This window comes from Phoca vitulina, unplaced genomic scaffold (assembly GCF_004348235.1).
Source record: "Phoca vitulina isolate PV1807 unplaced genomic scaffold, GSC_HSeal_1.0 scaffold10, whole genome shotgun sequence".
Classification (NCBI taxonomy): Eukaryota; Metazoa; Chordata; class Mammalia; order Carnivora; family Phocidae; genus Phoca; species Phoca vitulina.
The window spans coordinates 22,952,792-23,096,970 of NW_022589713.1; the positions used below are offsets into that span (position 1 = coordinate 22,952,792).

Below are 144,179 nucleotides of genomic sequence, written 5' to 3' on the forward strand. Positions count from 1 at the left end.
TTAGCCTGGTGATGGGTATTAAAGAGGGCATGCTCTGCATGGAGCACTGGGTGTTATGCACAAACAATGAATCATGGAACACCACATCAGAAACTAATGATGTAATGTATGGTGATAAACATAACATAATAAAAATTTATTCCTTTTCTGGTGTAGGCACTGTGGGATGGTACAGAGTACAGATATTTGGAAGGAGGCTTTGCATTTTTTTTTTTAAAGTAAATTGTACTCTGAAGTTGGGACTTGAACTCATGACCCCAAGATCAAGAGTTGCATGCTGTACTGAGCCAGTCAGGCGCCCCACAAACTGATAGTTTTTGGGTTCAAAATATTTGTATTAAGTAATGTCCCTATCCTGTCCCTATGCCGACATTCATTAAAAAAAAAATTATTAAATGGTATTAGAGTGGGGTGCAAGGTTTCTCAGGTTGTAGGTCCCAACATATTGACAGGGTTCATGAATTCTGTTGGGCTGCAACTGGCATTTTAAAAAATGAAATAAAACCAAAAAAAGTAGAAAAGAAAATATCAATGTGAATGATGTATAGTAAGTGTAAATTTGTTACATGAAACTTTTGATTCAGCTATATTTGTACGTGTCTCTGTGTGTGTGTGTGTGTGTGTGTATGTGTATGGCATTGTGTTACAAAATTTATTTCTTATTGTGGGTCCCCATCAAAAATGTTTGAAAACACTGCCACAGCAGTTACGAGTACAGGTTCTGGGGGCGCCCAGGTGGCTCAGTTGGTTAAGCATCTGCCTTCAGCTCAGCTCATGATCCCAGGGTCTTGGGATCGAGTCCCTCATCGGGCTCCCTGCTCCGCGGGGAGCCTGCTTCTCCCTCTGCCACTGCTGCTCCTCCCCCCCCCCCACCATGAATAAATAAATAAAATCTTTAAAAAAAAAAGAAGACAGGCTCTGGAGTGAGACAGCATGAATTCAAGTCCTGGTTCCATTATTTTCTAGATGTTTGATTATTTGGCAATTACTTAAAATCTCAGTGAAATGGGGATCATGACAGATTATAACCTCGAGCCAGTGCGTCCAGCAGGACCAGGAGGCATGTGGGCACAGTAACGAGGACACATCATATTTTTAGAACCCCCACTAAGATGCTTTGATTTCTTTTAAAATCAGAAGAAGAAAAAAATGAACCTTCAGGGTTGAAGAAAAGTTTTTAATTTTTTTCTCATACCATTAAGAAAAATGAATCTTGAGGGCCCCACAGAAATCTACGACAGTGGGAGGGGCCCTTCAAAGAAAAAGTGCCCAGGGCAATGAAAGTCATAATGCAATTGTGAACTGACCTGGGGGCGGGGGTGACCAACTTGCCCCAGTTTGAAACTGACAGTCCTGCCTTTCAGGAGCCCCCTCAGCCCAGGGGAAGCAGGCCAGTCGGCCACCCTGCTGATAAGCTTGTCGTGAGGGTGAAGCTAGATGACTGTTGACAAAGCATGGCAGACGCCTGGCACTTCTAACAAATGCTTTAACACGTGTCGGGCGCTGTGCTGGCCTTTGAGAATTTTCAGGTGAATCAGGTAGCCAGGGCAGCTGTTGAGAAGCAGTAGAACATAGTGGCTAAGTGTGAGCTCAGCAGTCAGGCAAGCTCGGTTCAAATCCCACCTCTGCCATTTTTCACCTTTGTGATTTGGGGTGAGTTTCTTAGTCTTTCTGGGTCTTAGATTCCTTATCTGTATGATGGATATGATCGTACTTGTACCTACTTCCCTGGAAAGTTGGGAATATTAAATGAATTGGTGCTTTAAAAATACTTAGAACAGGGCACCTGAGTGGCTCAGTCATTAAGTGTCCAACTCTTGATTTTGGCTCAGGTCATGATCTCAGAGTCATGGGACTGAGCCCCGCACTGGGCTGTGTGCTCAGCGCAGAGTCTGCTTGAGATTCTCTCTCTCCCTCTCCCTCTGCCCCTCCCCCTACATGTGCACGTGCTCTCTCTAAATAATAAAAATCTTAAAAAAAATAAAAATACTTAGAATAATGTCTCGCATATGATAAGCATTCAGTAAGTCTTAGCTATTTGAGTATATATCAATTATCAGTTTGAGTTGCTATAACAAATTAGTACAGATGAGGTGGCTTAAACAACTGAAATTTATTTTCTCACAGTTTTGGAGACTGGAAGTCCAAGATCAAGGTCTGCAGGGCTCAGTGTCTGGTTAGAGCTCTCCCTGGCTGGCAGATGGCTGCCTTCTCCCTGTGTCCTCACATGGTGTAGAGAGAGAGGAATAGCAAGCTCTCTGGTGTCTTTTCTATACATCCTACTCACCAGAACTGAGTCATGTGCTCAACGTCAGATCACTCGCTGGCAAAGGACAATGGGGTCTCCATGACTGGTTTAGTCTAATAGTGATTCCTCCAGATACAGCTGGTCTTAGGTCGGCAAGTCGGAAGAGGAGAAAGGCTGGGGTAGGCTTCTGACGGTGTGCCATGCGGAGCTCACAGGCTACCTGGGAAGCCAGACAAAACACCAACACATAATACGAAGTGGAAAGGTGGTGCTAATGGTTCAAACCAACAAAGATGAAGTGGTGGGGGTACTTCAGGGATGTGACAGGCATGTAAGTTGGGCAGAGAAGTAGAGCAGAGAAAAGGAACATCAGGTGGAACTATGAGGAAACAGCGAGCGCACAGGGGAGTCAGGGACCCACAAGAGTGTGCTGGAAAGGAGACTTCCGCAGGCAGGAGTGGATGAGGAATGACAGGGAACAAGGCAGGAGAAGTGGAGTGAGCCCAGACCAGGGAGGCCTTGAATGCTGGGTGAGGGAGCTCGGACTTGGTCCTGAGGGCAGTTGGGAGCCTTTGCTCATTTGTAGCAGGGGAGTGGCTGATGAGCTGAGCATCCAGAGAAAGCTCTGTTCCTCAGTCTGGACTATGCACTTTCCAGGGTCTACATGGTGGTGTGGTTGGGGGTTTTGAGGCCACAGGGGAAATGGGTGCATCTTCATCTATGCAACTGAGTGGTTAAGGGAAAAAATGTTAAGAAATGTAACCAGCAAGCGACTTAAATGGGAACAATGTTTCCAAATCTTTTTTTTTTTTTTAAGATTTCATTTATTCGACAGAGAGAGAGAGCACAAGCAGGGGGAGGGGCAGGCAGAGGGAGAGGGAGAAGCGGGCCAGGGAGCCCGATGCGGGGCTCGATCCCAAGACCCTGGGACCATGACCCGAGCTGAAGGCAGACACTTAGCTGACTGAGCCACCCAGGCGCCCCTCCAAATCTTTTTTTCTGTATGGTTTCAGGTTAGAGTTAGCCAAAAGAGGAACCTGCATAAAATTCGGGAGCCTGAAGAGACGACGTAGCCATGACTTTAGACTGTCATCATGGTTAAATGAAGTGACAGACGGAGAGGTGCCAGCAGGTTCCAGCTTGTCCCGGCCCTCCCATACTCTGAGACCAGCTCATCTATCCCAGTGCTGACCTTGAGGACCAACAGCAGCCCCAGGCTCATCAGCAGTGCTTGCTGCGGGCCTCCCCCCCCGCCAACACAGGCAACAGCTCCTTACAGATTTCTCTACCAGCTTCCCCTTTGCATCCCACTTTGGCAGCAGACCTACTTCTCAGGTGACCGTCTGATCTCACTCCTCCTTTCCAACCTGCACTTCCCAGCTCCTCCCATCACTGTGTAAGGTCTAATTCCAAATCCCTTATCCCTGAGCTCATTGTTTCTTCTCAGACTGAACCTGGATGATATACATCATTTCCTTTTGATGCTGCCCTCAGCCCTGAGGAAAGGGAGGTTTCCATAGGAAATAAAAAGAGGAAGTCATCTTAAAGCTGTGGCAATATTTGAGGAGGTGAGCCTGCGTGGGACATAATGGGCAGTTGTAAGCCGCGAGGGCAGTGAGCACCCACAGGGGGCAGGGGGTGGGGGATCTAATGGCCATGGAGAGGAGCCTGTCAAAGGCGAAATGGTTTCTGCTTCCTGCTTTCACCAGGACCTGCCTCTGATGACAGCTTACTCATTCTGTTCTGGCTGTCAACATGGCTTGTTGAACAATGGCTCATAACAGATGATGCTTTCATCCCCAAGAGAGAAACAGAATCAGAGAAAATGTACAAAGGCAGGAGCAGTGGAAAATAGAACACTAAGGAAGTCGCACAATGGATTCATGAATCCAGACAGAAATTTTAGGAGTTCCTTTTGTGGCACTGACTTTAAAAAACATCTTGCTTTGTTGTCTTCATATCTGGGATCATAGAAGAAATAGTTATAAGTAGATCTGTCCTTGTTTTTTTATTAAAACTATTACTGAGAATATTGTCTATTCCATTGTTCGTGGTCCTATATGTACAGATCCATGTAAAAACTGTCCTTTCAGGGTTCAAAAATGGGAAGAAATTTTGAGTCTTCCAATGGTCTGGAAAACATTTATAAGGCAAGGAAAATATGACACCTATTTTATTTTCCTTTTTTTCCCTGGCTACCAGGAAACTCAGAGATACGTATTCTGCTTGAATACAGAAGTGTTCTTTAATCCGAGTTGGTACTATCATTCTGTACCTGGTTCCTTTGAGAATCTGCAATGCCCTTTGAGAAGTTTCTTTGTGGATGCTTGAGGCAATTTTGTTTTTATTGAATTTGTTAAAGGTCCTCCCTCTTGCCTTCTCCTGGGGTTTGGGAGACAACCTAGAGAGGAAATACTTTAGTTCTGATACTTGACATCATTCCTTTTCATTCCACCCAAGAAACTAACATGATTCTTGACTGAGAGGAAGACAAGGGAGAAGATGGAGGCCATATTTCCAGTTTGGACATAAATGAAATCATCCTTGTACATGGATTATAACCATGCATATGGTTATTTTTATCCTGAAATACAACTAAGATATATAACACCTTTAGGATTGCTCATTTGTGTGGAACTATCAGAAAAACCTTGGTGGTTTGCTTCTAAACAGTAAAGAGTTTCCAGAGTCATATGATGAATGTTTTTGTAGGTGACTATTGAGACCATGGCTTGTACTATTGGTTCCTCAGCTTTTTCATTTTTAGGTAATGATCCAGTTACTCAAAAAACATACAAACACAAAAATAGTTTTCCAATAGAATCATATATAGGTGATCATATTCTTTGCTAACTTTTTGAAAATGTAGTTATATAATTTGTAATTAAAAATTACCTTTATAGGGGTGCCTGGGTGGCTCAGTTGGTTAAGCGTCTGCCTTCGGCTCAGGTCATGATCCCAGGGTCCTGGAATCAAGCTCTGCATTGGGCTCCCTGCTCAGTGGGGAGCCTGCTTCTCCCTCTCCCTCTGCTACTCCCCCTTCAAGAACACAAGAACACACTTTCTCTTTCGGTCAAATAAATAAACATAACCTTTAAAAAAATTACCTTTATAAAGAAAAGTTTGTTATGACAACAAACTGAATTCCCATTTGTAAGGTTGAAGTCCATACATTTAATCAGGCAATTCTATCTTCAGGCTACAGAAAAGTGGATTAAAATCAACATGGGTAATTTAATCTGAAGCTCTGAAGGGAATTCAAACTGGTTCCAAATAATGGGAAAATAATAAATGTCAAGGAAAATTCAATCTCACTTCATTAGAGAGATGAAGGACGTGGGCAGCGCAGTTCGGTTTCACCATCAGGGAAATGACGAGATGTAATGTAAACACACCTTCTCAAACTCAAACACACAGCCACATAGCTTGGGCGCGCAAAAGCGTGGCGCACACACAACGTGAGCACCGTGAGAGCAAGTTCTTCTGCTTTGCGGTATCGCCAAAGAACACCCTCTTGCAGTGGTAGGTATTCAAATATATGTCGAACAAATAATTTGAAAATAAATGATCTAGAAAGATACCAGTAGAGAAGAAAATACCACTCTCAAGGGGCTTATTCTCCGTAAGTGTTTTGCACTCTAAGAACATATAGAATATTAATTAAATATAATAAGAACTATGAGATGATAAGCCAAGACAGCAAAATGGGTTGAAGAGGAGCCTGCAGAACTAAAGAAAAGTTAATGTTATTAGATATGTAATAAACTCTATATGGTTATGAACAGACATGACCGGCAGCCAAACTTTGGTGGAGAGGCTGGAGATAATGTAGAGAAAAGAGAGAAAGAGACTTTAAAACTAGAGAGACAATGACAGACATACAGGAGAGCAAAGACAATCCTATGATGGCTTTGAAGCAGAGACTCTTAACACATGCACAGAAAGAACAGAGACAGAATCCAAAAACGTTGCCTGGAGGTGAAAGAAGAATAGAATTTTCAGGCAAAAAGCGCATATCACATACTTGGAAAAACTGATTAAACGTGATGGCAGTCAAAGCATATCTACGTTCCGATTTATTTAACAACTTGAAAAATGAAGAGAGACTATTCAGGTGTCCAGGAAGAAGCAGGAGAGGTGAAGAGTTAGGCCGGCCCCCAACTTATTCTCAGCGACAGTCAAAGCCAAGAGACTATGAAGCCATGTCCGCTAAGTGCTGAGGGAGACCAAGTGTGACCCAGGAACATTGTCCTTAGTCAAGTTCCTAGTAAAATATAACAGAGACCGTCAGACATGGTCAAACATGAAAGAAGTCAGGAAGTGAAGCATGCCTTAGCCATCCGCCCTTCTTGGAAAACTCCTTAAAGGTAAATCCATTTAACCAAGAGATTAAACAAAATAAAGAACTCAGGAACAACAACGCTGTGGTAAAAGTACTCAGAGTTCATTTAAATATGGGGAGACTAAGACTGAATAGTAAAAGGAATTACAGTTGCAGAAAGGAAGGGGAATACTAGAAACCTCAATAAAGTGAAAATGATGTGAGCAAAAAAAAAAAGTATTAAGAGGGAAAGAAGAGAAAGAAAAAAAGTGTAGCTGTGCTAATAATTACATGTGTTCTAGTACAGGGACAATGGATATTAGATAAAACAAACATGTATTTAAAAGTGACGCATAATATTCCAACTTCTCAACAGTTTTCACTGTATGTATGTATGTATGTATGTATGTATGTATGTGTTTATTTATTTATTTAACCCTGGACCCCAAAGAATCCTATAGCAACTAATATTTCTTAAGGTGAAAAAGGATATATCAAAAATTCAGTATTTCTTTCAACATTTTTTTCTTATGTTAAATTCAGGTGGAATTAAACTAAAACTCTCGGTTTTGTTTTTGTTTTTGTTTTTTTTCCTTTTCAAAAAAGCAGCTTGTGTAGCTTGAGCCTAATCACATATAATTTGTTCCGGGTGCTAGTCTTGAATAGATCTCTCTCTCTCTCTCTCTTTTTTAAGTAGGCTTTGGAGCCAACTCGGGGCTTGAACTCACGACCCTGAGATGGAGAGTTAGCCCCTTAACTGACTGAGCTACCCAGGTGTGCCCCCCCAATTTTTTTTTTAGTGGATCTCTTTTGATCAATACTTTGTACTCACTGTGGGCATAGACAGAGGGCTGGAAAAATGACCACTAGACTCGAGCACAGGGTAATTCTGCAGGGTGAGATTTTAAATAATTTATTGTTTCTTATTTGACTTCCTGGTGTGGCTTAAGATTTCTATAATGTGCAGGATTTTAGATTTTTATTTTTAAATAATTGTGAACTTACAGAAAAGTAGCAAGACTACTACAAAGAATTTCCATATTCTCTTTATCTAGATTTCACAAATACTAGTATCTACCACATCTGCTTTATCATTCTGAGTGTGTGTGCATGCGTGTGTGTGTGTATTTCTTTTTTCTCCTGAGCCATTTGGAAGTAGGTTACAGACAGGATGCTCTCTTTACTTTTACTCAGGTGTAAAAGCAAGCATATTCTTCCATAACTATAGTGCAATGATCAAAATTAGAGAGTAAACACTGATGCAGTACTGTTATCTAGCCCACAGACCTTGTTCAAATTTTGTAAATTGTCCCAAATATGTCCTTTATAGAAAAAGAAAAATTTTGGCTCAGGATACAATCCAGGTGCCTGAGCCCAAGGCAGACGCTTAACCATCGGAGCCACCCAGGCGCCCTGCAGCAGCCACTTCGAATGTTATTGGGTATGTTCGTCGTAAGGCCCAAGGGCAGGGCAGCTTGTATTACCGCCTGAACCTGGGCAGATCCCGCTCTTGCTGTAGCCCCTCCAGGAGTCCATCCTGATATAAACCCACAAACAAATAGGGGAGAAAGGAAAACTCTTTCTTATAGGAGAAAACCAACTGAAAATGTAGAAGAAGTGATGGAATTGAAAAATCACCATTTGGCAAGAATCATCAATTGATACCAAAACTAAAACCAGTGGGAGAAAGTTTGAGGAGTAACAGATGATTTACATAGTCTCAAAGTTATCTTCCCATGAGATACTTCTCAATGACAAAGGGGAAAACGGTAAGTGCAGTAGAAAGGCTGGACACGCACCACCTTGACTGAGTGATGAAAGTTAACATCACCAGGGCACCTGGGTGGTTCAGTCGGTTAAGCGTCCGCTTTCGGCTCAGGTCATGATCCCAGGGTCCTGGGATGGAGTTCCGCATCGGGGTCCCTGCTCAGTGGGGAGTCTGCTTCTCCCTCTCCCTTTGCTGCTCCCCCTGCTTGTGCTCTCTCTCTCAAATAAATAAATAAAATCTTAAAAAAAAAAAAAGAAAGGAAGTTAACATCACCAATCATGGGACATATTAATATGATGTTCCTCTTCATCAGTTTTATGGTATTCTGACCTAAAGTATTCAACCTGAATTTAATCTTGAGGAAATATCAGGCAAACCCAAACAGAGGGATATTCTGTTTGTGTGTGAATTGTGTCCGCCCCAAAGATACGTTGAAATCCTAATCCCTCAGAATGTGACCTTATTTGGAAACGGGGTCATTGCAGATGTAAGTAGTTAAGATGAGGAGAAAAAACACAATAAGAAGAGGAAAAACAGGGGCATAGACATGTGAGGGGAGAATGTCCGTGACTAAGGAGGCAGAGAGCGAAGGGCTGCATCTGCAAGCCAAGGAGCACAAAGCACTGGTGGCCACCACCAGAAGCTGGGCGTGAGCAAGGAAGGATCCTTCCCCATGAGCTTAGAGGGTGCAAAGCCCTGGTGACACCTTGATTTTGAACTTCTAGACTCCAGAACTGTGGGATAATACATATGGTTGTTTAAGCCACCCAGTTTGTGGTAATTTATTACAACAGTCTTAGGAAATGAATACATCCGTGCTTGTCAAAAGGTCAATGTCATGAAACACAGATGAAAAGACTGAGGACTTTTCCAGATTCAAGGAAATTAAAGAGATGCGACTACTCAGCATAACCCATGATATGGGATTTTCTGTTGTCCTAAAGGACATTATTGAAACCACTGATCAAATCTGAATAAGGTCTTTAGAGTGGATGATAGTATTGTTAATTTCTTGATTTTGATAGTGGTACTGTAGTTATTTAAGAGAAGTTCCTTTTTTTAAAGACATATTCATTAATTAATGATGATAGGGATAAAGAAACATCATGCCTGCAACTGACTTTCAAATGGTTTAGAAATTCCATCAAATTATTTTGGGGGTATTGATAAACTGATTCTAAAATTTAAGGCAAAAGACCCAGAATAGGCAACACAATACTGAAGAAGCAGCACAAAGTGAGAGGATTGACACTACACGACTTTAAGATTTACTATAAAGCTACAGAAATTAAGACAGTGTGGTTTGTGAAAGAATAGACTGACAGGTCAGGGGAGCACAACAGAGAGCCCAGAAACAGGCCCATGCAAATAGAGTCGACTGATCTTTGGCAAAGGAGTGAAGGCAATACAACAGAGGAATGAATGGTGTTGGAATAAGTGGACTTCCACATGGGAACAAAATGAATCTAGACACAGACCTCACACTCTTCACAAAAAGTAACTCAAAATGCATCATAGACCTAAAGGTAACATGCAAAATTATAAAATGCCTAGAAGAAAACATAGGAAAAAATCTTGGGTTTGGTGATGAGTTTTTTAGGTACAATATTAAAAGCATGATCAATGAAAGAAAAATTTAAGTTGGACTTTATTAAAATAAAAAACCTCTGCCCTGCAAAACACACTGTTAAGAGAATGAAAGGATAAGTCATACATTCGGAGAAAATATATGTAAGTCACATGTATAGTAAAGGACTTTTATCCACAATATAGAAATAACTTTTTTTTTTCCCCAGAGAGAGTGCGAGCTGGGGGAAAGGCAGAGGGAGAGAGAGAGAGAGAGAGAAGAGAGAGAATCTTAAGCAGACTCCACGCTCAGTGCAGAGCCCAACGCAGGGCTCGATCTCATGATCCTGAGATCATGACCTGAGCTGAAACCAAGAGTTGAATGTTTAACCGACTGAGCCACCCAGGCACCCCTAGAAAGAACTCTTAAAACTCATCAATAAGAAAACCACCCAATTAAAAAAGGGGCAAAGTATCTGGGCAGACACCTCACTGATGAATGTGCTCAACATCATATATTACTAGGGTATCACAAATTCAAGCAACAATGATGTACTGCTACATTAGAAGGGTTAAAATCCCCAAAACTGATAATAGCAAACACTGACAAGGATGTGGAGCGGTAGGAACTCTCATTCATTGTTGGTTGGGAATGTGAATGGCACTTTGCATTGCTACTTCCACCTCAGAAGACAGTTTGGCAATTTCCTACAAAGTTAAACACAGTGTTACCATATGATCCAGCAATCACACTTGTCAGTATTTACTTAAATAAGTCGAAAACTTATGTCCACACAAAACCTGCACACAGATGTCTATAGCAGCTTTATTCATAATTGCCCCAAACGGAAAGCAACCCAAGATGCCCTTCAACAGGTGAATGAACAAATTGGTGTATCATTTTCATCTGTACAATGGGGTGTTATTTTAACAATATAAAGAAATGAGCTGTCAAACCACAAAAAGACATACAGGAACTTTGAAAGAAGGCAATCTGAGAAGGCTACATACTACATGTTTTCAATTATATGGCATTCTGGAAAAAGCAAACTGTAAAGACAGTAAAAAGATCAATGGTTGCCAGGGGCTCAGATAAGGGGGAAAGGATGAATAGAGGATTTTTAGGGCAGTGCAACTATTCCAGTGACACTCTAATGGTGGATACATGACATTATGCATTTATCAAGACCCATAGAATGTACAACACAAAGAGTGAACCCTAATGTGAATTATGGACTTTGGTTAATAACGTGTCAATATTGGTTCTCTAATTGTAACAAATGTACCGCAGTAACGTAAGAAGTTAATAATAGGGAAAAATGTGTGGGAGAGAGAGAATATGGGAACTCTTTGTACAATCCGCTCAATTTTTCTGTAAACCTAAAACCATTTTAAAAAAATAAAGTCTACAAGGCACCTGTGTGGCTCAGCCAGTTAATCATCTGCCTTCAGCTCAGGTCATAATCTCAGGGTCCTGGGATCAAGCCCTGCATTGGGCTCCCTGCTCAGCGGGAAGCCTGCTTCTACCTCTCCCTCTGCTATTCCCCCTGCTTGTGCTCTTTTGCTCTCTCTCTTAAATAAATAAATAAAATATTAAAAAAAAATGAAGTCTATCAATTAGAAATTATTACTCAATTTAATGAATTTTAAATAGTAAATTTTTAATTTTAAGTTTTTGTCTCAATGTTTGCCAGTCAAAATTTCTAAAGCTAAGTATACAAGACATTTGTTTTATTTTTTATTTATAAAAGTAAATAATTTTTTTATTTCAAGATTTTATTTAAATTCTAGTTAGTTGGGGCGCCTGGGTGGCTCAGTCGTTAAGCGTCTGCCTCCGGATCAGTCATGGTCCCAGGGTCCTGGGATCGAGCCCTGCATCAGGCTCCCTGCTCAGTAGGAAGTCTGCTTCTCCCTCTCCCACTCCCCCTGCTTGTGTTCCCTCTCTTGCTGTGTCTCTGTCAAATAAATAAATAAAATCTTTAAAAAAATAAATAAATAAATTCTAGTTAGTTAATATATACGGTAAAATTGCCTCCAGCAACGTGTCTAGTAAGAAGTTGCTGTGGCCAAGGTCAAAGAGGATGCTGCCTGTGTTCTCCTCTAGGATTTTGATGGTTTCCTGTCTCACATTTAGGTCTTTCATCCATTTTGAATTTGTTTTTGTGTATGGTGTAAGAAAGTGGTCCAGTTTCATTCTTCTGCATGTGGCTGTCCAGTTTTCTCAACACCATTTGTTGAAGAGACTGTCTTTTTCCCATTGGATATTCTTTCCTGCTTTGTTGAAGATTAGTTGACCATAGAGTTGTGGGTCCATTTCCAGGTTTTCTATTCTGTTCCACTGATCTATGTGTCTGTTTCTGTGCCAGTACCATACTGTCCTGATGACTATAGCTTTGTAATCTAGCTTAAAACCTGGAATCATGATGCCTCCAGCTTTTTTTTTTTTTCTTTTTCAAGGTTGCTTTGGCTATTTGGCATCTTTTGTGGCTCCATGCAAATTTTAGGATTGTTTGTTCTAGCTCTGTAAAAACTGCTGGTGGTATTTTGATAGGAATTGCATTAAATGCCTAGATTGCTTTGGGTAGTATGGACATTTTAACATTTTGTTCTTCCAATCCATGAGCATGGAACGTTTTTCCATTTCTTTGTGTCTTCCTCAATTTCTTTCATGAGTATTCTATAGCTTTCTGAGTACAGATCCTTTGCCTCTTTGGTTAGGTTTATTCCGAGGTATCTTATGGTTTTTGGTGCAATTGTAAATGGGATGGATTCATTGATTTCTTTTTTGGCTGCTTCATTATTGGTGTATAGAAATGCAACAGATTTCTGTATATTGATTTTGTATCCTGCAACTTTGCTGAATTTGTGTATCAGTTCTAGTAATTTTTTGGTGGAGTCTTTTGGGTTTTCTACATAGAGTATAATGTCATCTGCGAATAGTGAAAATTTGACTTCTTCCTTGCTGATTTGGATGCCTTTTATTTCTTTTTGTTGTCTGACTGCTGAGGCTAGGACTTCCAGTACTATGTTAAATAGTAATGGTGAGAGTGGATATTCCTGTCTTGTTCCTGACCATAGAGGAGAACCTCTCAGCCTTTCCCCATTGAAGATGAAATTAGCTATGGGTCTTTCACGGATGGCCTTTATGATGCTGAGGTGTGTTTCATCTATGCCTACTTTGTTGGGGGTTTTTATCAAGAATGGATGCTGTATTTTGTCAAATGCTTTTTCTGCATCTATTGAGAGGATCATATGGTTCTTGTCCTTTCCTTTATTAGTGTGGTGTATCACGTTCATTGATTTGCAAATATTGAACCATCCCTGCAGCCCAGGAATGAATCCCACTTGAATGTGGTGAATAATTCTTTTAATATACTGTTGGACTCAATTTGCTACTATCTTGTTGAGAATTTTTGCATCCATGTTCAACAGGGATGTTGACCTGTAATGTTCCTTTTTAGTGGGGTCTTTGTCTGGTTTTGAAATAAAGGTAGGGGCACCTGGGTGGCTCAGTCGGTTAAGCATCTGCCTTTGGCTCAGGTCATGATCCCAGAGTCCTGGGATCGAGCTCCACATCAGGCTCCCTGCTCAGCAGAGAGTCTGCTTTCCCTCTCCCCCTGCTCATGTGCTCGTGCTCTTTCTCTCTCTCTAATAAATAAATAAAATCTTTTTAAAAAGATGAAATAAAGGTAATGCTGGCTTCATAGAATGAATTTGTAAGTTTTCCTTTCATTTCACTTTTTTGGAACAGTTTGAGAAGAAAGTATATTGCAATACAGGCCTACCTCAAGGAACAAGAAAAGTCTCGGATATACAACCTTACTTTACACCTAAGGGAGCTAGAAAACAAACATCAAATAAAGCCTAAAGCCAGCAGAAGAAGGGAAATAATAAAGAATAAAGGTCAGAAATGAATGATATAGAAACAAACAAAAATGGTTCTCCATTCCCTCACTTTCAATCTGCAGTTGTCTTTAGGTCTAAAATGAGTCTCCTGTAAGTAGCATATAGATTGGCCTTGTTTGTTTTTCTTATCCATTTTGATACCCTGTCTTTTGTTGGGAGCATTTAGTCCATTTACATTCAGAGTATTACTGATAGCTATGAATTTTGTTCCATTGTGTTGTTACCTGTAAAGTTGTTTTTTCTGGTGATATTCTAGTGTAGTTCCTTTCCAGTCTTTGTTGCTTTGGTCTTTTTTTCCCCACTTAAGGTGTCCCCTTGAATATTTCTTGCAGGTCTGGTTTAGTAGTCATGAACTCCTTTAGTTTTTGTTTGTCTGGGAAACTCTTTATCTCTCCTTCTATTCTGAATGACAGTCTTGCTAGATAAAGTATTCTTGGCTGCATATTTCCCCCTTTCAACATGTTGAATATATCATGCCACTCTCTTCTGGCCTGTCAAGTTTCTGTGGACAGATCTGCTGCAAACCTGATCTGTCTTCACCACTTGTAGGTTAAGGACATTTTTTTCCCTTGCTGTTTTCAGGATTCCTTCCTTGCCTGCATATTTTGTGAATTTGACTATGATACGTCTTGGTGATAGTGAGCTTTTGTTGAATTTAATGGGACTTCTCTGTGCCTCTTGGATCTTGATGTCTGTTTTCTTCCCTAGATTAGGGAAGTTTTCAGCTATAATTTGCTCAAATAAATCTTCTGTCCCTTTTTCTCTCTCTTCTATTCTGGGACTCCTATGATATGAATGTGATTACACTTTATGTAGTCACTGAGTTCCCCAAGTCTACATTTGTGATCTGATACCTTTCTTTCCCTCTTCTTTTCAGCTTCACTATTTTTGATAATTTTATCTTCTAGATCACTGATTTGTTCCTCTGCTTTATTAATTCTCATTGTCATGGCATCCATTCAGATTTGTATTTCAATTATAGCATTTTTAATTCTGGCCTTACTAGTTTTTAGTTCTTTTATCTCTGTAGTAAGGGATTCTCTAGTGTCTTCTATCCTTTTTTCAAGCCCAGCTAATATCCTTATAGTTTTTGTTTTAAATTCTGGTTCAGGCATCTTACTTATATCTGTATTGATTAAATACCTGTTAACTCCTTCCTGTTCTTTCTTTAGGGGTGAATTCCTCCATCTTAGCATTTTGTCTAGGTCACTGTTTTTTTGTGTGATTGTTGGAAAGCCTGTTATATTCCTGCTCCTGAAAGTAATGGCTATATTAAGAAGAGGTCCAAAAAAAAAAAAAAAGAAAAGAAAGAAAAGAAAAAACAATCTAGATCCTATTTCCTCTAGTGCTGAAGCTTTGCAGCACTCTGACTTGGTGTGAGCGAGGGGTTTGTGCCGGTATTCTGGGGGAGGGGCCTGCTGCGCTGATTCTCGGGGGGACTTGCCCTATTGGAAATGTGCCTGTGGGGTGCCAAGGGGTGGGGCTCGGTTTAAGCAGCTCTGGTCTCCACTGGGGAATGCTGTGTGGCTCACTGAAGTCTGTCAGTGTTAACGGGTTGGGGGTCGGGGGGAGTGGCGTTGCTCTGCTCTCTCACCCCAGAGGGCAAAGTTCCTGCCACCACTCTTCAGGAAGCCTTCACAGAAGAGTAAACAGTCACCCTTCTTGTGTCCCCAGCTTCTATCAGATACCTGCCTTCATCCTGTCTGAGCCATCTATTTGCCAGGTGGCACAGTACTCCTGTGTTTTATCTCAGGCACACAGCTGGGTTTCAAAACCCCAAATTTTAGGAACCTGGCCTGGTGTGGACCCATTCTGATCCTCTGGGGGAGGATCTTGCCTCGCTTTTGCTGTTTGCCACTCTGTCCCAGAAAAGCAGTCACACTACTGGGCAGCATTTCAGAGTTTATAACAAAGCACAGCATAAAGCTGGTACTAAGGTTTGCTACCCTGTGCTGGTGTCCCTGTTCCTGTGCTTGGGAACAGGGTAGCATGTTGGAGCCACCAGTTCTTTAGTCCCCCGAGAGGCCGTGCCACTCCAAGAAGGGGCACTGTCTCTCCTCATATAACCCAGGGGGTGCTCAGAGCATGCTGTCTGCTCCTGGGCCTCCACCCTCCTTCCCCACAGGAGCACTGCTATGCCCACCAGGCATGACCCTGGTGTTGGCGTGGACTTTAAAACTTCAGACTTTGGGCTCTGCTGCTTGTAAAAACCTTGCGATAATCAGCTGCTCTAGTTTTCCCAGTCAGTGGTTTTGGGGAAATGTTTCTCTTGTGTAATCCCCTGCACACCACTTTCTCTCTGTTTCTCTCTCTCTCTCTATCTCTCCTCTCTCTGAGATCAAGGCTCCCTCCCCTCCACAGCACCTGTGATTCTTTTCTCCTTGGAATCACATTTCTGCACCTTCTACCTTCCGTGATGTGGCTTCTTTTCTCTCTCTAGTTCTGCAATTTGTTCTCTCAACATACAGATCAATTTCTTGGGTGTTTGGAATGACTTGATATTTATCTAGCTGTGCTTGGGGGATGAGGCAAGCCTAGGGTCCCCCTACTGCTCTGCCATCTTAACTCCTCCCCCAAGTATACAAGACATTTAAATGCTTTAACTTTAAAATAATTTTTTGTAAGTTTGTAGCATTTATACTTCTTTTTTTTAAAGATTTTAAGATTTTATTTATTTATTTGAGAGAGAGAATGAGAGAGAGAGAGCACAAGAGGGGGGAGAGGGAGAAGCAGACTCCCCACTGAGCAGGGAGCCCGATGTGGGACTCGATCCCAGGACCCCGGGATCATGACCTGAGCCGAAGGCAGTCACTCAACCAACTGAGCCACCCAGGCACCCAGCATTTATACTTCTGAAGTTAATGAAGTTTAAATCTGCATTAAGAATCTTTCTATCAATGGCTAAAATTAACAAGTCAGGAAATGACAGATGTTGGCGGGGATGCAGAGAAAGGGGAACCCTCCTACACTGTTGGTGGGAATGCAAGCTGGTGCAGCCACTCTGGAAAACAGTATGGAGGTTCCTCAAAAAGTTGAAAATAGAGCTACCATATGATCCAGCAATTGCACTACTGGGTATTTACCCCAAAGATACAAAAGTAGGGACCCGAAAGGCTACGTGCACCCCGATGTTTATAGCAGCAATGTCCACAATAGCCAAACTGTGGAAAGAGCCAAGATGTCCATCAACAGATGAATGGATAAAGAAGGTGTGGTATATATATACAATGGAATATTATGCAGCCATCAAAAGGAATGAGATCTTGCCATTTGCAACGACGTGGATGGAACTGGAGGGTATTATGCTGAGCGAAATAAGTCAAACAGAGAAAGACATGTATCATATGACCTCACTGATATGAGGAATTCTTAATCTCAGGAAACAAACTGAGGGTTGCTGGAGTGGGGGGTGGGGTGGGAGGGATGGGGTGACTGGGTGATGGACACTGGGGAGGGTATGTGTTCTGGTAAGCGCTGTGAATTGTGCAAGACTGTTGAATCTCAGATCTGTACCTCTGAAAGAAATAATGCAATATATGTTAAGAAAGAAAAAAAGAAGAAGAAGAATGTAGCAGGAGGGGAAGAATGAAGGGGGGGAAATTGGAGGGGGAGAAGAACCATGAGAAACGATGGACTCTGAAAAACAAACTGAGGGTTCTAGAGGGGAGGGGGGTGGGAGGATGGGTTAGCCTGGTGATGGGTATTGAGGAGGGCACGTTCTGCATGGAGCACTGGGTGTTATGCACAAACAATGAATCATGGAACACTATATCTAAAACTAATGATGTAATGTATGGGGATTAAATAACAATAAAAAAATTAAAAAAAAAAAGAATCTATCTAGAATGTTAATATTTGTGAAAGCTGAGTGATTTGGAATTATATGGTAATTCCTTAACTATTCTTTCAACTCTTCTATATCTGAAATTATGTCAAAAGAAAAAAGAAAAAGAAAAACAAAACAAAACCCAAACCCAAAACCTTGTAGTCTTCTGAGTTACTGAGTTAATAGATCACAGCCCAAATTGATTTGTGTTCCTTCTGAAAATCAAGCTTTGTTCCTCTTTCCTCATGGTGGCTGGTGTAAATTACAACATGCACTACTCACTTTAGAAGATCTATCCCAACAAACCCTAGAGGCTTTACCTGTGTGGCAGTCTTCTGAATGTTGTCAGGGCTTATTTCCCATCCTCTGGCATGCAGGTGCCTTACTAAGGCACCTACTTGCTAGCCAGCTCCCTCAGGCCCACCAGGTCCAATTAGTATGATGAAAATATGAAATGGATCAGCTTGGCCTTCTGGGGGTCCAGATGCAGGAGAGCTGACATAGGCCGAGGCAGTCCGGTAAAGGTGTACTGTCATCCCTGCCAGGAGGGGCAGAAGAGGACAGGGAAAGCACTGGCTAGGTCAGTGGTGGTATAGCAGGGCCAGAGCTGTGTTGATTTGCTCCAGTAAAAATACCACCTCTGCAACCTCGCTGTGATTCACCTCACCGCTTGATTACTTTGTGATAATCTGCACGTATTCTCCGTGACCCAGCTGACTCATGCACTCACTAAATAGGTAAGCTAATTGTGGATATGGTAGCAATCGCCACCCTGCATCTTCAGGTCTTTGGTGGTGGCACTAAGCTCTCAGGAGAGCAGAGAAAAACATTTATAGGAGGCTGGCACACTGTAGGAGCTTGATAAATGGTAGCCGTCCCATCATCATCATCATCACCATCATCATCACGGTTGTTGTTGTCATTATTGTTTCAGCCAGACCAGGGGCAAAACTTACATTACCATTTCCCTTTGTAAAGTACCAAATTTCTTTGATCACCGATCCTAAAAGCACATTGTTTCATGCTTGAACATCTCTGAAATTAGGGTATGAAAACAGTTGATGGTATGTTTTGCTGTCCAGTGGGATTAAGATTGGGTCTGTTCACAGAGAATTTCTTTTTGCTTCTGCCAGTTTCTTGGAGGCAGAGATAGTTTACCTGAAGCCAGTGAAACTAAAGCTTCAGCGTCCCTCCTTTGTGCATCTCTTCTGAAGCCCTGCAAGGGGTCCTAGTCACAACTTCATATGATCATATGTTTTTGTAAAATTTGTAAGAATAAGTTATTCTTATTCTCTGTAAGTTATTATGCTCTGTATTCATTTTCTTAAAGATGGCCCCAAATTATATAAGCTTTGGGCTCTGCCCTGCCAGGGAACCCAATAATATGAGACCACTTTAGGTGAAATTCTCTGAGGTTTTTGAACTGCACGAGTAGTCCCACAGCCTGCATGAGAACCAACTTGTGGTTCAAATGGTTAGGGAAGAACTTTCCCTCTCTCCCCCCAGTGGCAAAGCTGAAACATGCAACTTCCCTTGCTACCCTACTCTGCATGTTCCTTTCCTGCTATCTCTGTTCTGTAAATTTCTCATTTACTCCTCTACTAAGGCCTTTAGTGTCTCAGCTGAATCTGGCGTCTCCTAGTAGATTTCCATTTGAAGTGGTTTTATTTCCTAGTGTTACATCCAGTGATGGTACATCTTATAATCAGTGATGCCTTAAGTTTCATGCACATAGTATATAATGGGGCCCTCGGGCTGGGACCAGCTGAGACAAGTAGGCTAGCCTATGGAGTTGGACCACACTACCCTCTGGATGTCCCTCTTATACTCTGGGGAGACTAGCCCACAGTTACTACTGATAATTCAGGAGTTGCTTAAAACTTAGGAGATATTTAGGAACTTTGAAACAGATGCCTGGTCACATGCCCAGCTGGCATGCGGCTGAGGACAGAACACAAATTCAGTCCAAATATGGAGATCATATATGTCTGAGGGACTGAAATGGTTGGGGGTGAGTCCTAATGAAGCTGGATTGAGGGAGAGTCTATGGAACCTTGAGATAAAATCCCTACAAGGGAGAGAAGAGACTGGCAGAATGATTCAGTTGAGGAAGAGGGGGCTAGAGGTGAGATCTTGTGGCCAATTTTGACTCAGCTTACCCCTTCCAGGGCTTGTGTGGTAGGGGGTCAAGGAAAGGAGAGGGATGTGGCATGAAACAAAAGATTTAGTCACAGGAGGCTTAAGAGCTCTGCCAGAGGAACTCCTTCCAAAAGAGCTGGTTGTGAGAAGCAGTTCTGTGGAGTGGAAGGATTACTTGAGCCATGGGGGATGCTTGTGAAACTGTTGGAATGGTGGCCATTCTACTTACACCTGCCTAGGATACTCTGGGATACCCACCAGCCAAGCATTTCACATATATCTGAGGAGGTGGAAGCAGGACTGCCCACAAATAAGCTTGCAAACACCTCAGTAGTTCTCACCAACTATACATCCCGCCCACCTCTATGCAACCTTTATCTGCTCTGTCCAAACAGTAGCCACCAGCCATATGCAGCTATTGAACTCTTAAAATATGGCTAGTGTGACTGAAGTAATGAATTTTAAAGGTTATTTAATTTTAATTAAAAAATTAAAAATAAAAGCAGTATAAAATATTTGTCCTGTAAAACAAGAAAAATTTGAAAAGTGTTTTTTTTTGATGTTTATAGAGTTGATTTTCAAACATATGCAATTACTTTCTTAAACGTGATGCTAATAACATCGAGTGGACATAAGAGTTAGTGAATTTATTTAACTTGGACAAGTGTGGTTTTGAAACCAATATGCTTTTGCTTCAAAGCCAATAAACTCTTCCAAAAAAGATGAACCAGTTTTGTTAATATAAATCAAAGGAAAAAATATAAACATCAAAGGAGGACAATTTTTTGGTCCTCAATTCGGTTATTGAAAAAATTTTAAGTATGTTTGGTATAACTTGGGTTTGTGAATCTACTTTTTCAACTATAAATTTTAAAATCTAAATATGGATCAAGTACTTCTGAAGAAAATTTAGCATCCAAATTGAGATGGAGTATAAGGGTAAACTATAAGCCTAATTAGAAGACCTAATACCAAAAAAAGAATCTAAAATATCTTATCAATAATTTTAAAATGTCAATTATATGCTGAAATGATAGGATTTAGAATATATTGAGATAAGTAAAATGTATTATTAAAATTAGTTTCACTTGTTTTCCTCTGACACTTTTAAAAATGTAGCTATTAGAAAATTTAAAATTAGGTACATGGGTTGGATTCTATTTCTATTGGACAGTGATGATCTAGATTCTTTAAAGGCAGGTCTACATTTCGTACTTCTCCACATCCTTGGCACCTAGCATGGTGTTGATGTGGAATGGGGGCTGTATAACTGTTTTTTGAGGAAGAGGATTTAATCTTGGAGAGGAGAGAGTTTTCCACCACTGAGCACAAAGGTGAACTGCTAAGATTGAATTCCCCAGATAATACATAAAACCACAATTTCACTTCCCCAGACAGTTGTTACCCTACATGTTTCTCTTGCCTCTTTTCTCTTGGTCACTAGTAGCTAAATGATGAGGTGCTTAACCTACCACTGGTCTGTTGATTCCTGCCCTTTTGTTTCCCTCTCAAAGTACCCATAGCAATACTGACATAAAGGGAATTGGTGACATCTTGTCTTAATTATCTAGTCAGGTTTGCCAAGTAGGCTTTTTTTTTTTTTAAGATTAATTTATTTATTTGAGAGAGAGAGAGAGAGAGTGAGCGGTGGGGAGGGGCAGAGGGAGAGGGAGAGGGAGAGAGAATCCCAAATAGCTCCGTGCTAAGCACAGAGCCAGAGGCGGGGCTTGATCTCACAACCCCAAGAATATGACCTCAGCTGAAATCAAGAGTCAGACTTAACCAATTGCACCACCCAGGCACCCCTGCCAACTAGGCTTTTTAATTAAAAATTGTGAACCTTATTTAGGTAGGTCATCAATAAGAACTTTAGCTATAGAAACAAAATGAAACAACAATAAAAAAGCCAAAGTACCTATGGCTTGTCCAGAGAAATTCAGGAGTTTGTAGCTTATCCACTTTGCAAAGTCCATTCTCCTAAGATGCAACATATCTTTTGTGTTCAATCCCCAAATTACACTGAAAGCTTGACTCCCTATGGTGTGAATGGTCTTTCACTCTCAGGAGGAGAAGGAGAAAATGGACGATTTTCTCTTGGGCATGACAGGGAAAGTTGGGTTTTCTGTTGACTTTGCAGCACAGCACATCTATGTTGGGATCTTCTCCAGTTCCTGCTCAACCTATTGTTCAAAATAACTGGTCTATATGATCCAATTAAGCCAGTCACTTCAGCTGAGAAAATAGTATGCTTTCTTCACTCAACTAGCAGATTAATTTCTTGAACGTGATTGGACCTGCTGTGCTGTTGTGTCAGGAGACTGAGTTTTCAATCAAGACTGAGCAAGAACATGGCCTGGGTTACCCCTTCCCTTTCTTGTGATATCCAAGCTAAAAATGCTGGACAAATCTTCATGAATCACTTGAGGTCAGAAAACTATATAGGATATGAGTATGGAGTGCTTCTGACTGATTATGATTAGGGCTGCCTGATAATTTTTTTTAAAGATTTTATTTATTTTTTAAAAAATTTTATTTATTTACTTGTTTGTTTATTTATTTTAGAGAGAGAGAACATGAGTGGGAGGGGAGGGGCAGAGGGAGAGGGAGAGAGAGAGAGAGAATCTCTCAAGCAGACTCCAGGTTGAGCATGGAGTCCAAAGCAGGGCTTGACCCCATGACCCTGAGATCATGACCTGAGCAGAACCAAGAGCCAGACGCTTAATTGACTGAGCCACCCAGGTGCCCCACCTGGTAATTTTTTAGTAGAAGTATGTCTGATGTAATATGTGGGACATATTTCTACTAAAAAATTATTCATTGTTTATCTGAAATTCAAATTTACCTGGTCATCCTGTATTTTATTTAAGTCCAGCAACCCTAGATAAGATGCCAGAATTGCCCCAAAAAGGCACCATCCTCTTTTGCCATTTATCAAAACAAAAAAGATGATGTAAGAGTTTATGAAAGAGTATCTGTGTTACAATAGCATCAAAACAATAACATAGCTAGGAATAAATTTAACCAGGGAAGTAAAAGGTCTCTACACTGAAAACGTTGACAAAAGAATCAAAGACATAAATACATCAAAAGGTATCCCATGCTCATGGATTGGAAGAATTCATACTGTTAAAATGTCTATACTACACAAGGCCATCCATAGATTCAGTGTAATTCTTATCATGATTCCAATGATATTTTTTACAGAAGCAGAAAAAAAAAATCCTAAAATTTATATGGAACAACAAAAGGCTCTGCACAGCCAAAGCAATTCTGAGAAAGAACAAGCAGGAGGCATCACACTTCCTAATTTGAGGCCATATTATAAAACTATAGTAATGAAAACAGTATGGTATTGGCATAAAACACACACACAGACCAATGGAACAGAATTTAGAGACCAGAAGTGAACCCATGCATATACAATTGATTAATATTTGACAAGAGAGCCAAGAATACTCAATGGGGAAGACACAATCTCTTCAATAAATGGTGCTGGGAAAACTGGATATTCGTGTAAGAATGAAACTAGACCCATTTCTTAAATCCACTTACAAAAATTAACGTGAAATGGATTTAAGACTTAAATGTAAGACTGAAAACTATAAAACTCCTAGAAGAAAACGTAGGGAAGAAGCTCCTTGACATGGGTCTTGGCAATGACTTTTGGATAGGACACTTAAAGCACAAGCAAAAAATTAAAAAATAAATAAGTGGGACTCCATCAAACTAAAAAGCTTCTGCACAGCAAAGGAAATCATCAACAAAAGGAAAGACAACTTACTGAATGGGAAAAAAAAAAATTTGTAAACCATGTATCTGGTAAGAGGTTAATATTCACATTATATAAAGAGCTCACACAACTCAATAGCAAAAAACAAATAGTTCAACTAAAATTGGGCAAAACTGGGGCTCCCAGTCTTTCAAGGCCATCACTTCCCAATGCCCTTTGACCCTGCCGAGGATCACGGACAGGACATAGAGTGCTGTACTCTGGCATGGGAATGGGGGAGGCTGTGGCAGCATCAGCCTTGGGGTTCCAGGCCCCTGTCCTACAGATACTCAGCACGCAGTGGCTCATTTCCAGTGACCCAGCACCATATCCCACCAGCACTTCAAGAAGATGCCTCAAGAAGAACAGGCATTTGGTTTAACAGTCAAGATGTCAACTGGCCAGACAAAGGCATATCCAAGGAGAGATCATATCTGCTTTCTAATCTACTTGAAGACTTCTTGTCCTGATGGCGGACCGTATCAGCCCTGGCACTCCCACCTCAGTGTTCCTGGGGACAGAGCACCCTTTCTCTCTAAGGAAGGACCTCACTTTGGAGATAAGACCACTCAGTGAAAAGTCCCTGCTCACAAACTGCAAAACGTTAGATTTGTAAGGGTAATAGGTCAGCTGTAGTCATCATGCCCCACCAGCTGATGGTGATGTGTATGTGTTATTGCTTCATCACATAGAATATGAAACAGGTGACTTTGCTTTCCTGAGGAGTAATATCAAATCTCCATTATTGCTTGACTTACTCTTGCCTTTTTTTTTTTTAAGTTTTATTTATTTAAGTAATCTCTACACCCAATGTGGGGCTTGAACTTATGACCCCTGAGATCAAGAGTCACAAGCTCTTCCAACTGAGCCAGCCAGGTGCCCCATTCTTGCCTCTTGAGAAGAAAATCCTCTTATTATGGCTGCTGCTGGCACCCTTACGCTGGCATCACCCGTTCCTCAAAGGGCCCCTGCAAATTCATTTGTAATAATTGGTAAACTTGAATCTTATGCTAACAGATTGGGATCACATAGCTCTGTGCAGATAGAGTACTAACAATTAGTTTCCCTTCTAGAAATGTTAAAATCATTCATTTCTTTATCTTTAATAGCCAAAGTACTATGTTGATTTCTGCATTTTTTTAAAAAAAATGTGTTTTTTAGAGAGAGAGAGAGAGAGAGAGAACACACCTGTGTGTACACATTAGTGGGGGGAGGGGCAGAGGGAGAGGGAGGGAGAGAATCTTAAGCAGGCTCCACGCCCAGTGTGGAGCCCGACTTGGGGCTCCATCTCATGACCCTGAGATCATGACCTGAGCTGAAATCAAGAGTCAGACTCTTAACCAACTGAGCCACCCAGGCACCCCGATTTCTGCAGTTAAAAAAATATATATATTCAACCTTGGAAGCAGTGTAAATATCTGATAATAACTAAATTAGCAAATTACAATTTAAAAAAATAGGCAAAAGTCCTGAATAGACATTTTTCCAAAGAAAATAGATGAGGGGCCAACAGGTTCATGAAATGATACTCAACATCATTAATTGTTAAGGAAACCACAATAAGATATCACCTCACACCTGTTAGAATGGCTAGCATCAAAAAGACGAAATAAATGTTGGCGAGGATGCGGAGGAAAGGGAACCCTTGTGCACTGCTGGTGGGAATGCAAACTGGTGCAGCCACCATGGAAAACAGAATGGAAGTTCCTCAAAAAGTTAAAAATAGAACTACCATATGATCCTGCAAAACCCCTTCTGGGACAATATTTGAAGGAAATGAAAACACTATGTCAAGGAGATCTCTGCACCCCCATATCCATAGCAGCATTAGTTACAATAGTCAAGACACAGAAGCAGCCTAAGTGTCCTTGGACAGATGCATGGATAAAGAAGTTGGGATATATACAGATACACACACACATATACCCAGAGGAATATTATTTAGCCATAAAAAGCAGGAAAGTCTGTCATTTGCAACAACATGGGTGGACCTTAAGGGCATTATGCTAAGTGAAATGAGGCACACAAAGAAAAACAATGTATGATCTCAGTTGTTTGTGGAATCCTAGAAAACAAACGCCTAGAAAAAGAGATCGGGTCTATGGTTAGCAGAGGTGGGAGGGGGTGGATTGGAGGAAGGTGGTCAAAAGATACAAACTTCCAGTTGGAAGATAAGTAAGTACCAGGGATGTCTCACACAGCCTGATGACTGACTGCCTCTAACACTGCTGTCTGGTACCTATGAAAGTTAAGAGAGGGGGCGCCTGGGTGGCTCAGTCGTTAAGTGTCTGCCTTCGGCTCAGGTCATGATCCTAGGGTCTTGGGATAGAGCCCCGCATCGGGCTCCCTGCTCCGCGGGAAGCCTGCTTCTCCCTCTCCCGCTCCCCCTGCTTGTGTTCCCTCTCTCGCTGTGTCTCTCTCTGTCAAATAAATAAATAAAATCTTTAAAAAAAAAAAAAAAGAAAGTTAAGAGAGTAAACCCCAAGAGTTCCCAGCACAAGGAAACAATGTATTTTTCTTTTTCTTTTTCTGTATCTAAAGGAGATGATGGATTGTAACTGATGGTGGTACTCATTATACACCTTAAACTTGCACAGTGCTGAACATCAATCACAGTTCAATACATCTGGGGGGAAAAAAAAGAATATCTGTGGGGTATTTAGAGATCATCAGAAACCAGCATGGGACTTACTTGATGATTCTTGAAATCCCACAGAGATTAGATCTGGATGTCTATTTCCGTGCCTTCTATAATAAACTGAATTCTATGAAGGGGTCCCGCGAACTGCAATGTGATGCTCTGCCTGTTTTGCTTTGTTTTTCCTTTTATGTGCACACTCAGGCTCCCCAGGGAGACAGTAAGCCCACCGGGGCGGAAACTGTCTCCTGTTTACTGCTGTCCTCAAAGTCCAGCAAACTGTCTGGGCGCCAGGAGGTGCTCAGAAGTGCTGTGGATGACAGTGAAGGTGAGTTTGCTCCCGGTCTGAAAGCCTAAGGACGGGCGTTCTAGCAGCCTCCCTGGGTGTTTACACTGTGCTCCAGGGAGGAGGCCGGAGGCCGGTGGCGTTACCTGGTCTGGAAACAGCGCGCCTGTGCTTCTGGAGGAGCCCCGTGGAAGCCCTTCTCTGGTCCGCTCCAGAGCAAATGTTCTGTCCTTGACACCAACAGGAGCAGTAAGCATCCCTGCCACCTGCCAGCGAGCTGCTGCCAGGGTGTGATTTTACCGGCTGTTGTAGGGGGAAGCCCGAGCTCAATAAGGCCCTGGCGGAATCAGGGGCCAGCAGCGCCTTTTCTTACCTGTTAATGAAGCCTCATTAGAAACAGCAAGACACCGTGCTGAGAACTGGAAGCCCCAGTCTGCCCTGGCTCTCCCTGCCAAAGGATGATTAACTTAATGATTTATGGCAGATGCTCTTTGAGATTAGGGGGCGGAGGAGACCGGGTGTGTGCGGCCCCGCGCAGCACGCTGTCCGGTGGAAACGCGGGAGGGTGTGCGGATCCGTTCTCCCCTCCGTGCAATAGCTGAAACAGCGTCCAGGTTCTGGAAAACGCATGGCCATTCAGACCCATAAGTACCTCCTTTTGACGGCTGACGTTTTGGGGCCCCCCAGCTGTGTTTAGGTTAGGGATTTAGGTCTTGGCTGGGGGGGGCAGAAAATTAACTGTAACAAGTAAGAAAGGAAAGAAACAGACCTCAGTTGGCCACTTATCTATTTTCTTTGGAAAAATGGCTATTCAGGCCTCAGTGCACCCAGCATAGCTCGCCCGTGCACGACGCCCTCTTCCAGGGAGGCCCTTGTACCCACTGCCTCCACGGAGGGCACCGGGGAGCGCGCAGCTGTGCAGGGATTGGTGCTTTGCAGAGATGTAGCATCAGGTGGTGCCTTGACTATTTCTGAGCCTCAGACCACAAACAGAATTATGTAAAGGTGTGGTGCAAGCTGTAAATAGCTGTCCTGCCCACATGACTTACTAATACAATCCCTTTGATCCTAGAAGCCAAAAAGGAAAGCCAGTTGGCGCGGTGTCAACCAGGAGACCCCACTTCTTGCCTTGCTTCTCTTTTAAGCGTTCTTAAGGGTAAAGAAGGTTTCTTTTGTTTATGTCGGCTTTGGCTCTTTGGAACCCCAGGGGTGGGGGGAGGGTGTCTTTGAATGTGCCCATATTGGACACATCCCCCTGTCTGGATTAGCCACTTAGGAGGACAGACTCGTGTGGATATTTTGGTCTGTAATTCTGTGTGGCAGGTGGACTAACAGAAGCTTGGGGGAAGAATTAAGAAATTAAGGCTGGGCTTTGTGTGTGTGGTTTTGGAGACACTGAGAGCCTGTGGTAGGACACAGGTGGTGGTTTCAGTTTTAATCAGAAGGCAGGGGAGTCTTGCCTGGGTCGGTGGCAGATTCACACACTATATTTGGCTGGGCTAGGCCCTGAGAAGGCTGGGGGAAGGATCCTGGAAAAAAGTTCTGAGGCTGCCAGTGGGGTAGGCAACCACAACCTAATTAATACCCCCTCCCCGATTTGAATTGAAGTACCGTTTAAACTGATTGAGAGATGCTCTGCCATCGCAGTGAGATGTGTGAGTCTGCACGAATATGCCTGTGCAGAGTGCATTAGAGAGATCTGAATGCTCTGTGATGCTTATGATCATGATATATTCAACAAAGCACCAGGCCAATCCACTGTCTAGCAAGAGTGTTGTTTTTGCCCCCAAACCGTGGCAATCTTACATGCCATGAACACAAGTCTTGCTTAAGCCGCATGTTTATGTCCATAAACCCAAGAGCAGCTGACCCTTGGATGACGAGGTAGATGGCGTCATGCTCAAGGACCCCTGCAGAAGCCATTAAGAATGGCTCTGGGAGCAAAAAGCCAGGCAGGTAAAACGATATCCATCTTCACCTGACAGTGGGTTGAACAAGGTGGGCAGACTGGAAGCCACACACAAAGCATTTATTTGGAGAGGGACAAGGAAGGTTGATCAAGCTACAGACTATTTAAATTAAGGCAGAAGGACCCTCTCCACTTCCAGGATGCTTTTCAGACTAAGCTGAATCAACCAGGGAATCCAGCTCAGGAGGGTAGGGTGGTGGTGGGAGTCTAGGCGATGTGGGGGAACTCCTCTAGGAACTTCACTGATCACTTGGTGAGGGAGGCAGCATTTTCTTCGTGAAAACAGAAGTTCCTTCATTCGCTGAAACAAACAAAAAACGCAAGTGAGAGAAGTTGTAGATGATGAAAATTAGTAAAGAGGTCATAGTGGGAGTACAGGAAAGGCAAGAGTCTCATGGAAAGAATTTGGCCTTTGGAACAAGGCAGTTTGGGTTTCAAACCCCTGTTCCATGGTTTTTAGCTGTGTGACCTTGGGCAAATGACTTCAGCTCTCTGAGGCTTTGTCTCCTGTCTATAAAATGGGGAGAATGATGTCATCCTGGCAGAGTTTTGGGGAGAAATGAAGATAAAGAACTTAAGACTGAGCTGTACCTAGTGGGCACTCACTAGTCGAGTTCTTATATTCTTGAAGGAAATTCAGCCTAACTCATTACTTTTTGTATATGTTTAAAACAATTTTATGTATATATTCAGATGTTCAAGGGCACGTGAAAAAATGAGCTTTGTTAGGAACATCTAGCTTTTATAATCAGCAGAAATCAATCCAATAAAAAGACAGTCGGAAAGGAGCTGGATGACATATTCTCTATTGGAAAAGAGGGAGGATTCCGTTGCTTCTATACGGTTCTCTTGCCTTCGAGAGAAAAATGTTACACAGCACCTTGGAGAAGCCAGGAGACCTGGGCTCCAGTCCCAGCTCTGCCTCCACCTCCCCGTGTGATCACAAACACATCCTTTTCTGCTCTGGGCTTTTGTATTCTCTCTGAAATTGAGGGGCTGGATTATGTAATCACTAAGTTGCCTCTCAGAGCTGATGTTCTATTCATTATTCAATGTATGTCTTGGAAGGGACTTTGGAGGGAAAAGTGAAGATACAGAATTATGGTAGACTAAAGCTTGGATTTCCTCAACAAGCTGGCAAGGAAGCAGAATCCCAAGACTTACACATATGCTCCTGGAATCCTTACCCATTAAAAAAAGACTGCGAATATACACATACCTGTGTGCACGTGCATACACGTACATATTCAGATATATATATGCCATTCCTACCCCTTGCTTCTCTCCACTATGGAGGCTGGAAAAGCTAAGTAACTTCTTTCCCAGCATCCCTTGCAGGGAGGTATGCTCATGTGAGCAGGTTATATGGTCAATGAGATGTAAGGGAAAATCCACTGGAGGCCTTCTCAACATGTTTTTCCTTCACTGATAAAAGAAGAGAGCTGCCTCCCTCTTCCCTCCCCTTCTTACCATGAATGAAGATATGAGTCTGGAGCTGTGGTAGGCATTTGGCAACCATGGGTAATGAAATGAAGACAAAAAGCCCATATATCAGGGATGGTATATCAGGAAGATGAAAGAGCTTGGGACCTTAATGAAATCATTGAGGGGCCTAGACCACTTTATTTCTGGAACTCTTAAATAAGCACGGTTTGTGCCCTTGCCGCTCAAAGTGTGGTTTGTGGGCCAGCAGTTATAGGTATCACCTGGGAGCTTTGTTAGACTTGAAGAATTTCTGGCCTACCCCAGACCTAGTGAAGCAGAGTCTGCATTAAAAAAAAAGTCCCCAGGTTGTTCTCTGTATTTAAGAATCTGCTTTTTTGTTTGTCTCTTTTTTTCTTTGTTCATTTGTTCTTAAATTCTACCTATGAGTGAAAAAACAGACTCTTAAATACAGAGAGCAAACTGATGGTAACCAGAGGGGAGGTGGGGGGATGGGGGAAAGAGGTGAAGGGGATTAAGAGCACACTTATCTTGATGAGCACTGAGTCATGTCTAGAGATGTTGAATCATTATATCATACACCTGAAACTAATATGATACTGCATGTTCATTATAGTTCAATAAAAAATAAAATATGCTCAGGTTTTGGTGTTCTGAGTGCACATTAAAGTTTCAGGAGCATTGGTTTGTAGCCCCATTAATGAGGGTCTATTACCCGCAGCTGAAAGTACTCCTAACAGCATGTATGTCCTTGGTATGTCCAAACACGTAGAAGTATGTCCATGTGTGTGTATGTGTATATCTGCAGATGTGAATATACGAATAGAAAAATCCTGCAAGGAAGACATGAACAGACATTTTTCCAAAGAAGACATCCAAATGGCCAACAGACACATGAAAAAGTGCTCAACATCACTTGGCATCAGGGAAATCCAAATCAAAACCTCAATGAGATACCACCCCACACCAGTCAGAATGGCTAAAATTAACAAGTCAGGAAACGACAGATGTTGGCGGGGATGTGGAGAAAGGGGAACCCTCCTACACTGTTGGTGGGAATGCAAGCTGGTGCAGCCACTCTGGAAAACAGTATGGAGGTTCCTCAAGAAGGTGAAAATAGAGCTACCCTATGACCCAGCAATTGCACTACTGGGCATTTACCCCAAAGATACAAATGTAGGGATCCGAAGGGGCATGTGCAGCTCAATGTTTATAGCAGCAATGTCCACAATAGCCAAACTGTGGAAAGAGCCCAGATGTCCATCGACGGATGAATGGATAAAGAAGATGTGGTATATATATACAATGGAATATTATGCAGCCATCAAAAAAATGAAATCTTGCCATTTGCAATGACATGGATGGAACTAGAGGGTATTTTGTTAAGCGAAATAAGTCAATCAGAGAAAGACAATTATCATAGGCTCTCACTGATACGTGGAATTTAAGAAACACAACAGAGGATCATAGGGGAAGAGAGGAAAAAATAAAACAAGATGAAACCAGAGAGAGAGACAAACCAAAAGAGACTCTTAATCATAGGAAACAAACTGAGGGTTGTTGGAGGGGAGGGACATGGAGGGAAGGGGTAACTGGGTGATGGGTATTAAGGAGGGCATGCGAGGTAATGAGCACTGGGTGTTATATAAGACTGATGAATCACAGACCTGTACCTCTGAAACCAATAATACATTATATGTTAATTAATTGAATTTAAATGGAGAAGTGTACATTTGAAAAAAAATCCTGCAAGGACACAGGCTGTGGGAGTGTGTGCGCGCGCGCGCGTGTGTGTTGGGAAGTTTGAGGGTGATTTCTCTTTCTTACCTTAGCTGCTTCTATAGTGTTTGAAAAACTTCTAATTTCGAACCCATGAGTATGTAGAGCTGTCACAGGAATGCGGGGCGAGGAGAGGCTTACCAGCTCTCCTCCCTGTCCAGCAGGGCGTGGTAGGACGCCACGTCCCTCTGCAGCTGGGCCTTGCGCGCCCGCAGATGCTCGCGAGCCTCCTGCTGCTGCCCGGCCTCCCAGCGCATCTCCCTGAGCTCCGCCTCCAGCCTGCTGACCACGGCGCCCAGGCTCTGGAGCTCGATGTCGTGCCAGTGCTTGGCGTCGTGCAACGTGTTCTCCAGGCCTCGTTTCTGCCAAAGAGAGAACGCAGTCCACACCCGAGGCCGCAGGCAGGGCCCTCGAAGAGGGAGGTGGGCACAGCTGTGGGAAGTGCTGCGCTGGGCCTGGGCTGTCCGTTACTCCAAGGACAATGGCCTCACTGGCTTACGGGGGGGAATGATGAATCCTCCTCCGGAGGCCAGACTCTTGTTTAGTCTAATTCACTGATGTTTCTGATGAGGGGGTGCGGGGAGGAAGACAGAGAAAAGGGGAAGAAGGCGAGGCAGAAAGATGAAGTATACTGATGAGAGAGAATGAGTGAGAAAGATAATGCGAGAAAAAAATGAGAGTGAGAAATTGACATACACACAAGGGGAGGCAGTTTGCAGGTGTTTTTTTTCAAACAAATCTTGCTCTCTGAACCGCCTCTGGGCCTTTTTGCTCATGATTTCTCACTCCCTGGGGGGTCCTTTCCTCCTCCACTGCTGAAACCCCTTCCATCATTCAGTTAAAATGCCTTCTCCTCCAGCAGGCTTGCCCAGATTGCCAGAGTTAGAATGAATGTCTCTGGCCTTTATACACTCAGCAGGTTCTTCTTTAGTGTGTTAGTAGCACACCTTGGCTAATGCCTCTTCCCCTTGCTGCCCCTTCCCTGTGGGCTCCCCACTGCCCCGTCCTGAGCCCGTTTCTCTCTGAGCCATGCTTCCTGCGCCTGCGTTGGTTGGTCTCTGCCACGCTCATGATTTTAGTTGTCTCTCTCCTGGTGACTCTTGCATTGATGTTTCCAGGACAGACCTCTCCCCCTGAGCATAAACCTGCTACTGAATTTCTTCCTGGAAATGTATACAGTCCAAGGGCACCTCAAATCAACGTGTCCACAATGGAGCCACTGGCTTCTTTCGGAACCTGTTTGCCTCTCCTATCTGTGCTTCCGCTGGTGAGTTCGCATGGACTAGAAACCTGGCAAAGGCATGTCCCTCATCTTCCTCCCCTCCCTGATTCAATCATCATAGAGTCCTGCCTCTTATATATTCTGGAAAGTTTTCACATTTATGCCCTCTCTCCCCCAGGCACCGGTGCCCAGGATGGATGCTTATCACTGCTACCCTGGGGTAACCTCAGTAGCTTGTAGCTCATCTCTTGGTCTCTAGTTCCTCCTGCCCCTGCATTCTCCACATAGCAGCCACTGTGCTCTGTCGAAAGTCCGAATCTGGATTTGTATCTCCCCTTCCTTCTCACCTGGATCATTCCTACTCATCCCCAAGTCCAAGCTTAGGGGTCACCTCCCCCAGGAAGACTTCCTTGATTGTCTCTTGCCCTTTCCCCCACCAGGCCGGGTTAGGGGCCCCTCCTTTGGGTTTCCATGGCTGCCCAAGTACATGCATGCCCTTAAACTTGTAATAGTGGGCTGAGCTTCTTAGGGGCATGTTTCCTCTACCAGACGGTGAACTCTTGAGAGCAGAAAGGAAGTTTCTGTAACTCCCATGATAAGACAGGGGCTGGCACAGAGTAGGTGCTCAAACGGGTGTGCTGCCCAGGATGACAGCACTTGTATTATGGTTACACTTATTGCCCTACCTGTCTCCCCATTAGACTGGAAACCTCATCTTCCCATATAGCAAGCCTTGCAGACTGTAGGGCTGACCAATAAACACCTTTAAAAAACTGTGTGCATCTATCTTTAACATTTTTTAATAGTTGTCATCATGGTGCACCTATAATTTAGCATCTGGCTTTTTTTATATGACACATAACAACAGATAAGTATCTTTTCAAATTGGAGAAAAATCTCAATAATACAACTTTCTGTACCCTGCCCCCTAAGAGGAGATTTTTCATACCCTTTTGATTACTGTGGTTGAAATGGAAGATTCTTGGTCAGGATGCCATCTTGAATCATGGCTCCTGTTAAGCAGGGGCCACCATATCATCTTATTTAAACCATCTTAATTCCATAGGATATAAGAATATTGAGTCAGATTCCCATCCTAGGTACACTTACAGGTGGCAAAAAATGTGACTAGTAGAAAAAAAATCTGGATCAGTATCTGGTCTAGGGTTATTATTTTGGTGAGATCTGAAAACCCCTCTATGGCAAAGAAGATGCAGAAATGGCCACCTGCACTTTGAGAATCACTTGTTCCAAACTCTCTGGGTTTTCCTCCTTTGTTCATCAGGAAATTGCTTGGTTTGTAGTGTTTAGTGTTGACATTGGACCTGTAACAGCTGTGATTTGGAAAAAACTTTCATGGAATCACGTTTGGATCATCTGTCTACAGTTTTTGCTCCATGTTCACAGGTGACTTCTCCATGTGGCCTGAGGTTTTCTTTGATGACTTAGGAACCATTGCCCAATGTAGGTTCGTGGAAATGCCTATCAGAGGTCCTCTGTCTCTTTTGTCCCATCCTCAGAGTCCTGGTCCAGCTTTCCCCGCTAAGTCCCTGACATCCTGGCCTGGTTCTCACAGAGACGCTTGGGCTCAAGTGATGGCAGCCAGGCCACTGCCACCCATCTCCCAGTTCCAGCCCCCACAGCAGCACAACACAACACAACAATAAGCACACTTATTCCCCAGTTTCTGGAGATTGAATTGCTAAGCCCTCCAGAAAGTAAAAATAGTGACCTTATGTGATTTCTGGCCTTGAGCTCCATTCCTGATTTGAGCTGACGGAACACAGAGCTCAGTCGGCTTTAAGCACCATTACAGGTCCCTGGCTGCCAATACAAACAGTGCCTTGCTGGCAAAGGGGGCTGCAAGCGCCACCAGCTCGCCTGTCTGAGGTTTGTACGAGCTGCGGGGGCCCTGTGTGTGGGCAGGCTGCTCTGACCGAGGATAATAGGGAGGGCTGGATGGACTGAGCTGTCCATTTGAAAGCTGCAGAAAGGTGTGCTTCTTGTTCCAGCTGTCTGGGCTCCTAACCTCGGCTGTAAGGCCCAGGGACCAGAGCTCTGATCTACCAGCTAGCAGGGGACAGAGGCAGCCCGTCCTGGGTCCCAAGCACAGCCAGCATGTCACTACTCCTAAGTCTTCTGGTTGGGGGTGTGAGTTTTCTTTCGATTGGTTCCAGTAGGCAGGACCATGGGGTTTAAGTGAGGTGATCAGATGATGCCAACTTGGGATTGCTCTACCAGGGGTTATAATAATAATTTTACAATGATAACCAGTAATAGATACCATTTATTGACTGCTCACTCTGTGACAGGCACTGTCCTAAGGGCTTGACCTGCATTGTTTCATCAATCATCCCCATGACTTTATGAGGTAAATTCTGTTCAGTCTGGCAGCAGATCACATTTCCAAAGACAGCTGCAATCCCTGTCTCCATCCCACGTGTTCTTTCTCTAGGTGGCCTTGCCACTGCCTCATCAAGAGGTGGCGTTTCTTTCTCTTCTTGTGGGATCTGAGATGGCCCGTGCCTGCTAAGACCAACAGAGTTCTGTATAAGTGATATTCAGGGACTTGTAAGCCCAGGTGTTAAGAGGCCTGGTAGCTTCTGTGCGGGCGCTCTGAGGAAAGCCGGATGCCACATCAGAAGTCCGACTACATGACTGCCATGATTTGAGGAAGTCAGAGCTAGCCACCTGGACAGGCCCCATGGAGGGAGAAAAAGAGATGCACAGCTGAGGCCCCACACATGTGAGCGGAAGCCACCATTCTTGGATGGTCTGGCCCCAGCAGATGCCCAGCTGTCTCTGCCGGACTCCGCCTCAACTGAACACATTTTTTACTGTTGTCTTAAGCCACCAACACAGCAGATACATATGATAACCCAAACAGATCCTCACTTCGCAAGTGAGAAAACAGAATCTTAGAGACGTCACTGCGCTAATGAGTAGGGGAGTCAAGATTCCAGATTCCAGAGTGAGTGCCAATCCCCAATTCCAGAAGCCCGCTGTGGTCTAGTAGAGAAAGAGAGCCAGAAGGGCTCAGCCCCTCCACTTGTTACTCCTGTTCATGGGCAAACCCCTGAACCACAGTTTGCTCTGCTGCAAAATGGGATGTCAGTCCCAGCCCCCCACACTTCTCAGTGTTTCTATGAGGGTCCAATGAGAGAATGCAGGTGAGCATGCTCTCATGACTATTAGCATCTCTTTGAAGAAATTACATTTTGGACACTCATCAAGTGCTTTGGGGACATGAAACAAACTAGACATGGTCTCTGCCCTGAAGAAGTTAATGTGATGTCAGTGGATGAGCTGATATAACCACATGAACCACAGGGCTCTGAAGGCAAATAGGTGGCAGGTGGAGAGATCAGCCCACCTATGGGAGTCAGGATCTAGGCTTTTCGTTGGGTGTAGCACTTGCGTATCTTCTACCTCACCTGTGCCAAGGGTGTGAGGACAGGTAGAGGTGGGCAGAGTTGGGGGGAGGGGTCTCCTTGCAGCCATGGGAAGAACATGTCCAGAGGCTCAAGTGTAGGAGAGCAAAGGGTAAGTTCTAGGCATTTCCCTTCCTGCAGAATCTGGGCTGGTCTGTGAATGAAGCCCAAGCACTGGGTGGTGCTGGAAGGTCTGGCGAAGGAAGGCTTTCTCTTTTACCCCCAGGCAATCTCAGGGGGGAGGGACACTGAAAATGCAGAAGAGAGGGGACAGTAGATAGAGGAATGTCCCAGATGGGGCAACAGTAGACAGGGCAAGTTTACTGAAGGGAGGAGAGAGTGGATAAAACTTCAGAGACATTTTGAGGCTGGAAACAGAAGACAGAAGATCTCCTGTTCGGGGACTTAAACCTTACCTGCAGAATGGTGCAGGTGACAGCGTCTGCGAAGGACAGAGGTGAGGGCAGGCTGGCGCTCGCTGAGAATGGAGGCTGCTGGGAGCAACTGCTCTGGGAGCACAGTACCCTCTGCCGTGTTCAGTCATTTGGTGGAACCCAATCTGGTCATGAGCTTTTAGAGGACAGGAACCATCCACTTCATGTTTACGTCCCTGGGACCTACCTCACAGAGGGCTTAGCACACAGTAGGCAGCCAGTATATGTGTGGCTAAGTAATGTGCCACCTCCATCCAGGTGCAATTCATCCAGGCTTTTCTGATGATGTGGGATGGAGTATATGCCCAATATTTTGCCTGGCACTTTTTTTTTTAAGATTTTATTTATTTATTTGACAAAGAGAGTGAGAGAGCACAAGCAGAGGGAGCAGGAGAGGGAGAGGGAAAAGCAGGCTCCCCACTGAGCAGGGAGCCCGATGCGGGGCTTGATCCCAGGACCCTGAGATCATGACCTGAGTCGAAGGCAGACGCTTAACTGACTAAGCCACCCAGGCATCCCTGCCTGGCACTTTTTATCACTGGAAGAAGGCAATTTTGGCAGCCACAAGGACATCTGGGGAATAAATGGCAGCCCCTTAACCAGGCTTAAAGGGACTTGGGCAAAAGGCAGCACTCCTAGTATTAGGATCAAGGGTTATGGCAGGGGAATAAAACTGATGAGCATAAAATTCACATAACTTAGTAAATAATGCAATGTCTTTCAGATAATTTTTAAGCTAAAGTAGCATTGTTTTAGGCTGTAGTTTCTCGATTTTTCTCACCTCAAATCCTTTTCTCACATCCCCTCGCACTGACCCTGATCCCATCACAGAATGTAGCAACGAGACGTGTATCATGTTGTGCTATGCTGTGGCAAGACGAACATCTCCCTGAGCTGACTGGGCAGCTTGTGACCTTGTTGGCCAGAGGACAATGGACCCAAGGGAACTGAAGACACGTGAGGAGGGGAACTGGGGGTGATGGAATGATCTTGGCCACGGGCACTGAAAACATTGTTTCTGAGGGAACCAACTAGAATAAATCCTTGAGCTAACTTGATGGTAGACTAAGACTGCATTGGGAGGTGGGGCTGCTGGTTTGGTGATGGAACAGATTTGGGTGGCAAAATTGAGATGAGGAGGGTGTATGGGGAGTGGTAGAAGAAAGGGGCACTAGTGATAGTATTGGAACTTTCCCAAGGCTTGAAGCTGATGGGAGACAGGGGCTCCTTGGGCCTCGGTGGAGTCCAGACCCACCTCAGCTGCACAAGGATTACATGAACCATCCCTTCATGCACTCCAGTGTGGACAACACACTTGTGGTTCAAATCAGTACACATGGCCCCCGGAGGGGGCATCGAACAGGAGCTGTGGGCTTTGTACCCTAATAACTTCAGTTGACCCCAGAGAGCAGAGGGTGAATTGCTAAATTATTAATAATTATTTTAATCACGACTAATAATAAATAATGCAAGAGACCTTCCCACAAACCCCAGTGAGTCTGAGGAGCTTCCTAGTCTTAGTTCGGGGTTCCCCAGAAGCAGAGCCTAAGGCAGGGATCCTGGTACATGTAAATAATTAAGGGGTTGCTCTCAAGAAAAGGGGAGCAAGGAAAGCAGGATAGGGCAGAGGAAGGCGCTAAGCCAGGAGGAGTCTCCATTGGAATCTGGTACAGCCTGATCCCACAGAGAGCCAGCGAGTGTGAATTACAGGGTGCAACCCATTCCACTCAGAAGCAAGTGGGCGGGGCTCTTAAACCCCACCTCAGCTAGTCATTGGCTGAGGGCTAGAGGAGGCGGGCCTAACCGCCCAGGCCAGGTGTCCACTGTTTGGCTGAGGCCCATTCTCTGGACAAGTGGGGCATCTAGGGGTGTAAGCAGTCCACACTCATAGCGGTGGCCTGGTGTCGGGTATTTCGGTGGGGCACTAACAGCGTTCACTATACTTGTGGTTCGGTATCAGCTGACTCTTTCCGGCCTCAAGACTCAACATGCTGGGAGGTGGGAATCTCTTGCGAACTCCGACCCAGATGACTACAGCTCAACAGTTGAGATTTAAAATTGACATAAGAAATGCCGGGGCTCTCCCAGCCCACTCACCAGGGCCCGCAAGGATTCCGTCTCGGCCTGGAGGCTCTGGACCCGGCACGAAGTGTTGTGCAGCTCCAGCCTGAGGGCAGCGGCCAGCTTGTCTTCCTGCGTCTGCGCCCGGCGGGCCACCTCTGCCTGTTGCTGTGGAGGGCCAGGTCTCCGCGTGAGCAGGGGAGCGTGGACAGCCTGAACCCCGCCTTCCCTCTCGCCCTCCCCAGGGACCGCTCCACGGCCTCTGACTCAGAGCAAACAACTGGCAGATGGAAAAATCCCTTTTTCCACAGGCGCCCCCACCGATTTGTATACAAGCGTTTATTTAGTTTGAACATAGAGTGCATGCAAGTAGAATACAATTCAAAAGCTTTTTCTGAAGGATTTATAGAAGAAAGTCTCCTTCTGTCCCTATGCTTTAATTACCCAGTTCTTCTGTTTCCAGTTTCTTATACCTCTTTCCAGAAATATTTCATATATTTATAAGTAAATATATATGATCATCCTCTCCTTGCCTTGGTACTTAATATATCTTAGAAAATATTCTCTACCAGTATATATAGATCAGTTACATTCTTTTCAATGGCTCCATAGTACTGCCTTGTTTGGAAGTACCGTAATTATTTAGAAGCCCTGCACTGATGAGCGCTTAGATTGTTTCCAGTCTACGCCTGTTACAAACAATGGTGTAAAGAATAACCCTACAACCCTCATTTTCCACACACGGGAGTATCTCTGAGGGGTAAATCCCTGCAGTGGGACTGCTGAGTCAAAGGGTATGCATTTGTCATTTTGATGGATGTTGCCAAATTGCCTTTCAGAGAACTCGGAACCGGTTCCAACACTGTCAGCCAGTGCTGATTGCCCCACACCTTCTTCAAATGAGGAACTATCCAAGTTGGTCTGATAGTCCCCGTTACCTTGTAAAAACCAGTCTGGCCACAATTGTGAACACCAGGGGAAGGTCTGTGTTTCGCAATTTCTCCCTCAGCAAGGACATAGTTTGATTCTTTCCCATACTTTCAGGGGATAGGTCATTGCTACTCTTTCTCTCTGCTGGAGAAAGGGGAAAAACTAGAGATCACCTTCATTCATCTTTGGTACAGTCTGACGCATGTCTCTAAGCCAGTGATACGGGAGAAAAAAAAACCTGTTTTCTCTCCTAGTTTACTGGCTGTCTGGATTGACCATTTTTACTACATATGAATACTTATTTATAGGGTTATGCAAAAATAGTCCAATTTAACTGACTGACTAAGAAAACCCAGGTCAAAGGGCTCATATCTCAGGTGTAGTTCTTCCTGTATGAGAGCTAGAAAGAGGTCAACAAAAATGTCCATTAAAAGTCTGGGATCAGCTAAAGGAGAATGGAAGCTGTGGGCCCAGCTCTGACTGGTCAGTCCATGGCTGTGTGTCCCTGGACCATCATTCAGCCTCTCTGAGCCCCAGTCCCTGTCCACAGAAAGCAAATGACAGTGAGTGGAGTACCTATGAGGCTTCCATTAGGTTATACATGCGGAAACTTTTAGAACCTTAAAAGTACGCAAATAGTGACTGCATCTATTTTTCTATATGTAAAAAGTAATATTAGCCAAAAATGAGTTTGTAAAAGCCACTGTAGGTTGGATACTACTACTGATAACTAATACGCGTTAAGCACTTATTTTGTGCCAAGCACTCCATTAACAGTGTTAAGTCCATTATTTCAGTTAATCTTCACGACTCTATGAAGCAAGTGTCATTGTTACTCTTATTTTACGTGAGGAAACCGAGGCAGAGAGACTGAATTATTTACTTAAGATCGTATGGCCTATAAGGGACAGAGCTGGACTCCCTGCTGCGGCTGACGTCAGAACTGTGCTCTCAACCAGGTTTGAAAGCCGATGCTTCTGCCAATCCATCAAGACCCCCAAAAGTGGAGCTGTCTTCCCCAAAGTGAAGGTGGACCCCTCTAAAACTTCCTCGTGGTCTGTCAAGTCCTGCTGTGATGGGTCGCCCCGTTTCTGTCCCTGTCTTTGGGGTTGGGACTTGGCCCGGTGGGCTGTGTGGGTGGCTGGGCGGTGGGCGGGCCGGGTTCCGGCAGACAGACGGAGCTGGGAGGTGCAGGTGCACAGAGCGGCCAGGGGGTCAGCCGGCAGCTGGAGCCCGCGCCTGAGAGCTCTCGAGAGCAGAGGGTTAAATTTTCAGGAAGTTTGTAAGCTGGTCGGTAAACACAGCTATTATTAAAAATTAAATTATATCCACTTACAATTAAGTTATGTTAAAATGGTAACAAATACTCCCAACACATCACTTGCTAATTTATTTACATTTTATCATTATCTGTGCTATCAAAGTTATTTATATCGATGGTAGCTGTGTGATAGAAATGACATTTAATGCTGAGCTTCTGAGCATCTCTTCCAAACTCTGTGCTTATTTACCTCAACTTAGGAGTTTGAAATCAGCTGTGGTGAGAGTTATTTACTTCATGGAAATTGGCAAACACTACAAATCAGGGATTGAATTGTTGTTCTGCTGACTGTCTAGACTTAAAGGGATGCAGAAAATGTTAATAAAGCAGATTAAACTTAAAATGGGTCATGTCTGTAGCTGTCGCATTATGAATAGCAAAAAAATTAGAGGGAATATCTTTCCAGTATTTACAAACCATTATCTGATTTAAAAGAAGTTACTCATATCATTGATGAAAGGACTCATTAAGGTTAATGGAAATATCAACCAAAATTCATATCAGAGCTATCCGCATTTATCATTGATGTGACTTTTTGCTTAATCGGATATTAATAATCGAGCATATTTTGTAATCTGATTTTGTAACATTATTGTTGATGACAGAATTATAAAAACAGTTGGCAGATTTTGCAAGAAATAGCTAGTCACACTGAAAGTATAGGTGCAAACGGAAAAGCAAAGTACGTATTTTATCCTAAAATTTATGTTATCTCTAAAATTATATAAAGAAAACATCAACAGAAACTTCTATGTTCCTTTACGTGGTATTGTGAATCTGACCGGCACATAAATACACATGCTTACATTTGTCCTCGGAGAGCAGATATGAAACATTACCAGCACGCCCTGGGTAAGAAGCGGGCATGAGTGGAAGTCAAGTCCCACCGAAGGCAAATTTCAAAGCCTAGGTAGGTGGGTCGGGGTAAATCCGCTGGCCAAGGCTATCACCACAGTTCCCCAGATGATCTGCCCTCCTCTCAACCCAGACAATGAGTGGTCTGTATTCAGAGGTACGCACTGGTCTCTGGGGGGATGAATGCTCTATCGGAGTGTTTCCCAAACATTCGACAAGCAGCATGGTTTTTCACATATATGAATACTGACTCAAACAATTTTTATTTAAATTGATTCACTTTTTCTTTGTAAATAAATGTGTTTAAAATGGAAACTGTAGATAAGGTCTCAAATTTTATGTGCATCAGGATCATCCAGGGAGCTTGTGAAAATGCAGGTTCTGATTCAGGAGATCTGACTGGGCCCAGGAATCTGCATTTAAAACTCCCATGTGATGCCTGGTCCATGGGAACAAAGTTCTAGATTGCCATGGAAACCAATAAAACTGTAAAACTGTATCACTGGTCATAGACAACAAATAGCTGAAAAATTAATAAAATTAAAATAAACCAATGTTATTATATTTGAGCAAATGCTGCCCACCATGTTGCTGAGTCCCAAAGCCTGCTTTCTCTTTGTTGAAACGTGAGACTGATGAGTGTAAGAGAAGTGTTAATGACCTACCGGCACCAAATGGAAACTTTCTTATACAGGTTAATTAAGATTGAAAGAGGAAAAAAATGAATTTGATCACTATGGGATTCAGTGTCATTTTATATCATGCCCAATACCTTCTCAAATCAGCTTACAAGTGGTACTTGCCTTTCATCTGGGGACAGTCAACTGCTTTAACTCACCTAAATGTATTACCTGCTCTTCTCCAATGGCTTTTTAGAGTTATGCTTTCTGATTAATAATTACTTCTATTTCCATTTCAACCCAATGCCTTCAGGATTTCTCCTCACAGACCATACAGCAGGTGTGTCATTCTAGACCCTGAGGATAGGAAGGTAGGACTGTGTTTGTTGCTCAGTGCAGTTGCTAGGATGTGTAATGAGATTCAAATATGTTGGTCCCCAGGCTTTCAAGCCAGCCTGAAATCTTGGCTCTGCTGTGCAGGGGCTAGGCTGCCGTGTTTGCACTCCATCTATATTTCTGGGACAGGAGAGCATATTGACACTTTGAAATAGGGTAAAAAATTTTGAATAAAAAAATTTAAATTAAGTGCACATGGAAGATGGATGGGAGAGAAGCAAAGCAGCCTGCTTTGGAGTAAGTCGGAGGAAGTATTTGAGAGTCCCCACATGGAGGGGGAAAAGGGCCATCTCCAAACCCATCCCTCTGCTATGCAGGGGTGTTCTTAGCAGAACATGTGTCCAAGGTGAGTGCCGAGAGGCTGAAATGTGTACTCTGCCTTTCTCCAGCACTTGCTGTGTGGATTGCAGCCAGTCCGCTCAAGCTCTCTGTTTTGGCAGCTGGTGAACAAGAGCTTTACAAGAGCCTTGCTCTGCTGCCGAGTACAGCTGACCGCCTTGCTCTGCAGCCTCTTAGACCTCACAGGATCACACTAATCTCATGGTGTTACTATCATGGAAAAAGGGAAAGCAATGGATTCCTTGGGGATACAGGGGTTCCCCGTCTTGTATCATAGAGGAATCTTATCCCACGGGGAGGGCACAGAATCATGGTTTGGGAAGATCATGACAAAGGTCTGGCCTAACCTTCTGGACCCTCAAGACAAAGGCCTCTCAACCTCACATTCCATGAGACAATGAATCAAGACTCCCCCGCACTCCATGTGATCTGTCCAGGACAACCTAGCTGTTCAGAGTGATGATTCTGGAGTCAGAAAGTGTGGTCTGAATCTCAGTTCCACCACTTTGGAACCGTGTATTCTTGGGGAAGTGACTAACCTCTCTGTGCCTTAGTTCCCTCCTCTGTGAAATGGATAAGATCACAATACCTAACTCATGGTGGGAAGATGAAAGGAGAACAGGCCTGTCAGGGGCTTAGCACCTGGTCTGGGCACTTGGTACACGCTTACTAAATGCTCTGCTGGCGCTGTTCTCAAGCATGTTGTATTCTGCCTTGGAGAAGAATGGTCTTTCTCTCCGTTGCCTGCCACCTGCGCTCAGCCAACCTCGCACTAGATTGTAGGTACCTTGCGTGCGGGGGACAACTTCTTCCTGACGCCTCTGTCTGCCCTGGGGACCTAACATGGTGCTTTACACCTTGGGCATGCCCAACACATTTACTGAAGGTCCACAGTGTGTCCTAGGCACATGTTAGGGACTATGGAAATGGAGGGTCCACCAGCAATGGAATGAAATCTCACCTCCTTTTCATTAGGAGGATTAGCTATCAGTATTATAATGACCATGGGGTATCATATAAATGTTATTTAGCTAAGGATAGCTGTGGACAAGCAGCATCCACACCCCTGACCTACTCGAGCCAGACAGAGGATTTATTTGGGAGAAGGCTGGATGCCATCTGGTTTCACCTGAGACACGAGTTCTCCTTAGTGGGAACTAAAAAGAAGTACATGTCTCACTCGGTGGAACTTCAGTGTTGGCAGGAGGGCTGGCCTGGCGAGGCTAAGCCAAGTGTCTCCTTGAATTGATCGACACAAGAACTGCCTGGCCATTGAAGCTGCTCACAAAAGGCTATGGGACCAATTCCCAGCCTCAGTGGAAGCTGCCCAAGGACACACCGAGGGACACCTGGCTTTGCAGACTTGCTGCCCCTCGGTCATAAGGAAGGGTACACTGCTGAAGAAGGTGGCGGAACAGGCTCAGCAGTGAGTGTGGTTCCAAAGAGAAAAATATGTTTTTCTTCTTAAGGTATTATTGAAGAAGTTTAAACGATAGTATTTTTCTTCTGGTTCATGGAGATCATTCCATTCTGAAGAAGGGACTCCTCTGCTCTGTCTCTTCTCAGAGACTGATAAGTGTTGAACGCAAACCATACTACTTTAATTTCTCAGGGATTTGGGTTATTTTATCTTTGCAAGTCTCTTATTTTGGAAGTAAGGTCCCTACCCTTTTCATGGGAAAGAATTACCATTGAGAAATACCAAAGATAGCTTTGAGATCTCAGAATCGGGTGGCCAGGAATGGCCAGGGACTTTGTGCCCACGGCCCCATGCACAAGGCCTGGCACCCGCTTTGTGCTTGACAAATGGAGTCTGAATGAGCGAGTGAGTGCAGATTTCTTGGTCGTATGTAGAATTTACTGTGTCGGGGGATCCTCTATATAGATAGTCACTCAAATATTGGTTGTCGACCAGTTGTGGGGTTGGAAACACAATGTGGAGGCTGAGGGCCTGGAATTGCCCTCTACAATATACATGTTGTACTGGGTAAGGGTAAAGAACAGGTGAAAGATAGGCAGGGCCTACCTCAATGCGACAGTCTCTTTAGTTTCCCTTTTAACAACTACTTTGATTCCCTTCACTCTGTCTCCCAGCTCTAACCAGCTTGGCTATGCTCCTGTAACATACAGTGACGGGAACCCAATCCTGGCCTCCCAGCTCCTATAGTAACCCTGCCTTATTGGCTAACAATATCTTTTGAGAGCCACCTGGAACCATCACAACTTAAGTAAAAAGACAATTGACAAGCTGGGGACATATTTACAACATATTGCAGGGAGAGGACTAATTTCTCCTGTGTACAAAGAGTCACTACAAACCAGTACTAAAAAGTCCAAGACCTAATAAAAATGGGCAAGGGATATGATCTGATAGTATACACAAGAACAAATATGGCTGGAATTCAGCATGTAAAAAGATGTTCCACCTTCCTTATAATATGAGAAATGCAAAATAAAACTGCACTGAAAAACCATGTTTTACCTCTAATATTGACAAGGATCACAAGGTATGAGAACTCACAGTATTGGTGAGGATGTGGGGAAATGGGCACTCTCAAACATTTCTGATGAGAATGTAAATTGTTACAACCTTTCCTGAGGGTAATTGACAATATTTATCAAAATTACCAGTGTGCATAATTTTTGACCCTGCAATTCCACATCTTATGAATTTATCCAGGAGTATATTTCTATATTGGGGAATGAGGGACATACGTATTCTAATGTATAAAAGCAAAAGATTGGAAGCCACCTAAATATTGATCAGCAGGGCATTAAATAAATCCTGGGATATCCATTGCTAGAACAGGCATTTTTTTCTGTTGAGGGCCAGATAGTAAATATTTTAGGCTTAGCAGACCATATGGCCTCCATTGCAACTATTCCACTCTGCTGGTGTATGCAAATGCAGCCATAGACAATATGTAAGTGAATGAGCAAAGCTGGGTTTCAATAAAACTTATTTGTAAAAAACAGGCAGTGGGTGAGATTTGGCTTGTGGGCCACAGTTTGCTGCCCACTGTGGTATAATATCATGCCATCTAAAAAGCAGCATGTTCTGAATACTACTATTTGTGTAAAGAGAGAGAGAGAATATATACATATTTCCTTGGATGTGCATAAGGTATCTCTGAAAGGACTCATAGTAAAAGGATAACATTGACTGACCCTGTAGAAAAGAACTGGGCGGCTGGGACATGGGTTGGATGTCATTTTTCACTGTATATCATTTTGTACATTTTGAACTTTGAAATAAGTGAAGGTATTATATATTAAAAATGCTTACATAAAATCCAAGTAAATGAAAAATGAAATAAAAGTGAGCTGGGGCCCTTTTGCAAAGCCCTCCCTGAGACATACTAGAAAGGCTAGAGGACTCCCCTTCAGTGCTTGCAGGAAGCACACCAGAATAGACCATGGCTTGTTTCACTGAAGAGACATCAGGGATTATAGCCAACTCATCAACACACAGGGACCCCTAGATTACAGATGCTTTTAGGGGTTCTGCTCTTTCTATTCTCCTTGAAAGGAACTCTCCCAGTTGGCTCTCGTGGTGATACCACATCGGGCCATCTTGTCATCTAGAGCCAGTGACCCCAGTTGACTAGTAGAAACCCATTCCAATCCAATTTCATATATTCTAGAAAATATTCACTCTTCTTTGTACAAGCAAGCAAAGAGAGGGTGTCGATATGGCAGCCTATATAAAATATTTGCCTTTTCAGGGGAAATTATTGTTTGTGAATGTGGATGATATGGAGACATGTTATCTAAGGTTCCTAATCTGTTCATGGTTAGATCTAGACCTATGTTGTCCAACATGGTAGCCACTAGCCACACGTAGCTATTTAGATAAAGATTAATAAATGTTAAATAAAATTAAAAGCTTAGTTTCTCAGCTGGATCAGGCACATTCCCAGTGCTCAACAGTGCATGCGGCCAGTGGCTCACATACTGGGTAGCTGTGCAGACTACACAACAGTCCTATCCTCACAGAAATTGCTATTAGAGGACACTGCTCTAGTCAGTGGCTAATGTCTCTTCCAGCTCTAAGCCTATCAATAACCAGAAACCTCATGACTCATCTCCATCTGTTCACCTCTCCATGCTCAACTGTCTCCACACCTGGCTGTTTAAGGCATGATGGTTACAGCTCCCTTAAAGTTCCTGACCACGAATCCCTTGAACTGATCTGAGGCAAGTGCAGACCACTATCAGAAGAGACAGCATGGGTGCATTTGCTGTGGGGTTCCTGGCCCCTAGGGGCTACTGAAAGGAAGCTGAGTTCTCCTACCCTACCACACCAGCTGGTGCTGGTAATTGAATAAGCCTTTGGTTATTGTACACATCCTCCCAATTTGGTGAACAAGGGACAGAGAGGAGGCTTCTAGGAGTGAGGGTGTGGAGCCCTTCCCTGGGAGGAAGATCCCAGGGAGGAGGTTAAGAACGCAAAACAGAGCTTGTCTTGCTGCTACAGAATGGAAACATCTCAGCATAGGAATGCTAGGAAAGAGGTGAATGATAGAGGCTCTCCCATATTCCCCAAGGTGGCCCGTTTAGGGTCTGTGGGTTGCAGACTGGGGAATGTATTCCGTGGGTAGCCAGGAGGTCTGGAGGGTGGGATGGCATGTTGTCTGTGGTTCCCCAAGCATCCCCAAATACCTAGGGCTGGGTAACCACAACAAGCAGACAAGGGAGGGCCGGCCTGGAAGATGCTCCAGAAATTCTCTGGACAAAACTGACCCCACCCCCCCAAACATGGAGTTATGTTGAGAACTTGAGAAGCTCCAAAACCTAGACTACCAAAGTTCCCAACATCCATGGCTGAGGCTGGAGAGAACCTAGCCCGAACCTCTTTATAAGCTTAATGACTTAAGAGGAGTTAGCAGATAACTTGGGAACAGATGCTGATGGCATCTACCTCTATCCCTCAGGAACCTTTATCCCAGAACATGTGGTTCTCCCCACCCTTCCATTCCACTGCCAAATTCTACCCTTTGCCTGGGAGAGCTTTCTCTGAAGTCTTTGAAAGGTCACTCTGCTAGCAGACGGCAGATGTCTGATGGGGATGGTATTACTACTCCAGCTTCCTCGCCTTTCCCCTCTCTTATATTCTGTACTGTTCCCCAGAAACCCTGTGGGTGCAGAGTCCCATCTCCCACAGTGGGTGCTGGTTGGTTAGTGAGTTCTTTGTTGGTTCCCTTCTCTGCTTCTTCTCTACTGGTATTTTTGTCCCCCTCCTCCCCCAACTTCTGGATAAATAATTTCCTCTTTAATATTTGTCTCAGACAGGGTCAGTTTCTGGGGAAACCTAAACAAAGACATAAATTAATCATGTCAATTAATTTTCAGCCTCCCCAGGCCGAAAGGTAATTAAATACATGTCTGTACGCTCTCTGCAAAAGGTTTGAAAGGAGTGTGTGCTAAGCCATTTCACATTTATGCTTTGCTGCCAAGAAACCGACAAGAGGTGCTCAGGATGGGCAAATGTCAGCCCCCAAGGGCATGACAGCAACTGACAAAACTATTTATTGGAGGACTTCTGGCTGTCAGTTCTGATCTCTGTTGATGATCAGAGGAATTCACTCATTCTGCAAATATTTTCTGATCTCCACCTCTCTGCAAGAGGCCCCGGTAGCATCAGCCAAATGAAAACAAGTACTGTCTGTTTTCTCTGAGATGTAGCTTTCAGATTACTCTATTAAAAAAAAACACTAATGAATCTGCTCAGAATTAATGCTTGAATTACCGTTGGGCTGGTGATGATTCTCAAGAGGGTGAAGGGTGAGTAATAATGGCCAGGATTTTTTCTTTTTCACACTATGCAGGATTTCTTTCTGTTCTTTACCACGCCCCATCCCCCTTCCCCAAATAAATAATCACTGCAGTGTGGGGTACGCCCCAGGAGTGTTGGGACAAAAGCAAGGTTGTAAACTCCTGGGCCACAGAGCTCTCGCTTTGGGAACCAGAGCGGAGGAGGACCGACTACCCAATGTGGAGAAAAGGTGCCTGGCCCTAGAGCCAGGAGGGCGGGACGACGGTGCTGCCAGCCAGCCATGTGACCTCAGGACATCAGCTGCCCTCTCTCAATCTGTTTCCTCACCTCTGAAGTGAAGAAAGGGGATGCTATGGTGGCTAAGGTCATGAATTATGAATATTCATGAGTCTCTTAAAAAAGAAGCAACGGACCAAAATGAAATCTATGGTTTGGTTTCACTTTCCCTTTGTGTTGTTCCCCCTCTCACCTGGTTGGGGGGGTGGGAGACTGCCTGTTGTGAGGTTACTAGGCACTGTTTGCCCTAAAAAGGGTTTGCAGTGACCTGGCTCAAGGAATTAAGGTCAGAAAGAAAAGGGGCTGTTGAAAGGAGATGGGGGGTGGAGAAATGGCGGAGTAAAGATGTTTTTGATGGATCCAGAATTGGTGAAGACCCTGCTGGGAAGGTTCCTGTTGATACTGAGGGGGCATGGGAGAACAAAGAACAGAAAAGGTCTTCCTTGGGTTTTTTTGTTTTTTGGTAGCTTTTATAAACTCTGGTGGCTCTCAAGCCTGGCTGAATATTCGAATCATCCAGAGAGTTGGAAAAAAAGTCACAAAGTCCTTCTCCTTCTTCTGATTTAATTGGTCTTAGATGGGGCCTGGGCATGAGCATTCTTGAAAATGCTCTGGGATAATTCTGCTGTGCAGCTGGGATTGAGACCTACTGAACAGTAACCCAGAGCACAGGAAGAGCCTGCTTGCTTTCTCTCAAAAAAATAAGCTACCTTACTTTTCATACGTTCTCTACACTTTCCTTCCTTTTCTGTTCTTCTCGCCCGGTGCCTCAGAATCCCCAAGTCATACATGGATGGGAGATGGAGAAATTAAGAACAAACCCTGTGCATTCTATGTTCTGGTTAATTCCTTTATTATTTACCAGGTTTAATAAAAGATGTTTCCCTCCATGAATATAACTCATACTGCTTAAGAAAAACTTGAAAAAATATTATACTCAAAAACAAGAAAGAAAAAAACATCTCAACATGTCACATAGGTCCCTCCCCCAAAGACAACCACTGTTAACACCAATACATTTTAATGTTTTCTTTCTAATTTTTTCTTGATGCCTCATTTCTTTGTCTGAGTGCTTTCTACTATGTCTACCAGGGGTTGGCCAACTGCAGCCTGCAGGTAAACCCAGCCTACTTTTTGTTTCTATGAATAAAGTTTTATTGGAACAGAGCCATGCTTATGTGTTACCTTTTTTTTTTTTTTAAGATTTTTTTTATTTGACAGAGAGAGAGACACAGTGAGAGAGGGAACACAAGCAGGGGGAATGGGAGAGGGAGAAGCAGGCTTCCTGCAGAGCAGGGAGCCCGATGTGGGACTCGATCCCAGGACCCTGGAACCATGACCTGAGCCGAAGGCAGATGCTTAACGACTGAGCCACCCAGGCGCCCCTTATGTGTTACCTTCTGTCTTTCACACTACCAGGGCAGAGTTGAATAGTTGTAATAGATTATCAGGCCCAGGAAGCCTCATATTTATTGTTTGGTGCTTGACAGAAAAAGTTTGTTGGTTCCTGGTACATACCCTGTACTCTCTTATTTCCCCCACTTGACCTTATTAAGTGAGCATTTCCCATGTTGTTATAAATGCTTCGTAAATATTTCTAATAGCTCCCTGGTATTTCATTGCATGGAAAGGTTGTGGCTTAGCCTTACTCTTATTATTAAACATTTATGTGCTTTCCGCCTAATTTTTTTCATTCTTATAATGAATGCTTCAGTGAATACATTTAGATATAAATTTTATCTACATTTTCAATTATTTCTTTAGGATAGTGTCTAGATTCTTCAACTGGTAGGTAGGGGCATTTCAAGATTCTCGATACAGATCATCAATTCCCTTGCTCAAAGATGTCACAGTAGCTTATACTCCTCAGTAATATAGGGGAGAACCTACTTCACCACGCACTTGTGGGCATTGAGTATTACCATTTTCAACATGTTACCTTTAGACAGGGAGGCAAAATGTTACTATTTTAAATTGTATTTCTCTTCTGTCTAATGAGATCGAAACTGTTGCATTTTTTCTCTCCTATGTTGACTGCTTTTCACCTTTGCTTGACCTCCTTCTGCACAGGGAGAAGGTCCTGCCTCACCTTGGCTTGGAGCAAGGCTCCTGCTTCCGCCCGGTTCTTTTCGACATCTTTCTCCCAGTGGATCCTGATGGTCTCAAGGATGTCGTCCAGACCAGTGCCGATGGGTACACCCATTTGTTCCAGCTCAGACCCTGCCAGCTGTTTGTACAGCACTTTCACATCCTGCGAATGACAATATACACTCCAGGTGAGCTCCAGGGGACAAGGAGAGCACACAGAATTTCAGCCAGCAGAAGCCCGGGTCTGTGGGCACCCCTGTGCTTCTCGTTCTGCTCCTGCCAAACATGGGGCTTCACAGAGACTGGCAAAGTCCCCGGCCCCCTCGCCAGCACGCGTGCCATAGTCTTTGGCAAGAAGGAGGCGTTTCTTAGGCTGGTGTTCGCAAGCCCGGGCCCCCTCAAAGCAAATATCAAAATACATAAACCGCAAAATAACACAGAGGAAGCAACAACAGCAAGATGAAATGTATGAATTCTGTAAAGTCAGAGTAGGCTGGGAGAGATTTGGAGGTCACTGAAGGGTGAGTGGTGGAGAGTGGTGGCAAGCGGCGGAGCTAAGAGCAGGAGGAAGTGGCCTTAGTGCTCGTGGTCAGCCTGAGGGCGGACGAAAGAAGGAACTTCCCAAGGGAAGCGGAGTTAAATGGGTTTTGATTTTTTGGCTGAAAGCACGTTCCATGTCCGCTCAGACAGTGACACGTGTGAGGTGGTTGAGTCGGGGCCGCTCTGCCGGCAACTGGGCCGAGTCATGGGGGGAGGTCCCGTTGAGTCCTGTCACTCAGTGAGCTGACGGAATTTCGTTAACGAGTGTGTGCAAACCCCAGCCCGGGTCTAGCTTCAGGGTTATTTTGTTTGTTCAGTGCAGCGTTAAAAAAGAAAAAAAAGAAAGAAAAAAGACCTGGAATACAAGGCCTTGAGGTAGGGGATGCTCTCTCTCCAGCTCGACACAGGCCCCCTCCCTCTCCAGTGTGGACCTGCCTTCCCCTCCCCTTGTGTCCCGGGCCTGAAGCCGTCTGAACTTGAGACTCCAGGCGTCACCTCACCCACTGCAAGGATTCGGGCATGTTTTGCCCGCAGCCCCGGGCAGGCGAGGGGGACAGGCCGACAGGAGCTAGCCTCACCGATGGCCGGCTCCGCCAGACAGGCGCGGGCCTCTGGGCTGCAACCAAGCCAGCGTCGGCCCGGCCCCCACCTACCTCTTCGTAGCTCCTTGACAGAAAGCAGAGTTCTTCTTTCAGCCGTTCTATTTGACTCTCCAGATCCATTTTTGTCAAATTAGCTTCATCAATGACTTTATACAGAGAGTTAATTTCCTCTTCCGCTGCCTTTCGAAATGGCTGCTCATTTTCATATCTGCAGATAAAGGAGCTTAATCAGCATAGGTGGGCAACCCCAAAGGGGAAATAATCAGATTACAAATGTTACCAACAGGCCAATTATGTGATAGACAAATGGATGTTAGAAGTCACCGTTCCAACAGCTCTGAGGGCACTGTTAACGCAAGTGTTACATGTTGATTTATTAAAATGAAAGTGATGGCAGCCAATTTCTGATAACCTAGCTTCACAGGCTGCCACGCTCATGGGGCCCTGGAAGCACAGAACTCTAGGGAAGGCTTCTCCAGGAGTTGAGATCCAGGTAGGGGGATGTGGCATGTCACCATTATTCTGATTTGTCATCCTTTTCCCCCGAGGATCCTTTAACAAACATTACTGAGAATCTGCTAAGCACAGGCTAATGATCCCCAAATGAAAAACACGGTTTCTGTCTCCAAAGAGCCCGTGTGAAATTTTAAAACTGTGGCTGCAAACCCAAATGCTTTCAGGGGCCAAGTGGGGAATATAGATGAGGGATGAGGGCCGGGTCTGGGAAGCAGGGAGAGGTAGGGATTGAAGCCCACAGGACAGCTCATCTTTCACGCAAGGGGACCTGCTGCTCAGCTCTTCCTGTTACTGCTGCGTGGGAAGGGGTGTGCCAGTTCTCTCCGAGAGAAATGGGAAACCTGGATTTATATGTGAAATATCCAGAGCTTTAAAAACTTGCAGCCTATACAATAACACATAGGCACACACATCGACACAAATCTGAAACTTCCCCCCTGAGTTCTTTCCATCTCTGGTTTGCACAGAGCCTTCTTTCTATAAACCACCCAACATCTTTGCCAATTTCTCTCAGTGTTACTCCTTTCCTTCTACGGCCTTCCACCCAGCTGTACCCTCAGCCACATTTCACACCTTACCTTCATCCATCCATAGAACGGAGAAATCTCACATTACTCATTGAAGAAAGCATCTTAGGGTTTTAGAGTTTTAAAGGAATTTAGGATTCAACTATTCAAACTCTTACCCAGTGACAATCCCTTGATAGCATTCTTTAAAAAAAAAAAAAAAGGTTTATTTATTTATTCGAGAGAGAGGGTGCTTGAGAGAGTGCAAGCGAGAGCGCAGGAGCAGGGGGAGGGGCAGAGAGAGAAGGAGAGGAAGAGAGAATCTCCAGCAGACTCCCCGCAGAGCATGGGGGCCTGACATGGGGCTCCATCCCAGGACTCTGAAATCCTGACCTAAGCCGAAATCAAGAATCAGTTGCCTAACCAACTGAACCACCCTGGTGTCCCTCGACAGCATTCCTGATAGGTGATCATGTAGCCTCTACTTGACTACTTCCAGTGACAGGGAACTCATCACCTACCACCACCACCATTCCATTTTAGGACAGATCTAATTATGGAAATTTCTTCCTTCAAGAGCTTAAGTCTTCATTCCTGTAAGAGTCTGAGTTCCACTCACTGAAGCATCCAAAGTTAGTCTGATCCTTCCTTCTGGCAGTCCTATAAATATTGAGTCTAGTCTCTTATATCATTCTCTTTTCCCCTCATCACTTCCTCCGAGCCTTTTGTTCCTCAGGTTAAACATTCCCAGTTCCCCCATTATTCATATAAATTGGTTTCCATATCCCTCATCATCAGTGGCAGGGACTTTGTATTCTTAGCATCCACCTTCAGGCTTCAAATATATGTGTGGAATGATTAGAAATGCTCTAATTGGTCCACATCTTTCTCAAAATATGATTCAGAGACTGGAATGCAAAACTCCAGATGTTGCCTGATCAGTTCAGAGTCCCGGGGGACTGTCTGCTCCTTTGTTTAAACCCTTTAATTCTATTCATCATGGGCCCTAAGGTTTGCTTTGTGGGTTTTTGTTTGCATGTTTGTTCATTTGATTTTGACCAGCTGTATTTGCTGCTGACTAATATTGGGTGTCCTGTCAATTAGAGTCCCTGACCATTTTTCACAAGTCCAATTACCCTGTCCTTTCTGGGTGCACCTGGTATTTGAACCCCAAAGTAGGAGTTCATATATATCCTCTTTCAGTTTCATTGGCCCATTGTTCCAATGTGTTAGGATCATTCTTCTCCTTGCCAGCCCTCCTGGCTTTGTGTCTTCTGCCATTTTGCCCTTTCATGCCAAGGTAGCTTTCATGCACCTTACAGTTAAAAACAGTAAATGCAGGAACCAAGGACAGAGCCCTGTGGCATACCGCTAGAGACTTTCCTCAGAGTTGGACCTGCACCTTTGAATCTCCCTCCCCCTGAAGAACTGGTTTTTGAAGTCATTTTTATCTACTCTATATGTAGGATTAGATTCTCTACCCATATGTATTCTTCATGAAGGACTGTATTTTTATTAACATTTAGTCCTTTTGGAATCAAGTCCTGCCCTTCCAGCTGGAATGAAAACCCACCCATATCACTGAGATTGGTCCCTGCTGACCGGGGCTGGAAGAATCCCCCTGTGCCTCTGAAGTCCTGTTTTGCTTCTCTCTCCAGGGAGCCTGGCCCCTTCCAGGGTGTGCTCCAGTCAGCATTATGGGAGGTCTTAGGTGTCCTACAGACCGTTTTTTGGAAGTCCTCTAAGCATTTAACACATCCCTGTGGTATCTCCCAAAGCCGCTGTTAAGCTTTTAGCTTTCTCTTGCTATCATTTTTTCCTTTCCCCCCCATTTCAAAGTCTTCAAATAGAATCTCTTTGCTTGTGATACCCAGAACTTTCTGTCTTGACCTGCAAGCCACTCTGGCCCAGCATCTTCAGAAATACTACAATTTCTGCTTGGTTGCTCTACCATCTGCTCGACTCAGCTTGCTCAAAGCCAAATTCATTATCTATCCCTGACTTTTAGACCAGCTTTCCTTCCACAGTTTTCTATTTTAGTCAGTAGAACCGCAAATCTTCTAAATTACCCAAGTTCAAAGCCTGAAACTTATCTTTGCTTTCTATTTCCAGGCTGCATATGTCAAACCCTGCCAATGATTTCTTTGACCCATCTCTGAAGTCTGCTCATGGCCACCATCTCAGGCAGACCCTGAGCTATAAGAGCCTCTGATTGTCTTCCTCCAACTGACCTACAGTATTGCCCCCAGAGGGGCCATCCTTAAACACATTGGGTCACCATTTACTCAGAGCCATAAGTGTCCTCCTCTGGCCCCTTAGTAATCTGATCTTGCCTTCCTTTCTAACCTCGGCTCCCAGTACACACCCTGCCCTGCCATCCATCCAGCCCATTTGCTCCCATTGCTTCTTGCTCATTTGCCCCACCTCTCCTCTCTACCAATACAAATCTCCCTTTAAGCTGAAATCCGGTCATGATGAGCCACTGCTCAGATCCCTTCTATGGGTCTCCTCTCAGGTCATCTCTGAGCTCGTAGGTATGGCTCACATGGTCCTCCGGGATTTGGTCTCTCCCTGGTTTTCAAGCCTCATTGGCTGCCCCTCCTTCCTTCACTCCATATGCCCCAGTTATAATGAGCTACTTGGTGGCCACCAATGCACCACGCTTTCTCATGTCCTTCTGCCTTAGCACATACTGCCTCCTCTGCCTGGAAAGTCATGCCTCCTTCATTGGCCTGGTCAACTCCTACACCAGTTTAGGGCCCAATCAGGTGTCACCTCTTTTGTCAAGCCTCCCTGGCCAGACTAAATGTCCCCATTTCACTTGTGCTCACCTTAGTGATGGCACAACCACCCTGTGATGCCGCTGTCTGTTCACTCCTCCGTCTTTGACACTAAACTGTGAGCTGCTGGAGGTCCCCTTCACTTCATTCCCAGTAATGAAGTGCACTGGTAATGCAACGGGGAACAAAACAGACCAAGCCCCTGCTACTCGGTTGAGTGGCTGGATGAAGGCATGAACGCATAATGAATAAATGAATGAGCGAAAGAAATTTTGGTCACATCCTACCTGGACTTCACACTTAATTAAATTCTATCTTAAATTGAGTACAAATGGCTTCATGTCTATTGGCACTATCTTTAGCTGTGCAGTAAGCTGCGGTGGCTGGATGATGGCTTCAGTTTTGTGCTCCTGTGACCTTGGCGAGCACAGTGTTGTCCGAGACAGCAACGCCAGCTGACTGAAAGTCTCCTTGACTCCAGAGTGGCCGCTCGTGGGGATCCTTTTAGCAAATGGAGAAGCTTGGTCTTACAGAAAGGAAAGGACTCTGGGAATGAGGAGATGGTGGAGATTTTCCTTCTCATCACAACACTCTTATCCTAAGATAAGAATGGCAGTGGGATGGATCACTGACTTCCCCAAAGACTCCCAATGACATGCCTTTCCTCTTTGTCTTCACCAACTTAGGGAAATGTTCCTTAACTATCCCATCACCCATCCAATTGCCCAACATCCAGAACACCTTCCCCACAGAATATTCTCAAAATCGCTGTGTTTATCAATGAAAGGTCTTTTTCGTTTCGTTTCTCCATTAGACCAGTGTTTCCAAATGTCACTGACCATCGTGATTTTGCCCTAAATGCGTCTCTCTCCTGTCATTATTTACTTTACATTGTTCCTTAAATTCATCTACTTAAAAAGTAAATGTTAAATCAGTAAACTTGAAAAGCTCTTTATGTTCAATAAATTTTAAATTGCCAGTATAAATTGTAGTGCTATAGTGGAAAAAGTCTCATGAGTCATAAATAGAAGGTAACTCTAAAAATACATAACTATTAAAAAGAAAATGTTTATCCTTATACCACTTAAGATGATCTTCATCAGTGCTATCTACACCATATTTTAGGAAACACTATATTAGACTTCAAAGAGGTGTTTTTCAAGGCTGGGGAGTTAAAAATTCTGAGGCCAGACCCCACCCCCAGGGACTGTGGTTTAATTAGTCCCTGCAGCTTGGGCATTGACATTTTTAAGTGGCCAGGTAATTCTAACATGCAGCTGCAATTGAGAAGCATTGCTCAAAACCAGCAGTTATTCGAGTGTGCTCCCAGGACCAGCAGGATCAGCATCGTGGGGAACTTGTTAGAAATGTAAATTTTGGGCCCCACCCCAGACTACTGAACCAAAAACTCAGGGGGTGGGGCACAGCGATCTGTGTTTTCTATAAGAGCTCCTGGTGGTCCTGAAGCAGCCACAATTTGAGAACCCCTGCTCTGAACCAGGTGACACTGGGCAAAATCTCTGAGCCCTAGGACCTGGTTTGTGTCTATCAGGAGGGTTCGAGCTGGACGATCTTTGCTCCGATTCTCCCGGGGACCTCTACCATCCCACTCCAGCCTTCTGTGCGGTTGGCAGTGAATCCTGCAGACCCCAGAACAGCATCACTCGACTTGCCCAGAGTCTGGGGGAGTGGAAGGACTGTCCCCTCTGTGGCAGATGTTACCTCTCTTTAAAGTCGTCCGCACCCGCCTGGATATTCTCTGTCTGAAGCATGAGCCGGGCATTTTCCAGGACTGCCTCGCCCACCTAGAAAGATCACACACATCAGAGGATACGAGGCCACTGGACCGTCTTCCCTCCCTTCCCACCGTGACTTGCACCGGGCAGAGGTTCTGGGGAACTTAGAGCACCTTTCTTATAGCAAATATTTTTAGAATTCAAGTGTCTCTCTCCAAAAAGGTGGGGAGGAGATAAACGATAAAGCATAAAATCTGGATGTCTTTTAAGGGCCTTTAGAGTTGGATTTTTAGAGCTAAAATATTATTCAAAGGCAGATTTGTTCATTGCCCCTGTCATAATGCGGAGCTTTCAACTACCAGTGAAGTTTCTGGCTCCTTAAATGAAGATTCCCTGGTTTGACTTAGTGGCTCTTCACATTTTCTGGTCATGGATGTCCTTGAAAAGCTGATGAAATCTCTAGTTCAGTGCTGCCCAATAGAACTTTCCGTGATGATGGAACTCTTCTATGTCTGCACCATCCATCACAGCGCCCTGACATGGCTACTGAACACTCACCATGTGGCAAGGATGACTGAGGAACTAAAAATTTAATATTATCTAAATTTAATTTATCATTATTTTTTATTTTTAAAGACTTTTTTTGACACACAGAGAGAGATAGTGAGAGCAGGAACACAAGCAGGGGAGTGGGAGAGGGAGAAGTAGGCTTCCTGAGGAGCAGGGAGCTCAATGCGGGGCTCGATCCCAGGATCCTGGGATCATGACCTGAGCAGAAGGCAGACACTTAACTGACTGAGCCGCCCAGGCGGCCCAATTTATTGTTATTTTTAATAGATTTTGGGGGGTGGAGAGAGAGAGCACACATGAACTGGGGGGAGGAGGGCAGAGAAACAGGGAGAGAATCTTTTTTTTTTTTTTTTTTTTAAAGATTTTATTTATTTATTTGACAGAGAGAGACACAGCGAGAGAGGGAACACAAGCAGGGGGAGTGGGAGAGGGAGAAGCAGGCTCCCCGCAGAGCAGGGAGCCCGATGCGGGACTCGATCCCAGGACCCTGGGATCATGACCTGAGCCGAAGGCAGTCGCTTAACCGACTGAGCCACCCAGGCGCCCTGGGGAGAGAATCTTAAGTAGGCTCCACGCTCAGCACAGAGCCCGACTCGGGGCTCGATCTCAGGACCCTGAGATCATGACCTCAGCCAAAGTCAAGAGTCTGATGCTTAAACGACTGAGCCACTCAGGTGCCCCTGTTTAAATTTAATTTAAATTTGAATAGCCACCTGTGGCCAGTGGCCATCATATTAGCATGGTTCTAGAATTTTATCCACTGTCAAAACATACATATGGGGGCGCCTGGGTGGCTCAGTTGGTTAAGCAACTGCCTTCTGCTCGGGTCATGATCCCGGAGTCCTGGGATCGAGTCCCACATCGGGCTCCCAGCTCAGCGGAGAGCCTGCTTCTCCCTCTGACCCTCTCCCCTCTCATGCTGTTTCTCTCTCTCTCTCTCTCTCAAATAAATAAATAAATAAATAAAAATCTTAAAAAAAACATACATATGAACATAAACACTGTGCATACAGTTGGGGGTTTCATGGAGCCACGGAGTGGTTTTTCAAAACCAGCTCCCCAAACCCTACAGAATGTACCCAAGATTTTGTTTTTATTTAGGTATGGTGAGGCGAACAGATCAGGAGATGACTGACATTGAAAAGATGTTACTCACAGTTCCCAAGGGGAGGGGCAGCCCCACCATGCAGGGCCAGAGGAGGAAGTACCAGGGTTGGTTGCAAAAGGTTGAGAGGAAAGCGTGGGCAAAAAGCCTTTATTGTAGTTTTCATGGGAAGGAACTGGTGAGGCAAGGTAAACAGTCGAGCAGGTTTAGGACTGGGTAGTTTGGAGAATTTCAGCCGTCTCTGGGCCCCTGGGGTGGTCTCCAGCCACCTGGGATGCTTAGGGCAGAGGAACACTGCCTCCTGGAGTGTAAGAGCCAGAAAGAGGAGGCGGGTGGGGGTATGTGCTCAGGATCCGCTGGTCTGCACAGCAAAAGCATGGCAAGTGGTTTACTATCTCAAAGGTTCGCTAGCTCTGCGAGGGGTGGTCTCACCCTAACAGCAAGGCCCCAGATGCCAGAGCATGAAGAACACAGAAAAAGTGAAAATAGAATTAATATTGTTGAATATAGTTATTCCAGCCGGCCATGGCTACCTGAGGCGTCCCTGAGGATTGTCTTTGGCTGCTCTGGCCGAGCCCTCTCCTCAGCCTCCTTCACACAGCGGCAGTCCCCACATTCGGGAGCCCCCTTTCCCGTCTTTGGATGCAACTTTGCCAATGCCATTTTTCAGATGACAAACTCGACGCCAAAGGCAATCACCCTGCTCGAGTTCTCACAATGATGCCCGTGGCAAATGCCTCGTTCTAGTGCAGGACACCGAATCATAGCGGGTGTCTAGACTGTGGGCTGGAACACGACTGCTTTGGAAAATAAAAGGCCTATCAGAATCAAGAGAGACACTCATTGGGGAGGATTGTTTTCTGTCTTTTTCCTGTAATGGGACAGCCAGGACTCCTGGTCCCTCTTTGGGCTGCATCACGGAGATAAAGAGCTACCTTGCCCACTGGCACGAGGAAGGTCACCAAACCAAACCAAACCAAACCATCTCCCATGCCCATGTCCTGAGCTTTCCCTGCCGAGCCCCGTAAGCTGAGTGGAGCTGAGCAGATTGTGGGCTCAACCCTGAAGGCCTGGAGAACGTCGGTGGCCGAGCACTCTGCGGTCAGGCCTGCAGAAGAAATGTCAACTGCACTTAAAACTGTGGGACCTGCACATTGGCCACCTGGTCCCCTCACATTTATGGTTGAAGCAGATGCAAATTAACTTCACCTCTCTGATCATCTTATCTGTCTGGGAGTGAAGGCAAGATGAATACCAAATATGAATATGTACGGTCACTAGGCTGATGCTGTGAATACGAGCACACTTGCTCATAACCCTGGAACCACTCCTGCCCTCTTTTCTCATAGGAAAGAGTACGAACCAATGTCAGAGTTGCACTGCAGGGTGAACTTTAAGCGCATGGCGTGCTGGGAAGGCCAGCAGGGGACCACCTCTCCTCCCCTTCTCTCTCCTCTGCCCAAACACAGCCGACTCCTACCATCAGCACATGATGACGGTTTCCTCTGTGGAACATGACTTAACACCAGGTCTCCTGTCTGTCATAGCCGCATCGGTGCGAATTGGTGTGTGAGATTAGGTGGGCTGGAGGGACTAGGACTCAGGATTTGTAAGTTTTGCTGGAGAAACAAAAGATGCCTTCAAAGCATACAATTCAATGGAGGAGAAGAGCCGGGCTGAGTGCTGTGGGGAGGGGCTGCCAGAAGCCAAGGTCGACATGGCTTTGTCCCGAGAGGGATGCTACAGGCAGGGGCAAGGGTGGGTTCACTGCCGGCTGGTGTTAATTCGAACTGCTCTTGGCTTGGAGTGCAGCTGCCTTAAGTTCCCTCCCTGGAACTGTCTTGCTCTCGCCTCCATGTGGAGGAGTCCTCAGCACACTTGGAGACACCAGTTGTTCTCCAAGTGTGGCCCCTGGGGCAGCAGCATCAGCACCACCTGAAGCCTGTGAGGAAGGCAAACTCTCAGACCCTACCTCAGATGTCTGACTCTGAGGCTCTGGAGTGGGGCCCGACAATCCGTGTTTGAAAAGCTTTCCAGGGGCTCGCAGCGCGCACGCGGCTTGGAGAACCCCAGCTTTGCACGGACCTGCCTCCAGTCCTGCCCGTGCTGCCTCCCGGGCTGCTCCTGGCATTTCTCCATGTCCTTGCCTGTGTCAGCGCCTATTCCTAGAACACCTCGTTTTACCACCTCACGCCCCTAGGCCTTGCCGCTGACAAGCCCTACCCCACTTTAATGCTCATCTCAAACGTGCCTTCCTCTGCAAAGATTTTTTATTTATCTGCTCACCCATTCTTGCGTTCATTTCTTCAGCACATTGTTTCCTCTGTGCCGGGCTCTGTGCTGGTTGTGGGGGAATCAGCAGCGACTGGAGGGGGTGCAGTGAGAAGGATAGGCAAAGGCCAGATCCAGGAGGCAGGGCCTCGGGAGCAAGGGAAGGAGGTGGGATTTGCTGGGAAGCCCGTGAAAGGTTTTGGGCCAGGCACAGGTGTGATCTGCACGGTCGGTGGGTCCCCTGAGTCCTGAGGGAAGGGGAGATTGTCGGACACAGGGGACCGTGCCGAGGGCCCAGCCAGGAAGCTCTGCAAAAGCCCCAGGGAGTTGGTGGCTGCTTTGACTAGGGCGCTTAGAGGGGCCACGAAGAGAAGCAGACAGGTTTAAGACTTATTTTGCCGAAGGAACAGATGGGTTTTGGTGATGGAGCAGTTGCAAAAAGAGGGAAAGAAAAGAATTAAGGATGACTTCTAAGTTTTTAGCCCCCACTCCTGGGTGCATGGCGCCTTGGCTGACTCTCTTCCTCCCCTCGTTGGATCAGTCCTGCATCGGAGTCACACCCTGAGCTGCGTACCACACTGAGTAGACAATGACCTCATTCACGAACCCAGTTCCTCCACTCAGCGGCTTGGGCCAGTTGCTTGGATAATTCTAAGATTCGGTCCCCTCATCCATAAAATGAGGATGATACTGCTCCCTACCTGCCAGGGAGGCTTCAAGGATTAGAGGGGCCACTGCAGGTAAAGCGCTCGGCCGGCTGCCAGGCACCGAGTAGGTGTTCCGTGCACGGCGGCTATTATTATCACTGCTATTTGCCTTAGAGCAGAGCACTTGTGATGGTCCAATGGACCTGATGCGTGTGTGCAGTCTGGCATCGTTCCTGCTCCTCCCCCAGGCAGCTGAATGAAGACTTCCATCTAGTGGCTTGGTTTTTTGTTTTTTTGTTTTGGTTTTTCCTGCCCATAGTCATTTGATAAAAGCCCTGGTCCCTGGTACTATGATGATGAGGATCGTATCCCTTCCTACTGCTATTTCCTTGCTATGGCTGTAGTTACTAAAATAAATGATGCTGGTGGGGGCAGGCGAGGAATTTGATCGTTACTGTGTTTTTAAAAAGGTGAGGACAAGCAGCATTTTTAGAAGGGTTATCATTTGGGCCCAAGGGTACAACTGATGCTTTATTTGGAGTTAAAGATCTTGGCATCCCAGCAGCTAGAGCTGCTTGTGTGGGGAGGAGGTGGGCAAGACTGGGCCCCTTGGGAAATTAGACTTGACGGGGGCCGTGGCAGGGTATAAGAGTCCCCGGAAACCCTTTACACATTTATTTGACTTTCAAGTTTAGGACGAATGCTCAGCATGACTTGTTCTAGTAATAAATGAGCAAGAAGTCATTATCTGTCCCTAGTACCCCACTGAAACTGCGTCTTTGCCATGATGGCGAAGACCGCCATGTTACCAAGCTGGACGGATGCTCCTCTGCACTCATCTTGACCTGCCGGCCACATTTGTCACGGAAGATGGACTTTTCTCTCTTGGCCTCCATGATGCAGCTCTCTCCTGCTCTTCCTTCTACTTCACTGGCAATTCTTTCTCAGTCTACCTCACTAGGTCTTTCTCCCTCATCTGACCTCCACGTGCTAGATTTTCTCAGGTTGGGTCATGGGACTTGTTCTTTTCTCCCTAAGTGACCTGGAGCAGTAGGGTATCAGTTGAATTAATGAGCCCAGCATTAGCACTGCCTCTCCATGGAGAACCAAAGCAGGGAAGACGTGGTTCCCACTCTCAGGAACACCCAGGTTCCTACCTGGCTCCGACATGAGATCACCTCCAGCACCTCCCTCTCCCTCACTTCCCAGGTCAGAGCACCACTGAGCCTCTGCCCCAGTGTGCCCTGGTTCATTCCTGCCACACTGCCCAGCCTTGGTTCGAGCCCCAGTCATCTCTTTGGTGGTTTTACCTGATTGTTGCTACCCAGGGATGGAGAGTACAAAGCCCAAGTCCACTGAGTTAAGATCGCGGCTACAGGTGGAGTTAGGGAGCATGTCATAAAGTCTAGATGGAGAGGTTGAACCATCTCAAGCATAGTTCATCCCTGAATGCAGTCACAGCCATTGAGGATCCAGGGAGGATCAGGGACACCTGAGGGCTGAGGCTGGGTCTTACTTCGGGAGGCCAGGACGGTGGACATTTCTGCATCTGTACTGCAGATAAATGACCTCATCATCGAACTGTGCTCTGTCTGAAGAATGTCTTTGTAGAAGGGGTCAGGTGAGCATGGAGTGAAGGGCCAGAACGGGTGGGTGGTGTTATGAACCATTTGGGGGCAATCAGGAACACCCTGCTCCCTACAGGTTGCCCTCTGTCTTGATGAGGACAAACCTTAGGCCTCCCCTTCCCCGGAAACCTCTGCATGCCTCCCAGGACTAGTTCTGAGCGTACCTCGCATCCTGCCCACAGCTCCCTGGGAAATAGGAGGGCCTGATTTGGACGGCAGCCACCAGTGCTGGGCACTGAAGAGTAGCCTCCTACCTCATCCTGGGTGTATGTATCCCAAAGCTTTCTTTGTCATGAGCCAGCCCTTCAGGGCCTACTTTTCTACAGACATCCTAACAAAATCTGAGTTTTGTGTGCTAGGCACATCAAGATACGTGACGCCGGGAGGCTCTGCTGGGGCAGCCAGCTGATTGAGGTCTCTCTTTCTTTCTTTGCTAGATTGAGAGCAAATGCGTTCCAACCTCCCATTCCCTTTTTTACTGCAATGACTTACTAAGATGCAAATTTGAGCTCACATTTATTCAAGAGGGTGCTCTTGAACAAACCCGCACGATTTGGGCTTTAGCTCTTCTTCACTCTCCTGCTGCAAACTGAAGTATTTTTCTAAACAGACTCAGGTCTTTCCAGCTTTCAGAACTGTGACTCCTGCTGCTGCCTCTGTATGTCATGACCCAACATGCCACCCGGCCGCCGTGCTTTCCTTCTTTGCCAGGTGAACTCTTAACCATCCTTCAAAACCCAGCTCAGGCTGCACTGGGCATCCCCTGTATGCCCCAGATCCCCTGTGGGCATATCTCTATCACTGCAAGTTGTCCTGCTGTATGTTATTCTGACCTTTTCAGCTCTCCCCACCACTGACCTGTGTGTTCCTGGGACGGGGACAGCCTCGCATCTCTGCCTCCTCAGCCCCCAGCTCAGGGCCTGGCACGTGGACACTAGATGTTCGGGGACTCAGCAGGTGAAGTAGGCTAGCTGAGTGAACACAGACAGGTAAGGCACGACATACTTAGATGTGTGGAGCTAAGTAGAAGATGCCTGAGAAGAGCTCAAAATCTAGAGCCAAACTTCATAAAACCCAAAATAGAAGCAACCGAACAAATCAAACCCGAACATTTTTACCACACTTCCACACTTTATGCCATGATCAGCTCTTTGCAGTCAGGCTGTCATTTAACCCCTGCGCCCAACACCAGTGGCCATACAGAGTGGGTGCACACTCGGTCTGCAGATGAGGAGCCGAGACCCAGGAGTTCAAGTGACTTGCCCACAGCGCCAAGTGGCCCAGCTGAATTTCATCCATGTCCGCCAGACTCCACAACCCATGCTTTTTTTTTTTTCTTCCCCCTACAAAAACCCCACTCTTTATTATGGGACATTTCAACGAGGTAAAACTATATATAAATGTAGAGAGAGATTGGAATGATGGCCCCCTGGCTCCCCACTTCCATAACTAAAATCTCATGGCTAAATTTAAATATCTCTATTCCTGCTCCCCGCCCTACTCCTGTCTGAGATTATTACATATATATCACTTCCTCTATAAATATTTCAGGAGTCATGCTCTATTTTGAACTTCTGCATTTTAATTTAAAAGGTATCAGAGTAACACATACCTTTGATCATAAAATGAAACAAGGCTGAAAAGAAAGGCTCGTGCAGAAAAACATTCCATGCCCCACATCTGCTCGTCCCACAGCCCCCGTCCCCGCAGCTTCTGCCTTTCATTTGTCCAGAGCTTCCCCCATATTTCTACATATTTTTGATTCCTTGAGTTATCAGCCACAGACATCATTTATTGACTTCCCAGCTGACAAATGAAGATTTCACTCACTCACACTCCACCACCCTTTTCCTGTCTTTATTGGCCATCTTGGTGACTTTAACTAAGAAAGCTCTATTTCTTGCTGTGTCATCATGGAGCTTCCCTTTCACATACTCGCGCTCTCTTATAGTCACAGGTGTTTTATTGTCTAAGGTCAAAGAGAAGACACAAAACCAGCTTAATTACTAACCTCCATTACTGACGCCTGTGTGAAATATAGGTCCTTTCTGCTAGGAATTATGACACAGGTGCCCTGGACTGTCAGAAGCTATGGACAGAGAGCCAAATTGTTTTATGTCCCACGTGAGCATCCTCAGGCCTGCAGAATATTGTCAGCTGCCTGATTCTTTCTCGCAGTGCTACCCTCTCCAGGGCATGTCTACACAACCCCCTGTAGCCATCTAGCCTTACCACCACGCTTGAAGCGTGAGTCTGACACTAGGTGACTCCATTTCTTCTCTTGAGAAATGGGGCCGCTCTAGCTTGGTAGTACCCGGCACGCAGTAATCCCTTAATTGGTGTTTGTTAAGTGAATAAGTGATATATGTTTAAAGAGCCAAACATATGAAATAACGATGAAAAACCAATTCACAAGCAGCAGGCTGGCAAACCTTTGGGAAGAGAAGGTGTGGAGAAACGGAGGTCTCACACACTGTTCTGGGAGGGTAAATTCAGATGGCCACTTTGGGAAGCAACTTGGCAATGCCATACAAGAGCCGCTGACAGGCACAGCCCATTCTGCTCCTAGGTACTTGCTGAGAGCAGGGTCAGAAACTTTTTCTATGAAAGGTGACAGAGGAAATATTGTAGGCTTTGTGGGCCTGCAGTTTTTGTCGCAACTACACAACCCTTCCCTTGTAGGATGAAGACAGCCGCAGACTATTAGGACGTGAATGGATGTGACCGCATTCCAATCAAACTGTAGCTATAAAAGCGAGTACCTGGTTGGATTTGGCCTGCTTATAGTAGGATGCCCACCTCTAACCTAGGGAAACTCTCCCATATGTGTACGAGAAGGTTTATGCCCTCTCCTGTTTGTGACAGAGAAAAGTGGAAGCAACCCACATCCATCAACAAAAAAAATTCATAACCTATGGTGTATATACAATGAAATACTACCTGAGTCACCATGAGCAATCGCAAAAACAAAATGAGAATTAAAGAAAGCAAGTTGCAGAGGGAAACACTATGTGGTGGTGAATTTTATGTGTCAACTATTTTATGATGGTCAGATATGGTCAAACATTATTCTAGATGTTTCTGTGAGAGTGTTTTTGGATGAGATTAATATTTAAATCGGTAGACTTTGAGTAGAGTGGATTGCCCTCTGTAATGTGGGGTGGCTTCATCCAGTCAGTTGAAAACCTTAATAGAACAAAGACTGAGTGCCCCCCCCCCACCGACAACCCACCAGGGGGAAGGAAATCGGCCATCAGATAGTCTTTGGACTTGAACGGGGACATTGGTTCTTTCCTGGGTCTCCAATTGGCTGACCCCCTCTTTTTTTTAATCTTTTTTTTTTTTTTAAGATTTTATATATTTATTTGACAGAGAGAGATAGAATACAAGCAGGGTGAAGGGCAGAGGGAGAAGCAGGCTCCCCGTTGAGCAAGGAGCCGGACGTGGGACTTGATCCCAGGACCCGGGGATCATGACCTGAGCCGAAGGCAGACGCTTCACCAACTGAGCCACCCAGGCATCCCCCGGCTGACCCCTTAATCTGGAGCATCTAGCCTCCATTATCCTGTGAGCCAATTCCTTAAAATAAATCTCTTTCTCTCTATATAAACATCCTACTGGCTCTGTTTCTCTGGAGAACCCTAATACACAGTATGATACAACTTAATATAAAGTTTAAGATCATGCAAAACAATCCTATAAAGGGTTTATATACATATATGGTAAAACTGGAACAACATTGGTGGGAATGATAAATGCCAAATTTAGAGCAGTCGTGGCCTCTGGGGAGGGGAATGGAATCAGGACAGAGCACAAATGAGGTTTCCATTGAAATCTTTGGTTTCATGTTTAAATATGAAAGGTCTGTAGCAAATAACATTAAGGTTGACAATTCTGGATGCTGAGCACCGTTTTTATATGTTTGGAATAGTTCATAATTAAGAAGGAAACAATGAGCTAACATAAAGAAAACAACTAGGAGAAGCAATGTAGCACAGCGAATGTTATGTGATAGGTCCCTAACGTGCAGAGAGGGAGACTGGCTGGAGAAGGCAGGTCAGAGATGAGTAGACGAGGTGGAGGGCAGCGGAGAGCCTCTAGAGCTCCAGAGGGCCTCCTTGGGCCCCAGGGATGACGATGGATTGGGACTGGCTGTGCACTCGGGTCCAGGGCCGGGCAGGAGGTGTGGGCACGTGGGAACTAGAACAGCGCGGTGAATGGGCGGAGGCAGTGCGCAGTGGCTTCGCAGGTGTGGGTCCGCCGTGGGGTCATGGTCACAGTCGCTGGAGCTCTCCCAGCACTTTGTATTTACCCTAAGGGGGCCCTTCAGAAATGGTTATTCCCGATTTCCTTCTGACAAGATTTGATTCCTGGGTGCTGGCCAGAGTCAGAGGAATTCGTCTTCTCGCTGGAGACTTGTTGAGGCTTAAACCAAATTAGGAGCTCTTCTTTCCTATTTCAGGGGTGGCTGCTGGAGCAGACAGTCAGTGCTCAGCCCTGCGGGGGTTTTAAAACACTTTTGTACGCCCCCAGGTTCTGCTGCTTTTCTCTTCCCACAACCTGCACTTGGGTTCTGCTTCTTGGGAATCTGTCGGGGGACAAGTATGCTTCTCCACCTCCTGCTTTGCACCCCAGAAGCCCTCAAGAATGCCTCAAGCCTTGGTCTGTCTAGGGCAGAGCTGGGCACACAGGTTCTGGAACCAAACTGCCCAGGTTGAAAGTCTTGTCTCTATCCCTGCGTAGCTGTGTGACCTTGGGAAAAGTTATTTAACTGCTCTGTTCAGTTTCCTCGTCTTCAAAAAAAAGGAGTCATAAAAGTATTGGCTTTGGGGGGCCTGGGTGGCTCAGTCGTTAAGTGTCTGCCTTCGGCTCAGGTCATGATCCCAGGGTCCTGGGATCGAGCCCCGCATCAGGCTCCCTGCTCCGCAGGAAGCCTGCTTCTCCCTCTCCCACTCCCCCTGCTTGTGTTCCCTCTCTCGCTCTCTGTCAAATAAACAAATAAAAATCTTAAAAATAAAAAAAAAGTATTGGCCTCATAGGGTTGTTGTGAGGTTGAGTGGAATTAAGATATGCAAGAACTTCAGAACACATAATAGGTGCACATAGTAGGTGCCCAATAAATGTCAGCTGTGTCCCTCTCCACTAGAGATTAGCATGGAGGGAGCAGAATGACAGCACTGTTTAAACAGCGTTTCTCTCTTCCCCACACTTGTTTAAGGTACACGCCCGTGGGAGACATAGAGTGTTAGAGCAAGAAGTAAAGAGCTAAACTGTGGGCTGCCTCCCACATGGGACGTGGGGTGAGGCCTCTGCAGAATTCTCTGCCATCACCTTCCAGGAAACCTCAACTCAGCAATTTCACAACACAGTCTTAGAATGCAAAGGGCTCTTGGAGATCATGAAAGATGAAGACCCGAGGCCCAGAGAGGTGTGGTGGCTTACCACAGGCCCCGGGGCAGGTCCTTTGCCCTTGAGAGTCCAGTAGCAAGGACTCATGGGGAGACCACAGGCTGTGATCAGAGAGACAGGGCCTCAGACCCTGTCTTTGTCACTTGGGGACTGCAATGCTCTACAAGTCTCCCTATCTAGGAAATTTTCTGTCTAGGGTTGCAAGACGATTAGGAGAAATATATGTGTTACAACACGATGGTAACTGGGCTGGGAGGTCCTGCACTCCTCGATGAGGCCCCAAAGGGGCACCCATCCCGGGCACAGAGGTGGAGCCTGCAACAGGCATGGCGGCCTGGGCTCATTTGAGAGGGCTCCTGCCCAAGAGGGCAGCCTGCAAAGGTGAGGGGCGGCCTGGGGGGCAGCAGCTGAAGGAGGGGCTTCCCCTTGCAGGGGGCCCAGTAGGGGAGTCTTAGAAGAACCCAGAAAAGGGTCCCTAAGAGAAAGAATCTGGTTTAAACTTTAGCCAGACCCAGAGGCGGCGAAGCCACCTCACAACAGCATGTCTCAAGGAAGAACTCTCCAGTCGTCTTTCCCTCTCCTTTCCCCCTGCTTGCACTTTGGTCAGGTTGAAAGAGCAGTGGGAAGTGAGGGTAGGAGAACTGCAAGAAAGAGCTGGCTGCTGGGCCTGTGCTGGGAGAAGGGGGGACATGAGGGTTGACGTGTTGAATAATATACCGACTAGACCTTATATTTACTGGCTTGAGACTGTGTTTTGTGACTTAAAATGAACATGGAATTTTTAGTTACTGACAAGTGATCAGGAAAGTCATGAGACCATCTGTGTTTTCAACCAGGGGTAGGAGACAGTATTTACCTCCCAATGAACAGGTCAAAAGGGACCTTGGAAGAGGTTCTTCTCAAACCAAAGCTGTTTCTTTCCTTTTTTTTTTTTTTTTTAAGATTTATTTATTTGAGAGAAGGAGAGTGCGAGCGGGAGGAGGGGCAGAGAGGGAGACAAGCAGACTCCCCACTGAGCAGGGAGCCTGACTTAAGGCTCGATCCCAGGACCCTGAGATCATGATCTGAGCTGAAACCAAGAGTCAGGTACTTAACCGACTGAGCCACCCAAACCAAAGCTCCTTTTGTAACTATCTCTTGAGTCCTTCGTTTCAATGTATAGTTGACATCCATCAGATGCCCAGCACTGTGCTTGGCACGAGCAGGCACTCAACAATGTGTGGATTTAATGACTCATCATCCCTCTTAGACCTCAGGTCCTGGAGTCTGAGAATTTTGCTGTGTTCTATTTGAATTCCCATAGTTCCTGGTACACAGTAGACCCACTCTCAATGCCTGATGAATGAACATAATAAAACTGAATTCTGTGCCAGCCCCACAGCAGCTACCATGACAAATATTACCCTGTCAAGACTGCTGGTAAGGAGGGAGGCAGGGCCAACGCATGCCAACATCACTAACGATTCTGTACTTACATGTGACACTAATTACACCCACGGACTGAGAATCTGCAGCCTAATCTCTGACACTGACAAAGCCTTTTCCCACTCACGTTATTCTCCTTAAATTTCAAAAAGGTCAGGGCCATGGTGGCAGGTATAATTATCTCCCTCTTTTTGCAGATAAGGAAGTTGCAGGTGGGAGAGATTAGGGACCTGGGTGAAGCATTTGGTGAGTTGAGACTGGGAGGAGGTGGCAGACACAGGACTCCTGACTCCAAACGCAAGCTCTGACCTAAAGCCCAAAGTCACAGAAAATGCAACTAACAGAGAAAAGGAGGGGTGGTTTCTCCATCATAAATGGAAGCAGGAGAGAGTAAGAGCAGACTTGCTGGCTAATATATGTGAAGTCTCAGGGCATGGTGAAATTTTATGGTTGATTTATAATCCTCAGAAAATCGGGAGCCATCATGGAAATTCTGACCTAAACAGAGAGACAGCAGGGCAGCATGAACTGCATGGCTGGCCTTTCAGTCAGGGTGGCATTGGCAGCAAAGGGATGGTGGTAGGTGTCCAAAACTTAACACAAATGACTTTTTGCAACGTGGGTGACTAGGTATGCAAGATAGTGCTCAGGGCAGCTATAAGGTGGCGCCATTTGCCAAGAGAACTGGGTCAGAGACAGCAGTGTGGGACTCCCCCCATCTCCAGGAGCCAGTTGGAGAGCCCTGGGGGGCGGGGGGAGGCTAATAAAACTGTTGTTTGGGGGGGGAAGATGGCAGAGGAGTAGGGGACCCTATTTCAACTGGTCCTCAGAATTGAGCTGGATATCTACCAGACCACTCTGAGCACCCATGAAACCAGCCTGAGATATAAGAAGATCTGGGTCTCTACAAACAGAATATCGCAGGCAGTTGGTTTTGAGGTATGAATCGGGGAGCCATGATTCCGCGGGCAGATATCGGAGGATAAACGGCAGCGGGAGGGTGCCTGGCCATGGGGATCCTACACCGCCGGTGAGTGACAGCCTTGCACGCTGGGGATGGGCACAGACTCGCAGAACGGTAGCGGCGGGGAAAGGACTTTAGGGCAGCCCCCGGGTTGGAAACCCGGAGTGGCGGGGTTGCGCGGGCGAACTGGGAGCGGCTGGTGGTTTTAGAAGTACAAAGGGCAGAGACGTGCCCCGACCTGGAGGCAGGACTGGGAGCGCTGCGGAGGGGCGCACAACCCAGGCCGCTGCAGTTTATAGCAGCACGGACAGAAACGGAGACGGTGTGGCCTGGAGAGCTCACTGAAGAACAGACTGCGGTCTCTGCTCTGAGGCAGAGGGTTGGAAACGGTCTCTTCCGCTATGACTCACGGAAGAGACGCGGAAAGCCACCAGGGAAAGCCGCCAGAGAACAAAAGCCCCAAAGACTGATTCCCACTGAGCCCATCCCCCGCCACAGGGGGGCAGGGCAACCCCCCCCAAACAGGGTTGCCTGAGTAACAGCGCGGCAGGCCCCTCCCCAAGAAGACAGGCTGGGAAAACAAGAGGCCAGCAACCCTAAGGTCCCAAAAAAACAGGTGCATCTTGCTTGGGTTCTGGTCAATAATTTGGACTCTATACATTCTCTCAAACACCCATCATCAGAATGACTAGGAGGAGGAGCCCCCAAAATAGAAAAGACTCAGAGATTATGACTTACGCTGCAGATTTACAAATGGATGCAGATATAACCAAGATGTCGGAGATGGAATTCAGGCTAGCAATTGTGAAGACAATGGCTAGAATGGAGAAATCAATTAATGGCAACATAGAGTCTCTAAGGGCAGAAATGAAAGGTGAATTGGCAGAACTTAAAAATACTATCAATGAGATCCAATCCAATCTAGATAATCTAACAGCTGGGGTAACTGAGACAGAAGAGAGAATAAGTGACCTGGAAGACAATATAATAGATAAAAAGGGAAAAGAGGAGGCCAGGGAAAAACAACTCAGAATCCATGAAAATAGAATCAGAGAAATAAGTGACACCATGAAGCGTTCCAATGTCAGAATAATTGGAATCCCGGAGGGAGTGGAGAGAGAGAGAGGACTAGAAGATGTATTTCAGCAAATCGTAGCTGAGAACTTCCCTAACCTGGGGAATGAAACAAACATTCTTGTCCTAGAGGCAGAGAGGACCCCTCCCAAGATCAAGGAAAACAGGCCAACACCCCGGCATGTAATAGTAAAACTTGCAAATCTTAGAACCAAGGAAACCATCTTAAGGGCAGTTAGGGGGAAGAGATTCCTTACTTACAGAGGGGGGAACATCAGAATAACGTCAGACCTATCCAGAGAGACCTGGCAAGCCAGAAAGGCCTGACAAGACATATTCAGGGTACTAAATGAGAAGAACTTGCAGCCAAGAATACTTTATCCGGCAAGGCTGTCATTTAGAATGGATGGAGAGATGCAGAGCTTCCACGACTGGCAGAAACTGAAAGAATGTGACCACTAAGCCAGCCCTGCAAGAAATATTAAGGGGGGTTCTATAAAAGGAGAAAGACCCCAAGAGTGAGCTACAACAGAAATTTACAGGGACAATCTATAAAAACAACGTCTTCACAGGCAACATGATGACAATTAATTCATATCTTTCAATAATCACTCTCAACGTGAATGGCCTAAACGCTCCCATAAAACAGCAAAGGGTTGCAGATTGGCTAAAAAGACAGGACCCATCCATACGCTGCCTACAAGAGACTCATTTTGAACCTAAAGATACATCCAGACTGAAAGTGAAGGGATGGAGATCCATCTTCCATGCCAGCAGACCTCAAAAGAAAGCTGGGGTAGCAATTCTTATATCAGACAAATTAGATTTTAAACTAAAGTCTGTAATTAGAGACACAGAAGGACACTATATCATTCTTAAAGGGTCTATCCAACAAGAAGATCTAACAATTGTAAATACCTATGCCCCCAACATGGGAGCAGCCATCTACATAAGCCAACTGTTAACCAAAATAAAGAGTCATATTGATAACAATACGTTGATTGTAGGAGACCTCAATACTCCACTCTCAGCAATGGACAGATGATCTAAGCAGAAAATCAACAAAGAAACAAGAGCTTTAAATGATACATTGGACCAGATGGACCTCATAGATATTTACAGAACATTCCACCCTAAAACAACAGAATACTCATTCTTCTCAAACGCACGTGGAACTTTCTCCAGAATAGACCACATACTGGGTCACAAATCAGGTCTCCACCGATACCAAAAGCTTGAGATTATTCCCTGCATATTCTCAGACCACAATGCTTTAAAACTGGAACTCAATCACAAGAAAAAATTTGGCAGAAATTCAAACACTTGGAAGCTAAAGACCGCTCTGCTCAAGAATGATTGGGTCAACCAGGAAATCAAAGAAGAACTTAAACAATTCATGGAAATCAATGAGAACAAAAACACATCGGTCCAAAACCTATGGGATACTGCAAAGGCGGTCCTAAGGGGGAAATACATAGCCATCCAAGCCTCACTCAAAAAAATAAAAAAATCCTGAATTCACCAACTAACTCTACACCTTAAAGAACTAGAGAAAAAGCAACAAACGATGCCTAAGCCATGCATTAGAAGAGAAATAATAAAAATTAGAGCAGAGATCAATGAATTAGAAACCAGAAACACAGTAGATCAGATCAACGAAACTGGAAGTTGGTTCTTTGAAAGAATTAATAAGATCGAGAAACCACTGGCCAGACTTATCCAAAAGAAAAGAGAAAGGACCCAAATTAATAAAATTATGAATGAAAGGGGAGAGATCACGACTAACACCAAGAAAATAGAAACAATTCTTAGAAATTATTATCAACAACTATATGCCAATAAACTGAGCAATCTGGATGAAATGGAGGCCTTCCTGGAAACCTATAAGCTGCCAAGACTGAAACAGGAAGAAATTGACAACCTGAATAGGCCAATAACCAGTAACGAGATTGAAGCAGTGATCAAAAACCTCCCAAAAAACAAGAGTCCAGGGCCTGATGGATTCCCTGGGGAATTCTACCAAACATTCAAAGAAGAAATAATACCTATTCTACTGAAGCTGTTTCCAAAAATAGAAACAGAAGGAAAACTTCCAAACTCATTCTATGAGGCCAGCATTACCTTAATTCCCAAACCAGGCAAAGAGCCCATCAAAAAGGAGAATTTCAGACCGATATCCCTGATGAATATGGATTCCAAAATCCTCAACAAAATCCTAGCTAATAGGATCCAACAATACATTAAAAGGATCGTCCACCACGACCAAGTGGGATTTATCCCTGGGATGCAAGGGTGGTTCAACATTCGCAAATCAATCAATGTGACAGAACACATTAATAAGAGGAGGGAGAAGAACCATATGGTCCTCTCAATTGATGCAGAAAAAGCATTTGACAAAATACAACATCCTTTCCTGATTAAAACTCTCCAGAGTATAGGGATAGAGGGAACATTCCTCAAGTTTATAAAATCCATCTATGAAAAACCCACAGCGAATATCATCCTCAATGGGGAACAGCTGAGAGCCTTTCCCTTAAGATCAGGAACACGTCAAGGATGCCCACTCGCGCCACTATTGTTCAACATAGTACTAGAAGTCCTAGCAACAGCAATCAGACAACAAAAAGAAATAAAAGGTATTCAAATTGGCAAAGAAGAAAGTCAAACTCTCTCTTTTCGCAGACGACGTGATACTTTATGTGGAAAACCCAAAAGACTCCACCCCCAAATTACTAGAACTCATCCAGCAATTCAGTAATGTGGCAGGATACAAAATCAATGCACAGAAATCAGTTGCTTTCTTATACACTAACAATGCAACTGTAGAAAGAGAAATTAGAGAAACGATTCCATTTACAATAGCACCAAAAACCATAAGATATCTCAGAATAAACCTAACCAAAGAGGTAAAGGATCTATACTCTAGGAACTACAAAACACTCATGAAAGAAATTGAGGAAGACACAAAAAGATGGAAAATTATTCCATGCTCATGGATCAGAAGAATAAACATTGTTAAAATGTCTATGCTACCCAGAGCAATCTCTACCTTCAATGCCATCCCGATCAAAATTCCAATGACATTTTTCAAAGTGCTGGAACAAACAATCCTAAAATTTGTATGGAATCAGAAAAGACCCCGAATCGCCAAGGAGATGTTGAAAAAGAAAAACAAAGCTGGGGGCATCACGTTGCCCGATTTCAAGCTATATTACAAAGCTGTGATCACCAAGACAGCATGGTACTGGCACAAAAACAGATAGATAGACCAATGGAACAGAATAGAGAACCCAGATATGGACCCTCAACTCTATGGCCAAATAATCTTTGACAAAGCAGGAAAAAACATGCAATGGAAAAAAGACAGTCTCTTCAATAAATGGTGCTGGGAAAATTGGACAGCTACATGCAGAAGAATGAAACTTGACCATTCTCTAACACCATTCACAAAGATAAACTCAAAGTGGATGAAAGACCTCAATGTGAGACAGAAATCCATCAAAATCCTAGAGGAGAACACAGGCAGTAACCTCTTTGACATCGCCCACAGCAACTTCTTTTAAGATACATCTCCAAAAGCTAGTGAAACAAAAGCAAAAATGAACTTTTGGGACTTCATCAAGATAAAAAGCTTCTGCACAGCAAAGGAAACAGTCAACAAAACAAAGAGGCAACCCACAGAATGGGAGAAGATATTTGCAAATGACACTACAGATAAAGGGCTGGTATCCAAGATCTATAAAGAACTTCTCAAACTCAACACCCAAAAAACAAATAATCAAGTCAAAAAGTGGGCAGAAGATATGAAAAGACACTTCTCTGAAGAAGACATACAAATGGCTAACAGACACATGAAAAAATGTTCATTGTCATTAGCCATCAGGGAAATCCAAATCAAAACCACATTGAGATACCACCTTACACCAGTTAGAATGGCAAAAATGGACAGGGAAAGAAACCACGAATGTTGGAGAGGTTGTGGAGAAAGAGGAACCCTCTTACACTGTTGGTGGGAATGCAAGTTGGTACAGCCACTTTGGAAAACAATGTGGAGGTGCCTCAAAAATTTAAAAATAGAGCTACCCTATGACCCAGCAATTGCACTCCTGGGTATTTACCCCAAAGACACAGATGTAGTGAAAAGAAGGGCCATATGTACCCCAATGTTCATAGCAGCAATGTCCGCAATAGCCAAACTGTGGAAAGAGGCGAGATGCCCTTCAACAGATGAATGGATAAAGAAGATGTGGTCCATATATACAATGGAATATTACTCAGCCATCAGAAAGGATGTATACCCAACTTTTACATCAACATGGATGGGACTGGAGGAGATTATGCTAAGTGAAATAAGTCAAGCAGAGAAAGTCAGTTATCATATGGTTTCACTTATTTGTGGAACATATGGAATAGCATGGAGGACAGTAGGAGAAGGAAGGGAAAAATGGGGGGGGGAAATTGGAGGGAGAGATGACCCATGAGAGACTATGGACTCTGAGAAACAAACAGGGTTTTAGAGGGGAGGAGGGAGGGGGGATGGGTTAGCCCACTGATGGGTATTAAGGAGGGCACGTACTGCATGGAGCACTGGGTGTATACGAAAACAATGGATCGTGGATCACCACATCAAAAACTAATGATGTATTGTATGGTGCCTAACATAACATAATAAAATAAAAAAAAAAAAAAAAAAACCCAAAAAACCAAACTGTTGTTTTGCCAGTGGTGGGGCATAGGCCACGACCTGACCTTCAGAAGTGAAGTAGGTGGCCAATATGTACTGCCTGCTCTTGGCCCCAGCCAGCCAGTCTGCTAAGCCACAATGGCTTAGGGAACTGGGCTCCGTGGAGGGCTGCTGCTTCTCTTTAGGCTATGCACTGCTCAGAGATAATGATGAGCCCTGACAGATAGGTGTATGGCTGGAGGCTTGGGAGATCAGAGAATTCCACCCTCTCATTTTACAGATGAGGAGCCTCAGAGCAAAAGGGATTGCTACAGGGCACGGAGCAGCTAGCAGTCAGAAGTGAAAACAGACATCGGGGTCGGATGTACTTGGTGTCTTCGTGTCCTTGAAGCGCGGGTAACATGACCACCTGCTCACCAGAGTTAGGGAAGGGAATCTGGCCTGTTCCGTGTGTCTGCAAGGACACGTCAGCTTGACCCAATCTCTTCATTTAACAGTTGAGGAACCTGAGGTTCAGAGAGGTGGGGTAACTTATCCAAGATCACATAGCAACTTAGTGATGTTTACTCTATTTCTACTGTATGGATAGTACTCTCTCAGTCTTTCTGTACCATGGCTTTCTTTTCTGAACCTCAAGCTCCATGTGGTTCAATAGGATTTGGGATCTGATGCCAAGTGCTAAAGGAAGTGATAGTAAAATGGAGTAGGTACAGAGATATTGGTCATTCTGGAACTTTTAAAATGATGTTTGAGGAAATAGGATAAAATGTTGGAAATCAGGACTATAAAGTGAAAAAAAAACCCCAAAACCCAGTAGTTACTCTTATGGGTTGAATTGGGTACCACTCCAAAGACAGGTTGAAGTCCTAATCCCCAGTGCCTGTGAATGTGACCTTATTTGGAAGTAAGATCTTTGCAGATGTCATCAAGTCAAGAGGAGGTCATTAGGGTGGGCCCCAGGTCAGTATGACTGGTGTCCATATAAGAAGGACATTTGGACACAGACACACGGGGAAAGTGAAGACAGAGATGGGAGTGATGCATCTACAAGCCAGGGAATGCCAAGGATGCCAGCCACCACTGGAAGGTAGGAGAGACGTTTGGAACAGAACCTCCCTCACAGCGCCAGCAGGAACCAACCCTGCTGATACCTACATTTCCAACTTCCAGCTTCCAGAACAGAAGAGAATACAGTTCTGCGGTTTAACCCACCCAGTTTGTGGTGCTTTGTTCTGGTAGCCCCAGCGAACTAATATAGCTACCTTTTAACTGATTACTTTGCTGGGTCCTTCCATCTGTTGATGTAGCCAGTATTTCCTGTGTGTCCGTTGTGTGCCAGGCACTATCCTGGGCACCAGAGAAAGCTCGGGGAGTGAGAGATGCTCATTCCTGCCTTCCTGAAGCTTGCGTTCTACTGATCTCTGTTATCTCCCAGAGTCCTCACAATGTCCTGTGGGATAGGGATCATTCTCTGGCAACTCAGACATAAGGAAACTCACTCTGGGGGTTAGTAACTGGGCCCAGGCCTCACTTCTGGTAAGGGTAAAGCTGGGCCCGGGCTCAGCTCTGTCTGGGGCATGGCCCTGCACTCACCCGTCACTCTGTTCTACCTCATTTACTTCGTGTGCACGTGATGGCCCAGAGAGACTCCTGGGGCAAAGGAGGGTGAGACTGGCAGGCTTGTGGTTCCCAGAGGCACAGAGTGGGCCCTAAGTCATGTTCTAGTCAGGAAACTATGCCTCAGCCCCTGGCCTTGAGGGGCCCTACTTATAGCTGTGTGGGGAAGAGACCCCTCACTCCTGCTCTGTCTCCAGAGGCCTGGAGCCTCCAGCCACCTGAGGATGCGGGGGGAAGCCCAGTTTGGGGGAGGAGGTAAAACCATGGCCCTAGCAGCTAACAGCTAGGCCGTAGTACTCTCACCTGCTCTGAACAAGCACACAGTCTCAGCGATAACCAGACAGGGTCACTAAGTGATCCCGGTGGAATGAGACAGAGACGAGACTTGCTGTAATCATAGGGGAACAGAGAGGCCAGGATGCTCCGCAGCCACAAAACTCAACATCCCCCACCCCCTTACAGCCCGCACAGGTGATGAGGTTTCCTGCTGCTTACTAACGCCCGCTCTGCGCCTGCTTCCTCCCTCCCATCTCCTGGATAAAACCTGAAAGATACCCACTCATCATACCGCCCCCAATTTCTGGCAGCATCAGATGCAGAGCAAATCCTTGCTCTGAACCTTTTCCCCAGATCACCCAGCACAAGCCCAGACCTCAAAATAAGTCCTTCCAACTCCCTCTTCCTGAGATGTCCCAGGTTCTCCCTTGCTGCAGCAAGCTAATAAACTTGACTTTGTCCACCGAGAGATGTGTTCTCAGTGGTCTGTCTGGCTTTAGCAGGTGCATGCCTCACCCCCAGACCAGGAACTCTGGGGGTTGGCACTGGGGGCCCCTCCCACTGGGTGTGGCTCTTGCTGAACCCTCAGCTCTTCAAGTAGTACTTGGAACTGGAGGTTCCTGGAGGGGATCACCCTGCAGGGGACAGGGACCCAGCCCAAAATCCTGTGGAAAGCACTGATGCTGGCAGGAGTTTGGAGAGGAGGTGTCCTCCCACCCATGCTGGAGTGGTGCACCTCGGGGAGCTCCTGAACTCTGCTCAGATACAGACGTTCTGCCTCAAGGGCCGACTGCTCAGCACATTTTTCTGAGCATTGAAATCACTGAAAAAGAAAAGTAGAAATCCCTGGGGCAGGGGAGGGGGTGCTGCACCATTTCCTGGCAGCAAAGCTATTAAACTTTCAAGTCCTAGTCCTGAGCTGCCTGACAAGCTGGAAGCCGCCCAGCCTCACGCATCCTAGCTACAGCAGTTAGTTCCAGTTAAAGTGTGCTTGGCTAAGGATCAATCACGGTTTCTGACAGTTTTTTCCAAATTAAAAGAGAGAGAAGAGGAGAAAAAGGAAGCATATCTTGGTGTTTAAACTCCTCACAGAGAGCAGCTCTTGTTCACCATGACTGTCTTATCAAACAGTGGGCACTCAAAGTATATACCCTTTTAGGACCTGGGGTCTGAGGCAGGACTGACCTTGGTCTTATAAATGAGGACCACAGGAGACTTTTCATAATACTTTGGGGGTGGAAATAACATCGAGTGGGTCCTGGTGGGGACACTAATTCAAAGGGGGAACTTAATCTCTGTAGGCCTCAGTTTCTTTGTCTATAAAATGGGGGTTATGGGCTGAAATGTGTCCCCCTCAGATTCACATGTTGGAGTCCCAACTCCCAGGACCTCAGAACGCGGTTGCAGATAGAGCCTTTAAAGAGGTGATTACATTACAATGATGCTCTGAGGGTGGGGCCCCAATCCAGTTCCACCGGTTGTGAGAAGAGGAAATTTGGGCACAGATGTACAGAGAGAAGACCCTGTGAAGACACAGGGAGAAAATGGCCATCGACAAACCATGGAGAGAGGCCTCAGAAAAAACCCACAACCCTGCTGACACCTCCATCTCAGACTGCCAGCCTCCAGACCCTGAGGGAATAACGTCCGTTGTCGGAACCAGCCCTCACACTAATTCAGTGGGCATAATCCCAGCATCCTGGGTGACACAGATGTTGTCGAGAAAATCAAGGACACGGTGAATGAAAGTTCTTGTTAGTCCTTGTGTCACGCAAAATGAGTTTGGTGCCCGAGGCCTGCCATTCATAGTGAGAGTGTGGACCGTGCCATGATCTTGAGTCTTGTCACAGTACACGGTTTTGTTAGGAGACCTTGGGGGGAAATCTGTAGAACCCCCAGAGTACCTGTGCCTGCTCCAGGGGGTGGCTGGGATGTGGGCCAAAACCCCAGGAATTCGGGGTTAGTGCCTGGCAGGGCTGGCCTTAGGGTGCAGACTCTGCACCGGGGGTCCCTGGGCTCACTCCCCGTCACCTGCAGGTGGTCTGAAATATCACCAGAAGCAATTCACTTCCCAAGCAAAGCTCCTTAGGGACAGGGCCAGTGAACTCCCAAGATGCCCCAGGGCTTCACCTCCTTGTCTCATTTACTCCTCACAACCCCGCAGGAGAGTTTTCACCTTCATTATGCAGATACACCGAGGCTCTAAGTTAAGAGGCCCAGGTTTCCTTGGCAAGTAACTAATAATAAATCCAGGTGTGAGATCAGCTTCCTCCTCAGAGTTGGCTGGGAGTGGGCCTGAGGAAGGGACTCTTACCTGCCTAGTGGGAAGGAAGAGGAAGAAGGCGTGGCCCAATTGCAGGCTGGGGATGATGCCTGGAAGTGCTCCGGGCAGCAGGGCCAGGAGGAGGGGCTGTGAAGGGGTGCAAGGAGCGAGGGGGCGTGCAGGGAGGGGCAGGGTGCTGGTGAGGGCTGGCAGGTACGGGCACTCAGAATTCAGGCACAGTTCTTTGCCTCTTGTCCAACTTTGCCCTGAGTCTCCTGAAGGAGCCTTTCTAACTTCATTTCTCTCTCCATACTGTGGTGTTTCCTCTGACACATTTAGATGGTTATTCATTGGCCCTTGAAAAATATAAATAAAAATTACAAGTTGTTTTCTGATAGCAAGTTGGTTTTGTGATGGAGTTTTCCACTTCCTGTGCTCGGCTTTTCATTACCCACTGATAACAGCTGAAGTAACTTCTCATTTCTGCTGAATAATGCATTTGTGACCGTCAGCTCTATTAACTCGTTTACAACCCGATAAATGAGTCTTTATGTGCATTTCCCCAGCCAGACGATGATAAACTAGGTTTTATTTCCCTAAATTGAGTCCTCGACTTCAGGGGATCTGTATAAACCCTCTGGAGGAACACTGGGGACCCTGCGTAACATTCTGCTTGGTTCACCCATTCTTTTGATAATTCCCTGTAAAGAGCCACCACGTTTGTCCTCGGCATTTGTGCCCGCTCCCTGGATTAAATTTTAATTTAGTTCTTCTGGAGAGTGTAGCCCACTATGAGGGCTTTTCTATTGCTCCTATATGTGCTAATTTAATTTGTTGGGTTTTCGCTTTGAGAGGAGAGTGTGCAGATGAGTCTTCTCCTCTCCCCCTGGGACATGTCAGTAGCTTCTGTGAGGCTGTGAGGGCTTCACCTGCCCTGGGCCTGGTTGGAACACCCCCACTCCCGCCCCAGGTCGCTGGCAGGAGTTTTATTTATTACTTCATTTTTTAAAACCTAGGGAAAACATCCCAACACTGCAGAAAGTACACATAGCGCAAAGTACACCTGCTCCTACTCTTGTCTCCCGTCCTCACCGGAAGCATACTTTGCTACCACCCCTTCTATATGTTTCCAGACAGTCTGCTCCCCCACATTACAGAGACCCAAATAGTAGCAGAGCATACATGGGGGTTTGCAGCCTGTCTTTTTACTCAAATATATATATATATATATTGTCAGGTTTTATATATATATATATATATATGTGCTAGTCACACTTCAGTATATAACAAGCTTCCTTATTCTTTTTTTTTTTTTTTTTACAGCTGCAGAGGATTCTGCTGTGTTATTTAGTTGTATTAGACATTGAGGTTGTTGCTTGTATTTCAATGTGGCGTGGGATTTTAAGGGAGCTCCCTGCCTGTCACTTCAGGGTTCCTATTGAAAATCTTAAGTCTGGTTCTGTATTCAGCCTTGGCTGCCCATTTGTTGGTTGCCTTTTGCGGGCCGTGGCATGCCCATTCCGCGCTGGGTCTCAGAATAAAGAGGTGAGGGGGACAGAGCAGAGACCGGGAGGCGCTTGGTGCTTAGTGGTGAGAATGAAAATTCTAGGCATAAATGACGTCATCTAGCCCCGCACACTAAGGCACCTGACCACACTCTGGCATGGCTTCTGTTGGCCCCAGACCAGGTCCCTAGCATGAACCTAGCCCCCTTAACATGCTTGCTTGAGAAAGGTCAATGCTGCCAAAAGAATCTACTGTTCCATTCCAGCTAAAACCTGACAAGAGGCCCTGACCTCCCTTTTCCTTGGTAGTTATTTTAGGAAACTTAGAACTGTTAATCCTTTCTCTGCCCCTAGGAGATGTAAATCTTCTACAACCCAGAATCTTTCCTCAAGGACCTGGGAACAATCTCTGTGAAATGCTTACTTCTGGCGAGATAGCTCCCTCCCAGCTCCCGTGCGAGGGTGGGATGCTGACTTTGGTGGGCGTCTTCCTCTAATTTGCTCCTGTCATAAAGCTATGAGAAGTGTGTTTCTCCTCTGGATAAGCACCAATTAGCAAACACAGATGGCCTAATCACATACACCATCCCCTCCCTTAAACTCCTTCCGTACTTTTCCTTTAGCACACCCAGCATTTAAAAAGCCTTCTGTCTTTTGTTTCAGTGGAGTTGAGCTCATTCTATACTGAAATGTCTCTCCCCTACTGTAGTAGTCTGAATAAAATATGTCTTGCCGACTTTAACAAGTGTTCAGTGCAAAATTTCTCTTTGACAGTTGAGAAATCTGCCCCATGCATAGACTGCTCTGCAGATGGTCAGACTGGATCCTGACTCCCAACCCTTGTCCATGCTGGCCCCCGGTCTGAAGGGCCATCTTCTGGCATGTTCTTTGGGTCCCACATTTAGACTCAACCTCCTGGGGTACTCTCACTGAGGACCAGTCAATATCCTGTCTCTTCTCTAAACTCCTGCAGCATGGGTGGGTTGAACAACTCATGAATACATGTAGGTAAACACAGTTGTTTATGTTACTACTCAATGTCTGTAGCTTCTCATTTATTCAATTCCACAAACTTAATTGGGCATTGATTATGCATGTGGCAATTTACATACATTATTTCATCCATATACCCATCACCCAGTTCCAATGATTACAAATGCATGGCCTGTTTTGTTTCACTTATTTCTACTCTGCCTTGGATTATTTTGAACAAATCCCAGATATCATTATTTCTTCTTCCGATATTTCAGTATGTCTTGTTAAATTCTAAAGATGCTTTAAAAAAATAAATTTTGGGGCACCTGGGTGGCTCAGTTGGTTAGGTTAGACCACCTGCAGGTGACGGGGAGTTAGGTCAGACTCTTGATTTCAGCTCAGGTCATGGTCTCAGTGTCCTGGGATCAAGTCTGTGTCTGGCTCCCTGCTCAGTGGGGAGTCTGCTTCTCTGTCTGCCCCTCCCCCTGCTTGTGCGCACACGCTCTCTCTCTGTCTCACTCTCAAATAAATAAATAAATCTTTTGGTGAAAAATAAATAAATAAATCTTTAACAAAATAAAAAATAACTTTCAAAAATCTAAAAATAACATCTAAACATTAATAACAATTCCTCAAATACCTAGTTTATCTTTCCTCAGTTGTCTATTTTTTACAGTTTGCTTGAATAGTGGTTCAAATAATGTCCATTTCAGTGGGTTGATATGTCAATTTAATCTCTTTTAATTTATAGGCTTCCCCCTCACCTCCCTATTTGTCCCTTGCAATGTTTGCTTGTTGAAACAATTGGGTATTTAGTTTTACAGTTTCCTAACAGTCTGGGTCTTGCTGATTCCATCCCAGTGGCATCATTTCACATGTTCATCTGACCTCTGTATTTTCTGTAAATTAGTAGTTTTATTTTGAGGCTCAATCACATTCAGTTTTCTTTTTCTTTTTCTGTCAAGACTATGTCATAGGTGATGTTGTATACTCCACCAGGAAGTATACACGTCTGCTGGTCTCTCTTTTTTGATATTAGTAGCCATTTGATGATTGTTATTGCCTAGATCCATTATTTTATTATGGTTGCAAAGTGTTGATATTTGAATTCTATTTTAATGATTAATATTAGTTATAAATATAAATAAAATAGTTAATAGTTACATTATTTGTTTCTTAGTGTAATATTTCTATAAAAGGGTAATTCTTCTCTTCAGTTCTTTTTTTTTAAAAAATGATGATGGATCCTCAGTTCTTATAGGAAAGGCAGGAAAAATTCCTAATTCCTTCTCATTATTTACCAGTTTCAAAATAATGAGTTGGTTCCCCAGCAGACTCCAAGGCAACTAATAAGTGGGATTTTTTTTGTATTATACTGAACTCACTGATTTAACATATTTGATGTGTTTCAATCCATAGCAGTTAATATTCTTTTTTTTTTTTAGCAGTTAATATTCTTATTGATACGTAGCCATCTTTGATTAGTGGGAGCTTATTCAAATTGGCTCCTAAGTCTTTTGACATGACTCTAGAAGTTCTTTATAGCTCCCTTGATTTTGGTATAATGAGATGTTTCAGATTCATCTCTTACACTTACTGCTCCCAAACCTGGATTCAGCCATTTCTCTAACTAAGGAGCCTCAGTTCTTCTAATGAAGATGGTAGTTAGTGACCAAAATCTGAGGCTAAAAATGCTCATTGCCACTGGGTTGGCAATTGTTTCTAGTTCTTTTCACTGGATGGAGCTAGAAAATGGGTATACATTTATTTTAGGATCACATACACCATGATTTTATACTGATAATTCCAATTCAAATTCAGGACTAGAGAATTGTCACTAAATTTAATCTGCCTTACAAGTGTATCTCCTTTTACCAATACTAAAAGTCTCAATTCTCAATGACACAAATATAATTACTCTTTGGCTTTATCCCACAGTATACACACATACACACACACACACACCAGTGTTAGAATAATATGAACAATGCCACCAACAATATGATTACTGAAAATGACTTAAGATTCTTTTTTCAGTACCCTTTTGCATCCCACTAGAGATGTACAAATGACTGTGGTTTAAAAGTCACTTTTATAATTCTGTAAAATACTTCCATGGTTCCAAAGTCATCTCCACATAATAAGATAAATTGAAAGAATTCTAGTGTCTATTCCTTTCCCTTCCACCCTATTCCCTCCCTTCTCCTGTAAGTGATCATTTAAAAACATTTGTGGTTGGTTTTTCCAGTTACAGGTGAATATGTAAGCATATATTCATATACCTTCCTCTTTCTCAGATAAATGGTAGGATGAAATATACACTCTCTCCACGTTGCTTTTCAGCTCACACTATATCCTAGAGATCATCACTCCATAATACTTACAGACCCCTTCCTCTTTCCTTTTGTGGATGTAGCATTGCTTATTCAGCTAGCCCCTATTGCTAGGTATTTGGGTTTTTTCCAGTCTTTTGGCATTATGGATATGATTGAAATGAACAGCCTTGTGCATACTTCTTGTTTGCATTTTTGCCAATGTGTCATCAGGAGAGATTCCTAGAGGTGGGATTGCTGGATTAAATTACACGTACATAAATGCATATACAGTTTGTCTAGATATTGCCAAGTTCTTCTCCGTAGACACTGTAACATGTTTTTCCCCATCAGCACTGTGGAATTGGCTGTTTCCCTAGCACTTCACCAACAAAACAGATTGATGCACTTTAGGAGTTTTGCCAATCTGATAAGTGAAAATGGTATCTCAGGTAGGTTTTTGTTTTGTTTTGTTCATATTTCTCTTCTTATGAGTGAAGTTGCATATCTTTTTATGGAGGTAAGAGCCACTTTCATTTATTTTTATTTTTTATTTTTTTAAAGATTTTATTTATGTCAATTCCTAGTTTATATCTCCAGCCTACCTAACAGTAAGCACGTTGTCGGCTTTTATTTTAAAACTGCAAATTCTAAATGTTGTTTATAGAGTAGGGACATTAACCCTTTGCATTCAGATTTGCAAATACTTCTGTCTAGTTTGTCATTTATCTGTTAGTTTTGCTTATGGTGTTATTTTGTGACACAAAATTGAAAAATTTTTGGTAATCAAATTTATCGATATTTCCTTTATTGCTTTTAGATTTTGAATTATATCAAGGAAAACTTCTTTCACACCCAGATTATAAAGGAATTCAGTCATGCATTCTACTTGTATGGTTTCCTTTTTCACATTTACATCTAGGATACATTTGGAATTGATTTAGGGTACAGTGAAGAAGGATGGATCCAGTTTTATTTTCCTTATGACTATCCAGTTACCTGAATACCATTTATTAAAAAGTCCGTCCTTTCCTCCATTGATTTCAAATGCTGCATTTATCAATACTAAGTTTCTGTATGGAGCAGGGCTTATTTTTGAATTTTATATTTTGTTCCCTTGGTCTTTCCATCTTTTATGCACCAACATGAAACTGCTTTCCGAGTGAGACTCTCTAGTATATTGCAATGTCTGGGTGTCCCTCCTTGACCTCCTCTTTCAGTTCTTCTTTTCAGCTATTCTTGCCTTTTTGTTTTTACAAATGAAAATTTATAATAAACCCTTCTAGTTCTAAAAAAAACCCCAATGATATTTTAAAAATTAGGATTGCCTTAAATTTATAAATTAGGGAGAACTGACATTTTTCTTGAGTCTATATTCAAGCACATGGTATTTCTTTACATTTGTCCTTTCAAGAGAATTTTATTATTGTTTCATATACATTTTGGACATTTCTTGTTAAGTTTATTTAGAGGTATTTTATTTTTTGCTATCATAAATGAGATGGTAGCCATTTATATATTAAATTAATATATGTATATATGTGTATATATATATATATATATATATATTTAGCATAGGTCTTCAATGTTATTTTATAACCTGCTACTTTACTAAATTATCTTATTGTCTGTTGTAGTTTTCACATGGATCCTTTTGGGCTTTCCAGAAAGACCAACATTTTCCCTTTTTCTCTCCGATCTTTATACCTCCAATTGCTTTCTCTTGTCTGGCATTAATGACTGCCTCTGACCAATGGGTTTTTTTTATTTTTTTAAAGATTTTTTAAAAAAATTATTTATTTGACAGAGAGATGGTGAGAGAGCACAAGTAGGCAGAGCGGCAGGCAGAAGGAGAGGGAGAAACAGGCTTCCTCCTGAGCAGGGAGCCCAACGCGGGGCTCGATCCCAGGACCCTGGGCCGACACTTAACCGACTAAGCCACCCAGGTGCCCCCTGCCTCTGACCAATGTTACAGCACAGTAGAGATAGAGGGCATTCTTATTTTGTTCTTAATTTCTACGGGAAGTCCTCTAGTATTTCTTTCTTAGCTATTTCATCATGTCAAGAAAGTCTCCAAACATCCTTATTATCCAGGTAAGAAATCAAGATGTAGCAAGATCAGCAAAGACCTTGCTGGGCCCGAGTGTGACCTACAGACTCTCTGGCTTCAGAATCCTCAGTCTTTGTAGCACATTCCCTATTTTTCATTACCAGGACTCCCCTGTCCTCTACTCTTCAAAATGGCCCTCATATTTTAAGAGATCTTAAGAGACTGAAGAGTGTCCCCCAGTGAGAGCACTTACTGTCTCCCCTGTCTTCTGTGGCAGATATATTCTACTGTGTTTCTGCACGGATATACTCTACTTAGCAAAGCAAGACCCTCCCTACCCCCACCCAGGAAATCAAAAACTACCCTTCTTAGAAAGCAATTTGGTGACCACCTATATTACTCCACCAAGACCCTTGGGAGCAGCTTCATGCCTCCTTCTTTTCCCTGCTCCATCAAAAGATTTCTTCCAATCTCATATGTCACTCTCCCTGAGAGGAATTCTCCTGAATACATTTTTTTTTCTCTGTATAGTTACATTTGAAATGATACTTTAGTGTCCCTTATAACTTGGCTAACAAAGTAACTACCTTACTGACCTGCTCTGACCAAACAAAGTGCATGTACAGTATTAAGAAATAGATGGGGATGGGGCACCTGGGTGGCTCAGTTAGTTAAATGTCTGCCTTCGGCTCAGGTCATGATCCCAGGGTCCTGGGATCGAGCCCTGCATCGGGCTCCCAGCTCAGCAGGGAGCCTGTTTCTCCTCTTCCTCTGCCCCCACTTGTGCTTTCTCTCTTCCTCACTCTCTCTCAAATAAATAAATAAAGTCTTAAAAAAAAAAAAAAGAAATAGATGGGGTGGTTTATCTTGGGTAAATGTATTCAGGCTGTTGCAGATAAATAGCTCATGGTTCTTTCTTTCTCCCCCTTTCAGGGACACCAGGTTGTGAATCAAGAACAATGGTCCTGTTGCCTTCTTCTTATTCAGGGTTGGTGGGGGGTTGGGGCTGGAGCGGGGGGGGGGGGGGGTGGGCGGTTAGTTCTTGTTTCTTTCTTTCTTTTTTTTTTTTTTTAGAAAGCTGCTAGGACTACAGGTTCTGTGGGGAGAGAGCTGGCCCTCACCTGGATTGCCTGAGTTTCCAGCAGTTTCCCCAAATAGGCTGATCCCCAGAGTCTGAGCTCTCTCTCTGCAAGGGACAGAAAGAGGAACTGTGAACAGCAGGAAAGATATTCAAATCAGGTCCATTTTAAATTCTAATTCTCTTGCCTTTCAATAATTTTGATTTCCCTTTCCTCCAGCTAACAACCTCTGCTGTCTGAGATGTAAGCTGCTATTTTCTCCCCTGGAGACCAATAATTGCAGTGGGACCGAAGCCTCCAGGTTCCCCTTTCTCTCCCAGCCAGCATCTGTCTGGCCTTGGCCTTGGCTTACTCCTTCTCCTTGTGCATTGAGACTCCACGTCCCTCCTCTGTCCCCACTCTCCCTTTATCTGCAGCTCCAAGGCAAGGAGGCTGCCTAATTCCAAGCTTGCAGTTTGGCATATTTGAAGATGAAAGGGCCTGATGTTGCCGCTGGAGCTTACTATTAGCACCATTCACTTGGCAAGAAAGGGCAGGAGCATTTGGCAAAGCAGGAGAGGAAAAGAACCACTTTCTATCCAAGCAAAGGGCAGGGACTGTGCCCTCCTTGGCTTCCATGGCCATCACCTGGGAGTTTTCCTGTCTGTTTTTACTGCTTAGCAGAAGTGTCTGAGAGTTTCTAACACAACAGAGGAGTGAGGAGAGAGAGGTTTGGAAGTGAAAAGGAACTTCATATACAGTACCCCTAGCCAGGATTGGCTACATGATTGTGGGTCCTGGTGCAAAATGAAAATGTGGAGCTCCTTGTTCAAAAGGCAGGGGGAAAGGTGCTTCAAAAGATGGTAAAATATAAATAAATAAATAAATAAATAAATAAATGTGGTAAAATATGAAGCTTTATGTTTTTTTCTTGATTTGTCATGGTAATTTTTGCTATTTAATCTTGCACATCCTCAGACACAAGGATACTCAATGGGGCAAAAGGAAACTCTCCTAGGCACCCCCCCCCACCAGGGGCCCTGCCCCACCATTTGGGGCACTGTGTGGCCCACCAACTGCTGGGTGACCCTTCCTGCCAGCGACAGCACTGACGTGCCTTGTCCTGGTGAGTTGGGGGGAGGCGAGGAGTGAAGCCAGGCATCTCCCTTTCCCACGGACTGGCCACTCCAACCCATGGAGGATAGGTAATCCTAAGAGTACTGAACCCCAGTGCCACTCTGGAGGTACCTGGATCAAGGGTGGACAAAAGGCTTGCCCTTCTGTTATAGTCGCTTGACAAGTACACTGTGGTGCTTCCAGCCCTGGATCCATGCCCCGCCCTAAGAAGCAAACCTGACCCTCCCTGGGTCTGTGACCAGGCCCTTGCTGGAGGTGGGGGTGGGTGGGTGGAGGTGAAGAGGGGCTTGGGGTTCCTGGGGTCATGGGCCTGGGCAGCTGAGAGCTTTGGCTTTCTGGAGCCCAGAAACTCTTAGCATGGCATGGCTGCCTCTGAAGCCCGTCTGAGGGGAAGGCAGCACTTTCTGAAATAAATGAATTGCTGGTAGTCTGTTCTCCAAGTCTAGGTTAGAGGCCCTGGCGGTGGTGCCCCTCCTGCACTTCTATGGGGACTGGGCTGGTTGGTGGGTCTAGGGCTCCATGACAAAGCACCCTGGAATGCAGTGGGGCCCCCATTCCCCAGTGGGAAAGGCTTTGTTTCTGAGTAGCCAGAAGTTGGGCCTGTCGTTTGGGGGCAGATGGGGCTTGGGAGGGAGCTGTCATCTTGTGGCTGTTGGGTGAAAAGGATTCTGTTAGGGGTGGAGAGAGGAAGAAAGGGTCCAGCCAAGGCCCTGAAGGGGGGCTGTGGCCTCCAGAGGCAAGTCCCTTGGCCAGAGATCTTGCCCCTAGAGGACTGGCACTCTGACTCAGGATGGCCTGCTGCATGTGCACAGTACTTCACAGTTCTTATGAGAGAGAGCGAGCATGTGTGAGCAGGGGTGGGGGTAAAGGGAGAGGGAGAGGGAGAATCTTAAACAGGTTCCACGCCCAGCATGGAGCCCAATGTGGGACTTGATCTTACAACCCTGAGTTCATGACCCGAGCCAAAATCAAGAGTCAGATGCTTAACCAACTGAACCACCCAGGCGCCCTTCTCTAATGCTCTTTTTTCACATCTTATTTCATTTCATGCTCACAATGACCCTGGGAGGTGCTCATCCATTTTATAGATGGGGAAAGGGAGACACAGAGCAGAGGACTGGCTGGTCCAAGTAAGTGGCAGAACCAGGATTTGAAGCGGGATCCTGCTCACTGAGGAGTATCAATCATGTACACGGTTTTAAGTATCTGCAATGCCATGAGTGAAGAAAGTCTTTCTAAGCCTTGTAGACTAAGCCCAGGGTTATGGGCTGTGTCTTGTCAGCAATGAGGAGCCCAGAAAGGTGTTGGGCAGGGACATCACGTAGTCAGATCCCACATGTCCAAAAGATCATGCTGCTGACTGGGTGGAGAATACCAGGAGGGAGAACAGGCATCACTTAAAGCTTTATGGTGAAGCTGGGAGGGGTGGATAGTGTGGGTCAGTTTTGTCACTACAGCAAAGGAAAATTAATGTGCATTTCTCAAATCTGTAGAATTTTCTTTGGTTCTTGTTGGTGGAACAGAGCTTAATATGGCTGGAAGGCGAGGCTGTGTGATACAGAAATACATTTTACAGGTCGGTCTAACCGTATCTTCAAGTCCCTGTTTTTAAGCAAAAGCAGAAGAAGAGAACTCTGTATTAGTGTGAAGGATCTCACTTAGGGTCAGTGAACAGGAAAAGACGCTCGTCTGGGATTCTGACCATCAGCGGCAGGCCTGAATGTCCCGCTGCCCAGTCTTGGCTCCGACAGCAGTGGGGCCGTGCTGTTGCCATGGTGCAGTTTTTGAATCTGTAGTCTGCCGGCAAGCAGGAACCATGCCACTTAGCTATCCACGGATTTGCTAGAGTAGCTGTGCCATTATACTCATTTTATGGATAAGGACACTGAGGCTTAGAGAAGTTGGCCAATCCCCCAGAGCTAGCTGGAGCCAGATCACATCAGTATCTGTTGAATATGGACTAAGTTTTCTGTCTATACTTTTTGACTTAGAAATTGGGATGCCTGACTTCTCGTGAAAAGTCTGCGTGGCATTTGAATGCAAGAAATTGTCCTGCAGATGCTGAAATATTGGAATACCTAGGGATGGTCTTCTGGTTTCTAGGACACAAATATTTGGAATCAGGACTGCTGGGGAGAGTCCAGGAGGGATGGCCGTCTTAGATTTGCAGCTTTAAGCCCCAGGCTGCTCTAAAATGGCTCTCCCTCCCAGCCGAGATGGATGTAAGCAGAACAACAGCTCCAGAGGAAAGCCAAGAAGACAGTGTTGTACATCACATGTCCTGAGCTGACGGCTGGGTACTGACTGACAGGGAAGGAGAAGCACTCTAGGATGAAATGGGAGGCAGTAGGGGAAGTGGGGGAAACTCTGAGTGTGCCTGCACTGCAACGCCCAGCCACACACAAATGGAAGTTGGTGACCTCTGCTTGGGGAGTGCATGCTGGGCCCTAGGGTGCAAGGGGTCCAAGCTGGCAGTTCCTAGCAGAGTTGGAGGCTGATGTGGCTCTGAGGGATCCCAAGGCCAGCATTTGTTGGGTGGAGGTGGGGGAGGGAAGGGAGAGGAGAAGCCAGCCACCCGCAGAGACCTGATGAGTTGTGCGATGCTGGCTAGAGTCATGGTGGGAGAAGCTGCAGGCCAGACATGACACATGAGCTCAGCGCTCTACAGAAATCACCCTGGAGAGCACATCCTGACCAAGCAAGGGAGAAAGATGAAACCTCTGTGTCCTGCCCTGTCCAATAAGACAACACTGGCCACATGTGGCTAACGAAATACAATACAATACAATACAATACAATACAATACAATAAAAATTCAATTCCTCAGTCTTACTAGCCACGTTTCATGTGCTCGATAGTCATATGTGGCTGGTGGCTACCAGATAGGACAGTGTGGATACAGGACATTTCAATCACTGCAGAAAGTTCTATTTCAGTGTAAACTATTTCACTAATATTTTAAATATTGATTATCTGTTGAAATAACATTTAAAATATACTGAGTTAAATAAGATATGCTAATATGAACTTCACCTGATTCTTTTTACTTTTTTACTGTGGGTAATAGAAACTTGTCAATTACTTGTCAATTGCGTACCCACTGGGCGCCATCCCTACATAGACTCTGGGTGCTCGGATGAGACCACCCATGGCTCATATTTCTATTGGACAGTACTGCAGCAGATGGATATAGGAACACACCTCCATTTATCCTTGGTTTTGGTGCCACATCCATTTGATGATGGCTGTAAAAACCCTTTCTTAACACAAAGGTTACAGAGCCAGCCCAGGGTAACCGGACAAATGCAAGCCTTGGAACTGGAAAAATTCAGGCTGAAAGCTCAGCTTCCCTGCAGGCTGCATGATCTTAGGCAAATTACATAATTCCTTTGTGCCTCCGTTTTCTCATCTGAAAAATGTAATGAGTGAATGAGCACCTGCATAGCATTGCTTTGAACATAGGAGATAGTGCGTGTACAGGGATTATTGTGGGCCTGGCCCGCAGTCTACGTCAGTAAATGGTAGCTGTCGATATTGTTTTCATCGTTATTAGAATTTTTTAGCACGAAAGGATGAGAGGTTATAGTTAGTTTCTTTGGTCTCAGACCATTCACTCCCCTGCCCCTGCCTCAGCATTCTTGCTCTCTGATAATGACCCCTCGGGCGGATGTCGGCATCCTCTCCTGGCCCTATGCAAAGCCCGTGGGCATGGCCCAGACACTCACCTGCTGGCAGCTGCTGGCCCAGGAGGCCCTGAGGGCACCCCATCTTTCCGAGCGTGTGGCCTTGCTCTCTAGGTGCATCCGCAGTTGTGCCTCTAGCTCCTGGCTGACGTTCTCGAGGGCATGGATCTTGCCCATGTATTCCACCAGGCAAGCCCCCAGGTCTTCAACGGTACTGAGGTTCTTCTCCAGACCCGGAGCTGGTGCTGTGGCCAGACCTGAGCTCCACAGGCCCTGCAAGAAAACACTGCTGATGCCCAGGGCCCGGCGTGTCACTCGTGTGCCCAGGCCACTTGCGTACCCACTGGGCGCCATCCCTACATAGACTCTGGGTGCTCGGATGAGACCACCCATGGCATTGGTCCTGGAGGCTGTGGGGCTATCCAGGGAGGATGATGACCATGTTCCCCCGAAGGATGCCCTATGCCTCTGGAGGGGCATGCTGGGGCTGGCCCCAGTGGGCATGTCCACCACCACCCGCCTTGTGCTCATCTTCCCTTCTGCCTCTGCTCTGCCTAGTGGGTTTACAGAGCCTAGTGGCTTTTGGTTTCCAGCCCCAGTGTCTGTGTGGTCCGGTTGTGGGCCTCTCTGGAAGCTCCCCTATCCCCAGGGTTGCTTTGTCTGCTGTTTTCCATGAGCTTCCACCATTCACCGAGCTGAAAGAGAAATGGGCCCTGCCCAGGGCTGAGTGCAGAAAGGCACTCATGCATTCTCTGCAAGGTCATGTGTCTGACCTCCCAGATGTTTCCACTGGTGGTGGGGGAGGCTGGATCAGTGCAGGCTGTGGAGGTAGCTCATCTGGGTCTGTGTAGTTCACTACCTAAGAGAGGGCAATGCAGGCATTAAGCAGCCCCATTTCACAGATGAATGAACTGAGGCTCAGAGACCAGATCACAAGTGTAGTGAGTGGCTGAGCCAGAACTGAATCCAGGTGCTCCAGGGCCGATTTCAGAGCTTTCTACATCCTTGTGTGTGCTGTGTATGTGAATGTGTGAATGTGCATGCATGTCCACACAGATGACAGACGATGGAAATGGGTGTGAACCGCCCATGGTGGGAGGTAGCCCCATGAACTCAAGAGAAACAAATGAAGCCTGTTGCTTCCCTCACCCTCCCTCAGTCCTGGCAGCTTCAGGTCCTTCTGTGGCATTTTTCTTACCTCGAACACTGCTGTTATCAGCTGCTTGACCTTGGCCATGTTGCTCCACTTCTCTGGACCTTACTTTCCATGCACTGGCCTGAGCTTTCTCTAAAGCACTAGACAAGGGAACCTGGGCAAATTCAGGTCCCACACATGCTGGGCACCCATTATGCTGTAGCTGTTCCATACACTTCTGTTTCTCCATTTGCCAGAAAACTAATAAATAAGAACAAAGCAAAGGTTTCCCAGTAAGCTCTTTAAGGGTGTTGCAAGTTAGGATTTAATGACACCCCTTGGGTTTTAAATCCTACTGTCAGCATCTACTAAGGCATGTTGTTATGGTCACATCTCGAATACTTTTCCAAGTCTAGAAAAGATCTTCTGAGATAACAAAATGGACCTAAAACCCACTGCACTTAAGCTGTATACCAGAGAAACCAAGTAGCCAAAACCCAGAGCTGGATATTTATCCCAAATCCTGCAACATGGGAACATACCTCAAGTGAAAGAAGGGGAAGGGAGTCAACTTCTAGTATGTACTGAATCCATCCTAGTGATGTATATGGTTTCCATACTTTATTTCGTTGAATTCTCAATTCAACCTGAGGAAGTAGATAGAAGGTTGACATGTACTACTACTTGGGCTGTGCACTGCACAACTTCAGAAATATCATCACACGTCAGATGATGGGTTGGGTTATTAACTCCTTATGTGATGAGGACCCTGAAAGCTCCAATGACTCGTCCAAGGTCCCCTGTCCAGAAAGTAGCAGAGCTGGGATGAGAAGGCCTCTTCTGACTCCTAGTCCAGCGACTTATCTAGGAACCCCTCTGTCTCCCAACACTTAGAGAACTAGGGTACTATTCAAAGTTACACAAGCAGAGTTCGAAACTACGATTACCTACTGGAATATTCTATGTGCTCTTCCTTGCTGATTAAGACACCACAACTTTTTGGGGCACCTGGGTGGCTCAGTCAGTTAAGCGTCTGCCTTCACCTTGGGTCATGGTCCCAGGGTCCTGGGATTGAGCCCCGCAGAGGGCTCCCTGCTCGGCGGGAAGCCTGCTTCTCCCTCTCCCACTCCCCCTGCTTGTGTTCTCTCTCTCGCTGTGTCTCTGTCAAATAAATAAATAAAACCTTAAAAAAAAAAAAAAAAGACACCACAACCTTTTTTTTCCCCTTCTACTTTGTCTATTTGAGATGACATAGAAGATACTTCATAAATATCATTGTTGGTTATATGATTAACAGATTAAGGTACCAACTTGATCAAGTAAAAGCTGGTGGTGTCCCTTATTTATTTAGACGTCCACCTCTGGTACACCGTGCAGGGCCCATGGCACCCAGCAGACTGTTATAACAACATCCTCCTAACACTGGATCTCGAGGAGCTGTAGGAATTCCAGGGCGTATCATCCGAGGCTAAATGAAGGGTTCAAGATACTGATTGAGTGTTTTACACAGGGGTCATGTTTACGAACTGTTATTCTCTACAGGATGATAATTCTCAGTGGCCAGGTAAACTGCAGCTCTCTCTGACCCAAAGATATGTACAGCAAAACCCCCATCCCCGGGCGAGGAAGAGGAGAGACAAGGGATGTACCCTACATGACACCAATGTTTCCAAAGACCTAAAGAGAGATGACTCTCTTTTGGAGAAATCACAAACATGTTCTAAAGGATTTGTATAATCAAATGATGAATTGCTAATCTTGTTAGCTCACTACACTCATAAAACCCAACTTATTGTTAAAATAGATTAAAAAATATAGATGAACATTAAGTCGGTCCTTAAGGAAGACTTAAAAGTTATTTTAAAATGAAAAGAATGCAAAATGTGTTAGCAACTTAATCCTCTGGCTAATAAAATAAGTTTATTTATATATACACGGTAGTTGAATTCTGTGGATAAGGAAAAATAAGTCATACATCCACATATATATATATAACATATGTATCTTTGATTACATATGTTATATATAATTTTACTTTACAAACAGATTTCTTTATATACGCACACACATTGCTATAGTAAATGCAATAGCTGACAGAAATATAAGGTTAAAAGGTCAGACAGCAGCTCGCTGGCAAATGAATCTCAGAGCAACATTTAACCTGCTTCCTTATGGGTTGAAGTGTCTTGAAAGAGAGACAACCACCAAACTCATGTTAAGTAGATCCATACAACATTGAGAACACACATTTTTGAAGGCCATCTTTTTTTAAAAGGAAACGTAGGAAGAAAGGAAAAAGTTATGATAAAAAGACCACAGTAACAACACAAACATATGAATCAACATTCAAGTCAATTCCCAATCTGACTATAAGTACATCTATATTCAAAATATACTATCAAACTAATTTTCTTTTAGAGAAAGAGTCAAAGCAGTTCTCTTCTCTCCCCACCACTATCTACTAGGAAAAAAAGTAAGAAGCAGCCATCTGTGGAAGCCCCTGGTGCGTCTTTGCGGGTCTGATCTCTCCTGAGTGTGGGCTGGGGAGGTGGCTGGCCCACCACCGGTGAAGGCAGCCGTGCAGGCGAGACTGGGAAATGAGCGCTGGGTGGCAAGCCCACCTGCGGACCCACGAGCAGGTCTGCAGTGCCAAGGAGGGTATAATGATGTCTTCTCCCAAGCGATCCATGTTGGCAATGTTGTTTTTGTAAGATCGCAGGAGGGTTTAGAAAATTACAGCTCCACGCTTCAAGGCCTTTTACATAAGCATGTTCCTCAAGGGGCACAATGCGATGCTTTTTGAGAAAACAAAGCTAAACCCCAATAAACATTTGATCCTTGAAGAAGGGCAAGCATTCCCAAGCTCCAGGGTTAGGATCCACATCTAAACCATCTCCAGAGAAAGGCACGAGTTTGAAAGCTGATGTGGGTGTTGGAGAGGATGCAGGAATGTGCTTAAGCGGGGGCCTTTTTTGTCCATCAGGGCAAGGCAGTCCTGTTGTTTAGCACAGTGGAAGCTCTCTGTCATGTGATGTTGGGGGATGTGGCCTTGGGGTGCCTGACATCCTCCACAGACTCTTGAGGGCGGCGTGCTCTTGCCTGCTGTCCTGAACTCAGATGGAATTAGCCTTGACAGCCAGTGGTGCCACTGTGCGGGGGCAGGATACTCATCCACTGGAGTGATGAGATGTTCCCTTTTCCTGCCCTGTGCGCGAGTCTGCTGCTTCTCCCTAGGAGGCCCAGTTGCCTTCACTGGTGTGCATAAGGAGGGGGAGGAATTGGGGTCCCACTGAATCAAGAAGAGCTGGAACTTTAAGAAGCACTCAAAGGGCCATGCTCTTGACCATTTTAACATTTCACTTCCATAGGTCTGTCTCTTCCTTCACCTGCCTGGGGCTGTTGGGACCCCCAAATGCTCAAGGACAGTTATTAAGAGAAGTAATCAATGCAACTGCTTTGCTTAGAAATACCTTTATTTTTATAAAGCCACAGATCATTCTGTAAAGTTTTTTTTTTTTTTTAAACCACACTTATAAAAAAGATGTTGACAATTCTTAGGAAAAAAAAGCTGAAAATGTTTCTTATTAAGTCAGGGTTACACAAAGATTATATTTATAATATATATTTGTGTATTTATAATTTAGAGACGAAAGGTAGGGAACAGCAAAGCGAGGGCTGCTGTGGTTAGATCTCCGATACTTGATCATTTCCCACAAACAGTGTTTCTTGGCAGAAGGGGTTGACGAGGACCATCCCAGTGTCTCTGTAGTCGCCGTTGGCTGGGGATCGGGGCTCCGAGAGCTGGTCCTGGGAGGAGAGAGGGAGGAGATAGTATGTACTCGGAGGGTTCAGGTGGTGGCCATTCATAAAGAAATACACATGAGGACATCCATTTCCACATGGGATTGGCTCCGTAAACATTTTCATCACCCTCACTGCCAGTGCTGAGGTGCAGAGCCCTCTCTGCTCTTCTTTCAGATTTTTATAGCAGCTTCTGGAAAAGATTTCCTGCTCCCTGAATGACTCCCAGCTCAGGTTGCCAGAGATGGCATTGCTCTCCGGGTAGAAGTCTGAGAGGGCTTGCCATGCGTGACACACAGCGCAGGGCTCACTGCGCTCGTGGGCAAAACTGGGTCTGTGTGGGCCCCAGACTCTCTTTCCTGCCTCTTTCTCACAGATCTCTGGGAGACCTGGCGGCTTTTCCTGCCTGCACTTTCACACCCTACACTTCTCACCTCTTTCCTCTCCTACCACCCACCTGTCTGAGCCTTCAGGGGCTCATTCCTCCTCTTCCTGAGCCCTCCCAGAGCCTGGTCAGAATTATTGCCCCATTTCTTGTATCACTAGATGTGCTGAGGTGAACAGATATGAATCTCTACGTGACAGTAGGTGGTAAGTGAAAAATTCAGTCTGTTTACACAGCCTCAGAAATGAAAAAGCCTAGAGATAGGCAATTCACTGATTAGGTCGTCTGAATGGTTTTGGCCTCAAGTAACAAGGACTGCAAACATTTGGTCCACTAAACGTCTGTACTCAGACTCAGGCCCAGGTATTACTTGAGGAAAAAAAAAAAAGTCATAGCTTGTTCCAATTCTAAAAAAAAACCTGATGTCTCAGAACCTATAGGCTACCAAAGACTCAGTAATATGCCAAGGTTGAACTGCTTTAAGCCAGACTTGCTTAGTTGTCTTCACTTGAAGAAGATACAATTAATTCTCTGAAGTTTATTTTAAGCAAAACATGTATAATTTTTGAGGAGTACATATTGCCTTATGGATAATAAGGAGAGAAAGGAAGAAAGGCCATTTGTTGGTGAAATGTCTTTTCAGAAGATAAAAATTTTCTTCAATGTCTGGAATCGATTGAGTGTCCATCTGAGAGTTGGACAGGGGGTCAGCCCTCTGAGTAAGGAAAACAGGGCATCCCCTTTCTCCACTGGGCTTTGGGTTGAGCTGTGGAGGGAAATTTTGGAGGCTGAGCTCTGGCATGTCATTTTATAGTTCTTACAAAGCAAGTGTTCACCAAGGGTGAACCATGTGGACACTTCCTGCAGTGTAAAAGAGAAAGTTACGCAGAAAATGACAGACAAGAAAAAAGAAAAAAAGAAGAGGAGGAGGAAGGGAAGGAAGAGGGCGGGAAAAAGTATGGAAAAATTTCCAGGCATGTTTTGGGCATCACACTTTTGCCGGTACAGCCTGGATTTGTGTCTTGCTGCTTTCATCAACCCAGAAGGGGAGCAGGGCACCAGAGAAACCTGCTTAGGCAAAGCACTTGGCAGCCACCAGAGTTGGCAGCTACAGGGCAGGTGGTGAGTGCAGCCCCAGGCTGTGGAGTGCAGGGCAGACATCCTGGGACCGCATGACTGCACTATGGGTGGTCCGTAGGGCCTGCGTGTGCCCAGAGAGTTGGAACAAATTGTAACATTACTCTAAATAAAGCACAATGAGGGCAGCAGACCTGCTGGGAGAGAAATAGTGATAAAACTCATTCTGAAGCCAAACTGACCTTCCTGCTGCTGGTTCTCCTGTAACCTCCTGACCTGGGATGGTGACTGCAGGGGGCAGCTCTACCAGAACCTCTGGCTTTTGTCCAATGGCAGCCCCAGTGCTTTGGGCTGGAATGACTAACTGGGATGCTGCATAAGCAGAGCCTTTTCTATAGTAAGCTCACAGACACTGTCCTTTGGCTTTGGTTTTTATTTACCAATTTGCAAAGAGAGTATGAGAAATTTAGAGTTCAGAGATTCACAAGCCACACTCAAAGCGTGGCCAGCCCCTTTGCCAACTTACTCATTTTTTCACTCACTAGAATAGTTCTCAGGAACACTTTTTAAAACATTTTTATTTTTTTTTCAAGATTTTTAAATTTATTTATTTGACAGAGAGAGAGACGGTAGGAGAGGGAACACAAGCAGGGGGAGTGGGAGAGGAAGAAGCAGGCTTCCCGCTGAGCAGGGAGCCCGATGTGGGGCTCGATCCCAGGACCCTGAGATCATGACCCAAGCCAAAGGCAGACGCTTAATGACTGAGCCGCCCAGGCACCCCAGAACATTTTTATTTTTTATTGAAGTGTAGTTGACATACAATATTATATTGGTTTCAGGTGTACAACATAGTCATTTGACAATTATGTACATTATGAAATGCTCACCACAATAAGTGTAGTTGCTAATTTTGCTATGCAAGATTTATACTGACCATACTAAAGGTCAATGCTTTCATGAAGCCTGTTGCTCTTTCAGTTCAACATTTTTATTGAGCATCCACTGTGTGTTAGGCTTTGGGCTGGGTGATGGGTCAACTGTGAATAAAACTTATGGTTCATTCATGTGATAAACATTTACCAAGTACCTACCATGTTCTGGGCACTGTTCTAGGTGCTAGGGATAGAGCAGTGAGCAGAACAAACTTCTGCCCTCAGGCAGCTTATATTCTAGTAGGAGAGACAGAGAACGGGCCAGTCAACAGAGAATGATGCAATATCAGGTGGTGAGAAGTGCTCTGAAGGAAAATAGAGCAGAAAAGAGGATAGAAAACCATGGGGTGGAGGGTGGGCTTCTACTCTGTATAGAGAAGTCAGGGAAAGCTTTCCTGAAGAGGCAGCACTGGAACAGAGACCCGAAAGAAGTGAGGGATGGAACCAGGAAAAGAGCATCTTACATAGGTGCGAGAACAATCTTGTGTTGTTGGAAGGACTGTGTTGAGGAAGAGCCAAAGGCCGGTGTGGCTCAAGTGTGTAGTCAATGGAAGGTCTGGCAGGAGGTGGCCAGGGAGGTGGGCAGGGGCCAGCCTATGAAGGGTCTGGTAAGAGGAATCCAGATTTTATTCAAAGTGTGAAGAGGAGCCATTTGACGGCTAGGAGCCATGGCAGACATGAAGCCCTTCCTTGAGAAGATCATCTGGGTACTGTGTGGAGGACACACTACCAGAGGCAAGATGGTAGCAGAGACCTTGTTTTCAGAAGTTACTGCAGCAATCCATGATTTGAGGGAGGCACCAGTGCAGGTGGTGAAAAATACCCCTATGTAGGAAGAACCAAGAGCATCTACTGATAGACTGGATGTGGAGTGTGAGAGGAAAAGGTGGCTGGCAGTGCCATCTATGTAATGAGAAACACCAGGGAACTTCTGGGTATTTGGGCGGGGAGGGGAAGTCAGCAGTTCAATCTTGGGCATATTGAATTTGAGTTGCCCACTAGACATGCATGGCAGTAGCTGGGTACATGAGTTGGGATGCAGGGGAAATGTCAAGGCCAGAGATGGAAATTGCAAGTCAATGGTGCAGAGATAGTATTTAAAGTCATGAAACTAAGGAGAGAGAGAAGAGAAGCAGTGGGAAGACTGAGCCCGGGCACTGCAGTGATTAGAGGCTGGCAAAAGAACGGGGAGTCAGTGATGGAGACTGAGAAGGAGCTGCTGAAAGGTGGGGGAGAGCCAGGACCGGATGGGGTGAAGACAGAGAAACTTTCTGAGGAGGAAATGACTGATGGTGCTGATGCTGCTGATAGATCGAGTAAGAGATATGCTTAGAACTGACCTCTGGGTTTCACAATGTGGAAGCAACTGGGTATTCTAGTTGGGGAGTGAAATATTAAACTAATACCAGGCCAGCAGCTATATCCTTACAACTCTGGTAAGTGCCATGATGGAAAAGCATAAAGCATAAGGAGCTGAGACCATATGATAGGAGAGCAGAACCCAGCCTGGCAGGTCAGGGAAGGCTTCTCTGAGGAAGTGACAGACTGGGCCTGAATGATGGGTGAAGGAGTGCTGGGCAGGGACAGAAGACATTCCAGCAGAAGGAACAGTCCTGCACAGCCCTAGAATGGGATGTAACTTGGTGTCATAAAGATATGAAAAGAAATCCAGTGTGGCTGGAGCTCAGCAGATGAGACGGAGAGTGGCACGACATGAGTCTGGACAGTTGGGCCAGGCCCACCTCACAGGCCCTGCAGAATACTGTGAACTTAAGAGCATCAGGAAGCTACTGAAGGGTTCTGAGTCTGGGAATGATGTGATCACATTTATGTTTATAAAAGCCCACCCTGGCTGCAGTGGGGGATGGATCCGCAGGGGAAGAAGGGACTGTCTCCAGAAGAACTCTTCTCAGCTCTCACTGATTTTACTCAGATGTCTGCCATCTTTCTCCTGGGCCATCTCGATTACATTCCAGCTAGCCTACTTATTTTGAATCTGTCTTCCTGCCTGTCCTTCCATCCATTCATTCATGCATTGAACCACCCTTCCTCTCCTTCCTATCCATTCACTAATCACATACAGAGTACCTTCACCAGGTCATCAGCACAATCTTTCTAAAACTAGGTCACACAAAGCTCAAAACTTTCAATGACCCTCTGCTGCCCAAGACTGAAGTATAAACTCCATTCAAGCCCACTTAGGTCCACTCCTAATCAATCTCCCTTTCCTGCTGTGCCCTGGCCTCTGCCTCACCTTCTGTGTGAGAGTGGAAGGAGCACCCGGTCTCCTACCGGCCTAGCTCTCTCACTGGCCAGATGGGTGTTTTGGGCAACACTTCCTGACCCAACGTATTCTGTTCTCCCATGATATGCTGTGTGCAGCCCACATTCCCACCTTTATTCAGGTTACCTCCTTTGCTGGAATACCTGTTAAAATCCATTTATCCTTCCTAACCCCCACTGTGAAGGCTTTCTTCTCGGTTTCTACAGCTCTCTGCAACTCTTCTTGTATCTCCCCTAGTTTGTTTGCTTTTGAATGATGCTTAGGGCTCATACCTCAACCACATCTTGGAATCTGGGCCCCCTGAGAGCAAGCTCTCATCTTCATAATCCCCAGAGACTGCCTGCCACAAAATGGGTTCTCAACGAATACTTATTGAATTGTTTCCAGCAACCCGGGGTCCCAAGAACGGTGCTTCCCGAACTTCAACATGCACAGAAAGCACCTGGGAATTCTTGCTAAAATACAGATTGATTCAGTAGGGCTGGGGTGCGGCCTGTAGTTTCCTGGGCACTGCTGCTACTGGTCTATGGACCATCCTTTGAGGAGCAAGACACTAAGAAGCAGGCAGAGGCTCCACGGCTTACTCTGGAGCCTGTGCTATTCCCTGTGGTGGGGCGGACCTTCCAGGGGCACCCCTTGGTTTGGGGCTCATTACCTCAGAGGTTTCAAGGGACTGGATCTCCCTTGGTAACTCCACAGCATGCTTGTTGAAGTAGTCCATGGTGATGGCATTGTTCCAGTAACTCAGGTTGTTCTCTGGGTTGGCCGTCTTTTTCTTCCTCCTCAGACAGCACACTGTCAGCAAGACAGCTGTAGAGAGAGTCCAAGTCAGAGAGGGGAGGGAGACAAGCAAGGAGCCAGCATTGCTGAGTGACAGATGCAAGTCTCCAGGTGGGTCTGTGATGGTCATATATTCACCCACTTACCCCATTTGTTAATTTGTTTGTTGGTTCAACAATTATCTACATACATCGAATGCCAACTTTGGGCCAGGTTCCAGGAGAGAGAGAGAGTGAAAAAAAGACAAGGCTGTCTTGTGTCATAAACATCCCTCCGAGTTTGTGTATGGAGGGGCACAGAGGGGGGGTCACATGATCTATAATAAACAAAATGAATATAAGGTAAATTCAGATAGCAATAATTGTTCAAAGAAAATAAAATAGGGTGAAGTGAGAGAGACAATGGAGAGGAGTTGGGGAGAGAATGCTTTAGGGTGATCATGAAAGGCTTTCCTGAGGTGACCTTAATGTGCGACCCTGTCTGTCCAATCTCTGAGACTTACTCTGAGGGCTCCAGGGAGGGAATGAGTATATTTGGATGTTGCTAACGAACCAGGTGTGGGAACAGAGGGGCTTCGGCTTGCCAAGAGGGAAGGCTTCTGAGATTGGGGAGGTAAGGTGGCCTGTCCAGGCTCACATAGTGCAATGGGTGATCCTTTGACAAGGATGACAGTTGCCTTCTTGGGGAGAAGCCAGTAAATGAAGATTGGGCATCTCCCTGCCAGGCTTACCATCACCACAGCCTGTGGGGTGGCTGAAACTCCAGGCCAGGGGTGGGCAGGGCTGCACTCAACATCTTGGAGGTGCCAACCATCTGTGCTGGGGGGAGGGGACCCCAGATCCAGCAGTTCAGAGGCCAGCACCGTGATGGCAATGACTACCAGGGGGCAGCAGAGTGCCAGCTCTGCCCACAGCAGCCTGAGGATTTGGCCAGCATTGGGGGGTGGGGGTGGGGGGGCTTGAACATGCCAGGGTGTGGGGTATCTGCCAAAGCTGCCACCCATACAGGCTGAGACCTCAGGCCCACCCCTTCAGTCCCTGTGGGATGACACAGGAATTCTGTAGTTCTCTTCTCAGCTGCTGGCCTTGCTGGCACCTCAACCTGAAAAGGCTTCCAGGCAAAGGCAAGAGATTGGGCAAGTTTCTACTGATCCAATCTGCTTTGATCAGAAAGGCTTCTAATTTGCTCATTGCTTTTCTAGGTACCCTTAAAAAAGTTTTAAAGATATAAAGGACATTTCTGAATGTTTGAGCTAAAAGAAATTTTAGACTGGCTGGTATAGACTTTCAAATTTTGAAAAATTTCCAAACTCAAGTTCTCCTTTTTTCTTCACTCCCTTCCTTCCAAAGGAGGTGATTGAAGGATGAATGGGGGTGAGGAGGGGGAGATGCAGAACTCAGCCTGAAAATCTGCTAATTTAGGGCATCTCCTTATTTTACAGATAGCATCCAGCTGACTTGCCACAGGTCACAGGTCTGTGAATGGCTGGGCTGGGGCAAGACTCCCCCTTTTCTGGCATCTTTATTCTTCATTGTCACTACCCTCCCATCCTGCTCCTGGAACTGGGGTGCTGAAATGGCCTGGGGGGATTCAACCTGGTGAAACAGAGGTCATAATGCTGCTCGCCTGCACTGGCACAAGTTGCAGAGTCTGGGTCCTCTGACCCCCAGCCCAGTGCCCCCTCAAGCCCACACTGCCCCTGGCTCCAGGGCCTGGGCCTGTTCGGGACATGGGGCCAGGACCCTGCCTTGTGGGAAGGGCTGGCCCTGTTGCAGGATGGTCTGGGGGTTGGAACAGGGAACTCTGTTCCTAGCTTTCTCCCCTCAAATATTGTTAGTGCTCCAGGCCTGAATGTTTCTCTCCGGGAATTCCCAGTACCTCTCAAGTGCCCTTTCATTTACAATAGAAGCTGGCCTGGCCGTAGAAAGAGCTTGGGCGTGGAGTCCAAAAGGCCTGGGTTCAAGTCTGACTCTGCTGCGTGTTACATTAGGTAAGTCACTTCATCGCACTTGACTACTATGGACTCACAGGGCTGTCATGAGAGCTAGAGATCATGAATGCAAAATGCTGAGCACACTGCCTGATGCACAGTCAGTGCTTATTTAATGAGAGTTTTCTTCTTGTTCTTCCAGTACCCTCCACAAGAGAAAGAAAAACTGGGCTACATGACTACTGAGTGGCTCAAGGCCAAGGGACCACCTGTGATTTAGAACTTTCATTATTTTGGTGGCCTGACCTTACATCCAAGAAAAAGTACAATTCAGACTTATGGAGTCTCAATATATGCCCAGCACTGACCTAGGCACTTTCGGTCTGATTTAACCCACAAAATAGCTGTCTGAGGAATGTACTGTTACTCTTCTTCTTTGCAGAAGAGGCAAATGAAGCTCATGGAAGTTAACAGAATTGATCTTGATCACTCAGGTAATTAATGGAACTTGACCTGGGTCTTTGTGACCCTCAGGGTGATGCTTGTTGTCTTATATTGCCCTGAACCCTGCAGGGAACACATCTGAGGCATGGGGAAGCACTTTGTAAATGACACAACTCTGTGCAAACACAAGCCTATGCTGTCATCTGCCTCTTTTTTTTTTTTTAAGAGAGAGGGAGGGAGAAAGAGAGTGAGCAGGGAGGGGGAGAGGGAGGAGAGAGAGAATCCCAAGTGGGCAGCACGCTCAGTGCAGAGCCCAATGCAGGGCTTGATCTCATGACCCCAAGATCGTGACCTGAGCCGAAATCAAGGGTCAGATGCTTAACCGACTGAGCCACCCAGGTGCCCCTGGCATCTGCCTCTTGAAGGCCCTGAGCTAACACACTGGATATTAGTCCTGTTTTTATAGGTGAGAAGACATTGGGCCAATGGTTAAGTAATGTGCCCAAGCCCCACAAGTGGCCAGCAAGAGAGGTGCTGTGACACATTTGATTCCACGAGCCAAGCCTTTCTGTCATACCAGGCCTCTTCTCCAGTGATTTATGCAGGTTTAATGTTAAAAAAAAAAGTTAGAAGACAGGCAGTTGTAACATATTTCAGTTTGGCTCCTTGATTTTGAAAATGAGAAAACTGAAATCCTGGAAGGGAGGATTGGTCCAGTGGTGCCAGCCTGAGGGACCAGCCCAGCCTGTGGACAATCACTTCCCTACTTTGGGGGTTGGGAAAGGAGGCTCAGGGAGGCCTCAGGATATGGAAGGAGGCCAGGCTGGACATGAGGCTATAGGCCTGGAGAAACCAGGTTTGGGGGCTATCTGGCTCCCCATCCTGGTGGGTGGGACTAGAAGGCTCCCAGCAGGGGGTGCTGGTTGGGAAGCACAGAGAAGAGCTGTGAGAGCATGGTACTCTGGTCCAGCTGAGGTGACAGTCCCTGGACAACCCTGCCTGGCTCTGAGCCTACTCCCCATCCCCGTTGCTTCAGTTAGTTCATAAGCCCCAAGGAGACATACTCCCTTCCACACTCCTGGTCACACTTCCTTCTCATTCCAATTTATTCTACTCTTTCATGGAAAGAGTAACTCTGACCCATGTTTTCTTATGTAATAACTACAAAGTCATTTTGGGCCTGTAAGAGATACATCTATCTAATGGCATTAACCGCATGTCTGGAAGGAAGCCAGAATGCTCTGGGGCGCAGTGCGCATGGACCCTCACATATCTGGGGGCAGAAAGAGGTGCTACTCTGCTTCACCAGGCTCAACTTAGATTGGTGATGAAAAACATCTGCAGCTGGCCTGGTTACTGTTCTCACCATCCATAAAGCCTTTCATCTTTTTCAGGGAGGCAGGGTGAAGACATTCCTGAGAATGGATGTGGTATGCGCAGGAGAGGCCAGGGAGCTTGGCAGAGCCACAAAACTGACCTCCTGATGAAAGCCCAGTGCACTGACAGGGGTGGGCGAGGACCAATTCAGTGCCAGGCTCAGAGGTTCTAACAGGAGGTGGTGGGCTCTTTGCATCCTGATGGTGGCAGCAGAGACCAGCTCAAGAGCCACGTGGTTCCTCTGCCCCAGCCAAATGTGGCCTGGATCCGATCAGTTTAGGTTTTCAGCACATCTGAACCCCTGTGTGGCTGTCTCTGGCATGGCTCAGGAGACAAAGCATTTCTCAGTCCTAGCACATATATCCTTCCGGCCATTGGGTGGGGCTCAAGATCTGGAAGGGTTGGTGGAACTGATGACAGCCCTTCTTGGGCAGGCCTGAGATTTGCTATGATCACCCCTTGCTTCCAACAGAAGCAGGGGATTCAACCATCTGCCTAGCAAGCCTGGCCACCTGAAGTCTGGTTTCTGGTAGATGGAGGAAAGCAGGGACAAGGTCAGGGCTGGTCTGAAAAGCCAGATGTGAGGAAATCTATGCATGCACTTTGCTACTAACCCAGACTGCCTGAAATATATGGCAAACTGGCAAAGAAGACCCTTCTTGGAGGGCAGTAGAGTGAGCTTTAGGATAAATGCAGCTGCTGGAAGAGGTCTGCTTGTCTGATGACTGGAGTGGGATTAGGCTATGAAAGCAGCCTGGATATTTACTCATCTGTGCTTTGAAAGAGCACAGTATTCTGAAGCTGGACAAGTATTCTATCTTGATGTTTCTTGCATCAGGACTTTCACAGAGCCCCCACAGGATGGTCCCACAGGAGTTGGGGCCATGACTCAGGATAGGGAGCTTTATGTGGGGGCAGCAAGGGCTAAGGCAGGGATCTTGGCAGGTGAGGGCTTAGGGGAGCCTCCCATGTGGACAGTGGGAATGCAAGACAGATGCTGAAGGACGTGGAGTCTGTGGTTCCAAGGTGCTGCAAGAGTCCACTTTGAACAAAGGGTTCATAGCTTCCTTTACAAAGTAGTACGTCCTATCCCAGTACCTGAAGGCTCCTTTCAGAGTGCCGGGAGCCTTCTCTAGGTGCAGTTCCAGGCCGTGTCCTTGTTTCTGTCTTGGCTGACATTATTATGCATGGTTTAGGCAGCCCATGGGTTTTCTGGCTTTGCAGTAAGATCTAATTTCAAACTCACACATGGCAAAAAGGGCTGTAGAAGTCTTTTTAGAACTGTAAAACACGGGTGGGTGTGGCCTGTGGGGTGAAAGCTAGATCTACTCTGTGCTGTCCAGCTCAGGCAAAGAGAAAGGCCCAGGTGGGGAGAGGGCTCTGGGAGCTGTGGGAGGCAGCCACATTGTATATCTCGATTCCCTAGTGCTTGGCATGCACTTGGGAAATATTGTGTTGAATCAGACAGATTCTACCACCGGATCTGAGCTGACTTATGTGATTGGGACCCTGGGCAAGTCAATTCACCTGGTGACTTAGTCTCTGCCTATAAGGTATGTTCCTTGCATAGTGTGTTTATGTTTTTTATTCCTCTGGCTAGTCTGTTTTGAGGATGGATTGATTAAAAATAATGGGAACTCATTTTGTAAACTAAAGCTTCTAGAGACACATAAAGAATGGAAAATTAGAAAGCTGTCTCTAACGTGGTTACTTCTCAAATATGACCACTATTAATAATTTATTAGCTAATAGAGCTACATTTTCTCATTATCATTCTTCTGTTTTAGAAGTGGACAATCACAGTTTTAAGCATTCATGTGGGTTTCCATGAGAGACAATAAATGAAAAAAGCACTTAATGAATGAATAAAATACGCAACCTGCAAACATTTTCACTTTTCCTGAATTGGGTCCTTGAGCAGAAGGAGGCTGCCTACTTTTGACATGGAAAGTTGGCTTTGCTTGTCAACTAGAAAGAAACAAAAAGCTGGCAGAGGTGGCTTCTCCGAAAGAATCCAGAATCTAGATTTAAAAAGATCTTGTTGGTCATGGATCACTACATCAAAAACTAATAATGTATTGTATGGTGACTAACATAACATAATAAGATAAAATTAAATAAAAAAAAAGATCTTGCTGGTACAACGCCAAGTAGAAATTATGCTCTGTGAAAGGCATATACCTCCTACACTAATGTTCAAATGACCCATAGTATGAGGAAGGGCTGGGAGAGCTGGCTTAACAGCCTCCTCTGTGGAAAGTTTCTGGGGCCTCATTCCTCTTGAGATCAGGATGAGCTCATGGTGTGATGTGACAGCTAGTGCAACCAACAGAGCTGATACCCGTGTTGGCTTCCTGAGTGTGACTGAAGTGTCCAGAACAAAGGAACCACCATCTGCTCTCCTCTGCCATGGCTGGGCATGTGGAATGCTATGCTCCCTTCTGGGAGAGCAGGGATAAACTTGTGGTCATCCAGAGTGGCAGATGATGGGGAAGGGCCAGGGCAATGCGGCCGTATAAAGAGACTTGAAGGAATAGGGATGAGCAGCTTAGAAAAGGAAAAGCTGTCTTTGAGCACCATTTCAAATGTTTCAGGAGTTGGTAGATAGACTGGTTTTGTGTGGTTTCAGAGGGCTTAGGACCATAGAGTAGAAATTACAGAGACAAACGTCAGGCTTCCACGAAAGCTGGGTAACAACCTGAGGGAGTCAAAGGAGAATGGGCTGTCCAATGACTGAGGAGCACAGGGGGTTTCTCACCCCTGGAAGGATTCAGAAGGAGGCCAGATGATAACTGTGTAGGGGTGGGGGAAGCTAAAATTAGGATTTTTGGGACGTTATTAGAGAAACTCTAAGAATCTAGGATCAAGTACATGGGGAAGGATCTCTCAAATTCTCATTAAAGCAGTGACAGGCAGCAGCAAGGAGGTGCTGGTGGCCTGGGGAGAGCCCTTCTCCACCAGTACCAGTGGAAGCAATGATGAGGTCCACACTGCATCCAGCTCACACCATCCATGAACAAATAAAACTGGGGAGGAGAATAGCTAAATTCACATGTAACTCTCAAGCTCTCAATTTAGCTATAGGAACTGCTGCTTTTGCCAAGGCTAATAGAAATTCCTGCAAGATCAAAGCCCCCTCTCTTTTTTTGGAGAAAGAGAGAAAAAGCAGGAGAGAATAGATGAAGGAGGGGAGGAAAGACAGGCAGAAAGATGGATGTGAAGTGGGAGAGGAAGGTGAGGGCTCTGCTACTTGAAGGCTGTATGTTTAGAAGTGCCAATGTTCACCTACGGTGTCTTGGTGCCATGTCCTACAGCCATTAGCAGGCTGCCCTTGAGGGTGAGGGTGGCAGGGTGGTGTCATGACAAGAGCACTGGGCAGGAAGACGGTGACCTTCCATCCCAGGCCTATCTCTCACTTAACTTTGGGCTCCTGGGTGAGCCATGGCACCTCTCCAGCTTGGTGTTTCTGCACAATGCAGAGCTGGACTGGACTACTTGGAAGGTTCTCCCCCACTCCTGGGAGCTCTGTCTTTATGATGAGTGGGCATCTGAGCCATGGCCTGGCAGAGCTGAGGACTAGGGGTAGGGATAACCCATGATTCTTGTCCTGCCACCTGGTTTCCTATAATTCTGGAAAGTTTTGCAGCCTACTTGGTAGGGACTTCCCAGCTCTGGGGCAAAGGAACTCTGGGGACAGACAAGTGGATGTGATAAAGGGAGAGGAGGGAAAAAGGGAGGAGTGAGGAGAGGGTGAGGCACTTACAGCAGGAGGAGATGGGCACACTGATGGCCAGGATCACCCAGGCGATGTCCATCTTGCTCAGGCAGATGGTGGCTCTGTGCTGGGGTTTGTCCCCTTCGGCCACATGGGATATATTCCCTGCTGTTCCAGGCTTCCAGGTCCCGGCAGGGACTAGGCGGTTGAGGAAGTTTCCTGTGGCTGTGGACACCACTGTGGAGAAAGGACTGGGCACCCTGTTGGTCATGGTGGGGGTGGCTGTAGCCTCCTCCTTGGCTTGGGAAACAGTGCTTTCTGAGGCCCTGGTGGGGTGGGCTGGGGCCTGCGAGGTTGAGGATGTTCCCTGAGGAGTCCCCTTGGAAGGGGCTGAGACACTGGCATTGAAGGCAGCCTGGGTGGGCCCTACGGTGGCTGGGAAGACCCCAGAGCTGGTAGATGGAGGTCTGTTGACGTCAGGGGTGACAGTAATCCAGGAGTCACTGTGGCTGGGGCCATCCTGTGGGTCACTGTGGGGGCGCTGAGAAGGCACTGGGGCAGGTTGTGGACTGGCAGGGGCACCTGAGGCTACAGTGGTGTCCGGCTCCCCTCCTTGGCTGGTGAATGTGGAACCACCCCCCTGGGCTGCTCTGCTAAGGCCTGGCTTGTCCTCTGCAGGCACCAGGGGGGTGGTGGGTGGTGCCCACGAGGTCCTGCTGGGTGCCATGGCTGTGGCCACTGTCTGGGGCTGTGGCAAGGAAGAATAACCCCAGAGTGGGTTCCTGGGAGTGAGGGTGGAGGGGTCAGGTTCTACAGACCCTGTAAAGTTGCCTTTGTAGATCTGAAAGATTTTCCCCAGGGGCCGCTTCTGCCCCAGATGTGTGGAGCTCTGATTTCGTCCCCGCTGGCCTTCCTTCCTCCCAGAGTGGCCACTGGGTGCAGGCAAGACAGAGCGTGATGAATTGCTGGCCCCCTTTCGGGAAGAGCCTGGGGGCCTGGGAGGCCTGCGCGTGGTAGCCCGGGTGGGTGCTGTGGTGGGATGGCTGGTGGGTTCCGTTGGCTTTGTCAGCAGGATGGTGGGTGCAGCCTCCCCCTGGGGATGGCCCTCTGAGTGGGAGGATGTGGTTGCCATGGCAGCAGGAAGGGGCCCTGTGGTCAGGGGGCCTTCAGACTGTGGGGTGGTTGCTGTCGCCATGATGGTAGAGATGGTGTTTGTAGGAGGGTGTCCATCTGGATGGGGCTCTGTCATTGCCATGGGAGCTGCAGCCTGTGAGGAGGGTCCATCGGGCTGGGGGGTCAGTGAGACCACAGAAGTGGGGGCAGTTGCCACAGAAGAGTGTCTGGTAGAGCTGAGGGATGCTGTCACCATGGTGCCTGGGGTGGTGCCTGAGGGGAGGACCTGAAGAGATTCTCTGGGAGATGGTTCCTGGGTGGCAAATACCAGTGCTTCGGTCAGTGCCAAGATCAGGAGGAAGCCTTGAGAGGAAGACAGAGAGAAGAGATGAAATACCTGGGGAGTCGCTCAGAGCCTGGACCTTCCTTACCCATGAACCTATGGAGCTCTGGGAACAAAAGGAACATTGGGATCATTCTGGAGGTCCACACTGCCCCCCTGACGCCCAAGAGCAGCTTCTCAGAACAGGCCGGGCCGGGTGTGGGAAGGATTATGGCCTCTGAGTGCCTGCTGCCCCCTGCGGCCAGGGAGTGGTCAAGGTCAGGTTGGTCAAAGGCAGGCTGGCGGCTCTGTGTGAGCCAGCCTTAATCAAATGTGCAAGGCTTACGTGGGTAGAGCTGACCAACTCTTCTGCCCTTCCTGAATATTCCATTTATGGACTGGACAGAGGCACAAATGGTCAGACCTCTGTTTATTCAGTTCCATTCGCTGGACAAGTAAGGAAGGTCTCTATCCTCTCCTTGACACTGGAGGGCACAAAAATGAACAGGGCAGTCTCTGGCTCTGAGGGAGCTCACACAAGTGCACAAACAATCTTAAAACAAGGCAGAGACATCTCAGTGCTATAGGATAGTGATAGGCCGAAGGGGACAGGGGTCCAGAGGGTGACTAGATCTGGTGCACATATAGCACTTAGCAGAGAGCCTGGGAGAGAAGATGCACTCCATGAACGCCAGCTGGTATTCTGGTTGTCATTAATGTTAACTGCTTTCCCTCTGGCGCTCATGTGGCTGAACTCTCTGTGGAAAATCACTGGTGATGCCCAGCCTTTTGAGTAGGAGGACCTCTTTTGAGCGGTATGCTTTTAGTTCATTGAGAAATGCACAAGGACAAAAACCTGCACGTTTAAAAATACTTCTAAATATATGTGGATTTATTAATCATAATAGCATGTGCCAAACTTTACAAATAACACATCTCGTATAAATGTGAGACATAGGATCTGTTCAGATTATAAACTGGAAAACTGGCCACCCCGGCGCAACACATGGCCTGGGAGGAACTGGTCTCCACTGCTGAGGAGTGGCCTGATCGACTTCTAAGGCCTGATTCTGACCTGTGAACTCCTCCTTTTTCTTATGTACTCCTTCCTGGTTACTCTCATGCCCTTCCTTCAGCTCTGCCAGCCACCCAGACAATGGTAGAGATCTGTCTCTATCTCGTAACTCTCTGGGAGCCTCCCTCCCCCACCAGATTCAAGCACTGAATGGCCAAAGCAGGGGTCCTGGCAGTGATTTCTACATATCTGGGATGGTCAGCGAAGTTGCTGACCGAGGAAGGCAGGGGCCCTGGTGAGGTTTCGAAACAAAGAAGGGGAGATCATCTCCTGGCCTGCCTTTGAAACAGGCCCAGGATCACCACTGAAGCCACCTCTGACTTAGGTGTGGGGTGGGGTCTGAGCGTGCACCAGCTCCCCTCGCCTTGCACTTCTAAATTAGCGGGTGGAGGGAGGCCAAGGGACAAGAGATTGAACAGATTGTATAGCACACGCGGTCTCTAGGTCCAACAATTTGCCCTAAGCCACCTATTTTTTTCCAAACTTTCTTTGGTGATCTAAACCATATATTAACAGTAAGCTCTGCTTATTCAAGTCAACCCTAAAAACTGTTTTCTGAGCACCTGCTCTGGCCCAGTCTTTCATGCTTGATTTAATCCTCACAACCACTCGACGGGGAAGGAAAGTGAGATCTCAGGTAGATTAACAAATGTGTTTAAAGTCCCACCATAGCTGCAGTATATGAAACCGAGCTGTATCTAAAATGCATGCTTTTCCCGATCAACCACCACCAATGATGCAGGAGGAGAAAGAGGACAGGAAGTTGCTGTGCCACGATGCTCTGACTGGTTCAGGGTTATTCCAACCCCTTCTCTTGCAGCTGAACACCACAGAGGCAATCTCTTCTTAGGGCTGGGAGTCTTGATCTCTGATGTTTTGAGGGACATTCTCTTATAAGCCTCTGTTTTGCTCATGAGTCCCTTGGTTCAGTATAAGTGTTAAAGACTGAATTGTGTGTCCCCCAAATTCATTTGTTGAAGCTCTAACCCCTAGCACCTCAGAATGTCACTGTATTTGGCAATAGGGCCTTTAAAGAGGTTATTAAGTTTAAATGAGGCCATTAGGGTGGTCCCTAATCTAATCTGACTAGTGTCTTTATAAGAAGAGGAGATGAAGACACATAGAGTGATACCAGAGATGCTTGCACACAGAGGAGAGGCCACGGGAGGACACGGTGAGAAGGTGTCCATCTTCAAGTCAAAGGGAGAGGTCTCATCAGAAACCAGTCCTGTTAGCAACTTGATCTTGGTCTTGTAGCCTCCAGAACTGTGGGGAAAATAAATTTCTGTTGTTTAAGCACCCCCAGCCTGTGGTACTTTGTTATGGCAGCCCGAGCTAAGACAGGTGTCTTACATTAGAGATCCCTCAGAAAAAGGAAAGGCAGAGTTGTGTGCAGGTAGTGTATTTCGCGAAGTGATCCGAGGGGACAACCATGGGGGTCTGAGATGAGTCAAACAGAGAACATCAATCCGAGGGCAGCTTATGAGTTGATCAGGACGAGCAACTCGTATTTGCTCGGGACCTCTGAGGGGCTGAGTAGACTGCACCTCAAACTGTCTATGTGAGAGAAGCACTCACTTACCCAGCAATTCCTGATGTGGGAAACAAAGGCAGAAGAAAAATTAAATTTCCTTACTCCTTACAGCCCACTGACAAGTCCTTGAAACAGGCAGTGACATTCCTCTAGGAACTCAGCTGCCTCGATGTTAATACTTTGCTAAGGGCAAGGGGCAATCTTAGCCCGCCCTCCCAGGATCCTGTAAGTCTTCTTTAACAGATAAAAATTCCTTTGGAAACTTCTGTTGTCTCTATCCCCCAAGATACAAGTTAGCAATCATCCTCCAAGCATATGGCCCACTGATATACATCTGAAGGGTCTCATGACTGAGTTTTTTCTAAACAGTAATAAATGACCTTTTCCTAACACTGGCTAGCCCCCTTAGGATCTTGGAAACCTTGCTTCCCAAATACCCTGGAGGCTTGTGCCGTCCCTAACCCCCTCTCAACTTGAAAGTATATAATCAGTCACCCATCACAACCCCAGTGCAGCTCTTCCTGCCCATGGATCCTGTCCCCGTGCTTTCATAAAATCACCTTTTGCTTCAAAGACGTCTCAAGAATTGTTTCTTGCCTGTTGGTTCCAAACCCCAACATTTCCTACATCACTCCCATCTCCACTGGCTCAGGGCTACTCCACTGGTGCTCGTTCCTCTGTATTCCTCACTCCTGCATGAGGCCCATGGCCAATGTGGCTTAGTCAGAGAAGCCCTGGGCAGAGGGGCTGTCAGGGTAGGCCTGTGCCCAGCTGGTGGCTGCTGCAACAGTTGGAGTTACAGTTAAGGGCCCAGCGGATTCCTGGGGTAGAACGCCAGATGTGTTAGAGACGATCAGACACCGGAGACCAAGGACATGGCAATCTTTTGGCCGCAGCGCCAGAGCAGCACGAAGCTTACAGAGACCCTGTAAGCGAGAGACAGGTGGGAGAGGAGCCACCCTGGCCTCCAGAAGAACTTTGGCAGCACTCTAGAGGCAGAGGGGTTAACACATCCTAGTCTTTAAAATACTCAGGAAAAGAAATTCTCCTGACTTTCTCACCAGCAGCATTCCAGGGGCTAAAATCCTCCCGGCTGGGAAATATATGACTACAACCCTTCTTGCTCTAAGACTTACAGTGTAAATAAATGTTTGCCTCTGTTGCCCCCCCTCCCCTTTTTTTAAGTTATCAGTATCCTGTGAAGTTATTTTTCTCTCTAGGAAGACTGTTAAGTTACCTCCCAGCCCTTCTTTAGACTTCATAGTAAACCTTTGTTTGGTACAATGAATGGGTATTGCCATCTGGGTGCCAAAAGTTTTCATTTGGAGGATGACATTTAGCTGTCACAGTGAGAGGGGCCATTGTGGGAACTTAATCAAATTCCCTCATTTCAGAGAGGGGGCAATGGAAAGAGTGAAGTGACTTGTCCAAGAACACACAGCAGGTTGGGGACACAGCCTGGACCACAGCCACTATTTCAAAGCAACTTTTCATTTGCATCATAAAAATTGTTATGATGTTGCACTGCACAAACACCTCCTTCAACCTCCACTGTCACCTTCACTAAGGAAATCCTACGCGACTTTACCTCTCCTCTTTGGCATAAAAGGTTAATAACTGAATGGAAGGGCGCATACTGTCACAATAACTGTGCAAGGCCTTCAACCTGTGCCTCCCCTAACAGATGCGAATTTTCCTTCAAGTCCCTTTGTGTTGGCCTGCTCGCTCTTCTCCCCACAATCTGGGGCTATCGCCTCTTTACATATCATTTGCATAGATTTGCATAATAGCCTCTGGAGGCTCTAATTCCAAATATGTGAGAGAGACTGAAACTAAAATTCAGCTTGACATGCTTTAAATGTGGAACTGAATTTTAAAGCATCTCGGAAACTGGACAAGTGTAGGGGGTGGAAACCCACAGACTGATGGGTGTCCAGGTGTTGCAGGAAGGCCTCCTCCTACCTAGAATTCCAATGCGTACATGATCCCAGGACCCAAGGAAAGGAAAGGTCCTCCTCCTTCTGTTTATTTGGTTGGCTGCCCACAGTGCATATTGGGCATGATATTTGCATCTGGCAAAGGCAAGGAGGGAGCTGGTGAAGAGAGAAATGGCTAATTTAATGTATGAGGTGCTTCCTACATATCATGCACTGCTTGAAGGGCTAAGCCTGTCCTGATATATTTAATTCCCAGAGCACCCTGATGAGACAGGTAGTATTATTAGCTCATTATTGCAACTGAGGAAAAGCAGCACAGAGAGGTTCAAGACCCTGTCTCCTTTCACACAGGTGGGGAATGGTGAGCCATGATTTGACCTGGCACCTTGGCTTCAGAGTCTACGCTCTTTAGGGCAGCTGCGTGGCTCAGTTCTTGATCTCAGCTCAGGTCTTGATCTCAGGGTTGTGAATTCAAGCCCTGCACTGGGCTCAACACTGGGCGTGGAGTGTACTTAAAACAAAACAAAACAAACAACAGAGTCTACACTCTTAGAAGATTTTCACTCAGGGATCTACTCTGCACCACCCCTCCCCCCACCTGCCAGGCTGCTCTGCATAGTCAAAAGCAATGATTCACAATCCTTTGGGAACTGATTTTCTATTACTGGTCTTTTGACTTTTCTTCCCTCTTACCTGTTTTCTTTCAGGGCTCTATATGACACATGTGGTGTCCTTTTAATAAGATGGTCAATTAACTTTGTCCTGTAAGTAACAGGAAACTTGTAGCAGTACAATAAAAGGGCTGGAAATCCTTGCTTTAATTCTCTGCTCTTCTCCAAACCTGACGTATCACGTAAATAATTATTTAATTTTTGTCTTAAAGTTGCTTATACACACACAAGACCAATTTATTACATGGATAAATTTCCCTTACACATATAAACAATTCTATCTCATTTTCCTTGTAATTTTATTATTTTATTTTATTTTTAAAAAATTTTTTCTAAGTAGGCACCACGCCCAGTGTGAAGCCCAACATGGGGCTTGAATTCATGACCCTGAGATCAAAACCTGGACTGAGCTCAAGAGTTGGATGCTTAACTGGGGTGCCTGGGTGGCTCAGCCAGTTAAGCATCTGCCTTTGGCTCAGGTCATGATCCCAGAGTCCTGGGATCGATCCCCGCATTGGGCTCCCTGCTCAGTGGAGAGCCTGCTTCTCCCTCTCCCTCTGCCCCTCCCCCTCCTCTGCTTATGCTCTCTCTTTCTCCCTCTCACTCTATCTCAAATAAATAAATAAAATCTTAAAAAAAAAAAAAAGAGTTGGATGCTTAAGCCACCCAGGCACCCCATCATTTTCCTTGTAATTTAAAATGTCTTTATCTTCTAAGTAGAGCTTTCCTCCCCATTAAACTAGATTTCTACTGCTAGGTATTTGCCCCATTGTCTTCAAACCTTGTGACAGAATCACAAAATCAGGAGACTGAGAAGTCTTCTGAGCCATCCCCCCATCACCAAGCCACCAAGCAAGATGGCAGCTCAGCCACTGTAAGTTCAAGGACACCCCTCCCACCAAGAGGTGGGGTCTGTTTCCCTCCCCGTGACCCTAGGTAGGCCTTTGTGACTTCTGTGAGGAATAGAATGGGGCAGAAGTGACATCACATGACTTTCAAGGCCAGGACAGAAAAGGTCACACAGCTTCTGTAGGTTTCTTTTGGGTGTCTTTGGTCCCATACAAGAAGTCCAGGGGCCTTTAGGCCACCACGTGGAGAGACTGAGTGGAGGGACCACATGGAAAGGGAGACAAAGGCCTAAGGAACCCCAACTGTTCCAACCTCAGCCAGGCATCAGACACGACAGTGAAGCAGCCTAGAGATAACCCCGGTTCCAGCCACTGTTGGATTGCAACCACACAAGAGGCACCAAATGAGAATCGCCTCACTGAGCTCAGTCAACTCTAACATTCAGAACAAAGTAAATGATTAAGCCACTGTTTTGGGGTAGTTTGTTTTATGGCAATGAATAAGTGGAACACTTAGGAATTTAGCTTCTGAACTGGTGTTTTAACAACAGAAGGAAAGAGTATCCACACCATATCATCTGACCATCAGGGAGTCTGTTCTCAACATGGGCAGGAACATACCATCTTGCCAGGAAATGGGCTTTTCTAATTTCAAGATTATTATCTTTTGGAAGTTGGAAGGGATACTAGGATTCTCTGGAGCTAACTCCTTCACTTTACATATGAGAAGGCTGAGGCCCGACAAAGTGAAATACTTACCTTGGGCCATACAGCTATACAGGGCTACAACTGGGAGTGACTCAGGCCAACTCACTGCCCCTCCAGTCCCACTAATGCTCCAAACCCACAGTACTTTCTTTATATCACTGGTCCTGGTATTCTAGACTGTTCCATCCTCTGAACTTCAATGTTCCCTTTTATTTTAAAGATCAAACATGAACTCCTCATTTCTCACAGCATGGTTTCCCTCAGAAATAAATATGCATCATTGCCTTCAGGATGTGCTAGACAAATGCTCTTAAGAGATAACTTATGCTTGTGACCTTGGCTTCTTTATGAAACCAGGGAATTTAGGGTGCAAATCTTTGCTTTTACCCTCCTTCCAGGCAGCCACACCTGTGGCCTCCAGCCAGCATGAACTTCCTTGTGCTGCTCTGGGAGGCTGACAGAGCACAGTTTCCTAACAAAAACACTACAAACACATGTGAACACACACACACACACACACACACACACACACACACACACACACATGCATACACAGCAGAGATTCTCTCTTAGAGCAGGAAATAGGCAAGAACACCCCATTTGCAGCCCGGGCCCTCCTATTATCTCCATGCTAACAAATGGTCAAGTCATTTGTCTAAGGTCAAAACAGCTACCATGTGGAAGTACCAGGATTTAAACCCAGGTTCTCTGATCCTGGTGGCTTGAGACCTTAGGGACTGAGAGATTTTTGATCCAGGAAAATGTCCTACAGGAGCAGAAGAATGTAGTATGAAGACAGGCAATGATATAACAATAGTAACAACTGTGATGACCACAATTAAAAAATAAAACTTTCCCCAAAGATAGCAACACTTAGGGCAACTATGCTGCCTTTTGTCTTCAGCTTTAGCTTTTTGCCTTATGCATTCAGCTCCTCTTAGGACAGACATTTTCCACCTAGAACTCCTCGTTGGTCTTGAAGGCCTTGTTAGACGTCCCTCCTTGTGCCTGTAACCTCTACTTTTAACCTATTCCAGCCTCCATGTCTCTGAATGGAAATGGTGAGTGTCTTATTTGTTTGCCTGTCTGAACTCTAAGCTGCCAGAGGGTAGAGACCGCATCTGGCTCAATGTTATAACTCCTTATCTAGTGCAGCACTGTGGCTACAACAAGGATTTGCTGAAGGCTAAGAAACCTAAATCACTCACAAAAACCATAGTCAGCTGTGGCAGTTTGTATTTTCCAAAAATAATTACTACAATACATCCCAACCCACATACTCTTCCTAAATGTGAGCTGGCACTCCTACTGGAGAGGCGAGGTCTACGTTCTCTTCCCTTGAATCTGGGTGGGGCTGTGACTGTGGCTGAAGTGAAGTCACATGACTTCTGAGGCCAGGTCATAAAAGGTGGGTACAGCTTCTTCCTAGTTCTTATTCTTTGGTGCTTACTCTCTGAAGCCAGCCACCATGCTGTGAGGTAGCCTGAGTAGCCCACTGAAGAGCTCATGTGGAAAGGAACTGAGGCCCCTGGCCTTCGGTCCCAGCTGAACTTCTGGACAACAACCAGCACCAAGTTGCTATCCCTGGGAGTGAGCCACTGTGAAAGTGGATCTCCCAGCCAAGTCAAGCTACCCGAGTTGAATCTTGATGGAGCAGAGACAAGTGATCCCTGCCCAAACTACAGATTTATGATAAGTCATTAAATTTTGGGGTGCTTGGTTAGGCAGCAACAGTAACTGAAATACCACCCATTGTATTAAGTGAACTTAACTCTCTCTCAGTGATCATTCTGGAGTTAAGCATCAGAGTTGTTTTTTGCTTATTTTTTTATTTTTATTTATTTATTTTTTTAAAGATTTTATTTATTTATTTGACAGAGAAAGAGACAGCGAGAGACGGGGAGTGGGAGAGGGAGAAGCAGGCTTCCCGCTGAGCCAGGAGCCCGATGCGGGACTCAATCCCAGGACCCTGGGATCATGACCTGAGCCGAAGGCAGACGCTTAATGACTGAGCCACCCAGGTGCCTTTTGCTTGTTTTTTTAAGTGCTGGAACTCAACAGGCTGATTTTGACTTGGGTTCCTTTATTTTCCTCCTCTCTTGCTCATACTAAAGGGAAGGGAAACATCTCAATTCTGGGCTCTTTCTATATCATCTTTCTCCAATTTAGGTTACAAGTTCCCCCAAAGGAAGAAAGGAACATGGCATCCTAGGAGTGCCATGGAGCTTCCTGGCACACATGCACTTTGTGGCTTGGGGGACAGATAGAATACAGTTGGAGGCCAGTATATGGTGCCCCATATCGGAGGATATGACCATTTTTCTTTCAAGGAACTGCTATTCTAAAAGGGAAGAAAATCAGCTAGGACTGGGGTACAAACCCATACACTAAAGACATTCTCTTGAAGACTTTCCCCAAACAAAAATGAAAAGGTCAACTCAGCTTCTAATAAAATAACAGGATTATTAATATTCAGGGAACATTTTGTTGACATCATGGGAAAGAACACAAATGCAGTCCCGACTGGCTTGTACTCTCCCAAGACTAAAAGGAAAAGGCTAATAAAAAAAATGTTCCATGCTTTATAGTAGAGTACTTGACCAACACTACCTCAGCCAGGTGATCAAGGTCAACATCAACAGCGATGAAGTCATGGTGACAGTATGTGCCCTTGATCTGAAGATGGCACTTTACCTCTGCAGTTTTCTTTCCCCTATAAACCCAGGCTAATGATAAGAAAAAAAAAATGAAAAATCCAAATTGAGGGACAGTCTACAAAGTATCTGACCAATACTCCTCAAAACTGTCAAGGTCATCAAAAACAAGGAAAGTTTGAGAAACTATCACAGCCAAAAGGTGCCTAAGGAGACATGACAACTAAATGTGATGTGGTATCCTGGGTAGGATCCTGAAACGGAAAAACAACATTAGGGGAAAATGAAGAAAATCTGAATAAAGTATGGACTTCAGTTAATAATAATGTATCATTTCATTAATTGTGACAAATGTACTATAGTAATATAAGATGTTACTAACAGAAAACTGAATGTAGGGTATATAGGAATTCTCTGTTCTACTCTTGCAACTTTTCTATAAGTTTAAAACTATTCTAAAATTTAAAAAAATATTCTTAAAAAGTTCCACATGGGTTTTGGAGGGGGATATAGCTGAAGGGAAGTTTGTAGGCAACTTTCCCAGCAACTTGGTATAAGATCACAGATGAGGGCATGTAGATAGGACAGTGGGTAGAGGGTTCAGGGTGCTTTCAGAGGTGGGATAGGAGACAAAGAGGTATAGAGGCCCCACACAGTATTGGCATTCAACTCTGCCCTAATGGCTTCTGGCTCCTCAGATCTTTCTTAACGTAGTGGGTAGATTCTGATCTAACCTAGCTACTGATATGTTGTGGAGCCTATTTAGAGAAAAAGGGAAAAAAAATCCATGACTATTGCCACATCTTTTTTTATTCCCTCTGATTCTCAGATTTTAAATATTTGCATTCAGAACTAAAGTGTAGAGTTTGGAGGTGAACTGGTCAGAGAGACTAATAGCCTGAACATATAGTTTTAAACCTGTTCAAAATCCAACTGAGGGGTTAGGGTAAATGCCATTCATGTAATAAAAAAAGTCACAACTTTCTTGACCCAGGAAGCAGGCTGCATGAAAATCAAAGCTTATTTATCATTACTACGGGGCTAGATTGCCCTGCTGTTTAACCATGGGAGCCATATAAGGTGTTGGATATGGATACCTCCATCCTCATTCAAAATTTCTGCCTATACCCCTTTCCTGCTGGGTGATGATGTATCAATCTCTAAAAACCCAACTTGACTGTCACCTTGTCTTGACAAGATCAAGGTCCTTCAATATTTCCAGTCAGAAATGATGGCTCCCAGCCCAGTGCTCCCAGGACACTCTGTTCCCATTCATATTGTGGCTCTTCTCCCCATAGAGCCCTTCATTCAAGAGTGTGGGGGAAGGCGTGAGCCTGGCGGGGAGGACAGTGGTATTTAGGAACAATTCTGGCTCTGTAACTTCCTAGTTCTGTGCCTTCAGGCAAATGAGTTGAGCTTTGTTTCCCTCAGCTATATAATAAGGATGATAATGCCTCACTTCAGTTCAAGGTGCTTTCAGAGGTGGGATAGGAGACCAAGAGGTACAGAGGCCCCACACAGTACTGGCATTCAACAGGTGACAACTGTTGTTTTAGTCTCTACTACATTTAGGTCACTCCCCTGGGGCCATTCTTAAGCATCTGGAGCCCCAGAACTTAGTTCACTGTCTGACTCATACAAGGAACACAATAATGTTTTCTGAACAATATGGGAATAAAAGAATACTTAATTCCATACATTTAAGTTATTTGCAGCTGAATGCTTACAACAAAATTATAAAGTTTATTTCTTTGAAGACAATGTCAATGAAAGAAAGCAGTAAATAATGTGAGTCCTATGTTGTGGCAGTATAAGGTGTGTGAGTGTGTGCATGCGTGTATTTATCTCATTTTTGCTTTGCTTGCTCTGGTGATTAACATCAGCTAGTTCAAGGGCACACAACATCCCGTAAGACAGGGTGAGGCAAGAGAAGGCTGAGATGGAACCTACCTCCTACAGATTCTCCTAAGATCCTCTTCCACAATTATGCCCATCACTGCATGTTCTATTCCTAATTACAAAAGCAAATCAGCCTTTATTTCTTTCCAAAGTTCTAAAAAGGTTGTGTGAGAGTGTGTGTCAGGATTTGGGCTTTATGGAGCTATGTCTCAGCTTTGGCTTCCTGGTTGAAGGTGTATGCGCTGGGCAGGTTTTGATGAGAGCAGTAAGGAAGCAGGACAAATAGGAGGACTTACTGTTGAGGACCAGCTCACAGGGCAGCCCTGGGAAGCCCATGGAGTCTCCAAATGCTTGGTTCCTACAAACCCAATAAAATGATTCCCACAGGCCCTAAAGTCCCACAGCTTGGGGTCTGGTCCAGTGGGCTCCTCAGTGAGCATAAGAGGATCTTTGGGACTCCTGAGGAACCCTTTGGATAGTCCTGGGACCTGCACAAAGAGGTTAAGCTCACCAGTATCTGTCTACCCTCAGCTTCAAATTCTCAAAAGCAAAAAGGAGAAGAAAAAGCACAAAGTCTTGGCCTAATCATGTCTGAGAATCACTTACCTAAAAAGAGCACTGGGGCTTTTGACCTGACATCCTCCTGTGCTTGCTGACAGTCTGAAGCATTATCTCTCAGCACCCACTCCTACTCACAGAAGAGCTTACTGCTTGCTGAGAGGAGAAAAAGAGGCTAGCATGGACAGTGGCAAGTCTGGGAGAAGGGGGGTGGGCTGAGTGGAGAGGTTGACGTCAAAGAAGGATGTCTGCTCTCTCTAGGACACTGGCTCGCCTGCTCCTGAGCCCCCACAGCTCCTCCACGTGCATTGTGCAAGGCTGTTTGGTATTCTCGCCTGGTTCCCTGATGGGGCTGGGTGCAGACTGTCTGGTACGGCTCTCATCAGTTGCCAAGGGTTCACTGCCTGTTCCAGTTTGCCTGGAACAAAACGGCTCAAGCAACACAGCTGTGCATCCTTGTGAAATTGCCTAATTTCCCATTTCAAGGCAGGATGCCCATACTCCAAGGTATAATTTAGGTTTTGGGCATGAGTTAGATTTCACAATTGAATTCTGAAAGTCAGCCCTCCAGGCCGTGCGTGCTTGGGGATTAAAGCTTTCCTCCTTGCTCATCTCTCTTTCTCCCCAATACTGATACTGATAACTATTCACTAATTCTAGATTTCTACTTATTGAGTACCTACTATGTGCCAGGCACTCTACTAGGTGATTTTTATATATTATCTTATTCAGTCATCATAAAACCCTATGATGGAGAAAAGAACAAATCGGAATCCATGTGATTACAAAGTGCCCACCCTCCACCTCTTTATTATTCTCCTTTGGAGTATAAATCCATGCATATAGGTACCTGGATAATTCAGTGTGGACTTGGGGGTAGCTTTCTGGAGGAAAAACTAATAAAATCTTTTCCTATCCATGTCAAACCAAGGAGACAAGAACAACACACACAGAACAAGGACAGAACAATGGAAGATGGTCTGTAATTAAAAACTATGTGGGATGTAACAGCTTTTATGTGCGGTAGCTTGGCAGGGAGCCCATGAAAGCCAGAGGAACCCAGGAAGGCTTCCTGGAAGAGGAGAAATCTGAATCCCCTCATTACCATTCCACTGTTCATTCATTTCTTCATTCGTATGTTCAACAAACATTTATTGAGGGCTAAACTGACTGTGGCTTTGTGTTTCCCAGACAAACTTGCATCCTGATCTCAGCCATGGGGATGGCTGCTATTACCTCATTCCCTATCATGGGTACTAAAATGCATATTGGCAGAGAAAATTCTGGCAAATTCTGAAAAGGATTTTTTCAGAATTTATCCATGAGTAAGAAACACTTTAGCACTTTATATTTTACACTGTACTAATGTTCAGAATCAGAACACACATTTATTAAGTATCTAATTATGTTTATAGGTATTTTTACTCCTACAAACCCATTAAATACTCATATTTTATAAGAGATGGGTCTCATTCCCTAAAACCAAGGTTCAGAAAGGTTAAAAGATTTATTCAAGGTCACACATTCAATGGGGAGCCAAGATGAACACATAGCACAGTTCAAATCCTGCCTCTGACTTGAACCTAAGAAAATAAGATCAGGATAAAAACTGAAGCACATCGCTGAAAGACTCTAATCCCAGGCTAAGCCTGGGGTGGTATGGGGACCACCACCACAGTCCAACTTCAGAATGTTGTAGACACCCTCCTCAGTAGCTAAAGGTAGCTGCCACTACCTCCTAGGCATGGGGAGGAGGGGAGGTAATTCCTTACTCCAAATTTGGTTAGCTGTTCTCCCCTTATTCTAGCCACAGCTCCCACAACTCAGGTATTAAACCACATAGGTAAGTGGTGTCCCCCCACCCAAAGGTGATCCAAATTTCTTTTAGAATCTAGAACACACTGTTTAAATCCTACAGACCTAGGAATAGGACACTTTATAATGAAGGGTGCTTAATTTTTTTTCTTCACCTCTCTCTTCTCTTTCCTGGAGAGATATGGGAAAAAAGCTGATACTAGAACTAGGTATAAATTCACTCACTAGTTGTATGACCTTGTATCAACTTCCCAGGCAAGCTGGCTATGTTGGGATTCTGTCTGGTGCTTTCTATTCACCATCATGTTCTCTCATTGGTTCTTTAGATTTTGCATTGAGCAGACAATGTAGCCTGCCACCTAGTTTCCTCCTTCTACTCCCAAAAAGGAGGCTCTTGTTCTATAGATGCTAGGAGTGTTGGCAGTTGATGGCACATAGCTGAGTTTCTCTTCAGGAATTGCTCTCAGTTGAAGAGAGCTGCCTTGCTCAAGGTTACACCCCCTTCCTAGAAAACTTGGATCCAATGACTGGTTCCTGTGGGGTTAAAAGAACTGATCTCCTTGCCTTAATTTGGGAGAACTGTGAAGGGCCACTTCAGCTTTGGAGTCCCCACAGGGTTGGCTGAGGCCTTTGGAGTGACTGCATCAAAGCCCACTTCTCCCCCTGCCCAGTCCTGCTTCCTTTATTCTACTAAAAATGTTGATTCTGGGAACACTTCCAAAAAACATCCTACATGCAGATTTGTAGCTCATAGTCTGCTTTCTGGGAACCATATCTGTAACATACAGTATCCAATCAATGTTGATGAAGAAGAAGAGGATGATTTCCCCTCTAGTCATTCCTTTCCTATGTCTTACTCATATATTACCCATTATTTCCAGTGCCTTACACATATATTCCTTCTATCTCATTTAATATTCCCTTAAAGATTCACCACTTTGGGGTAGCCTCTCTCAGTGTACCCCTTTCTTTTATCTAGTCATCTTAACTACGAATGCCATGTTAAATGATAATATGTAAGACATATTCTTGTCATTGTGTATTTCTCACATCTTTGCATTAGCCTGGAAGCTCCTTGAGAATAGACATTTTCAAATTTAATTTAAAAATATTCCTCTCATTCAGATTTGAGGAGGAGATGATGGTGACAGAGTAGGAGGACCTTAGGCTCCTTTCATCCCAGGAACACAACGAGATAACTATCAAATCATCCTAAATACCCCAGAAATTGGCCTGAAGATTGAAAGAACAAACTCTACAACTAAAGGAAGAGAAGAAGCCTCATGGAAGAAGGTAGGAAGTGTGGAGATGTGGTTTAGGGGAGAAATGGATTGCAGGTGCTGCAGAGGGGAGGGAGCTGTGGTTGTGTAGAAGGGTGAGAGGGAGGTATACACAGAGGAATGCACAAGGAAAATGTTTCCCCAAAGCCATTGGCTTGGCTAGGAAAGAGCCCAGAGGGCACTGTCTTGCTCCTAGAGGGAAGGCAGGCAAACAACCTGGGACCAGAGAGTGTGGAAGCAGTGATCTGAAGAACACCTGGGCACACAGTGGGGAGATTATTCATTCGCTCCTCTCAGAGAGTATCCTTGGGAGGCAGAGTTCACAGAGATGCCTCTCTAGGAACAAGGCAGCTGGCCAGCTCCATTTCCCTCCCCTGCACTTCAGCAAAACAACAGAGCCTCCTGCAGGAGGCAGCACAGTGCCAACACTGTCTGCCTAACTTGCTTACACCAAGCCCCACTCCCCTGTGCTCTGGTGGGACTGCCCTTCTCAGTCAAGCTTGCCTCAGTTCCAGCAGGTCCTTCCCCTAGAAGTCCAGCACAAACCCCTCTCCACACTACATCTCCTAGCCAGAGAGTTAGTTCTACAGAACCTCAGTTCTGGTGGAGTTGGTGTCAGGTCTTACTTCACAAGCAGACCATAGCATACCTAGTTAAAACTCACCACATTCAGGCCAGCGACCAAATACTGCCCAGAGCAGACAAGGAGAGTCTTTGCATGTGACTGGCCTGAAGGGTAGAGCAGCCAAAACACAATAGCAGAGTGCATGTGGCACAGACCAGACACACTCCTTGAAGCACCAGGCCCTGGGCACTACATGACCTCTCCTTCATAAGGCCATTACTTTCAGGAGCAGGAGACATAACCTCTATCACACAGAAAAAGGCAGAAACACAGACAAAATGCCAAGACAGAAGAATTTATTGCAAATGAAAGAACAAGATAAGGCCATGGCTAGAGATCTAAGTGGAACAGAGATAAGTAACATGCCTGATGGAGAATTTATTTTTTATTTTTATTTTTTAAAGATTTTATTTTATTTATTTATTTGAGAGAGAGAGCATGCATGAGTGGAGGGGTGAGGGGCAGAGGGAGAGGGAGAAGCAGGCTCCCCACTGAGCAGGGAGCCCAATGGGGGGGCTCAATCCCAGGACCCTGGGATCATGACCCGAGCTGAAGGCAGACGCTTAATGACTGAGCCACCCAGGCACCCTCCTGATGGAGAATTTAAAGCAACAATCATAAAGATACTCACTGGTCTTGAGAAAGATTAGAAGACATCAGTGAGAACCTTACAACAGAGATAAAAGAGTTAAAAAAGAACCAATCAGAGATGAAGAATGCAATAAACGAGATTGGAATCAGGCTTGATGTAATGAACAGCAAGCCGGAAGAAGCAGAGGAATGAATCAGTGACTTAGAAAACAAAATAATGGAAAATAATGGAGGCAAACAAAAGAGAGAAAGAATGATGCAACATGAGAACAGACTTAGGAAATTCAGTGACTGCATCAAACGTAATAACATTTGTGTTATAGGAGTCCCAGAAGAAGAAGAGAGAGAAACGGGGGCAGAAAATTTATTTCAAGAAATAATAGCAGAAAACTTCCCTAATCTGGGGAAGGAAACAGACATTCAGATCCAGGAGGCACAGAGAACTCCCATCAAAATCAACAGAAGCAGGCCAACACCAAGACATGTTGTAATTAAATTTGCAAAACATAATGATAAAGAAAAAATCTTAAAAGCAGCAAGACAAAAGAAGTCCTTAACTTACAAGGGAAAACCCATCAGTGTAGCTGGAGATTTTTTAACGGAAACTCAGAAGAAAAAAAAAAAAAGGAAACTTGGCAAGCCAGAAGAAAGTGGTATGATATATTCAAAGTGCTGAATGAATGGGAAAAATCTGCAGACAGGAATACTTTATCCAGCAAGGCTATCATTCAGAATAGGAGAGATAAGGAGTTTTTCCAGATAAACAAAAACTAAAGGAGTTCATGACCACTAAATCAGTCCTGCAAGAAATAGTAAAGGGTACTTTTGAATGCAAAGGAGAGACCAAAAGTGACAAGACAAGAAAGGATTAGAGAAATCTCCAGCAACAATGGCCAAACAAGTAATAAAATGGCAATAAATACATATCTTTCAATACTTACTCTGAATGTAGGGGCACCTGGGTGGCTCAGTTGGTTAAGTGACTGCCTTCAGCTCAGGTCATGATCCTGGAGTCCCAGGATTGAGCCCCACATCGGGCTCCCTGCTCAGCAGGGAGTCTGCTTCTCCCTCTGACCCTCCCCCCTCTCGTGTTCTCTTTCTCATTCTCTCTCTCTCTCTCTCAAATAAATAAATAAAATCCTTAAAAAAAAATTAGTCTGAATGTAAATGGACTAAGTGCTTCAATCAAAAGACAAAGGGTTTCAGAATGGATATAAAAAAGAAGACCCATCTATATGCTGCCTACAAGAGACTCATTTTAGATCTAAAGACACCTACAGATTGAAAGTGAGGGGGTGGAGAAACATTTTTCATGCATATGGATGTCAAAAGAAAGCTGGAGTAGCAATACTTATATTGGACAAACCAGACTCTTCTGTTCTTGCACTGTTTTTATCCTGCCTCGGTATCAACTAATTTAACTTTCATTCTTGTTATTGGTCTAAGATTTCCTATTTTTGGATTCAAGACTCATGATTCAATCTTGGTAATGTGTGTTTTTAAGGATTATGTTTTTTTTTTCTAAGTTATCTGATTTGTTAGTATATAATTTTATAGTAATGTGTTATCACACTATGTATTTCTATGGTTATCTGTTGTATTGTTTTCTCTTCCATTTCTATTTTGTTTTTAGTCTTCTCTTGTTTGTTTCTTCATTAATGTAGTTAAAACATTGCCAATTTTATTTATTATTTTTGGAAAAACTGATCATTATTTTCAGTGTTATTTTATTGTTCATTCTGGTCTCTGTTTTATTTATTTCTGATTTTTCTTTGTTATTTCCTTCCTCTACTAAATTTCAGCTAAGTTCCTTCTTTTTCTAGCTCCTTGTGGTGTAATGTTATTTAATTGAACTATTTTTTTCTTAATACAAATATTTATAGCATGAATTTCACTCTAACATCTGTTTTTGCTGCATCCCATAGGTTTTGGAATATTGTGTTTCCTTTTTCTTTTGTCTTGAGACATACTTTGATTTGACTTTTGATTTCTTATTTGGCCCACTACTTGTGCAGTCGTGTGTTAATATTTACATATTAAATATTTAATATTTACACTATAGATTTTCCAGCTTTGCTTTATTATTGATCTTTAGTTTTATACTATTGTGATTGGGAAATATAACTGGTACAATTCCAGTCTTCTTAAATTTGTAATATTTGTTATGTCTCTTTTTATGTGATTTTTAAAAAGATTTTATTTATTTGACAGAGAGAGCATGCACACAAGCAGGGGAGTGTCAGGCAGAGGGAGAGGGAGAGGGAGAAACAGGTTCACCACTGAGCAGGGAGCCCGATGGGGGGCTCAATCCCAGGACCCTGGGATTACGACCTGAGCTGAAGGCAGATGCTTAACTGACTGAGCCACCCAGGCGCCCCTCTTTTTATGTGATTTAACCAGGGCATTCTTCTGTGTGTACGTAGCGAAAATGTGTATTTTATTTTTTTGGATGGAATGTATTATATATATCTTTTAGAACCATGTATTCTGAAGTATGTTTCAAGTAAAAATGTTTTTTTTTTTTTTTAATATTTTATTATTTGAGAGAGAGAAAGAGCTAGAGAGCACAAGCAGGGGGAGCATCAGGCAGAGAAGCAGGCTCCCCGCTAAGCAGGGAGCCCAATGCAGGACTCAATCCCAGGACCTTGGGATCATGACCTGAGCAGAAGGCAGACGCCTAACCAACTGAACCACCCAGGTACTCCTCAAGTAAAAATGTTCTTGTTGAAAAACAACAAAAAAACCCCCCTTAACTGAGGGTACTCATTTTAAAATAAAGCATATCAGAGGGAAGGTGGTGGGGGGAATGTGTGAAATAGGTGAAGGGGATTAAAACTACACTTACCATGATGAGCACTGAGTAATGATATATAGAATTGTTGAATCACTATATTGTACATCTGAAATGAACGTTAACACTGTATGTTAACTATACTGGAAGTAAAATTAAAAACTTAATAAACCAAAAAAAATATTCCTCTCACCAATCATATACACTGATGACTGAAGGCACCTAATCCTGTTGGCTGAACATTTGACAAATCCCTTTTATGCCCTCATCTTCCTCTCTCACTCATTTAATTCATTCAGCATATATTTCCTGGGTGTCTATCTGAGCTAAATCATTGTTTATGCTATGGGAATACACAAAGAAATAATGTTTCCTCCCTATCCTCCAGGGAGTTGTGGTTGAGCAGGAAGGCTTTGGGTAATGAGGCTGACCCTGAAGCCAGACCGCCAAGATTCAAGCCCCTTTACCCCATGTTCTAGCCCAGTGACCCCGGGTAAATTACTTAAGCTCTCTGTACCTTAATTTCCTCACCTATTAAATGAGATTAATAACACTATCTCATAGGATTATTGTGAGGACTAAATGAGTTAATATATAAGGGGTTTATAACACTGTCAAGCACACATTATTAGATCTAAGTCTGCACTTCTCAATATGGTAGCCATTAGCCACATGTGACTACTGAGCATTCCAAATGTGGTTGTTCAAACTGAAATGTTTTGGAAGTGTGAAATACATAACTAATTTTGAAGGCTTACAAAAAAATGTAGAATATCTCAGTAATAGTTTCATGTATTGATGATGTGTTGAAGTAATATTTGGATATATTTGGTTAAATAAAATGTCATTACAATTAATTTTACCTTGTCGTTAATGTGTCTACTATACAATTTAAAATGATATAAGTGGCTCATATTTATTTCAATTGGACAGTACTAATCTAAGTCTTTGCTATGAAAATAATAATGAAAATCAGAGTATAACAAATACAGTAGAGGTATATGAACTGTTAGAAGAGCTACTGTAAGTGTGGACCACCAGCAGCTTCAGTATCAACTAGAAACCTGTTAGAAATATTGGCTGTTAGGTTCCTATTCTAGACCTACTGAATCAGAAACTCAGACTTTGCAATTGTGTGTGTGTGTGTGTGTGTTTTAATGACTTCCATGTGATTTCAATCTCACCAAATTGGATAGGTACTGCTAAGGAAGTGCGGAGGGATTGGTAACTAGTTCTGTTGGAAGAGAAGACTAGGGCAGGGTAGGCCATGCGGGAGATGGTCCGGGCATTCAGTAAGTTCCAAATACAAATAATAGGTAGCCTACAGTAGTGTTCCATCCCAGTCTGCTTGGCAACTACAGCTGTGGTTTTTTCTGGAAACAATGCCCTCTGGTCTGACTGGGTCTGTTGTCTTCTATACCTTTTTAATCCAAAGTGAGCCAAGAACAAAAGGAATCTAAACTTTCTGCCCTTGGTGAAATTAATTTGCATTTGTAAAGCACAACCTCAAAAGGTATGTTTTTATTCCTAGTGTTGTGCTCACACCAGGTGGATGTGGAACCAACTGGGTGGCCCAGGTTCAGAAACAGATTGCAAGAGAGCACTTGCAATAGCTCAGGAGCTAGCCCATAACAAGTGAGTCAGTTTCTAAATAGAACCGCTTCTTGAGAACATCATAAACCAGGGGAGGATTAGGAGTAGTTATGGAGATCAAGACAGGGGAGGATTAGGAGTAGTTATAGAGATCTTTTTCCATTAAGAAACAGTTCTATACTAACTCCATGATTTTGCACTTTGGATTTATGGTCTTTATTTTCTCTTGGGCTCTTACTAAATGAATGCTTTTCAATTGATGAAGTCTAAATTCTGCCCTTGGTCTTCAGTGGAGCTCTACAGAGGATCACAAGTCCAGAGAAGTCCACACATTACGATGTGGGTATGATGCATTGTGAATTAAAGGATTTAGTAAGCTCATGCTGCATTTCTTTTCCTGGGGGAGAGGAGAGGTGTGGATAAGGGGCTCCATGGGACATCATCACCAACATCTTCACCGCAGAGGAGGCTGTAGGTGCATAACAAACTCATCTTTATATGGAAACCTGTCTTTGCTCTCTGCTCCCTAGGTTTCATTTTATTTACAGCTTGTGTGTTCAGCCCTCTCTGCTCACAATGATGATATCACCTTCCCTCACTGGGAATTATGCTGTAGAAGTTTTAGGCCAGCACAAGGTTTCCATTAAATGATTTCCTGGAAGTGGTGTTGTGTCTATGGCTCTCACCCACCAAAGGAAGGGCAAGCATCAGAACATCAGTAGTGATGGCTGCCTCAGGTTTACTGGCAATTATGTTAATAATAATAATAATAATAATAATGTGATAGCTATAACAGTGGTGGTGGCAGTATTAATGGTCAAAAAGATATTTATTTGGTCCTACATGTTTCAGGTATTGTGTTATATACTTTACTACTATGCCAGATTATATTTTTCAAACAAGACTGTCCCAAAATATTTCATCCCACAGGTTCTTTTTACAATGTGATGTTGACATTCATTGAGATCTGAGGTCTATGTTCCCTCCCCTTGTATCTGGGCAAACCTGTGACTATGGTGGAAGTGACACTATGAGTTCCAAGTTCTACTATGAGTTCATAAAAGATGACATGCAGTAAGACGATGCTGCCATTCTGTATGGATCACACAGAGATGGACATGCCCAAGGAGCCCCAGCATCAACTGCCAGGCAGGTGAGTAAATTAATCTTCAGGTGATTTCAGCCCAGTTTATGCCAAATGAAGTAGAAATGAGCTGTCCCCATTAAGTCTTTCCAGAATGCAGGTTTGTGAGCAAAATAAATGGTGTCACCGATTTAAGCCACTAAGGTTTGGGGAAGTTTGTTACACAGCAGTAGTAAATGGAATGCCTATGTTATCTCATTAAACCCATATAATAACTTTTCAAGCTAGGTATTATTGCCATAGCTAACTTACAGATGAGGAAACATGCAAAGAGGTTTAAGTTATTTGCTTGAGATCTCACAGTTGGTATGTGGCAGTGATGAGCTGCAAGCCCAGGTCTGTCTTGCTCTGTGTGCAGGTTCTGAGTCAGATCCTAACCAGCTTTGGCTCCACATCTCATTCACGTGCTACAGTCCTCAGTGGGTCTGTACCCCTGCCTAGACATATCTGCTAGAGTACACCTGGACATCTGCAAGCAAAGATGACCACTGGGTTTTTTACTATGTCATAAGAAAGAATACTTACCTTTAAAGGTCTGCAGATAAGGCTTATTCCTACACCCAGTATGAAAAGACACTTGGCCTTGAAGTGGGAATGGGAAAAAAGAACACTGGCTGGCTTGAGGTTAGATTAGGGCCACAATATCTTAGTTCACACTTGGTGGACTTTTAGATGTTGGCTTGTATGTATGTATTTTATGATCCATAATGTTATTTCCATCAGGAAATGTGTTCTAAGAGTTGAATGGCTTCTTTATTATCTTTTATTTTGGAGATCAATTGGTTTGTAAGCTGGAGACAACCCATTTGGGATAATCTTTCAGGGCTGTAGCAAAGTCAGCTCTGATGCTTACATTTTCACCAGCTGTTACACCCAAAATGACAATGGAGCTACCCTTTGAGTTGCAAGGTCCCAGAAACAGAGGGAATACCATCAGGGACAGCATAAAGCATAGTATGATCCAGTGCACAGCAAGTGAGAGAAAGGGTCACCAACCTCACTCATGGTAAACAGGGACCTTCAACCAGGTGGAGCAGCTCTGCTCCTGCAGAGCCAGTTTGTAAACCAGAATCCCCAGGTAGCAAACAATGAACCACTGCAGGGAGGGTCTGCGCAGTTCTCTCCATTTCTCTGGGGTTCCCATACTAATAGGGCAGAGACTTATCCTGTGTGCAATCATACTAGAGGGCTAACTTCATCTTCTCATTCTTGCATACTCTTTCCCTTTTCATGGCTCCCTTTTGATTGATTCAGGGCATCATTTCTTTCCTTTTAAAATTAACTTTATTGAGGTATGATTTATATGCAATTAAATCCACACATCCACACAATCTGTACAAGTGTACAGATTGATGAGTTTTGACAAGTGTACATACTTGTGTAGCTACGACCATAATCAAGATATAGAACATTTCTGTCTCCCTGGAAAGTTCCCTTGTGTTCCTTTGCAATCAGATCTCCTCCCCTACACCTACTCTAGGCAACCAATGATCTGACTTCCATCACTATATGTTTGTTTCTTCTGTTCTAGATTTTCACATAAGTGGATTTAGATAGAATCTTTTGTGTCTTGCTTTGTAACATCTGTGAAATTTATCCATTTGCTGCATCAGTGGTTTGTTCCTTTTTTATGGCTGAGTAGTATTCCATTACATGGCTATGCCCCAATTTGCATTCATTCATCTAATGATAAACATTTGGGTTGTTTCCAGCTTAGGACTATTATGAATAAATGCTATGAACATTTGTTTACAAGTCTTTGTTTGGACATATGTTTTCATTTCTCTTGGGTAAATACCTAGGAGTAGAACTGCTGGGACATATGGTAAGTGTATATTTAACTTTGTTTAAAATTGTCAAACTGTTTTCTGAAGTGGTTTACCATTTTACATTTTTGTTTCAAGATTTAGTTATGTTGATTGACAGATTAATTGATTATTTAGATAATAAAGTATATTGGTATGATTGAAAAGTCAGAATGCAGAAAATACAGTGAAAAATCTCCTTCCCAGCTGCAATTCACCTGAAAGCAAGCAGTGTTACCAGTTAATTATGGACCTTTCAAGAGATAATTGAAACAATCACAAGCGAGCCCTTAACTAAAATTTCCCTTCGTATTCTTTATACGGCTGAATGTGTACTGGACACATCTTGCCTTTCTCACTTAATAATATATCTTGGATATTGTTAAAGAGATATTTTCCAGTGTGTGTTGAGGAACTCTATCCCCATCAAGAGCTCTGTAAGAAAAACGTTCCCCCAAAAACTTGGGAAAATGCTGCATTCTTTAGCTACTTCTCAGAAATTCACAGTGCACATTAGTGTATTAAAGGCTCCAAGAAGTCCTGTGATTGAAAAGCAAAGTTTCCAAAATTATTTGACCTGAGAATCTTTTTCTTTCCAGCAATATCTGTTTAACATTTTGTAGAACTAGAATTCTGCAGGATATTCTTGGGGAAGCACATATCTAGACAGACTAGTAAATATTTTAGGCTTTGTGAATATGGTTTCTCTTGCAAGTACTCAGTTCTGTCATTGTAGTGTGAAAGCAGACAGAGGCAAGATGTAGATGAATGGGTGTGGCTGTGACTCAATAAAACTTTATTTACAAAAGAGGCAGCAGGCTGTAGTTTGCAACTCCTGATCTAGAATATTGTAGGATTTGAGATGAAGATGGATTGGCAATTTTAAGTTTTTAAAGTCTTTTTTCAAGGCCTGCTGTTTGTGCAGATTTCTCCCTACAGTCTCCATTCCCTTCCCACCCCAATTAATCCTCCATCTCAAGGTTTAGAAGGACAGGAAGGGAGGAAAGGAAGAGACAAAAGCAAAGGAAGAAGATGGGGGTGGAGACAGAAGGAAAAGGTGAGAAGGAATTGTGGAGACGGTATCCTGGAGCAGAGGCTAAAGAAAATAAACACTACTAAGGGCTAAATGAATAGCTGCCTTTAGAGAAAGGTCCTCCTATCTGCTTCTCCCCTCCTTTCTTTTTTGCCTCTCCTTCCCTTGTTTTCCCCTCTAAGCCCAAGTGTCCACATGGAACACTGGGAAAAGGGCATCCATGCTTCACATTCTCATGGTCCATTTGATTAAATAAATGTCCAGTGACTGAATGGAGAGTTTTGGATTCTGGGCTTTAGCATCTCCATCTGCAAGACCATGAAATCTTTGTTGTTCATGTCAAAACCATCTGAGGATACATCAGCTTGTGGCCAGACATGTAATTCTGGTAGTAAATTTTGTAAGTTTTTCCAGGCTAACAACTGGATAATAGATACAATAGTTATCTAAGGAAATTTTAGTTCTTCTATTTTAAATGCAAGATTTCGTCAACTATAAGAAGTAAAATACTATTGTTTTATGTATGGGTAAAAAAAAATACAAACTATGACATAATGCTTTCTTACAGTTTTTAAAAAAGATTTTATTTATTTATTTGAGAGAGAGAGCACAAGCAGGGGAAGGGCAGAGGGACAGGGAGAAGCAGACTCCCCACTGAGCACAGAGCCCGATGAGGGGTTCAATTCAGGACCCCAAGATCATGACCTGAGTCAAAATAAGATGCTTAACTGACTGAGCCACCCAGGTGCCCCACAATTACAATTTTTATTTTATACTTATTGAAAGAGCTGCTTTAGACTTACCTAGACACTTTTATCATATAATCCCTTCACTTATATCATTAAGTAATTGTCAACCCTTTTGCAAGCATCTCAGCAACAAAACACAACCTAATTTTAACTGCTTTGTTTCCTTTGATCTCATCTAGAACTTGATTGTTGGCTTTGGACTATGGAATGGAGACCATTCTTACAATGATGGACATTTGTTCCATAAATATCAAATTTCTGCCCTGCTGTCCCGCTTTGATGCCCTCTGCATACACAATAACTTTTTGTTTCAATGCTGAGTCACAGTGAATCTTTGTGGAGCCTTTAAAAAAAGCAGTTAAATATGCATCTGCCTCAAATGGAGAGATGAGCTGAACAACTACAACCAACATTCACCCGTGCACAGACAATAATAACTGTCATGAGTGTTGCCTGGCTGACAGCAACTGTAATAGGCATCCTGGCTTCAGAGATGTTACAATGAACAGAAGTTTTTCTAACAACATAAACCTAGATGAAGATGTGTGCTTAAACAAAGTCCTAATTTCAAACCTTAGGAGGTAAAGAAAACACCAAGTGCCTTGAAGCAAGAGGTTGTAGCATTTTTCTTCCTCACACCATTTCCAAATGCTGCATAGTGATATTCAGATACTTCCAGCTGAATACCTGTGCCCTGGAAGTCACTTGGATAGAAACAGGTCTAACTATGGAATTCCTGCAGGTGCTAACTTGATATGACCCACAAAACTGTATTTTCACACTTGTCCGCCCTCCTGTGAGCTCAAAAAAGATCTATGGTTTACATAATGAATTATGCATGAAAATGTGAAGTGCTGATCATTTTAAAGTAAGAAAATCAGAATTGAACTATAGCTAGTTTTTTTAAACATGTGCTTAGCACATATGCCAAAGGAATGTGTAAAGGAAAAAGCTAAATTAGAAATTTATATTCCTGTAAAAAATGGCTTCATGACATTTAAAGTAAGATTTGACAGGCTACTGCTCCGGGCCCCTTAAAGCCCTCTTTAGCTGGGCTTGCCAGGTTCTGTTTGGTGGCGTAGTAAATGCAGGGGTCTAGTGAGGCGTAGGTGTATGTTGGTGTGCCAGGGAAAGCACCAAGCTATACTGTGAGCTAACTCTCTTGGTCATGAATCTTGTATCTCTCTTGCCTGAGGTTCAGACCCAGATCTGTCTAACCCCAAACTCCTGTTCTTTCCATACTCTGCCATTTCACAAATGTGCTGCTAGAACCCATGTCAAAACCCCAATATTTCTGTTCTATACAATTTATTGTAGTAAACAAACTTCCTGGCAAACCTTCCCTGGAGATGGGGATGGTTGCCATGTGATGTTCTGGATACCAGCTCATCCTTCTGTGCCCATTCCAGCATGGCAGAAGTCTGTCAGATGCCTGATCAGATTTCTTGGGTGGCTCCACACAACAGTGAATTTCCAGATGTGTACCCAGCTCACAGCTTCACTGGCATGCACCTAATGTGGTGTATGCCATGCTCCCACCACAGACATGGAAATCCGAAATGATATAACTTGTTTATGGTATGTGCCTTTCATGCTTTCAAAAAGTCTTCAAGGTGGTTTACAACAGAACAGGCACAAACATAAGTCTTGTAATATAAAAACTGAGATGAAGACTTTACAGAGCAAATAAAAAGACTAAAGTGAGCTGAAACAGAGGGTGGAAACAAATGCAACAGGGAGGAGCAAGAGCCACCTGTGAAATTCTGTGTTGCTCACCCTGCCTCCCATTGCTAAGCAACCTTAAAGGACACAGACAAATCAATGCTTCCCCAGAATGTCAAAGAACAAAATTTAGGAGCAATCATGTGCCTGCCTGGTGCTTGTGAAGGAAAGTTTGGGAAATGGGCTGTATCATTAAATTGGATAGTAGCCAAGACACAATGCTGTTCTTCTGAAAGGGAGAGCCTGAGTATAGTAACTGGAGAAGACATCGAGGTCCTTGGCTGGCTCCAAATCTGCCTCCATGTGTGTAAGAAGTGATCATTTCCTCTTACTGCACCACCTTCATCCCAATTCAAATCTCACACCTAGTACTTCTCTGTCAATCTTGAAGCATGAAGGTAATAGAGCTGGGACAGACTCCATATACTCACTCCAAGTTAGGTTAAGATCTTAATTTATTGAATCAGAGTTGAGAAGAATGCACAGAGCAGAAGCAGATACAGCAATCCTTGCCATGGGACCCTGGGCTTCCAGTTCCCCAGTGGATAGGATTTTTACAGTATCTGAAGTCACACCAGATTCTTGTTATGTCATTGCTCTTGTAGGCTCAGATCTTACATCTTCATTTTTCAAAGAACTAAGGCTAATAATGTATATGCTTCAGTTTAAGGAGCCCTTACAAAGAACAGGGTCTCCTGACTCTTAAGCCTAAATCAGCATCAGATTGCTCTCCTTATCTTGAACTTCATGAGGGCTGGGGTGGGTGGGTGAAGGTAGCATTATCAATACCCTGTAGCCCTTGAACAACGTCTTTGTCTCTGGTTTTCTAGTATTCTAGAAAGAGGTTTCCCCCAACCCCCAGCATGTCATTCTGCTGCTCAAATATCTAGTTGGCTTCCTTCAGTTCAAGAAGTTTCAAGGTATTAAAGAGGGCACGTACTGAATGGAGCACTGGGTGTTATACGCAAACAATGAATCATGGAGCACTACATCAAAAACTAATGATGTAATGTATGGTGATTAACATAACATAATAAAACAAACAAAAAAAGAAGTTTCAAGATCAAGATCACATAGGTAGTAAAAAAAAAAAAAAATCACATAGGTAGTAAGTGGTAGGTCTGAAACTTGAACTTGAACCAGGGTTTTCTAACTATTCAGAGCTATAACTCCCCACCACATAGGAGGATGCATGGCAGCACCTACAATTTCTAAGCCAACTGAAGCCTCTATGTTCTATCTTATCATTTCTGTTAGGTTAACACGAAAATAAAGTTGTAAACAAAACTCTCAGAGTAGTCACAGGATCATCAATGATGCAATCTCAAAGTTTAAGAATGGAGGTAACATTAGCTTTTAAGAAGACATCAATATTGTATTCTAGAGTATTTTTGTGTGTATCTAATATATAGTTCCCAAATCTGGCTCACCAGTGGAACCAACAGGATTTTTGGAAACTCCTCTGATGAATCTATGAGAAGCCAAGACTGAGAATCACTGATCTAATAATAGCTGCGCATTAAGTGGTTCCCATAGCCTGTCTCATTGAATGGGGCCTGAGAGGAACTGGAGGTAGTAGAGAGAGGTGTTTGGAAGTAGTTCTTAATCTGTATCCAGGTGGCTCAAGACAGTGCTTCTAGCTGTGTGATTTGGGGCAACTTGGTCACTTTAAATCTCACTTCCTTCATCTGTAAAGTGGAGACTTAGGATGATTTGGTGAGATGATATATGAAAGTGCTTCTCACAGTGTCTGGTATGGTCATTGTGGCTGCTGTTATCATAATTATTATTAACCCTGAGGATGTCTTCTTTCTTGAGCATCATGGTCTCTAACCATACATCAGCCTTACCAAAGGTTCAGAACAAAGTAGCAAGTGAGAACATGGGGACACTGAGAGAGCACATCGGAAAAAAGTCCACCATGCTAGCTGTTTAGCAGCTCCTTGACCTTCTAAAACAGGCTCATAAAAGTGGGGTAAGGCCACCCAGGGATGTGCAATTATAAGGAGAGATAGGGGAATATTCCCTGGAGACCATGCTTTCTTATAAACATGTTGAGTTTGAAATAAGCAGGGCCCTTTGGGTGATTGAAAATTAGCCCCTCCCTACCAGACACACATGTGAATTAATCCTGAGGGTCTCATAGGAGCAACAGCTCAGGTCGCAAACCAAGGCTGACATGATTTATTTCTCAGGGCTTTGAAAAAAGCAGCACTGGAAGGTAAAGCCAGTCCTCCAAATGTCCAGTCTTGCAGGCAAGGGAGGTCACAGTTGGACCACAGTGATGCCAGTGGTTTTTCCTACTGCTTTCTCTTCCCACCTATACTCCCAATTTCAATAAAACCAATTGTCACAATAGCTGTTTTACAACAGCTTTTGTGGAAAAGTATCACAAAAAAGTCCTTCTCAATCCTATTTTAGGAATGTTTATCAATACTTTCCTCTATTTGTTTCATAATTTCACCTTTTACATTTAACTATGTAGTGGATATTGTGTGCCACTCAGATTCTGTCTTCAAGGCTAAGGCTCTCATCCACCAGTTGCTGGGAGGGTGGCGGCTGATGGCTCATAGCTGAATTCTTCTGGAATTTCTCTCAGCTAAAGGAGCGGTCTCGTCCAAGATTACAACCCTCTGGGGTAAAGCTGGTTGATATCAGGGTACAAAGGCCATTGTCTCAATTTGGGACAACTTTGAAGGGCCACTCTAGATCCACAACTTCCCCTGGTGTGGGCTGAGCTCTCTATGTTGACTGTATGGCAGCCTGACTGCCCCTCTGCTCCACCAGACTAATTGACTCAGCGCTGAACCTTCTACACAGCAAATCTCCTTTACTAGACTGTTTCCTAGGGAATCTTGGATGAACAGCTGAATCCACTTGAAATTTACTTTCACATAACGTGTGTGGTGAATCTCTAACTTATTGTTTCTAAGTATTTAATTATCTCAGTAACATTTGTTGAATTATCCTCTCTCCAGTTTTTGAACTGCTACCTTTATTACATTTTAAATTCTTAAATATAGTAGAGACTGTTTCTGGTCTATGTGGTCTGCTTCTCTAATTTATGCATTTTTTGTACCTGTAATGCAATATTTTAACTACTATTACTTTA

At 44.9% G+C, this 144,179-nt stretch overlaps 2 protein-coding genes across 7 annotated transcripts in view; both read right to left on the minus strand.

Annotated features, from left to right (window-relative positions):
- Positions 1-28,479: 28,479 nt before the first annotated feature.
- Positions 28,480-95,576, minus strand: BFSP2 (beaded filament structural protein 2). The gene is made up of 7 exons (XM_032408687.1): positions 94,783-95,576; positions 58,074-58,156; positions 52,601-52,757; positions 51,409-51,570; positions 38,843-38,974; positions 31,800-32,020; positions 28,480-28,737 (listed from the first exon to the last, which is right to left on the minus strand). Exons 1-7 carry the CDS (start codon positions 95,269-95,271, stop codon positions 28,731-28,733), a joined length of 1,251 nt encoding a protein of 416 aa, XP_032264578.1. The 5' UTR covers positions 95,272-95,576; the 3' UTR covers positions 28,480-28,730.
- A 2,204-nt stretch (positions 95,577-97,780) lies between these two features.
- The window catches only part of TMEM108 (transmembrane protein 108), a 391,252-nt gene continuing 344,853 nt past the window's right edge, over positions 97,781-144,179 (minus strand). For 5 of the 6 annotated variants that reach the window (XM_032408682.1, XM_032408681.1, XM_032408684.1 and 2 more), the window contains 3 exons: positions 112,649-114,076; positions 105,010-105,164; positions 99,383-99,682 (listed from right to left, as the gene is read on the minus strand). In XM_032408682.1, coding sequence (XP_032264573.1) covers positions 99,560-99,682; positions 105,010-105,164; positions 112,649-114,076 — 1,706 coding nt within the window. In that variant the 3' untranslated portion in view covers positions 99,383-99,559. Of the gene's footprint in view, positions 99,683-105,009; positions 105,165-112,648; positions 114,077-116,242; positions 116,377-144,179 lie in introns of all 6 variants that reach the window. The other variant, XM_032408680.1, reaches the window with a different exon arrangement.

What these genes read in the sequence shown, in the direction of transcription:
- BFSP2 (XM_032408687.1), bottom strand. Translation starts at nt 95,271, where the DNA reads ATGAGCACAAGGCGGGTGGTGGTGGACATGCCCACTGGGGCCAGCCCC. An exon ending in GGGCCAGCAGCTGCCAGCAG is followed by an intron (nt 58,157 to 94,782) that starts GTGAGTGTCTGG and finishes TGATCTTTCTAG; the next exon opens with GTGGGCGAGGCAGTCCTGGA. An exon ending in CGGAATCCTTGCGGGCCCTG is followed by an intron (nt 32,021 to 38,842) that starts GTGAGTGGGCTG and finishes TCTCTTTGGCAG; the next exon opens with AAACGAGGCCTGGAGAACAC.